The sequence below is a fragment of the Rhinoraja longicauda genome, chromosome 23 (assembly GCF_053455715.1).
Source record: "Rhinoraja longicauda isolate Sanriku21f chromosome 23, sRhiLon1.1, whole genome shotgun sequence".
Classification (NCBI taxonomy): domain Eukaryota; kingdom Metazoa; phylum Chordata; class Chondrichthyes; order Rajiformes; family Arhynchobatidae; genus Rhinoraja; species Rhinoraja longicauda.
The window spans coordinates 17,161,705-17,305,883 of NC_135975.1; the positions used below are offsets into that span (position 1 = coordinate 17,161,705).

The window sequence follows — 144,179 nt, forward strand, 5'->3', positions numbered from 1 at the left end:
TGAAACCGTAGAGACAAAATTCATAGAAACAGAGTTAACATTTCAGACTATTGATGTTCCATCAAAAGCTGTTTTATATTCATTCACAGAATTTAGTGGTTGCTGGCAAGGCCAGCAATCACTGAAAAATGCTAGAATTTTAAGATGCAAATAAAGTGGAAAGCAAGGAAACCAAGAGCGAAGGTCCTTGACAAACTGAAAAGCCGTAGAGATTAAATAACATGAGCAATAATCATTCGAGGCGACTGAAAGTGAAAAAGGAATTAAGGAAGAGAGCTCTGTAGGGAAAAAAGAATCATTACATGAAGTTGTAGGATTCAACAATAAATCCAGGTCTACAATGCGCTTATCGGAAAGATGAACTGCTGTTCCTTGAGCTTACACGTGTTTCATTGGAACAATTTAAAAGGCCAAGAGAGTACATTAATACATGGTAATTGGCCATATTGAATGATCCTGTTTTGTGTTGGTGGGACATACAAGTAACTCCCACTCTACTGGAGCCGCAGAGAGACCGTAACATGTGGGGTGTCTCAAAGTCCCGCTGAAAGCAAGGCAACTTCAATTGTGACCCTATTCTTCGGAAGTGCCTTTAACGCCATCCCATGGCAACTTAGTTTTGGTGGGAACCCCCTCATCCTTCTAAACTCCAGTGAGTACAGGTCCAGCGCCATCAAACATTTCTCCCTCGTTTAACCCAATCATCCCCGGGATCATTCTCATAAGCCTCCTCTGGACCCTCTCCAATGCCAGAACATCTTTTCTCAGATATGGAGCACAAAACTGCTCACAAATCTGTTCACATTGCTTATTGACACTTCCATCACTGGAAATAGTTTATCATTATTTATTCAGTCTGTACCCTGTAGAATGAACACTATAAGTAACACTATTATTACTTGTTTTATATGGGTTTAGCACATATACTACTCTATATCTCATCCATAGAACTATGCATAATTGATTTGCCAACTTTAGGTAAAATTCTCTTGTACTATTAAAATGACATCAGTTGTATTTCACTTTTTTTCTGCATTATCCCATTCTGTAACTCATCTAGTGGACTCAAGTTTGTGTTGCCCACTCTTTCCTCCATGTACAAGTGTATTGGAATGTCACTGTTTTTAAAGACTATCCATTGTGCCGTTGCATTTCTGACTGATAGCTCGTGACTCCAACGTAACCATCAAGATCCTTCTGAGTTCATTGAAATTAACCCTCCTCGATTGTTTTTATTCTAGGTGGTTCCTCGCACTTCTCGAGTGATCTACACCTTCCAATTTTGTGGTCCGTATTCTGCAAATGTCCTTCACTATGACATTCACCATTTGACCCTTCAGGGACCCCCATGTGTGGATCTAGCCATTGGCCTCCTTTAGCACTGCAAATTATATATGATGATTTTGTTTCAAATATTCCTGTGATCAAGGCCACTTTCAAGAAGTACTTTGAAAAGAAGCAGATTGGTACATCTTTACTTCTTGGTAGAAATTCTCAAAGTGCTAATTGTTGTGCTTGAAGACTCTGTAGTCTCGGACTGCTCGTTACGAGCTACAGTGAAAATGCTTCTCCAGCAATGTTGGAGAACATTGGATAATAACATTTGCAAAGTGGTTGAAAAATCCTGAAGTAATCCATGCCTTTGTCTTTCCCTGTGGGCATTAATCACCAGTGTCCAACAAAGATGTGCCTTGCACGTTCTTACATTTGTAGCCAAAATGCACAGGATGATTATGTTTTTATTCAGGAAATCTGGGCATATATAACACGTGAAGCCACATATACACTCTAGCTTATAAGACTTTAAATTGTCTGGCTTCATTAAATGCTAAGTATGGGCACGTATAAAGTTTTGAACAAGTAAATTAAGTTCAGCGAAGATCCTGTTCTGGGCTTTTCAGCTCATTTAAATTCAGGATGCACTCCACTCTCCTGGCACTAATTCACCGTTTCTGAGCTGCAGCTTTGTTTGCGACTTGAATAGATTATGCTCAAAGCCAAAGTTGATGAGCAAACTTTTCAAAAGAAGCTCACTACACTGTAAAATCTTCGGGAGCACTTTGCGTGAGCACATCACGTCGCTGCAAAACACTAAGGTTGCTGTCATTTGCAGTTTTGCTCATCAAAAACGGTAGTGAGTTTATACCTTTGAAACAAATACTTATTTTCTACTCATGAACCGTTCCCATGCCTATGACTAATGTGTTTTTTTTTGTTACAGCGAGAAGAAAAATGTCCAAGGAAGATAATTACAAAGAAGACTTTGGCAATGATAAAATGTCTACATTGGAACAAGGAAAACAAGACAATGGAAGTTACACCAGCGATTTTCAATCCAGTGATCTGCAGCTGAACAGAAAATGTCATACTTGTTTTCATCACCGGGGATGGATCTACAGTCTGATGATTGGGGTAAATGTACCCATGTAAAATTTTATATGAAAGAAAACTACTTTACGTAAACAAATGTTTACGAGCTCATAGCAATGCTCATATTTGAATTTGACATTTTATATATGATTTCACAAGAACATTTGGCATAGGAAGTGGAATTTATAAGTAACCTAGGTAGGTTTTTTTAATGTGATATATTATAAAAGAATTAAATATTGTAAAACAAAATGAAACAATAATATTCACAATAAGACTTAATGATTATCACTTGGGAAAGAAAGCCTCAGTAAATAGCAAAAAGATTTTGTTGTTCAAGTTAGTTTCTAATATAATTGTTATAATTGTAGACAGTTTGTTCTGGGATGTTTGATTTTACTTTGTCATAGCACAGTAGTCAAGGCCAGTATGGATTAGAGGTGGTGATATTATTATTACTGTAAGATGCTGCTGCATCAGGTAAAAATTACATTTTTAATTGCGTTACAGAGTTGTCTCCTGATAATTACTGGGTTTTCCGTTTATCTGGGGAATGTATTTCCTGATGAAATGGACTACTTGCGCTGTGCAGCAGGTTCAGTAAGCACTTTTTAAATGTGATTATTAGATGTTTATCTTAATTTTGCATAGTTGAAAACATAGTGAATGGAATGCTATGAAAAATATTTAAATATTTCACATTGCTTGAGCTGTGTGTGAATTTTAAGTTTCACTTCTTGGTCATTCTAGATATTTCTTTTAGGGCTATTTTTTGTAAGAATTTATTTGTAGGAAATACTTGGTATTTATATTCTAAATAATTCATTAGATTTTTTAGTCTGAAAATATCTTTCTATTATGAAAAAAAGCATGAATATTAGTTCTAGGATGTTAGAGTTTCAAAATTTCTTAGCTTGTTTAGTGCCATAAAAAATCCTGGGATTAAATTCCAAGCAGCTCCAGAAAATGCCCCCTCTCCAACTTCATAAAAGCGATCTCCTTGAGAATGTTTCCACTTCTTGCTTCTGCAATTCTTGTGAGCTCTCTGGGCCTGACTGCAATTTCTCCCAAATTAAAAATGGTGACTATGGGGATCTGGGTTAGGAGTGTTCCAGACGCATTTCAATTCAATCTTTTCAGAGGACAGAGTGTGCATGAGAGTGAGGTGGGAGAGAGAGAGAGAGAGAGAGAGAGAGGGAGGGAGAGAGAGAGAGAGAGAGAGAGAGAGAGAGAGAGAGAGAGAGAGAGAGAGAGAGAGAGAGAGAGAGAGAGAGAGAGAGAGAGAGAGAGAGAGAGAGAGAGAGAGAGAGAGAGAGAGAGAGAGAGAGAGAGAGAGAGAGAGAGAGAGAGAGAGAGAGAGAGAGAGAGAGAGAGAGAGAGAGAGAGAGAGATGAAAGAGAGATGAAAGAGAGAGGGGAGCACAAGAAGTATTTTGCTCCATCTACTTATTCTTTCAGAACCCAGGATTCGCATGAAATACATATATTAATAATTTATTTTCAAATATGCTCCCAAAATTAGTACAAAATATTTTTTCTATTTAAATTCCGGTCATTTTTGTGCATATATTGCGCGTGCTATAGTAGTTTGCAGACTTGTTTCCCCTCTCCTGCAATGCAATTATTATACTAATTGATATTTTCCTTCCTAGTGTATTCCTGCAGCAGTTGTCAGTTTTGCCACAGCTAAGGGAAGAGTTAATGCAGTAGGTATATTAATGTCAATTACATTTTGACATTTATATTCTTATTGATTAATGGTTGAAGTTACAGTATTTAAAATAATTATTTTCTTTAGTTACCACACCTCCAGCTTCTCTTCATCTCCACATTCACTATAACGACAACGTGCATGATTTGGTATGGGTGCAAACTACTCCTCAATCCAGCTGCGTTAAATGTAAGTCATCATAACTATGAGCACTTTTTATTAATGGACATTTTTGTTAAAAATGTGTAACTGGAATGTAACAGCTATTTGGACAATATTATTTGATCAAGGATTAAAAATTATAAACAAACAAAAAGAGATTTAGTGTTATGCTGTGAACATAACAATCTTTCTTTTATTGTGTATCAAATAAAGGAAATAGGGATAATCCAGGAAATTATAGGCTAGTGAACCTCACATCAGTGGTTGGGAAACTATTGAAGAAGATTCTTAGGAATAGGAATATTTATATTTTTAAGAGAATGGACTAATTAGGCAATGTCAACATGGCATTATCTGTCTTATGATCTTGACTGAGTTTTTTGAGGACACAAAGATAGGGCAATGGATTTTGTCTGCATGGATATCCATGGTAAACTGATCCAGAACATTAAGATACATGGGATTCATGGTGAGTTGGTAGTTTGGATTCAGAACTTGTTTACTTACAGAGGACAGAGGGTAGTAGTGGAGGGATGTTATTTGGCAGGACGCCTGTGACTGATTGGCTGCAGAATTCAGTGCTGGGATCTCTATAGTTTGTGATATACATGACATAAATGACTTGGACAAAAATGTAGATTGATCGGTTAGTAAATTTGCAGATGGCACAAAAATCAGTGGTGTTGTGGCCTCTGATAAAAACTGTCAAAGAATACAACATGATGTAGATTAGTTATAGACATAGGCAGAGAAATGACAGATATAGTATAATCGAGGCAAGTGTGAGGTATTAAACTAGAAAGTATGCAGGACGCTCAAGAGTATTGATTTATTAGTATTGGTTTATTATTGCCATGTGAACTGAAATACAGTGAAAACGTTTTTTCTTTGTGAAATCCATTCAAATCAAACGGTACACGAGTACAATTAAGTCATACCCAAATTTGGAATCAGAATTGGCTTACCCACAGAAGACAGAGGATGGTGGAAAAATAAAATATCAGAGTGTAAATTATAGTGTTATAGCATTATTATGTTACACATACAGAGAAAGTATAGGTAGAAAACGTGCAAGGACTGCTTTGAGGTAGATGGGGGGATCGGGACTACTCCCTAAGCTTGTGAGAGGACTAATCAGCTATCTGATAACAGTGGGGAAGAAGCAGTTCCTGTATCTAGTGGTACGTGCTTTCACGCTTTTGTATCTTCTGCTCAATGGAGGAGGGGAGAAGAGGGAATGACTGGGGTGTTAACAAGTAGTATAAGAAAATAACTGCAGATGCTGGTACAAATCGAAGGTATTTATTCACAAAATGCTGGAGTAACTCAGCAGGTCAGGCAGCATCTCGGGAGAGAAGGAATGGGTGATGTTTCGGGTCGAGACCCTTCTTCAGACTGATGTCAGGGGGGCGGGACAAAGGAAGGATATAGGTGGAGACAGGAAGATAGAGGGAGATCTGGGAAGGGGGAGGGGAAGAGAGGGACAGAGGAACTATCTAAAGTTGGAGAAGTCGATGTTCATACCACTGGGCTGCAAGCTGCCCAGGCGAAATATGAGGTGCTGTTCCTCCAATTTACCACTGGGCTGCAAGGTGTTAACAACAACCACATCCTTAATAATGTTGGCTGCTTTCCCCAGGCAGCATGAAGTATAAATAAAGTAATTTGTGGGGTGGGGATAGCTGGTTTGTGTGATGGGCTGGGCTACATCCTCAACTGTAATTTTGTATAGTCTTGGCAGAGCAGCTGGCAATGCAAGCTGTGATTCACTGATAGGATGCTTTCCACAGTGCATCTGTGGAAGTTGGTAAGAGCTGTTTGAGACATGCCAAACTTCCTTAGTCTTCTGAGGAGGTGGAGACGTTGGTGTGCTTTCTTGCCAATAGCTTCAATGTGGTTTGTGATATTTATGCCAAGGAACTTGAAGCTCTCAATCATTTCCACTTTGGCACCATTGACGCTGACTGGGACATGTACACCATCTCGTTTCCTGAAGTCAATAATTAGCTCAATTCATCTTGCTGACACCGGGAGAGAGGTTGTTGACACCATGTTACTAAGCTCTTATTCTCCTTCCTGTACTCTGTAGTGTCATTGTTCAAGATCTGGGCCACGACAGTGGTGCCTTCTGTAAACATACATGGAGTTAGAGCAGAATTTTGCCACACAATCGTGAATGTGTAAGAAGTATAGTAAAGGGGCTGAGAACATACCCTTGTGGGGCATCGATATTGGTTGTTGCGGAAGATGTTTTGTTGCCTATCCTCACTGATTGTGGTCTATGCGTCCAGATGTTGAGGATCCAGCTGTTGCAGCCCAAGTCCTAGCTCCCTAAAAGTGGCAACACAAACAAATAAAGTAGTAAGAAAGGTATGTTGATCTTCATCAGTTGAGGCATTGAGTATAAAAGTCAGAAAGTCATTTTAGGCCACATTTTTTGAGTATTTTGGAGTTCTGATCACCCCAGTTTAGGAAAAATGTGGAGGACTTGGAAAGGGTGCAGAAGAATTTTACCTGAATATTGACATGAGGAAATGCAAATGCTGGTTTACAGAAAAAGGCACAATGTGCTGGAGTAACTCAGCCAGTTAGTCAGCATCTCTGGAAGACATGGATAGGTGACATTTCAGGTTGGGACCCTTTTTCAGACTGATTATAATAGGGGGGATAAAGCTGGAAGAGAGGTGAGGGTGGGTCAAAGCCTGGCAAATAATAGGTGGACACAGGTGAGGGGGATTTGATTTGATATTTGAAGGGAATAAGGAAATACAGGGATGAGAGTAGAAAAGTGAGGGAGTGATGTCCACTAACGAGCTGGCAGAATTTCTACTTTCTTTGGTTCTATGTAACAAATGTTTTGGTTCTATGTAACAGATGTTCTGGATGATACAAACTTTGGACATTGAACATTGAATATACATGTGTCTGTTAGTAAATGTATGGGTAACAAGATGACTTCATTTGACATAATAATTATCTGGGAGAAAATACATTTCTCTTGACTTTGTTTTCCTCCCATGTTGTCTCAATTGGACACATTTTCCCAATACCCCAGAAGATATCATGCATTTAAAAATTGAGCAATTGACGTCTATGTTTCAAGAGTTAAGAGTGTTAATTGTAATACACACCAGGAACAGAACAATTAAAGTTTGACTTGCTGCAGCTTTACAGGCACATTAATTGCAGGAACACAACAATTGAATAGGCACCAAACAATTATACAGCAAATGCTCAGTTATATTAGGTAACCAGATCATAATGGTGCAAGTTGAACCTGTACAAAATCCATAGTAGTTATGTGCTGAGGTAGGGTTATGGTTAGGATTGTGTAGTGTGGCTCAAGGTTGTGTACTGTGGTTCAAGGTTGTGTACTGTGGTTCAAGGTTGTGTAGTGTGGCTCAAGGTTGTGTAGTGTGGTTCAAGGTTGTGTAGTGTGGCTCAAGGTTGTGTACTGTGGTTCAAGGTTGTGTAGTGTGGCTCAAGGTTGTGTACTGTGGTTCAAGGTTGTGTAGTGTGGCTCAAGGTTGTGTACTGTGGTTCAAGGTTGTGTAGTGTGGCTCAAGGTTGTGTACTGTGGTTCAAGGTTGTGTACTGTGGTTCAAGAACTTGGTGGTTGATGGGAAGAAGCTGTTCCTGAACCTCAAGACAATGGTTCTCAGAACACTCTACCTTCTTCCCAATGGTAGCAGCAAAAGGAGATGGTGGCCAGGTTGGTCTGGGTCCTTGATGATTTTCACACCCTTCTTGAGGCAGCACTTCCTGCGGATGCCTTCGATGGTGGGAAGATGACTGGGCTTTGGGGAGTGTTCTAGAGCAGAGAAAGCTTGGAGTACTGGTGCATGGTTCCTTGAAAGTGGTGTCACAGGCAGATGGGATGGTTAAGAAGGCTTATGGCATATTGGCCTTCGTCAGTCAAGGTACTGAGGATAGAAGTTAGAATGTTGTGTTACAGTTGTACAAGACGTTGGTGAGGCCACATTTGGAGTATTGTGTCCAGTTTTGATCACCCTGCTATAGGAAAGATGTTATTAAACTGGAAAGAGTGCAGAGAAGATTTATGAGGATGTGGCCAGGATTTCAGGCCTGCACTATAGGGAGATGTTGGGCAGGCTAGGACTTTATCCTTTGGAGCATAGGAGGATGAGGAGTGATCATGTAGAGGTGTATACGATCATGAGGGGAATAGATAGAGTAGATGCACAGAGTCTTTTAACCAGAGTAGGGTAATCAAGAACCAGAGGGCATAGGTTTAAGGTGAGAGGAGAAAGATTTAATAAGAACTTGAAGGGCAACATTTTCACAAAGAGGGTGGTGGGTATATGGAATGAGCTGCCAGAGGAGATAGTTGTCGCAGGTGCAATAACAATATTTAAATGACATTTGGACAGGTACATGAATAGGAAACGTATAGAGGGATGTGCGGCAAATGTGGGTAGGTGGGACTAGTGTAATAGGGACATATTGGTTGGCATGGGCGAATTGGACTGAAGAACTTGTTTTAATGCTATATGACTCTATGACCCTAAGGTTCTAAGTGCAAAAGGTACCAGGTTTTGAAGTATTTTAAAGTAATTTTTGATAGAAGTATTTATGGCTTGCTATGTCATTGAAACCCTTTATACCTCATAATTGATGAAGAAGTTGTAAAACGACACTGCTTGAGCAGTTTTGGATCTTAATGGGAACTTGCACCAAAGTTGCAGCCCATTTCATGAAGTGATGATGTCAACAAAACTACAAAATCTGGACAATTTCCATTATTCAATCTTTGAGATGGAATGGGTTTCACATTTTCAAACTGCACGATTACTGGTGCTTTCTACGTTATTGTAGGCCTTCATAAAAGGATATAAGAAAATAACTGCAGATGCTGGTACAAATCGATTTATTCACAAAATGCTGGAGTAACTCAGCAGGTCAGGCAGCATCTCGGGAGAGAAGGAATGGGTGACGTTTCGGGTCGAGACCCTTCTTCATAAAAGGATAGTTGTGGTTAATTTGAAATTCTGGGTAGGCACACTGAGAATTCACACAGGGTTTTAATTATGAAAGGAAATAAGTTTACTGGTTAAATTCAATCATCCACTGTTTGTATAATTTACAATTTACTTTCTTTCACAGATAAACTTTAACTTGCTTTTACTTGTACTTCTGGAAATTCTCATGGCAAGTAAAGTCATCTTGTCAGCAAGATCGGATGCCAGGTGCTGTAAGAAAAAGAAAGCAAGTATTCCTGTTGTGATGCTTACACTGTGTGTCTGTGTACAATTTAACAATAAATTAGTGCAGCAGTGCACTGTTTTTCATGTTGATGCAGTTAAGTTGACATAAACCATATCTAGAAGCATCTTTATTATCAATTTGTAACATTGAAAACAATTCTAACATCTTATTGTGAAAATAAATCATGTACCAGATTTTTAAATATTTGCACCCATTTTCATATATTTGTAGAGATACATAATTAAGGTGACGGTAACAGTGTAACAGTGCTGAAATTTCCGAGACTTGATTTTCTTTTTGGTTGTTTAGAGCTTGTATTCTAATTTTATGTTAGTTAATCTCTCATACAATATATTTGCAGGTGTTATCTTACGATGAAACAACCTTCTTTTGTCACTTAAAGTTTCCGTCTCGTACTTTGAAGTCCTATTCGGTAAGTGGATAATACCAAGTATCTGTAAAGCTCAAAAGTGCAGTTTTGCTAATTATTGATTTAATCATCAGGGTAATTGTCATTAAGATCACATCTCCTGTGTCTTCAAGTAATAGGTCATAAATTTATTTTTGATTGTATTTGTCTTATTACATACTAACCTTTCCCACTGTGTTCGAAGAGTGTGGCGTAATATCTGTCATAATGAGATATTGAAAGGAAGGTTGAATAATCAATGAGCTGCTGATGTTTATTTTTCATGGATGACAATAGACAGCTTGCATCTCTCCCTACAGAGGGTATACAGATACTAGCAATTGGGAAAACATGGATAAGTGATATTTTGGGTTGGGTTCCTTCTTCAGACCGGAAACGTCACCTATCCATTGTTCTCCACAGATGCAGCCTGACCCACTGAGTTACTCTAACACTTTGTGTAAACTGGCATCTGCAGTTCCTTGTTTCTAGCTATTACTTGAACTGATAGAATCTGGTCCCTCGGGTCAACTGTTTCCCAATCCAATTACTTTCTCTCAATTATCCTCTACATCTTTTATTTGTTTCGCCCTCAAGAATGAATCACGCTTCTCTAGAAGCATGTCATTGCTTGGGCTAGATTTTTTTTGCAGATAATTTGTATCTGAATCATGAAGTCATGGTACATTTGCTCAAAATCTCCAAAGATTTGTCCAAGGAAGAATAAAGCCATGGGGAGCAGACCAGTTACTTAATTTCTGGTTCAAGGACCCTGTGCTTCTCACTGCTTCCACATTGCACAATGAGCAAAACATTGAAGTCCAGAGCAATAAAAAAACAGCTGGAAGAATTGGAAATTTCATCCAATTCCTGAGCTCAAATCTGTTATGTTGAGAGAAACCTTGGCCTCTCTGCTTTCGAATCAAAATCAGGAATTCGACAGGAGTTACGAAGCTTAGGATTCTACAAAAAGTTATGGATGTTTGAAAAGGGACTGAGGGAGTGTTGTTACACCATGCCCATGGAAAGGAAAGATGCAGCTTCATGGAAGAAACATTTACAATCTAATTGTATTGGCTTGGATAATTCAGTTGGCATTGAATGCCAATGTTCAAAGCTCTCCTTAGGCTGTTCTATCATTAATTAGGGGCTAGTGGGGCTAATATCATGAAATAACAGGGCACCTTTTTAATAGACTATTTTGCCTATGAAACCTGTCAATATTTTCTCCGCAGGTGGTTGAAGTGATTGTGGCGATTTGTGCAGTCTTTGGTGGAATTATTGCTCTAAATATGGGTGCCCTGGTCCCTGGGCCCTACCTCTCTGTGACATTCTTCTGGATTTTGGCTGCAGTAAGTCATTCAAAGTTTAGTTGTAGTTTGTGTCAATGTTGTATTATCATAATCAATAAACCATGACTCAGAACTGCAATTGGGGGAAAAGGAAATTCTAAACTTGCAAGTCAAGAATTTTGCTTCCAATCCTGTAAACTGCATCAATTCTTTCCAATTCAAGCAGCTGTTTTGGAGAGAATGTAATTGTGAGTATATATAAAGGAGAGGTTGGACAGATATGGATCATTTTATCTGGAATGCTGGAGGTTGTGGGGAGAGCTGATAGAACTATATAAAATGACTAGACCAAGTGGACCCGTTGGGCTCAAACCTCTCCTGCATTGGTGCAGCACCCTCTCCTCCCCCACTTCCCCCTCCCCTCTCCCCCCTCCCTCCCCCTCCCTCCCCTTCCTCTCCCACCCTCCCCTCTCCCCTTCCCCTCTCCTTCCCCCTCCCTCCCCTCCCCCTCCCATCCCTCCCACTCCATCCCCCTCAACCTTCCTTATCCCTCCCTCCCTCCCTCCCTCCCTCCCTCCCTCCCTCCCTCCCTCCCTCCCTCCCTCCCTCCCTCCCTCCCTCCCTCCCTCCCTCCCTCCCTCCCTCCCTCCCTCCCTCCCTCCCTCCCTCCCCCCCTCCCTCCCTCCCTCCCTCCTTCCCTCCCTCCCTCCCTCCCTCCCTCCCTCCCTCCCTCCCTCCCTCCCTCCCTCCCTCCCTCCCTCCCTCCCTCCCTCCCTCCCTTCCTCTCTCCCTCTCTCCCCTCCCTCCATCCCCCCTCTCTCTCTATCCCCCCTCCCTCCCTCCCTCCCTCCTACCCTCCCTCCCTCCCTAAAGGGACGACAGTGAGTAAGGTGGGCCTAAAATTGTTGCGCTATCGTGCACCGTTTTGGCTGTAGTTCAGGACCAACAAACAAACAAACAAGAGTTTTAATATATAGATGAGAGGCATAGATAAGGTAGACAGTCAGAACCATTTTCTCAGAATGGAAAAATCAAATACTGGAGAGCACAGCTTTAAGATGAAAGAACAATTTTTTGATACCCCTAAAAAGAATTTAAGAAGAAATTAGCCGGAAGTGTTTCCTTCTTGTCTCCAGGTTTCCTTCTTTCTTCTTTCTTTCTTTCTTTCCTTTTTTAAAATTTTTATTTCTTTATCTTTCTTCTTCTTCTTCTTTTTCCTCTTTTTTCTAAGTGGGGGGTGGGGGAAGGGGGGTTGTGGGTGGGGAGATAATACAGAACAATACAGGTATAATCGAATTTAAAATGTATAATCGAATTTATAATGTAGGTACCATCGCGTACTATGAGTTCATACATGTATTTGTTTTGTTAAAATTTAAATAAAATAATTTTTTTTAAAAAAGATGAAAGAACAAAGGAGATATGCAGGGATTATTTTTACACAGAGGGGGATGAGTGCCTGGAACATGCTGTCAGGGGTGGTGGTTGAGGCAAATATGTTAGTGGCACAACATAATTTTGGATAGGCATATCGATATGTACGGAATGGAGGGATATGAGTTATGTGCAGGTAGATAAGAGGTTTTGGCATCGTTTGGCCTGGGCATTGTACGCCATGGGGCCTGTCCTTATGCTGTAATGTTCTATGGTCTATATAATCTATTAACTAAAGATTAGAAAATTGATAATTATGGAGTCAGAATGAAATCCATTGAAGAAAACTATAGTTCTTAAATGTTGACGTCATCATTTGTCATAGTGTCAAGTTAACCTGACAACTTTCACTAAGGCAGTGCTGCAAGTTCTAGGCATCCACTATTATACTTTTGCCAGAGGCTACGTCTGTGTGCAAGTGTTCGTAGCTTCTAATTTCAGGGGATTTCACACACAAAGAAGTTCTGGTATGCTGTTCACAATGTTCTTGATGTGATTGCTTCTCCCAGTGTTTTCCTGGTGCTATTGCAAGCCATGTCGCAGCAGAATACCCATCCAAGTTCATGGTAAGTAGGTAACACATGATCAATTTCTGATTCAGTAGCTTCACTTAACTTTTCCTGTTATAATTTGTATGGTATTGCGATTATCCAGCTGCATAAGTGCATAAGTGCCCCAGAGTCAAAACTGATGGACTTCAAATCTGGGAATGACCTGCAGGCCTGAATAGTAAGATCTGGTGCAGTCGGTACTTGCGTCCTTAAACCTTGGACTTCCCAGAGATGGTGACCTGTAGGCAATGACGGGCTGCTCAATGGCAAACACATTGGAAGAAAGGACTTTTCAAATGCCAGGAGCAGTGATGAAAGGAGAACACTCAGAGTGGGAAGTGTCTTAGGATGTCATGATCGGTGAAAGGTTGACTTCTCTTGGAGTTCTGCAGAGGTTAATCTGGGAAATCCGTCTGCTGAGCATGTTTGGCTGCACCATGCAAGTCATTGGAGAGGAACAGCTTTAAGCTTAAATTTCAGCAATTTATATTTATTGAGTTCAATGATTTATTTCAAACAAATCTTGGAATCTCTCATCAAAGGTAATTTTATGGTAAATCACAGGTAACTTTTCAAATGTTAATTTTCTAAACTTTTATTAGAATGTTTAATCTATAATAATATATGAATGTTCAGTGAATGTCAAAGACTTAGCCCCCTGTTATTTCAATTCTGTGCTGTTTAAGAGGCTGTGCTATGCATGGCTACCTCAACTGTGTTGCCAACTGTCAGCCTATCAGGGAATCGCCTTGTCTGAGGGAATCTGTTCCTGGCCCCGATTTGTCCTGTTTTTTCTTTGTTTTCAGTTTTATCCCCCATTCTCCTTACTACAATCAGTCTGAAGAAGGGTCCCGACCTGAAACATTACCTATCCATGCTTTCTAGGGATGCTGCCTGACCTGTTGAATTACTCCAGCATTTTGTGTCTATTCTTATCATATTGGACATGTGTTTGGCAAGGATTGGAATAAAAAATATCTGGCCTGTGCATTCTTTAATGATTATGGACATTTGTTTCGTTAATGTTTAGATCGAGGTCTTAATTGCTATCAGCAGTGTCACAACTCCAATGCTGTTTACTGCCTCTGGCTACCTATCCTTCAGCATTATGAAGTTCGTTGACATCTTTCGGCAGAGTTCAACAAATTTGCTTGTAAGTTTGGCGACTGAAAGAAAAGGCATCTTTTACTATTGCACTTTTAAATTCAGTATAATTTATTCCAGACCCACATCCCAAAGTGTTAAATAATATGTAAGTATTTCGAATGCCGCCTTCAAATTAATTCCTTCAAGATATATAATGGAGCAGAGAATGTATATAATACATTTCTGATGCCTATGCAGTACAATTCATTTCTATATTTTTTAATAGGTGGTTATTGTTCCGTTGCTCACGTGATCCTAACTGAAAGAGTTATATGTATTAGATAAGGTTTTTGATGTATCCTTGTATTTCATTGTTCTCCGGAATTATCACCCACATTTGCTTATTTTATATTCTAAGATTTAAAATAATAATTGTTAACTTTTCTGAAAGCCACTCTAGCAAAAGATTATTTGTAATGGACATTTCTCCAACTTTGTTATTGCAGCAGTCGTATGATATTCTGGTTTTTGTTCTGATGCTCCTGTTACTGGTTCAGTCCAGTCTCATGCTTGCCACATTTGTCCACTGTGTGAGCTACAAGATGCAGCTTAAATATTATGAGTCAACGTGGAATATGTCAGACTTCCAAAAGGAGAGCTGCGAGACAGTTGAGGCAAGTATAAATATGCACAAATAAATTCACAATAAATCAAAGCCAGGATTTTCTACTTGGCAGTCCATGAAATGCAGGTACATCTAAGAACTACATTTTGCTTATTTGGCCTAATTATACAGGCACTTTGTTTCCAGAAATTCTTGATTGAACCGTTGATACAGGATTTTGTAACATTTCTGTAGGTTATATAGATTGTTATATTGAATAAGCTGCAGTAAATATAATATTTTTGCTGCGTTTTCTGATATTACAAATATAAAAATACCGACCACCCATTAATCCAAAAAGCAATATCTTGATGTTGAAGATCAGAACTAAAGATGTTGGAAATCCAAAATAAAGATAGATATGCGAAAAATAGCAGATCAGGCAGCATGTGTGGAGTTATCAGGAAAGGTCATCAACCTGAAATATAAACTACATTTCCCCCTTGAGCAGATGAGTATTTCCAGCATTTTTGTTTTTAATTTTAATTTCCGACAGACTATTGGGCGCACGGTGGTGCAGCGGTAGAGTTGCTGCCTTAGAGCGCTTGCAGCACCGGAGACCCAGGTTCGATCCCGACTACGGGCGCTGTCTGTACGGAGTTTGGACATTCTCTCCGTGACCGTGTGGGTTTTCTCCGAGATCTTCGGTTTCCTCCCACACTCCAAAGACGTACAGGTTTGTGGGTTAATTGGCTTGGTATAAGTGTAAATTGTCCCTAGTGTGTGTAGGTAAGATACTGTTAATGTGCAGGGATCGCTGGTAGGTGCAGACCTGGTGGGCCGAAGGGCCTGTTTCCGTACTGTATCCCTAAACTAAACTAAACTATTGGTTTATTTGTTTCTCCATGTTATTATTGTTACAGCTGGTTTGAAATAATTTTACTTATTACCTAGGTATCCAAATCTGTCACAAAGGACTTTGACAAAGACAAGGCGTGGAAAGCAGTCATGGTTCAAATGGTGCAGTAGTACAAGATGGACGTGCCTTCAAATTATAACACCAACAATGGCATGTAATGTCTTCTTCATCCACGGGTGACTTCTGAACATGACATACCGTCCAATGTGAAAGCTTTAGGTAAACGTTGTAAATAACACCATTTATGTTAATTTGATTAGAATTTCTAAACCAGACTGACATTAACAAATGAGTCTGTATCTTTTAAAATTAGTTTCACATGAGTTAACTGTAAGATAACATTTTCTACAATATAGCTCTAATTTACACAGTAGCTGATTTTTATATAGGTTTATTTTGTATTGTGTACTGGAATAACTGGGAAAAAGATATAAGCAATGATGTAGACTAATTTTGTTTATTGGTGGAAAAAAGAGCAATAAAAATTGACACAGAAATACAGATCGGCATTATAATATTAAGTAATAATTGACATGCCCAGCTGCTACATTGTCCACTTTTTTTTTGCAAATTTGCAGTCTGTTTTAGTTAAAGAGTAAGTATGGTAGTTAGGGAAGAAATAACAGTCTTAAAAATAAATTATAAACTGCTGAAAAGTGTATTCTTGAGGATTTGTTTGAGCTGTCAAACCAGAATGCTGAGAATCTCTGCATCATGTTCTGTAAGTATACTTTGAGTAGCTTGGTTCTGATGGATATAAAACTTGTTATAAGAAAATAGAAGTAAGACTTTAATCTTGACATGGTTGGATGAGGTGTAACCAAAAAGCTTATATGTCATGCACCGCACAGCCTAGCTGTGCTCCCACACCCTAGCTGTGCTCCCACACCCTGCCCTCAACAGGAGTATAGCAAGCAACATTTTTGTAAAAGTTCTTTGGGACATGTTCCCAATTATGTACACAATATTCCTGATGTGATCTCACCAGGGCCTTCTGTTATTGTGGTAAAACAGCCACTCTTTAAATCCTCTTTTAATAAAGGCCAATGTCCCTTTTTAATTGTGTGCTGAACTGTGAGTTATCCACTCCTTGCAAAACCACCTTGTTCAAGATCTTCGGATGCAGTCGATGAGGCTTTAGGGATTTACTGGCTTTCAGCTCCATTCCTTTCTACCTTTTTTAAAACTAATATTAATTTCTTCCACTTCCCTATTCACTCTGGTTCCAACATTCCCTACTGTTTTTAGGAGGTTTTCAAGCATTTTGCATGAACACAGACATAAGATCTTTGTTTACTTTCTCTTTCATTTCCTTATTCCCTTATATAATTTCTCCTATCTTTGTCTGTAGGGATCCATCATAATGTATGCCAATCCTTTGTTTTATACATATTTGTAGCAGTTTTTTCAGTCTGTTTTTATGCTTCTTGTTCTTTAGCTCTTTGTGTTCTACTTTTCCTTATCAATTTCTTGGTCTTTTCCAAAATTTGAGAGTTTCCCAATTTTTAGGTTGGCTGTTTTCTTCTTGGCAACAGTGCCGGACTTTCCTTCGATCTAATACTGTCTTCAACCTCCTTTGTTCACCATTGATCTGCCAGTTTTATTGATTTGCATTCATCTACTCCCGAAAGAAAACTAATGATCTGCTGCAGACAAATTCAAGTATTATACAGACACACTGAAAACTACAGAGTTGTGGGATGCTTTGGTGGCATTGTTACCTGACAAGGACAATGGCATCCGAATGTGAATAATACTACAGGACTTTGACACAACAGTGCAGTCCCTGCCCTGTGTCTGGTGATACTGGGCCTGTTTGAAAATCACAATGTAACACAATGTCCCTCTCACTAATAATGTCTGTGTATTTCATTCCTAACCCAACAAAGATTCATCTACAATTTTTGTGGCATCCTCTAGCAAGAAGTTATGTTTTTTTTAACCTGGATGGGTATGGTTGTGGGCGTTGATAGCGGCAAAGAATATTTATGCTTAGGAGACAAAAATCAGCTCCTATATTGTAACTGTGCAGAAGCGTTGATAACTACGATATAGCGCTAAAATTTTAATGCCCTTACTTTTCTTTGCTGTCCCTTATCTTTCTGTTTCTGCAGTTTGTAAAGTTGATGATACTTTATTTTAGTTTGTTTCGTTATTCTAAATTGTTATGTCTTTGCTTAATGATCATGTTTATCCTGTAAACTCTGATATTTTGAAGGTATGGTTTATTCAGGGTGCCAATAAAACAATTTGATTAAACTCTTTCTTCATCTTGAGCATATCTTTTTAAAGTCTCAAAACTTGTTGATTATATTATTCCATTTCTGACTACAATAAACTAGTGTTGTGGTCCCTGTCATTAATGGTGACTGTACTGGGGTTGCTTCTAATCTAATTTCCCATCCATCGCTGATTAAACATCTATAATCTTTATCTTTGTCTAATTGATGTTAAACCCTGGTCTCTGACAGAACCCAAATTGTCGTCATCTTCCTCACTGTTCTTTTAGCCATTTGCCCTCTGCTGTCTTATTCATATATCATATCATATATATACAGCGCGGAAACAGGCCTTTTCGGCCCACCAAGTCCGTGCCGCCCAGCGATCCCCGCACACTAACACTATTAACACTATCCTACACACACTAGGGACAATTTTTACATTTACCCAGTCAATTAACCTACATACCTGTACGTCTTTGGAGTGTGGGAGGAAACCGAAGATCTCGGAGAAAACCCACGCAGGTCACGGGGAGATCGTACAAACTCCTTACAGTACAGCACCCGTAGTCAGGATCGAACCTGGGTCTCCGGCGCTGCATTCGCTGTAAAGCAACAACTCTACCGCTGGCCCACCGTGCCGTTAAAGGGAGTTTTATTTTATAGAATGTTTTATCTTGAAACTTGCCTGTCAATTTTGCCCCAATGCTCAGATGAACCTTAGTGTGAAATCTGAGGGATTTTTCCTTGTTGAGGTGTTTGTTGACAGTATTGGATGTACTTTTTGTCCACATTATCTGACTGCTTAGCGAGCATCCTATGTGCGCCTTCATTGCTGCAATGATTCGGATGAAATGCCAAACATCATGTTGGCGTATCTTCTCATCTTCTCTCTGTCTCCCACCTTTCTTTCCCTTAGTTTATTTCATATTGTATCTGATATTGTAAAAATATACAGCAACATTTCTGAACAAAAATTGGTATCTGTCTTTTTCTGTACATGCCAAACACTGACAATTTATGTACTCACTGAATACAGATTGATCTCACGAGGAAATATAATTTTCAGGGCAAGTACATTTTACTGTCCATTAACAACATAACAATGGTATACAACGGCAAAAAAATAACTTGATGCCATCATTTCTGCAGCATGTATCTTATCAGTGAAAGTTATTTGTGAAAGACTGCAACGAAGGGTACAAGAACCAAAAACTGACAGTCATCAAAATCACAATGGCCAAGGGTACCTGCAGAGTTGTGAAAACTATAAATGGGTCCAAGTTTGTTCCATGATCACATACAGATATTTACTATTTGCATGCTGTGATCGGTAACTCTGAGAACCATCTTCAGGAATGATCTTTTCCCTTCAAGCCTCTGCTAAAGCTGCCACGCTGCTAGTGGGTGCTCCAATTCTCTACAGTGGACTGAATACAGTCAATGACAATGTAGGATTCAGGAGTTTGTTTTGCTGACACCTGGTAATAGAAACAAGAAATAATCTTCCCAGTGTTTTGCATGTAACGCATTCATCCAAAGTGGAAACAATTTTCTGGACATAGTTGTGGATGAGATATGGAGGCAGTCTTACGCTATTTTTAGATTATCAGTCACTATTACAGCCAATCCAGCAGCAAACCCATTGATCAATTGCTCTCTCAAAAATCAATCTATTATAAATTATACTTTGCCATAATGTGGATCCATTGACAGTATCTATAAAAGGTGTTGTCTTAAAAAGGCAGCCAATATCACCAAGGACCCACACTACCTGGCCATGCTCTCATTTCACTCCTGCCATCGGGAAGAAGGTACAGGAGTCTGAAAACGTAAACGTTCAGGTTCAGGAGCAACTTCGTCCCAATGACTATCAGACTATTGAACACTACAAACTCCATCTAAACTCCGAACTACAAACTGCCTGGGTTGCACAAGGGACTTTGGTCTCTGTTTTGTTTCTGTGCTATATTGGACATATTTCATTTATTGGACTTTTTTTTTCTGTTTGTTGATTATGTTATCTATTGAGTACTGTGTTCACAACCCTGTAGTGCTGCTGCTGTTGCAAGTAAGAATTCCATTATTCCATTTTGGGACACACAGTATGACAATAATTGACTCTTGAATTTCTCTGGTATTTCAATGTATGAATTCCTTCTAGCCATGACTGTTAACAAAATGCAGAAAAAGCTGAACATTATACGGTGTGTCAGGGTCTCCCCAGCAACGGCAATGACTAAAAACGTGGCTCTAACACAAATATTTTTGAAGTGCTCTCATTATCCAATGATCAAATATCACCTCTGCAAAACTGTTAATTTCTTAATTGTCAAATATTGGGAACAAAATACAAGATCATTGTTTCAGAATTGAAAGATGTTTGTTAAAGTCAACGTAACTATTTTTGTACCTTTCATTTTAGCAATGGCCTATTAATATAATGATCCAAGGCACTGTACTGAACTATTTATTATACAGTATATAACATTAACACCGAGCTAAACGAGAACAGTTTAGAGCAGAATTTAGAGCAGAGCTTATTTAAAGAGGAGATATAAGGAACGGCAGATGTTGGAATCATCAGCAAAAAAACAAACTCCAGGAGTAACTCAACGGGTGACTCGGAGAAAGCCCACACGGTCATGGGGAGAACATACAAACTCCGTACTAACAGCACCCGTAGTCAGGATCGAACCCGGGTCTCTGGTGCAACTCTACCGCTGCGTCACCCCTACCCTTCCCCTACATATAGCCTGCCTCGATCGGAATATAGGCAAAGACAATCCCCCACAGAATTTGGAATGATATAGAAGATCAGGATGGAAAGCTAAGAAGCACATAATCCAAAAAGCTAAAAATGGTCCAATTATGTGGAACTCTTAAAGCGTCGCCGCCACATCAAGGAACATATCGCCTGCTCTTGGAATAATAGTGCCAAAGGGCCTTGCCCATCCTCAGGGCAGAAGCTGACTCCAGCTTTAACGTATTTTCCAAACACTGCAACAACTCTCAGCCAAAGAAGAACATGCTGGATACACTCAGCAGGCCAGGCGACGCCTTTAGAAAGAGAGACAGAGGTAATATCTCAACGCGGTGAGGGCTTTCTCATTTTCAATGGGAAAAAAAAGTTAGAAAGGCGAATGACCACCGTTTTAACGCTTGACCACAGGCACAGCTGGGTGTTGGCGTCATCGCCAGGAGTTTTCATAACTTTATATGACGTTAGTCTGACGCCAGGTTGTTTAACGCTGTTAATTTCACAGCTACAGTCTCTGACTGAATCCTTCTGAAATGTCCTTAGACAAATCCAGGTAAATGTCCCTGGGAACGTTGTACTGCGCAGACCTGTACCTGGTTAGAATTGGGGGGTCATCACTGTGGGGCGTGGGGATCTGCTCTGGATGTAGGCAGATGCTGCTTCGTTATGAATATTTCTGGAGGTTTTCTCACTGCTCCTGACTTTAGGGAGACTGTTTTCAACCGCGGTCAGTCGGGTTGATATTTTGCTCTGTTTTTCAGCTTTCACCGACTGAAATGTGCGAGAGGTAAACGTCAGGGATGAAAAAAACAGAATCTGTTCTCAGGAGGAGGGTGGTGGGAATGGAGAACCGGTACCAGTCACAAGTTAGTCCGGGGTAATAAGGATTTAATTGAATAACGTAAAGGTTGACTGCAAGTCAATTTCATTAGATCACAAAGGTCCGATGTTCCAAAGGGCTTTCCCTTAACAGACCTAATATGTTGGCACATATTATACAGATAACCCGTCCGTTTTGCATCAGAGTGTTTACGAATTGAGCTACTCTGAAGAGTAAGACTGGGTGTTAGACTTGTCTCATTGAAGGGCATTTTGATCGGGGTAGCCAGCCGAGAAATGTAGAAACAAAGAAAATAGGTGCAGGAGTAGGCCATTCGGTCCTTCGAGCCAGCACCACCAATTCAATATGATCATGGCTGATCATCCAAAATCAGTGCTTTCTCCCCATATCACTTGATTCTGTTAGCCCTAAGAGCTAAATCTAACTCTCTCTTGAATACTTCCAGTAAATTGGCCTCCACTGCCTTCTGTGGCAGAGAATTCCAAAGATTCACAACTCTGGGTGAAAACGTTTTTCCTCATCTCAGTCCTAAATGGCCTACCCCTTATTCTTAAACTGTGACTCCCCAACATCGGGAACATTTCAATCCCTTAATAATTTTGTATGTTTCTCTAAGATCCCCTCTCATCCTTCTAAATTCCAGTCAATATAATCCCACTCGATCCATTCTTTCATGATATGTCAGTCCCGCCATCCCGGGAATTAACCTGGTGAACCTACACTTCACTCCCTCAATAGCAAGAATTTCCTTCCTCAAACTAGGAGACCAAAATTGCACACAATACCCCAGGGGCAGTCTCACCAGGGTCCTGCACAACTGCAGTAGGACCTCCTTGTTCCTAAACTCAAATCCTCTCACAATGTAGGCCAACATGCCATTTGCTTTCTTCACCGCCTGCTGTACCTGCATGCTTACTTTCAGTGACTGATGTACATGCACACCCAGGTCTTGTTGCACCTTCCCTTTTCCTAATCTGACACCATTCAGCTAATCTGCCTTCTTGTTCTTGCAACCAAAATGGGTAACCTCACATTTATCCACATTATACTGCATCTGCCATGCAACTGCCCACTCACCCAACCTATCCAAGTCACTCTGCAGCCTCATAGCATCCTCCTCGCAGCTCACACTGCCACCCAGCTTTGTGTCATCCACAAACTTGGAGATCTTACATTTAATTCCTTTGTCTAAATCGTTAATATATATTGTAAATAACTGGGTCCCAACACTGAGCCTTGAGGCACCCCACTAGTCACTACCTGCCATTCTGAAAAGGATCTGTTAATTCCTACTCTTTGCTTCCTGTCTGCCAACCAGTTCTCTATGCATGTCAATACCCTACCCCCAATACCATGTGCTCTAATTCTGCACACGAATCTCTTGTGTGGGACCTTGTCAAAGGCTTTCTGAAAGTCCAGATACACCACATCCACTCGCTGGGACTGGGGAGTTTGAGTTATAAGGAGAGATTGGTTAGTCCAATATTGGATTGAACTGTTTTCCCTGGAGTGAAAGAGGCTGGGTGGCAACCTTATGGAGGTTTATAAAGTCATGAGGGGTATAGATAAAGTGGATGGGCACAGTTCCTTTTCCCAGTATCGGGAAGTCTAAAACGACATGCAGAGGTTTAAGATGAGAGGGGAATGATTTAAAGGGGTCTTGAGGTGCAAGGCATGGTCTATGAAATGAGCTACCAGAAGAAGTGGTAGAGGTGGAAACAATTACAATGTTTAAAATACATTTGGACAGGTTAATGGACAGGAATAATTTAGAGGGATATGGCCAAACCCAGGCAAATAGGACTCACTCAGGCACAATCCTCGGTCAGCATGGATGATTTGGACCAAAGGGCCTGTTTCTATACTGTACATACAGTACGACAAAGAGTATATAAGCATGGGATCACCACTTGCTGGAAGTTGCCATCCAAGCTACTGACTTTTCAAGTCAGCACCATCCTGACTTGGAAACATATCACAATTCCTTGACCGTTGCTTATACCCGCACCTCAAGGACCAAAGGAGTTCACGAAAGTAGCTCACCACCACTTTTCATTGATGGACTTCCTGGGGCAGTATTCATGCCATTGCAGTTGTAGGAAGCAAATTCTTCTGCCTTGATTTTGTGCTCTTAAACCACTTCAGTGGCTATTGTGGCACCTTAATTGATATTGACAAAAGTCAGTTCAACTTCAACACCCTGGAGTGACATAGGTGATGTAACTGAAAACATTAATGGCAAAAACTTTCAAAATACTATCATATTAAGATCGAAACAATTAGTTAGCAAAAACAAAGTTTAGAAAAAATAATTTGATCTTTTGAATACTTGGCATTCAAATTAATTCACAAGTTTGAAAAATAAGTTTAGAAAAGATAATTTGATCATTTGAATACTTGTCATTCAAGTTATATCACAATTTTGAAAAAATATATATTTAGAGCCCTCACAACTGAGAAGTGCAGTCTCTTTTGTAATTTTACTCTCTTAAAAAATTATAGGATGTAAGAGAATCTGTTTATGACTGGATGGTTTGCATTATTTTGTTGAGCTTTCTTAAAACAGTGGATAAATGAAACCAATGCTTATTGCACAACAATTAAGAACAGAATTACCTTAAGGTCATTCTATATCAACTTGAAATCTTCAAACATGCATTGTATATGTACTACATTTCTGGAAATCGTTCTGACTGTTTTCCGGGCAATCATTATATCTGTGATTCCCTCATAGTTTTATACATTTTCTTTAACATTAATGATTTCTTGACAGAGCCAAGAAAAATATGTATACAATACAAAAAACAGATATGTGTTCTGTTAGTCAAGTGGCTCTATTTAACATTCATGATATTGAATGATAAAGTATGAAGATATCTTTTTCATTAATGTTAGATATCTCTATTTATAGTAACCCAAGAAGAAAAACAGAGAGGAAAGTTAATAATTCTTCGGAAGTTTTCAATGTCTCTGAAGTGCAGCAAAAGAAACAAATCAATTACAAATTCTCGGGTATGTTGGAACATTCCACTTGTGCAAACCGGCCAGATAGATTGCTACCCAATGCCCTGGACTTTTACTTTTTGTAGTTATGTATTAATTACTGAGCAAGAAAATAAGTACATCATTCATTCATTTTTATGTGCATTTTATTCCATTCGGATACTGATAAACACAGTGCTGGTTTAAAAATGCCATTCTAGTTTACAGGATCACACAACATAAATTTATGCCTCACGCCATTTAGTTACTTAAAATGAAAGCATATTGTAATGGAAATTTCCCAAATGTTAGAAAAAAAGGGTATCTATATAGTTAGAGGATCCTATCAGTCGCTGAATGCACACGCATGTCTTTCTCTAAAACTATTGAATCGCTGATTAACATATCTAAGGGCGCAAGGGGAAATGAAACCAGAAATTGAACTTATTCCTTGCATGGAAGTCACGCTAAAGGGGTTCTAGTTCACCCTGTGGTATGAACATTACATTTTGTAGGGGGATGGAGATATCCATTGGTCTTGACAACTTTTTTATTGATTAACTGCACTTTAAAGTGCATAGTGGTCAGCATTCATTGCAATTGATCCAGCAGTAATATGATCCGTCAGCACAAGAGAAGAAAAATGCCCCAAAGATTCTGCTATGTCATCTGACAGCAGTAACATAAAGAGAAACATGTTTAATGATGATTCCAAGATATTGTGTATGGGGAACCACAAATTGGAAATATCCTGACATTAACATTCAGATATTCACTGCTACCATCTTCTATTACTACTTCATTTTAATTCGATCTCGAGATGAGGGCATTTCTGGCAAGGCCAGCAATTATTACTGATCCCTGGTTATCCTGAGAATATGCCTGTTTTCAGCCATCATCTTAACCTGGATCAGTTCATTACAACCACGTGGCTTACAGGGCACCAGGGAATGATGGAGAGTGTGTGGTATGGGACATATATGAGACCTGGTTGAGATCAGGGAATCAGGGTTGTGCGTATGTGGTGTGGGACTGGAGTCATACATAGATTGGACTATGTAAGAATGACAGATTTTCTAAACTGCATAGATTGGATTTGACTTGTTCTCTCGACATTTAGCTTTAGTTCTGATTGACTCGTCTTTTAGCCAAACTATGACACCTCCACGCCGATGATAACATATCTGAAAATTAATTACTCTTCCTGCTGTGAAATATGATGTCATCTAACTACAGTGCACAACATTCTTTGTTAGGTCACTGATTGCTTAAGATGTAAAAGCATCAAGAAAAGCCATGTATCAATGCAGCAAGGTACAGAGTTTAATTTTAATATTTTTGTCTCATTGGATTAAAAATGAATGCAAAAGATTAAAGTAATTTCAGTAATAGATTCTATAAAACTATCTTAATAATTCCCAGAGTTGTTCAGCTTATTTAACTTAGCATTTGGGCTTGTTTACTCTCAGTGGTTGCTTGTAGGAAAGTATTGGTGGGGAAAATGGTGGTGTTAGTTCTACTGATATGAAGATACATGCTTAACTACAATATAAAACCAGAGAGTAGTTTTGCCACTTTCATTGTATCTGATAAAAATATGTAATTGTTGGGAAATAGTTTTAAACAAACTTTTAGAAGTTCTTCTTTTCAAACTGGGTGCTGCTTTGGATTTCCATGGTATTCTGGGTTTGGATGGGTTGAATTTACTTCAATGAATGAAACCCCATTTTGGGTTGATGGCCATTTCACAGATTTCCAAGAGCCCACATCACAAGAAGACCATCCATTATATATTAAAGATTTGGACTATTTAAAAAAAAAATCACACATTATTCTGAGTCTGGGTACCACTAGTAGGTATTTAGCGTCCGTCTTTAATTGCTCTTGAAAAGGCAGTTGTGAGCATCACCTATCCATTGTGAGCATCGCCTATCCAAGTGCGGCACGGTGGCGCAGCGGTAGAGTTGCTGCCTTACAGCGAATGCAGCGCCAGAGACCCGGGTTCGATCCCGACTACGGGCGCCGTCTGTACGGAGTTTTTGTACGTTCTCCCCGTGACCTGCGTGGGTTTTCTCCGAGATCTTCGGTTTCCTCCCACACTCCAAAGACGTACAGGTATGTAGGTTAATTGGCTGGGCAAATGTAAAAAAAATTGTCCCTAGTGGGTGTAGGATAGTGTTAGTGTGCGGGGATCGCTGGGCGGCACGGACCCGGTGGGCCGAAGGGCCTGTTTCTGCGCTGTATCTCTAAATCTAAATCTAATGTTCTCCAGAGATACTGCCTGACCTGCTGAGTTACTCTAGCACTTTATGTGTTTAAAAAAAAATCAGCAGCTGCAGTTCATTATATCTATGTAAGTTGTTGACTTTGTGTCTGGTTGACCAATTTACATATTTTCAGGGAATAACTTGCTTTCTGTCAGTATTGTCCATAAAGTTCAATTGGCTGTCTCCCTGCAGGCGCTGAACAATCATATCCTGTCTATTCATGGATCGTGACTAAAGAAGGTAGATAAACAAAGATAAACTTAAGGAACATGGTTATTTATGATGCAGGATTATAACAAGAGTTTCATTCATTCGTGTCTGTTCTGTTTTGGACTATTTCAGATTTTGATCTGTTTTTTTTTTGTTTTAGAACACAAGGACATTATAAAATAGGAGCAGGAGTAGGCCACTCGGCCCCTCAAACCTCTCCTGCCAGTCAATATAATCATGGCTTACCTGCCTTTGGCTACATCACCTCCGTGCCAGTTCCTCAATCTGATGTATCAAAAATGTATCTACTTCCTCTTTAAATAGCCCCAGTGATGTAGCTCCACAACACTCTTGGGAAGAGAATTGCCTTTGTGAGAACACTTCTAACATACTCAATTTCAAATGAATGCCCCTAATCTTATGATTATGTCCCCTTGTTTGAGATTCTTCAACTGGTGGAAATATCTCAAAATCTACGCCCCCTTGGGATGTTCAGTCAAAAGAGTCAACACCTCATTCTACCAAATTGCATTGTAGTTCTAACTTCTTTATCTGCTTGTGATAGAGCAACCCCTCATAGAAGGAGTCACAAGGAACAATTATGGGCAGCACAGTGACCTAGCAGTAGAGCAACTGGCTTACAGTGCCAGAGACCTGGGTTCGACCCTGACTACGGGTGCTGTCTCTACATTCTCCCCATGACCTGCGTGGGTTTTCTCCGAGATCTTCGGTTTACTCCCACACTCTAAAGACATGCAGCTTTGTAGGTTAATTGGCTTGGTATAAATGTAAAATTGTCCCTAGTGAGTGTAGGGTAGTGTTGGTATGTAGAGATCACTGGTCGGTGCGGACTCGGTGGGCGGAAGGACCTGTTTCCGCGCTGTATCCCTAAACTAAACTAAACTAAACTGTAGATGCAACTGTGGAGGACACGGATATCTGACATTTTGGGTTGTGGCCCCACAGTCTAAAGAACGGAAGGCAAGTTGTGAGAAAGTGTCCCTGACCCGAAGCATTAACAGGTTTCTCTTTCCACGGATGTTGTTTGGTAGTCTGACTTCTTCTAGCATTTTCTGTTTGTGTTTGTCATTTTCGTCTATATCGATGATAGCCTACCTTCAGATTCCTCTTACTGAAGTGCATAACCTCATGTTTTTCCACATAAATGCCATTTGCCAGTTTTATTAGCTGTTTTAATATTTCTGTTACTCTAATTAACTAACCTATGCTTTAGCCTATTTATCTATTCCTCTCAAGACAACCCCACCTTCATTCCATTGTAGTTGGTCTAATTTAAATTGAGGACATTGGCTAATGGTCACCAGGTGTTCACCCTCAAGTTCCACCTGGAATGTCAACACGTTGCGATCACTGCTGTCAAGGGGATTCTTAACTACATCTTTTATTAATCCTGCCTCATGACACTTGGCAAAATCTAAAATGTTTCCTGATAGAATCTGTAACATAGACACAAAATGCTGGAGTAACTCAGCGGGACAGGCAGCATCTCTGGAGAGAAGGAATGGGTGACGTTTCGGGTCGAGAACCTACTTCAGTCAAGGGCCTCGTCCCGAAACGTCACCCATTCCTTCTCACCAGAGATGCTGCTTGTCCCGCTGAGTTACTCCAGCATTTTGTGTCTATCTTTGATTTAAACCAGCATCTGCAGTTCTTTCCTACACATGTACAGAATCTGTAATATAATGCTCTAAAAACAACACATGACGCACTCCACAAATTCCTCTTCCGCGGTACCCTTGCCAATCTGATAAATCCAATCAATATGCAGAATTAAATCACGCATGATAATTGTAGTTCCTGCCTTTGATATTTCACCATTTATGCTATGTTCTATTGTGAGGCAACACCCAGGGAAGGACAAAAGACTACCTTGACTTCTCCCTTTTATCCTTTGTTATGTTTGACGCCAATACGTGCGCAACCTGCTTTATTATATTAACCTATTTCTTTTATGATTGGAGATATGCAACAGACAATTATTAATGTTCCGTCTTAGTATTAACAAAATCAGTGTTTGGATAATAAGGAAATAGTTAATGGTCTGACTTTAGACACAATTGAATACTGCTGAATTTGCAAACAATCAAAGTAAATAGTTTTGTTGTACAGGAAGTAACTGCAGATGCTGGTTTACACTGAAGAGAGACACAAAATACTGGAGTAACTCTGCGGGACAGGCAGCATCTCTGGATAGAAGGAATGGGTGACGTTTTGGGTTGAGACCCTTCTTCAGACGTATTGTTCATTATTCAGACAGTTTTGTTCATTTGAGTGTGTATTTGATTCATTTGTCCCAAATGTTATATTAAAATTTATCTTTATATTTGGCTTCTTCCCGACATCTTTGTTTGCTTGGACCATTGCTGGGACATGCAATGATCTTTGCGAATCCTTGCCGGATCTAACTGGATCTACAGCATGGCAAAGTAACAACATAGACACTGCTTATCCCAGGCTTTCATAGATGTTCCACCAAAGGTCACAGTGGTTCTTGGGAGACTATCCACATAGATCCAACCCTTTCACATTTCCTATCTGCATCAAGGTCACTTGGAAATATGGATTTTGATTTTGCAATTATAATGACAGGGGCTCCCCATTTAGAAAGGCAAGAATCGGAAAGTAGCAGTTACCTTATAAACTCGCTCTGACAGTAACGCGAAGAGATACTGCATTAAAATGAAGGATGAATGTAAAGTTGCAGTATTTACCTAATGAAAATGTCCAAATAAGATAAAACCTGTTTATCAGGTGTAAGTAAACATTTAATAGCAAGAAAAAAAAGGCACAAAGTATTAGAGTAGCTCAGTAGGTCAGACAGCATCTTGAGAGAATATGGATAGGTGACGTTTTAGGTTGGGACCCTTCTTCAGACTCAGGCAATAAAGTCAATGAGCTCCTCCTATCATTGAAAATTTGCTTAAAAATTATGGAAATTTGTTTTATTCAGATTTTATCCCGTTTAATGGATCTTAGATTTAGAAACATAACTAAAATATTTCTGCCATTTGAGTCTTTCTTGAATTAAATACTTTGGCCCATGCTTTCTTCTTTTGACCCTTGAGGTGTCAGAAACAATTCTTCATTCTGATCATTTGAAAAGATCCTGTTCCTGCAAGTCCTAGGTGTCCTTACCACCTTTTAGATTGTCTGTTTACCATAAAGCACAATGTAGGTGTGATGAAACTTTGTTGACCACAAAGTCTTGGTTCTTGGGCAAATTGTACCTTCTGATTGACCACTACTCTTCATTTCTACTCGGTTAAGTCAATTATTAATTCACAATATGCCCATTTCTCGGTGAAACTTTCACTTCCCATTGGAAGTACCTCGAGAGAAAACATGCAAAGGACGATTCTCTAATCCTCCCATCTGTGCTGACTGCTGGTGAATAGCTATGAAATGATACCTGGCATTTTCTCATGATTTGATTCTCTACTTGGAGCTCCCTAATCTGGAAACAGCCTGAAATATGCAGCACAATAATTCATCCTTGCCAAACGTCATCAAATAACGAAGAAGGTTCTTGACCCGAAACATCACCTTTTCTTTTTCTCCAGAGGTGCTGCCTGACCCGCTCAGTTACTCCAGCTTTTTGTGTCTATCTTCAGTTTAAACCATCATCTGCAGTTCCTTCCTACACAAATAATTCTAATAGTTATTTTAGGTACAATATAATAAAGGTATTGTAATCTTTTTGTTTCTTCTTTCTACCATGCACATCTCCAAACACTGCATGCAGCTGTGAGGAATTCCTCATCTGCTCTCCTACTCATCTTTCCCTCCATTTCTAATCCTCTGGGATAGATGCATCTGAACTTCTAGAATAATATCCAAACCTTTCCTAATGTCAAACTGCAGTTGCAATTATGAATGACCTTCAAACTATTCTCACACCACTGATAAATTGTTTGCATACATTAAGGTTAGTATTTTGCTCAACAAGGCTATGTTCAGCACACTAAATCTTGCTTCCTGTCTTTTAACAGCAAACCTATTAAAATATATGACTGATGAGAGGTTGAGAATGATTAGACTTCTGGCAAACAAAGCAATCAAGGTATGAATACATTGCCTAAAGTTAAATTCTGAAAGCAGTATAATTCAGTGATTAAACTAAAGAAACTCAGATGTGAAAGAGTAATCCTACGCATTGTATAGACTTGGAAAAGTGAAGAAATGTGAATTGTTCCTGTGTTCATTGTAAAAATATTGTTGGTCTTGTACGATGATATACTGTAATAAGAAGTTTGAGGAGAAATGCTGCAAGACATCCGAATTAGCTTTTTAAGTAGGGTCTCCTTTCATGTTTAAGACCCAAAGGCAAGCTCATGTGAAGACTCTTGCTACAGTTAGTGTGAAGAATGGATAAAATCCACAGTAGAAGTGTGCTTCATTAACTCTGTCTCATGTAAGTCACACAAGTCCTTCCAGGTGAGACAGAGGTTCACATGAGCCCTTCCAGTTGAGGCTGAAGTTCATGTAGTCCTCCCAGGTGAGACAGAGGTTCACCTGCCCCTTCTCTAACTACATCTACTGCATCCAGTGTTCCTGATGTGATCTCCTGTATATTGGCGAAACCAAGCGTACCCTCAGCAATCGCTTCGCCAAACGCTTGCATTCGGTCCACCAAGACCTACCGGATCTCTCGGTTGCTAGCCATTTTAACTCCCCTTCCCATTCCCATACTGACTTTTCTGTCCTTGGCCTCCTCCATTGCCAGAATAAGGCCAAACACAAACTGGAGTGACAGCACCTCATATTTCGCTTGGATAGCTTACAACCCAACAGTATGAACATTCAATTCCTCAGTTTTAGGTAACCTCTAACAACCGATTACAGCTTTACAGGCCCATTAACGCAATAACACCCAAATAAATATACAATATTCAACAATACAATAAATTAATTATCAGCAATACTAGGATAACCAGATCATAATATTGCAAATCTGAAGTGGTTGTGCAACCAAAGCAAAGTCTAGAGTAGATTATAGCTGTTGAGGTAGTGGTCAGTGTTGTCCGGTGTTCAAGAGTCTGATGGTTGCTGGGATGTGGCTGTTCTTGAACCTGGAGGAGGTCATAATAGTCAGGCTTCTGTACCTTCTTCCCGATGGTAGTCACAAGATGAGAGCATCGCAAGAGGGAGCATGGCCATCTTCCTCATTTTGCTCTCATCCTGCGTTTACCTATCCCGATCATAGTCTCAATATGAGAGCAAGTTGAGGAAGACCAGGATCCGATTGCAAAGGGAGGCCCGGAGACCAATTTCTCTGAGTTTGGTGATGTTTTGAGGGGACGATGGGGTTGAATGTCTAGCTGTAGTAGATGAACAGTAGCCTGACATATGTGCTCTTGTATGTTGGTGGCAACTTCAGTAGTGAGAGGTTGAAGATGTCCCAAAATCTCCAGATAGATGACCCATGCATGTTTTAAGAAGGCAGCTGGGTAAACCGTTGTGGCGGACATTTTATGAGGGTTCATCCTCGTCAGGGAACTTCTGACATTCACCTCGGTGACTGAGATTGTAGTGTGGTCTGGGACAATGGGGACTCGAGAAAATACATCCATCATCTCCCTTTTGAAGCAACCATTGACAGCATGTATCTTGTCTGAGAGTGATGCATCCCCTGTCACTCGAGCTCCTCCTTAAGACCACGACTGGGGTATTGTTCATTCCAGAATAGGATATACATGTCTTTGAAGGATTTTAGGTAATTTCACCAAAGATGCGATAAAGCACTGTCTGAACAAAAAACTTTTCCTCTGTCTTTCTCATAGGCGAAGAAAATCTTTACAATCATTGGCTACTATCCAGAAATTAGAGCAAGCTTAAGGAGAAGAGGCTGGGCAGAAAGAATATTTCCACCGTTGAAGCAAGTGGAACAGCAAGTGGAAATTGGCGATGGTTTAATGAATCACTCAGGACACTATTCAGCAGGTTGATATTGTAAAATAGAGAAAGCTTAACACCGCAGTGTCGCAATGATCTACTGATCCACGCTACATTTCGGCCTACCTTCCCTCTGGGAGCTCTGAATTTCTCCTTAATATTTGTTATTTGTTTAAATCATTTTAGCCTTGGTGGAGTTATTGGAAATGGTGTCAAGGTTTCGTGAAATTTCATGTTTGGGACTCCTAAGATTTTGTTAGTAGATCACTCTGAGGCAGTACACAAGTTTGTCGCTTATGTTATATTTCCCCAATTTAAAGAAATATTTTCCACTTAAAAATATTAATCAACAAGAAACGAATGTTAATACCAAACAAAGACAGAGCATTATTGAAGAAGTTTCACTGTTTATATCCACTCTTTATCAGCTTCTCCACAGCTAACAACGGACCATTGTGGGCTCCAACTTTCCTTGATCATATGGCTGGCTTTGATTTGTTCTTTACATACCTTTCATTCATTTGTTCTTTGTTCCTTTTCATATCTCTAGTTTCCCGCTCCCCTGACTCGCAGTCTGAAGAAGGGTCACGACCCGAAACGTCACCTATTCCTTTTTTCCAGAGATGCTGCCTCACCTGCTGAGATATTCCAGCATCTTCAACCTAATTAATCCTTCTGTTACAATGCTGATGAAAAAACGTGTGCCTGTTAACTAAATATTGGAGGCCTGTTAACTGAAAATTGTTGCCCAGGCAGCCCAATGAGCAAATGATCCATGGGGAGTAGCATTTGGTTCAAACTGGTGTTTGGTTTGGTTTAGTTCAGATAGTGCAGAAACAGGCCTTTTGGCCCAACGAGCCCGCGCTGACCAGCGATCCCTGCACATTAACACTACCCTACACACACTAGGGACAATTTTACATTTATACCAAACCAATTAACCTCCAAACCAGTACATCTTTGGAGTGTGGGAGGAAACCGAAGATCTCGGAGAAAACACACGCAAGTCACGGGGGGAACGTACAAACTCTGGACAGACAACACCCATGGTCAGGATCGAACCTGGATCTCTAGCTCTGTAAGGCAGCAACTCTACCGCTACGCACTGTGCCCCCCGTGTTCTCGAACCCAATTACAAATTTTAGTCATCAATGGGCAGTATATGCAATGTTCTCAAGTATTGATTGGCCTTTAAATGGAAGAGATTGTCCCAAAGAGTTGATGTAATTTTCTCCATATTGTCCAAATTGGATAAATTTGCTGTTTTTAGTAAATCAATGCTAATTGACTTTTCAGCATCCAGGCGACAAGTTGTCAAGACGTGGATTACAAAGCAGTTAACAAAAAGGGAAAATATTTCTCAGGACAATCAGACAGGTAGGAGTCATGGAAAGAATGTAACTAATTGGGTTTCTTTTAGGATAAAATACACAGTGCATGAATAACAGCTTTTACCATTTGTATTTTAAACACTTTTAACTGGCTTATTTTTGTGAAATGGCCACAATGTGGAAGTGTAATATTTGTGCACTTTGCAGAACATGGATAGATGACATTTTGGGTTGGCACCCGTCTTCACACTTCAAAATTGGGATAACAGCTTCGTGAAAAACAACATAGTCCAGGAGTACTAAAAGTTCTAGAAGATCTGGGCTCTAAATAAAGTCCTTCACCTGCTTCTAGATGAATGGGTCCAATTTGAATTTGCTGTTAAACTTGGATCAGCAATACTGCTCTGTGCTTGACTCTATTGTGGGTCCAAGCCATCCTAAATTGTTCCTAGTGTGTGTAGGATAGCATGGTCAGCGCGGTCTGGGTGGGCCGAAGGGCCTGTTTCCACGCTGTATCACTAATCTAAACTAAACTAAACTAAACTAAACTAAGCTTTAACCATCCACGGCCATCATGAAGTGAGGTCAGCCAGTCATGAAATGGGCCTTCTTGTCATGCACTAAAGCTAGCAACACTGGCTGTTAATTCAAATTCTGTTAATGAATTTGCAGCACAGTATTTCTTGTTTGAATCAGATAAGATGGCTACAGCAAACACATACATTGCAATTCCATCTATCTTTCTGCAGTGAGGTCTATTTTAACCTTCTTTTAAATTGCCTAGTATAACGATAAAGCATAATGTTAAATTTTATGGATGAGTGTTTTGGGATATTTTCTTTCCAGTTACTCTTCTAAAGCACATGGTCAACATTGGAATATTTACAATTAAGATCAGAAATTTCTGTGTGAATCTACATCCTGCCACAGAGTGGCAGTATACATCAATATACCTAATGTGCTCAAGAAAATTCAATGACTGTTCCTTCATGAGAAATAGTCAAAAGAGGAAACATAATTTAAACATAAATGCCTGACACATTGATCTTATTAAATGGCAAGGTATTAACTTAATGAAATACATTCGCAAAGAAATACTCAAGTTAGCTGAGAATAAATGCCAACTAAATTCTGCTGAGTTGTACTCAAGAGTCAAGCCAAGAGTCGAGAGTGTTTTATTGTCGTATGTCTCAGATAGAACAATGAAATTCTTACTTGCAGCAGCACAACAGAATATGTAAACATAGTACACTGTAAACAATATAATAAACAAGAAAAAAAAGCTCAGTATGTGTGTATAGACACATACCCACCCATTCATACACACACACACACACACACACACACACACACACACACACACACACACACACACACACACACACACACACACATATATATACATACATACACATACATATACATACACACACATCCGTATTCACCAAAAACAAACAAACAATAATAGTCTACTCATCACTGATCTAAGAAACTCTTTGTGCTGGAAGTTTATTGATCAGCATTCATGAGCCATCTGGGACCTCAAACACATGTCACAAGAAATCCAGCAACCGGAGGAACTCTCGTGCCTCTTCCATTGGTACTTCAGTATCATCAGTCCCTGCTCCACATTCTAAAAGTATACTCCAATTTAAAGAGTCAGACCATAAAATAATCTAACAATTCCTATGTGGGTCTCATCGGCCAAGTCAGATTACCCGGGATTTGAGTTGAAACAAGTCATCCTCAAACCCAAAGGACAGTCCAAGGGAAGAATAAAGGTTTAAGTTGAGATATCAATTCTGACAAAGTTATTCCCAAAAGGGCAATTGGAAATGATTTTGCATCACTATTTTACACTTTGCTAATGTAATTTACTTTTTTTGTATTAGATAATGGAATTGTACAGCTTCAGGAAGAATATTTTCACTACTATTTGAGTGATCCAGACAACATTCATTGTTTAGTGGTATGGTAAATACGTTGTCCCACTTTTTGCAGGGAAGTGCCAAATGAAATGCTTTTATTATTAGATTCATATTCAGATTATTTTATTGTCATATGCACCTGGATGCAATTAAATTCCTTGTTCGCATTAAGCTCACAGAGTAAACGATTTACATATAATAATGACAAATACAACCATATGGTTTCCAATATGGAAAGGATGGAAAGGGGGCTTACTATTGGAGATGGTGATTTAATGAAAGAGGTAGGAAGGGATAATGGGAAGAGGTATCCAGTTGTGGGTCAGCAGTGCTTGTCTGGAATGCTGTACATCCAGAGGAAGTTTTCCTGCTTTTCCAGATTACACACCAAACGTTAAATACTTGAACCTAACTTTCTTCTAGAACTCCCGCTTGAAAAACACAAAGTGATACATCGTCAGTGGAATGGGCTGCTATCTAATTCGCCTCAAGCCTCTGAGATTTGCACAGGAGTCCTCTTCAAATGCTAATCCTCTGGATAGCATTTTCAAAGGACCCAATGCCTATTGTGGATGGTTATCCGGTTAGCTGGAATTATGACCTACTGTAAATGATGTTGGTCACTTTCCCATACATTAGTGCCAGGCAGAGCTCTGCAGTATGTTGGACCACACCCCCCAGCTCTTTATCCTTCTAAACTCCAGAGAATATGCACCCATTCAATTCAATCTTTCCCCATCAGACAGCCCTTAACCTGCCTTTTCTCTTGTTTGGGTCTCGCAGCGCTGTTGGGAATTGTTGGTTGTGGCAATAATTGGTTCCAGTTTGTTTGTCATCTTGTCATCAGTCCGTGTCCAAAATGTGGGATAATAGGGTCAAGCAGGATCAAGGTAATGATCAGAAATCTATCTAATTCCTCTCTGTTGGCCGATTCATTAATCTAATCAAGCAGCCCTGTTTGTTTCAGTCAGCAGATTGTTTTGAAGGTCTAATCCATAGATATATTGAGAAACACCGAGCATCTTCATACTTGCTTTTGTATGGGTGACCAGAACTTCCTTTGGCAGAACTCCAGGACATGCAGATGTACATTGAATTTAACTCAGACAGGACATGCATGTCTTTTTGACAAATTATCCTGCTTCCTTCCAATCCTGTTTTATTTATTTTTATACCACAGAAGGGTTGATGCAAGAAGCTTTTGCCTGTACGTTGCAGAACCTAGCACCAAACATGGGGCTTTTTGTGGCTGCAGATTTTGCCAATCTATCTCTAATAGAGGATAAATATTAATGGTATGCATTATAATGACATTTCACCTATAATAATAAATGCTACATTGTCCTCTTGGAATTATATGATTTAGTTTAGAATCCATTTGGCCGATTCCCTGTAAGAATGAGCCTTTGCAAGGTCTGTACTTCCTTGAGTTCCTAAAATGACTTTGTTGAATAGTGAATTATTATTTTATGATGGATATTTTAATTTCAGTCAAAACTGATTGCGAAAGAAATCCCTTACTTCATCTGGACAGTAAGAAGAAATATAATTGACTGTCGCTCTTTGCATAGACATCAGATGATGAATCATTATGGCAGGCATGCATCTTTTACAACCAAAGTAAGAACGATTCTTTAGTTTATTGCCGATAAACAATAGTGGCATTTATAAAGCTGTGAATCTATTTACCATGAACACTTGATTGTAGAATGAGACTGTTCAGATAGTTACCGAACAGATTGGTCATTAACGATCTAGAATTCATGGGGTGGATCGTGCTTGGAAGAATCTGGCCAGCCTTGGCAGATCCATCAGTGGGCTCATCTTGCAGGCGCTCCCTGTTCTGAACACTTGTCTGGGTGGCAAATGGACTTTAAGTGGTGCACATGGAAGTCCAGACCCTGAAACATCCCCCAGTTCATATGCACATTCTCATCCTTATGCTATAACTATGACTGGTGTTTGAAACCATTAATTTCAAGTTTTGAGTAGATTCTTGGGACATGAAGTTTACAATATTAGTTCTGGGGGATAATTGGGACAAAAGGCAAAGCCACGGAATCTGGGCGAACTTTATTTGACAGGGAATGCAAATATTCTGTCACTGTCCTTTTAAGATTTGCGATCTGCACCTGATCAGATCCTGTCCAAGACCATTTCCCCTGCCAGCAGACATTCCACCTAATTTCAGACGTACTTTTGCCGTCTCCATTGTGTAGTCACTGAACATAGAGTTATCGGTATGACTCTGGCGTTTTCATCGGTATTAGTAAGAGTTGCTAATTCAGCCAGTCAATGAGCTCATGAGGTGCGGCGATCCATGAACTACTGGTTCAAAACTACTGTAAGGTCTGAAAAGGCATTATTCCACAGTCTAAGCCACGTAAAATTAACGCACTGCTTCCAGGTGGACGTTGACTAAACATTCAATTTAATATCCAACAAATCACATCCAGATCCCCTTATCAGGAAATAATTTGATATTATGAAATGCAACATTTCCTATTGGCACCTTCACAAAATAATCTTTGCAGAATATTGATTTGCCTATGAAGTGGACTTATAACTTTGTTTCTGTCAGAGCGAATCCATCTCCGGGCAAACTGGTCACTGAGCTACCCCAGGCAGGGTGAAGCCATAGAGGGAGTACAGAGAAGGTTCACCAGATTGATTCCTGGGATGGCAGGACTTTCATATGAAGAAAGACTGCATAGGCTCGGTTTGTACTCGCTGGAATTTAGAAGATTGAGGGGGGATCTTATAGAAACTTACAAAATTCTTAAGGGGTTGGAGAGGTTAGATGCAGGAAGATTGTTCCCGATGTTGGGGAAGTCCAGAACAAGGGGTCACAGTTTAAGGATAAGGGGGAAGTCTTTTAGGACCGAGATGAGAACTTTTTTTTTCACCCAGAGAGTGGTGAATCTGTGGAATTCTCTGCCACAGAAGGTAGTTGAGGCCAGTTCATTGGTTATATTTAAGAGGGAGTTAGATGTGGCCCTTGTGGCTAAAGGGATCAGGGGGTATGGAGAGAAGGCAGGTACAGGATACTGAGTTGGATGATCAGCCATGATCATATTGAATGGCGGTGCAGGCTCGAAGGGCCGAATGGCCTTCTCCTGCACCTATTTTCTATGTTTCTACTCATCTGAGAAGAGACTGCCCGTAGGAACACTCTTTTGACACAGCTGACCATGCTATGATTTGAGAGTGATCCTGGTTCAAAGAGGGTCTTGAGGCATCTGAGAGGGAAGCCAGGACCAACATATCTGGGCAATGGAACACCCCCTGGAGACTGCTCTGGCACAACAGCTTAGATTCTTCTGTTCAAGTTACTGGAAGAGAAGTTAAACCACCCCACCTCATGGGTGGGATCTCTGGTACTGCAATGCAGTAGTGCATGCATGGTGGTGCAGCGGTAGAACTACTGCCTCACAGCATCAGAGATCCGGGTTCGATCCTGATTATGGGTGCTGTCTGTACGGAGTTTGTACGATCTCCCCTGCGTGACCTGCGCGGGGTTTTCTCCGAGATCTTCGGTTTCCTCCCACACTCCAAAGACGCACAGGTTTGTAGGCTAATAGGCTTGGTATAAATGTAAAATTGGCCCTAGTGTGTGTCGGGTAGGATTAATGTGCGGGGATCATTGGTCGGCGTGGACTTGGTGGGCTGAAGGGCCTGTTTCCGTGCTGTATCTCTAAAGACTGAACTAAAACTAAACTCATAGATGTCATGATTCTCATCCACTTCTCCAACATTACAAAGGGCAGACTGACTAAACTTTTAATACATCCTGGTGTGATAAATGCTAGGCTTATTTATTTTCCGGGACAATAAGTGAACAATTAAAGTAATCATAGCAGTAGATTTCAGCCTGTTCTATTTCCTCCTCACAATAAACAACACTGTTCATGACAAGGGGTTAAATACCACTTTCTTCTGGTCAGCCTTTTCACTGCATCAGAACAAAATGTACCTATTTCCTGATAAGAGGATCTGAATGTGAATTGTAACGAGGCCAGGTGATTTGCATTTATTGTGTTCATATGCACATTCTCGTCGTCGTGCAGCAACGTTTGACTGGTGTTTGCAACTTTTAAGTCTCAAATTTTGAGTTGGTTCTTGGGACATGAAGTTTACAGTATTAGTTCTGGGGGATAATTGGGACAAAAGGCAAAGCCACAGAATCTGGGCAAGCTTTATTTGACGGGGAATGCACATATTCTGTCATTGTCCTTTTAAGATTTGAGTTAGCAGCACAGAAAACAGGATGTGGTAACATTGAATAATTCTCGGTATTGTTGATGAAATCAACTGCTTATCTTGATGGAACCCAGACTGGGGAGCTGGCGACATGATGCGTTGATGTAGCAAGACAATGTCAGGGATAAGGCTGTGGCTCATCACAAAACTCTTCTCAGATAGTCGGCATGTGGGTATACAAGTAATTCAACATGGTGTGTCATGAAGCATTATCATTTATCAATAACCATTGAAATGTTCCCAATGTTGGGGTAGTCCAAAACCAGGGGCCACAGTTTAAGAATAAGGGGTAGGCCATTTAGAACGGAGATGAGGAAAAACCTTTTCACTCAGAGAGTTGTAAATCTGTGGAATTCTCTACCTCGGAAGGCAGTGGAGGCCAATTCTCTGCATGCTTTCAAGAGAGAGTTAGATAGAGCTCTTAATGATAGCAGAGTCAGGGGGTATGGGGAGAGGGTAGGAACGGGGTACTGATTGTGAATGACCAGCCATGATCACATTGAATGGCGGTGCTAGCTCAAAGGGCCGAATGGCCTACTCCTGCTCCTATTGTCTATTGTCTATTGTCTATTCTGATCAAACTGGTAACCACAAGGCCATAGCTAAAGCAAGAATGTAGGGAGCTAGATGCAAGGCAAAGCCACTTGAAAAATATAATTGAAGGGATGGCACCAGGACTTTGTGAAACTTTGACACTGTTGATTCCAGTTCTTGAGCTTATTTCCTGAATGCATCCCCTGTTTTAGTATTACAAAGGTAGATATTGATTCAGCAGAATGTCACTTCTTTCACAAAATAAAATGCAACCAGAACCATTCCTCCCGCCTCCCAGTTGGAGGTTCAATGTGTGAAAAGAGGCAGCGTTTACATCTCCACGATGCTTTCATTTATTTCAACCAAAGGTCAAACTCCCAAAAAATAAAAACCGCCCATTATGGAGAAATCTTTAGGTGAACGTGTTTGCTGAGCAGGGAGAGAAGATTTAATTGTTTATTTGAAGCAATGCAGCTGGATGTTACTGCAACACTGTGGAATGGGAGGTATCATTCCCATCTTCTGTCTTTTGCTGCTGGACATAATAAACGGTTTGCCTCCCATTGCAGATGGAATTATTGCTTGTTGCAATAACATTTAATGTCAGTCCTTATCATGGGAACATAGTATTTGAGACATAGTATATAATTACTGTAATACTCAACATATGATTAGTGTGGTATGCCAGGAAAAAATTGATGACTTGAGACTGATGGTTTCCAAATATCTTCACTGCTGGGATTTGTAGTGCTTCTATTGCACACTAATTGATAGGAATAGATAGGAATGATTAGGCAGCACTGTTATTAGTATATCATGTGAACAAAATAACAAACAGTAAAATAGAAGTCTCTTGGTCTGCTAGTGTCGAGCTGTTTCTATCTTCTTTGCTATTTATATTTGCAGCCAACTTGAACACGCAATGAAGTCATATAGGGAAAGAGGAAAGACACAGTGGGAAAATCTTGGTTACCCCTTGGTTGTCCAGCATGTTCCCCTTTTAGCAGGAATCCCAATAATAAGAAAATCGAGGAATTCCAAAAAAAGATGTTATAAAAGCTGAATAAGTGGGCTTACTATATTTCTGCAGATAAACCATCAAATAGTAGACATGAAGTGAAGGAATCCAGGCAACTTGTTTACATGAATTCCTTTATCTGCTATTTGAATAGAATTATCGACACATTTCTTTAAAATTATCAACTCGACTCGAAACGTCACCCATTCCTTCGCTCCAGAGATGCTGCCTGTCCCACCAGCATTTTGTGTCTATCTTCAATTGAAACCAGCATCTGCAGTTCTTTCCTACACATCTGTACACACTGGTTCTATGTTATCCCTTTATTTCATCCGTTCTCTGCACACGAGGGGCATTTAACAGGGACAAATTAACCTACAAACTCGCACTTTGAGATGTGGGAGGAAATTGGAGCACCCAGAAGAAACCCATGAAGTCACTGGGAGAATGAGCAATCTCCAAACATACAGTTCCTGAGGTCAAGATCGAACATGGATTCTCTGGCGCTGTGAGGCAGCGGCTCTATTCATTGTGTATCATTGTCAACAGTAATTTGTAGCTTCAAGTGTTATTGGATAAAAGAAACCTGGCGAGCCACTGGAAGAAATAATTTATAACACATAAGAAATTATAAAACATATAAATACTTTAACTTTTGTTAATGATCTAATCCTTGTCTTCACGTCATTAGTCTGTATTTTATTTTTTATTCAGTAGTGGTTTGCATGTAAATTTTATTGGCATTGTCATAACTTTAATGACTTTAATGACTGAATCATAATGATTTTTTTTGATTTTCAGGATGATAGTTATAGATTTATAACGTCATACAGCACAGAAATATCTCTTCAGCACAAAACATCATGCTCACCTTTTGCTTATCTGCTCTACATCCTGCTATTTTTTTCTTTGCTCTACCTATTGAACTTGATTGACTGGATGGCATGCAAAGTTTTTCATGGTATCTTGGTGTACATGACAATTATAAACTAATACCAGTCTACACTAACCCATTTGTCTGATATGTAATATCGATGTCCTCCAGGTCACTCAAAGGCATACTGATTTTACATTTTGGAGAGTGGAAAGAATTATTTTACTTGGAGCAAAATTATCTGGAATTCATCACCTGAAGGAGTTTTTGAAACTATCTGTCAGTGCCTTCAAAAGGGAATAGGAAAGGCACTGATAACGAATAATTTGGGGTAAAGAATAGGAACAAGGGGGAATGGAGCCCGTATAAGTCAATGGGTCAAATGGCCTCCAAAGGAAGGTTGAAATGTTCTGTTATTAGGCAGCCTTGACTAAATATATTCCTTATTTATATTTTTCCTAGAAATTGGATAATAGAGGGAAGATGATTAAAATTTTGGCCAACAGTAATCCCTCACCGAAAACCATCTATGCAGATCTATTGGTCATTTATTCTGTGTCCACAAATGGGACTTTGCTGACTGCAGATGGCAATAACATTGACCACACTTTTAGAAGTCATTTGTTGTTTGTAAAACACTTTAGAATTCCACGACTGTGTGAATTGGAATAAGTATATGCGGGTTCCACTAAAATATGCTAAGTGGCTCCAGAGGCTTACTTTTCATCTGAAGATAATCATTTTCGAAATTGTATATGAAATGAAAATTTATTTGTGCATTCTTTCACTGAAGGCTGGACTCTGCAGAAATCTGAGGAAATTGCCTTCCCTTCTGGATGAGAACCCTGACACTTTCTTTCCCCGCTGCTACCTTGTTTCTAATGAGAATGAAGAACGTGCCCTCTGCAGTAAGTATCAGATTGCCTGGTTTAAACATAATCAAAAACGCTAGTTATGGCAAGATGAGAAATTAGCAAAAAATACTCAAAAATATGAGAGAAAGAAATGTAAAATGGTGCTTGAAGACCCATGTGTCAGCTTTAAACTTCACTCCGGTAAAATATGCTGAGAGAGGTTCATGTCAAATTATCTCATTACTTTCTTCAAAGGACCACTCCTATCTCACAGATCCAAAGAATCGGCCAGTGTGGGTCATAGGGTTGTACAAACAAGGAACTGCAGATGCTGGTTTACAAAAATGGACATAAAGTTCTGGAGCAACTCAGCATGTCAGGCAGCATTTCCAGAGTACATGGATAGGTGACGTTTCAGGTGGGGAGAAGGGTCTCAACCCGAAACGTTACCTATCCATGTTCTCCAGAGATGCTGCTTGACCAGCTGAGTTATTTCAGCACTTTAGGCTTTGCTGGTTGTTGTTATAGAATATAGAACAGTATAGTCTAGGAAGGAACTGCAGATGTTGGTTTAAACCGAAGATAGACACAAAATGCTAGAGTAACTCAGTGGGACAGGCAGCATCTCTGGATAGAAGGAATGGGTAACATTTCGGATCGAGACCCTTCTTCAGACCTGGGTCTTCCAGAGACGCTGCCTCTCCCGCTGAGTTAGTCTAGCATTTTGTGTCTATAGAATAATATAGCACAGAAACAGGCCCTTTGGCATGTTTGTGCCAAACATGGTGCCTCGTTGAGTGGATCTCATCTACCTGCACATGAACCATTTCCCTCAATTCCTTTCACTTCCATATGCCTACCCAAAAGTATTCCAATAATGAGCTAACACTAATAGCCATTCAGTTAACCACAAGTTATTATCCCAAAAGAGTTGAAATATTTTCGGGGGTTGATAACCTGGAAATCTGATGGCTGCTTAGATCTGTGTTACTGCCCAGATGTGCCTTGATGAGGAAATAAACAGAGCTGTGAAACAACGCTTAGGATTAATCAATATAACATTGATCACAGCAAAGAAAGAGAATGTTCAGAGAAGTTCATGAGATGGGCTAAGTTAGATGTAATGTCAACACACAAAGCAGGCTGTCAGCCGACCCGATCCTATCATTCATGAACCAACACAAAAACAATGGCAGGTTGTGGTGGGGAAGTGTGGATAGAGAAGTGATGAAAATGTCAATGGGTGAATTGATGACCCAAGTTGCAAAGTGGAAGCCTAAACCCAACTCTCTCAGCCCTGCAAACCTGTGTGACTCAACAGAAATTGATACAAAATCCTCTTCTTGAATATCCAACCAAATCTGGCGGTTATTAATTGATTTAGTACTGTCGCAACATCAGACATAGTAAATAGTTGCATGACTAATATAAAAAGTGCCTGCCATACATCTGTTCACTCATTTGTTAAAATACTCACAGGATCATTTAACTAAAACCAATGCTTATTCTTGAGAAATGTCAACTCTTCATTTGCATAACCAAACTTATGAGTAACTTAAATGCAATTCTGTTGCTTTCAGATGACTTCAGGCTTACTTGTGCAATCAGTGTACTGAAATGGGTGATTTGCAATCCTGCAAATGATAAATCAAATCCAAATAATGGAAGGCAGAGACAGTCAGAAGCCAGCCTGAAAGGTAAAGTTCTATAAATTTCCACGAATAGAGTCATAGAGTCAGACAGTGTGGAAACAGGCCCTTTGCCCACACTGACCAACATGCCCCATCTATACTAATCCCACCTGCCTGTGTTTGCCCCATATCTCTCTAAACCTATCCTATACATGTACCTGTCTCACCTTCCTCCCAGGGCAGCTCATTCTATACACCTACCATCATTTGTGTGAAATAAGTTGCCCGTCGAGTTCCTATTAAATCTTTCCTCACCTTAAACCTATGTTCTCTGGTTCTCGATTCCCCTACTACAAGAGACTCTGTGCTTACCCTATCTATTCCTCTGATGATCTTGTCCACCTTTATGAGATCACTCCTCATCCACCCGCGTTCCAATCTGCTATCCAACTATTTGGAAATCTTCATAAATAGGCTCACTGGACGTTGGCTCCCTCGAAACTCACTGGGACTCTTGGTCTTGTACTTCCTTTTCCTAAATGGGGCCCCAGTTTCCTCACTTCTTTCAAACTCACCAGGACCCTGGTTCCCTGCTCCTCTTGAGCTTACCTGGTTCACTTGAATTGTATCATTCCACTGTGCAGTGTCTTTAAACAAAAAGAGAACCGGAAGAATATTGGGGTATTAATTGGAATATTATCCAATGGTTTGGAAAATGTTGGTGTCTGCATTGTTAAAGTTCTAAACACGCCAGATTAAAGGAATTTTCTGTATGTGGTTAATTTACCTGTTACAAAATAAGATTGTAAGGTTGTAAGGGTTTCCAAGTTAGAGTCATGGTGTCATAGAACACAGAAACAGGCCCTTCTGCCCATGCCAACCAAGGTGCCCCTTCTACACGTCTCACCTGCCCACATTCGGCCCATATCCCTCTAAACCTTCCCTTTCTATGTGCCTGTCCAAATGTTTATTAAATGTTGTTACAGTACCTGTCTCAACTACCTCCTCTGGCAGCTCGTTCCATGTACCTACTACCACCCTCTGTGTGAAGGTGGGTTAGAGTTGGATGTCAAATAGAAATAATTAACTACACAACCTGAAGCAATGGTGTGAAATCAATTCTTGTTGAGCATTGAATTGTATGAGCAGGACTACATTTGGAGACTGAAATTAAGATTAACATAACAAAAATGTCAGAGGATGATGAACTTTGCCAGGCCATCTCCCAGTCTTGTCATGCAGCCTTACTGAGAGAATGCTGGAATAATTTAAATAAAACAAGCAACCACCATTTTGGTTGTTTTACTGGGGTATCTGCAGTTCTTGCAGTATTGTTACATTTCATATTATTCAACTACAATGCCATTGATTTTTGTTGAAACAAACTTTTCAAACTATACAGTTTTTGAATTTAGAGGTTTCACTAAAGAACCACCATTTAACCTGACAAATAATTGTATGCATAGACCGCCGATCCATCGAAACCTGATCACTTCTTAAACTTTACATTTCATACATTAGGCAAAGTAAAGGGTGACTTTATATACAGTAACAACATAGATTCATAGAGTGGTGCAGTGTGGAAACGGGCCCTTCAGTCCATCTTGCCCACACCAGCCAACATGTCTCAGCTACACTGGTCCCACCTGCCTGCATTTGGTCCACATTTTAGATTTTTTAGATTTAGAGATACAGCGCGGAAACAGGCCCTTCGGCCCACCGAGTCCGCGCCGCCCAACGATCCCCACACACTAACACTATCCTACACACACTAGGGACAATTTTTACATTTACCCAGTCAATTAACCTACATACCTGCACGTCTTTGGAGTGTGGGAGGGAACCGAAGATCTCGGAGAAAACCCACGCAGGTCACGGGGAGAACTTACAAACTCCGTACAGACGGCGCCCGTAGTCAGGATCAAACCTGAGTCTCCGGCACTGCATTCGCTGTAAAGCAGCAACTCTACCGCTGCGCCACCGTGCTGCCGTCCAAACATCCCTCCAAACTTATCCTATTCATGTCTTACATGTAACATAGCCTTAAACAATTAGATATCTTTCAGGCTTTGAGGCAACTTTGGTGATTCAACGCGTACAAATGCACGAGTGGTCATATGAAGATGAAGAGGAGGATAAGCCACAATGACCATCAAGTCTCCTGCATATATACTCATGAATCAGGAACAGACACTTCACAACTGCCCCTGACGGTCACCCACCATTCCCAACCCACACCTCCACCTCCCACCCTGACCCCGCTGGCATCACCTTCTCTTCCTCCGTCATCGTGCAATGTAATATCCTGGGAGACACAAAACAGTTCTTGGAAAAATCCTGGGACAGTAATGTAAAATTCTACAATAGCTCTGTTAGATAATTCAAGCCAATTTGACTCACTGTCCTCTTCAACAGGCTTGAGTTTTTTTAAATCAAATGTCGCCTACTAAGAAGGGACATTTCTTCCAACAGCTGACAATCTAACCAAGAGGGGAGAATTAATGGGAATGAGTATGTCATTTGACTCATCACTCCCCTCAGTTTATTTGCTTCTGAAGTTCTTGTCTATTTCTTCGTGACATCTGAACCTGCCTATTACAAAATCACTCTGACTGGCTTACATTCTATCCTTTGTCCAGAATACTGTTTGGATTAGAAGGTATTAACTGTTGGTGGAGGCTGGGCAGACTTGGATTGCTTTCTCTGCAATGTTGGATTGCTGGAGGTTGAGAGAGACCTGTTAGTAGTCTGTAAAATTACAAGAGGCTTAGATAGGGTAGACCGCCAGAACTATTCTTCCCAGGGTGAATATGTCAAAGACTAAAGGGCATAGCTTTAAGATGAGTGGGGAAAAATTTAAAGAAGATGTGTGGGGCAACTTTTTTTTACACAGAGTGGTGGGTGCCTGGAATGTGCTGCCAGTGGTGGTGGTGGTAGAGGCAGATGTGATAGAGATGTTTAAGAGGGTTTTAAATAGGCACATGGATATGCAGGGAATGGAGAGATATGGACTATGTGCATGCCGGTTAGATTGGTTTACCTTTGTTTCGGGTTTGGCACAGACATTGTGGGCCCAAGGGCCTGTTCCTATTCTATGTTTTATATTATTTAGAGATCATCCCAAAATCAATTTCCTTGTCCAACCTGCACCAATTCTCATTCATTCATCACCTAATGATCTACATTGGTGCCTTATTAACTTAGTTGGTGATTTAACAAAATCTTATCCTGGTTTTCCATCCTTTGAATCTTGAGTTCTACTTGGGTGCACATTTGATACCAGTGCTGTGAGACTCTCAGTTGTAACTCTAGCAGCCTGTATAAACTTGGTACTTGGGCAAGCAGCCCAAAGCATAGTCACTTGATAGGATATGTCAGGGCTGTGTGACTGTAAACATAAGTCAATCTTTTCAGGAGATGTGTGATAGAAACAAAATATTGAATTGCAGTATGTGAAATAGGTTCCCAAACAAACAAACAAACAAACATCAGCTTATTTTACACAATGCACTATTTTTCTTCCTCTTCAGACTCTCCTAACCTGAGGAAAGACGTTCTTGCCTTAGAGGGAGTACAGAGAAGGTTCACCAGATTGATCCCTGGGATGGCGGGACTTACATATGAGGAAAGACTGGATAGACTGGGCTTGTACTCGCAGGAATTTAGAAGACTGAGGGGGGATCTTATAGAAACATATAAAATTCTTAAGGGGTTGGAGAGGCTAGATGCGGGAAGATTGTTCCCGATGTTGGGGGAGTCCAGAACCAGGGGTCACAGCTTAAGGATAAGGGGGAAGTCTTTTAGGACCGAGATGAGAAAACATTTCTTCACACAGAGAGTGGTGAGTCTGTGGAATTCTCTGCCACAGAAGGTAGTTGAGGCCAGTTCATTGGCTATATTTAAGAGGGAGTTAGATGTGGCCCTTTTTGCTAAAGGGATCAGGGGGTATGGAGAGAAGGCAGGTACAGGCTACTGAGCTGAATGATCAGCCATGATCATATTGAATGGCGGTGCAGGCTCGAAGGGCCGAATGGCCTACTCCTGCACCTATTTTCTATGTTTCTATGTTTCTATGAAGAAGGGTCCCGACCTGAATCGTCACCTAACCATGCTCTCCAGTGATGCTGCCTAACCTGCTGTGTTACTCCAGCACTTTCTGTCCTCCAGTGTAAACCATTATCTCTGCTTGCTGGTCTCTAGCATTGGTAATGAGTTGGTTTGGTCAACATGCTAGCAGATGGAGCTGCATGAAGGAAGGGCCAACGGTTGGTGCTGCTGCTGCTGCCGCTCAGCTCCAGTAACCTGGGTTTGATCATGACCTTGAATGCTTGTGTAGAATTTGCACATCCTCCCTGTGACTGCATGGGTTTCTACCACATCTTCTCACTTCCTCCCATACCTCAAGAGAGGTGCTGGGAGATTAATTGGCCGCTGGAAATTATGTCTTAGTATAATTAATTTGGCAAAATAATTTCAGTGGGGATGAAGGGCCAGTGAAATAGAATACATTGCAAGGGGCACGGGGAAATCAGGAGAGGGAGAATGGGACAGATAGTTTTGCCACCCCTGGAACTGGTATAGAATCATTGTCATAGAGTGATACAGTGTGGAAACAGGCCCCTTGGCCCAACTTGCCCACATGTTTCATCTACTGTACAGTAGTCCCACTGCCCGCATTTGGTCCATATCCCTCTAAATCCTAACCATGCACCTGCCTCAATGTTTCTTAAACGTTGCGATAGTACATGCCTCAACTACCTCCTCCGGCAGCTCGTTCCATACACCCACTACCCTTTGTGTGAAAACATTACCCTCTAGGTTCCTATTAAACCTTTCCCCCCTCTCCCTAAATCTATGTCCTCTGGTTCTCGGTTCCCCTATCCTGGGCAAGAGACTCTGTGTGTCTACCCAATCTATTCCTCTCATGATTTTGTACACCTGCCTATGATCACTCCTACAATCATCCTCCTACGCCCCAAGGAAGAGATTCCTGGTACGGGTGAAATTACTTCCTTACGTGTCGTAATAAGAATATAAATACAACATTAAGCCTGGATTAACAAATGAATATCACTATAACTATTGCTCAAGTGAAGCCTGTTTCTCAGTGAGTTTGTCATTTCAGATTAATTTCCTTTGGAATTTTACATATAAAAGATACAATTGATGGGAGGGTGAGGCAAGTGAATATCTTTTGAATCACCATGAGTAATAACGTAATTGATTACTACACTTGGGAAAATCATGCTACGGGTCTTTGAGATGGTAGTCGGCCTATGTGTCCATTGAGGCATAATTAATTTGCTTATTTGCTAATATTGCAACATTTTTATTTTGTTTCTCATCCAAAATAGCTCTATTGAATTATTGTCTTTAAAACCTTTAGACAATAGACAATAGACAATAGGTGCAGGAGTAGGCCATTCAGCCCTTCGAGCCAGCACCGCCATTCAATGCGATCATGGCTGATCACTCTCAATCAGTACCCCGTTCCTGCCTTCTCCCCATACCCCCTCACTCCGCTATCCTTAAGAGCTCTATCCAGCTCTCTCTTGAAAGCATCCAACGAACTGGCCTCCACTGCCTTCTGAGGCAGAGAATTCCACACCTTCACCACTCTCTGACTGAAAAAGTTCTTCCTCATCACTGTTCTAAATGGCCTACCCCTTATTCTTAAACTGTGGCCCCTTGTTCTGGACTCCCCCAACATTGGGAACATGTTTCCTGCCTCTAATGTGTCCAATCCCCTAATTATCTTATATGTTTCAATAAGATCCCCCCTCATCCTTCTAAGTATTCAAACTTCAGGATGGGCGAGTTTTAGTCAGCTGTTGATCAGCGGAAACCAGGCAAGGGCATTTAAAATGCAGAGGAAAGATTTTCCTCTATTTTCCCACCCAGGCGAGACTAATTTTAATCTGCCAGTGGCATTTGAACCACCGTTGCCTTGTTTCTACTGGTCAAGGGCTAATTCAAATTCCTCTCCCGATGTTAGTGCTATTGAATGTCAAGGTTAGGTGCTTCTTGTTGGCATTGGGCAATCCCTGGCACATTTGAGGAATCCCTGGAATCTTTCTTGCCACTTGTTGCTCGATGCTTGACTGGGTCTGTTGCATGTGGGCATGGCCTGCTTCATTTGCTGAAGAATTGTGAATGCAACTGAACATTGTGTAGTCATCAGCAGACAATTCCATTTCTGCCCTTGCAGTGGAAGGAACATCACTGAAGCATCTGAAGAGGTTTGAGCCTCAGGCCCTGCCCTGGGCAACTGCGAAGCTGAATGATTATAAATCTTACTGACCCTATTTTGTTTGAGAAAGGAATAATGTCACGATGGAAAATTTCTGAACGGTTCTTTGTTAACTTTTATAAAAAACTGAAAAGATTTAATGTCGAGCCACAAGCAACTGCAGTTGCTGGAATCTTGAGTAAAACACAAAGTTTTGGAGTAACTCAGCAGGTCAGGCAGCATCTCTGGAGGACAAGGATTAGCTATGTTTCAGGTTGGGACTCTCTCAGCAAAAGAAATAAATGACAATATCTAGTATATATAATATTTAATATAAGAAATTGCAAATAAACAGACCCAAAAATTTCTATGTGGAAATTTGGGACACTCGTTCCAATCTAGATATCGGATGGACAGTCAGAACCAATTTTCCAGGGTGAAAATGTCAAAGACTAGAGGGCAAATCTTTAAGGTCAGAGTGTTTAAAGGAGATGTGTGGAGCAGGTTTTTTACACGGAGTGGTGGGTGTCTCGAACGTGCTGCCAGAGGTGGTGGAAGCAGATATAATAGCAGCATTTAAGGGGTTTTAAATAGGCGCGTGGATATACGGGGAATGGTGGGATATGAATCACATACGAATGTGTTATGAATCACATATGAACCATCGCAGAAAAGCGGGCACGCAGAAAGGAACGCAGCAACTTCAACAGACCTGAGTCCACACACAAATGTGACCTCTGCGACAGAGACTGTTACTCCCGCATTGGTCTCTTCAGCCACAAGCGACGCTGCTCTAGCCAAGGTGTGGAGCAAGCAGCCAACTAGGATGCATCACCCAGGGTCAGCCATGACCGAGGGTGCCTAAGAAGAATCACATACAGGCAGAGGAGATTAATTTAGCTTGATGTCATGTTCTGCACAAAAAATTGTGGTCCAAAAAGCATGTTCCTGCATTGGACTATGTTTTATGTCTCCAAACACAGAAATAGTTATACAGCCCAAAAACAAGCCCTTTGGCTCGACTCCTCCATGCCGACCAAGTTTTCTCTCTGAGCGCGTCCCATTTGTCTGTGTTTGGCCCACATCCCTTTAAACGATTTCCTATGCATCCGTCCAAATGGTATCCTGAATATCCGTAGCACTCAACGTTGACAGATGAACCAGGGTTCTTTGTGAACAACAGCTGTGGTGTATGAACATCCGGTGGAATAAGTCAGTGCCCCTGTTTGTGTGGAGAACAATGGTAACAAGGGAAATAGAAATGTGTGATATATATAGAAACATAGAAACATAGAAAATAGGTGCAGGAGTAGGCCATTCGGCCCTTCGAGCCTGCACCGCCATTCAATATGATCATGGCTGATCATCCAACTCAGTATCCCATACCTGCCTTCTCTCCATTCCCCCAGATCCCTTTAGCCACAAGGGCCATATCTAACTCCCTCTTAAATATAGTCAATGAACTGGCCTCAACTACCTTCTGTGGCAGAGAATTCCACAGATTCACCACTCTGTGTGAAAAAAAACTTTCTCATCTCGGTCCTAAAAGACTTCCCCCTTATCCTTAAACTGTGACCCATTGTTCTGGATTTCCCCAACATCGGGAACAATCTTCCTGCATCTAGCCTGTCCAACCCCTTAAGAATTTTGTAAGTTTCTATAAGATCCCCCCTCAATCTTCTAAATTCCAGCGAGATTCCATTTGCTATTTTTGGATTTAATTCAGTTAATTTAAATAAATTGTAATCTTTTATTATGTAGATATTTTAAGTGTTCGGTTTCTTATATTTTTTGGATTTTTTACTTAAAAAAATTATTCGTAATAGTTTTTGTATGTTTTGTAAATATCAGAAGCAACTAACATTCCAGCTCTTTGGCAGCTTTAACCTTGATTAAGCCTTGATCTTGACTTGAAGGCCATCACATTTGAATGGGACTGCCAAGTGCCTAGGCCCAGGGCTGTTCATGGCCTCACCCATCAACTGGGGCCTATGTCAGAGTGAGGCCCAGCGCAAATTGGCGGAACAGCACCTCATATTTCGCTTGGGCAGCTTACACCCCAGCGGTATGAACATTGACTTCTCTAACTTCAAGTAGCCCTTGCTTTCACTCTCTCCATCCCCCCCCCCTTCCCAGTTCTCCAACCAATCTTACTGTCTCTGACTACATTTTAGCTCTGTACCGCCCACTCCCCTGACATCAGTCTGAAGAAGGGTCTCGACCCGAAACGTCACCCATTCCTTCTCTCCAGGCCATCACATTTGAATGGGACTACTGAGTTACTCCAGTATTTTGTGTCTACCTTCAATCTGCAGTTCTTTCTACACATCTTTTAGATAGGTGGCCACTTGGGGACCAGTTGCAAGTAACAGTGGGGTTAGTAGGAGATGACTGTGGGAACTGAGCTTGAAATCAAAATTGGGAGGTTGTTTTGCATTTCCGTTGCAAATAGCTGCGACCTGTGCCCATGTTATTTGGAAATATGGTGCATGGCTGACAGGAGAATAGTTTCCATATCTGCTGCCCTAATTGAGAACTTAACTGCAGAGCAACACTCTGACTTCTACTTCTTTGACATTTCGTCAGTGGTTTTCTGTTCCCATTCACCTTCAATAAAAGTGGGTCACTTAGTTTTGGTGAAATCTCACTCACGTTCCTTGATCAGAATTCACAGCGTGCTGCCTTTGCAAGTTTTCTGACAATATTATTGCCAATGTGCACAGGTATTGATAAAGACAAATTTGTTTGAAAGTTTTTATATTAAACTCAGTTAAAATTAATCCAAGGTCATTGTTTTGATTCAAGCTTTAACCAGGACATTGCAACACTTTATCAATGAATCTCTTGCGCTCCCTGAAACTCCCACTCCATACAAAATCCCACCCCCTTGTTCACAGTCACCCTCTTGACCATTCATTTCCTCTGCTCTGTATATCATTCACAGAATGCGGATGTCCCGGGCGACATCTAGATTTACACAACTATTAACGGCCGTCTGAACTGAAAAACTTACTAGGAAGCTTCACGGGACATTTAAGAGCCAACTATGTTGGTGGATCTGTAGGAGTATGCAGAGAGACCAGGTGTGGATTGCTGCTTCACTCTCTCTGATTCTCTGTTGGTGAATCAGACAGGTTTTTTGTCAGAGATAGACGGAGATAGGGTTCTAAAGAAGCGTGACGATCCAAAACATCAGTATCCTTTTCCTCCAGAGATGCTGCCTGACCTGCTGACATCCAGCACTTTGTGGCTATCTTTGGTATAAACCAGTGGCTGCAGTTCTTCGTTTCTACAGTTTTTATGCCATCATTACTGGAACTGGCATTTTTTCTAGATTTATATTTTCTTATTTAATTTTCTCGATCGGAATGATGAGATTCAACCTCATGACACTGGGTCAATATTCCAAGGGTCTGAATACTAGTCCAGGAATGTCACCACTATATTTCCATAGCTCTTCCATTTGGATGATTTACTAGCAAGGGCACTTACAACTACTTCCTTGGATTTCTCATCTCTTACATCCCACAATCTTCCTTCACCCAGGGCCATCTTAACGCATGGGCCTGATGGGCACTTGCCCGGGGGCCCACGAGCATAGGGTGTATGTTAAGTGACTTGCAATAAATAAATACTACTTTAAAAATGTAGGTTCAATGTGCTTTTTTCGCAACATTTTCGGTCCCTAAGTGCTTCTCACAGCGATCTGTAAGTGCTTTTCGCAACAATGTAGCACCCTAAGTCCATCGCTAAGTGCTTTTCGGTAAGTGCTTTTCGCGGGCACGACATGGGGGGGCTGGTAGGGAAAGGGGGGTGGGGGAGAGTAACGGTGGGGGCCCCAGTACACTGCTTTGCCCGGGGGCCCATAATGCTGTAAAAACGGCCCTGCCTTCAGTCCTGTCTACATAGCAGGCTTCATGGTGGCATTTCCTACACCGTATTGAAAATAAAGAGTTGCATCACATTCAAGGTAATAAAATATTTTCCTCCTTTCCTTTCTCCAGACTCGGGAAGGAACTACAATAGGGTTTGCCGTCTATCCACTGAGCTGATAGAAATGGCCATCAATGTGTGTGAAGTTTTTTTGCAAAACCAGAAACTCAATGGAAATGATGATGAAGAAGAGAACCCAGTGACCCCAAGTGAAGTACCATGGGAAGATCTAATTGAACAACACCACTGCCTTATTCAGTAAGTATGGGAATGAGGGCTTTAGAGCTTGGAGAATGGGGTCCAGATCCCAAGGTGGTGATGGGGTTTTGGGCGTTGAGTGACCCTTGGATGAAAGAAACAGGTTAATTTGAAGGTTGGTGGGGAGCTGGAGTATTCCTGCGTCTCCTGTCCCACAATCAGCACTGAAAAAAACACTTTCCTCTTGCATGCATATAAGAACATAGAACAGTACAGCACAGGAACGGGCCCTTCAGCCCACAATGTTTATGCCTAACACAATGCTAAGTTAAACTGATCACGTGCCTGTACATGATCCATCACCCTCTATTCCTTGCACGTCCATGTCCCTACCTAAAAGCCCGAAACACCACTATCGTATCTGCCTCCACCACCACCCCTGGCAGTGCGTTCCAGGCCCCCACTACTCTGTGTAAAAATAACTTGCCCCACACATCTCCATTAAATATTCCCCCTCTTACCTTATAGCGATGCCCTCTGGTGTTGGGCATTTCCACCCTGGGAAAAAGATTCTGACTGTCTACCCTGTCTATGCCCTTCTTAATTCTATATACTTCTATCATGTTCCGCTTCAACCTCTGATGTTCAAGAAAAAATCCAAGTCTATTCAACCTCTCCCTGTAGCCGAAACCCCCTAATCCAAGCGGCATTCTGGTAAACCTCCTCTGCTCCCTCTCCAAAGTAGCAAGCCACCTCTGCAGCCTCTCCAATGTCTGGGGCATTAAGCTTGTAGACCCTTCAGAAACCGTGCTGGCCAGCATTAACCATGCTGGCCAGCAGGGCTAAGTAGTGTTGAACACTATGTCTCAGTTTAGTTTAGTTTAGAGATACAGCGTGGAAACAGGCCCTTCGGCCCACCGAGTCCGCACCGACCAGCGACCCCCACATATGAACACTATCCTACACACACTCGGGACAATTTTTACATTTATCAAGCCAATTAACCTACATACTTGTACATCTTTGGAGTGTGGGAGGAAACCGAAGATCTCGGAGAAAACCCACACGGGTCACGGTTAAATCTCTTTTAAATAGTGGAAATAGTTGGTAATTCAAATTAGCAATGAGGATACTTTATTTGATAAAAGATGTTTGTGGTATCCTTACTATTTTGACTTTCTCATTTTGTGTGGAGAGAGAGAAAGAGAGAGAGACACACACACACACACACACACACACACACACACAAACACACACACACACACACACACACACACACACACACACACACACACACACACACACACACACACACTGATTATCCAACACTGAAACTTCCAACACTAAACCGCTTTGCAAAAACACGCCGAGCACTTGGCCACATGATGCAATCCTTACCACTTTATAGCAATACAATAGCAATGATTATGCACTGCTTCCACTACATGCCTTACATTCCTCCATTCATGAAAAAAAAACCAGACATAAAGGAAACGTCATCCATCCAAAACAACAGTCCAATCTCTTTGTCCTCACCTTTGGCACAAATTCTTACAAATACACAGGAAGTCCTTCTTGCAGGAACTGGTCATGGTTCTCCAGGACCTGTTGCTGAGCTCTGTTTTTTCTTACTCTGCAAAGTTTTTTCCTCCCACAGTCCCTACTATAATCAGTCTGAAGAAGGGTCCCAATCCAAAACGTCACCAATCCATTTTTTCCAAAGATGCTCCCTGACCCATTGAGTTACTCCAGCATTTGTGTCTCTCTTTGGTACAGTTCCTTTTAGTCCAAAGTATGGGGATGGGCTTTTGGAGACTCTACTCCCAAGTCTAGTAGTTTCATTCGATAGAAGCAATGGCTCAAAGTTGGGGTGCAGAGTTCAGAGCACCTGGATTATGATCCTATTGATTTTCTAATCTTCTAATGAATGTCTGAAATGGGCACAAAGCTTTCTTTGCCTGACAGTGGAGAACAATATTAATACTCCCAGCGCAGTTTAACACTGCAAGTGTAAAATCACATTCACCTGCTGACCATTTTCAGATATGTGCACTTTGGAAGAGTCCAGATCATTGATACACAAGCTATTCTTCCTTCTGAAATTCTAAACTGCCAAAATTATTTCTCTCACTTGCAGAACGATATATATCAATTTGTTTCCATTTAAAACAAGGCCTTGTATAAACAGGACCATCTGATTGAATCTTATCAAACCTCCAACATCTGTCCACCGTGAAAACTGAAACGAGTTCTATGTGTTGAGGTTAACCGTACTTTCTCTTTGAACTAGGGCACTGACATATTTTCAAAATAGGTCAAGTATCTGAAGTGGGAGCCTAATTCTGTTTAGTATCTCTGCTGGATTATGAACAAATATAGAGTGAATGAGGTGTCAATTTTTCTAGTTCTAAATTTTAACTCCTTGTGTGTTTCTGTTTCTTTAGCCATCGAGCTACAATCCCCGGTTCCCACAGTTACTTAGTCTGTTGCCAGAATCTTCTCAACAGCCTAAAGTCTGTTTATCCTCAGTTGGAAGTGGAGGGCATCAGAAATATCTGGATCATTAAGCCGGCTGCAAAGTCACGGGGTAGAGGTAATGTGAAGCAAAACTTGTTTGGTCTCATTCATTCTTCAGCCTGTGTCTGGGGGTAAATTGGAGGGTATCTTGTCAACAAGGGTGGTGGTATAAATTCAGGAAGAACCTCATGCAAAGTTTGTGCCCTGTTGGCCCAGAGTTTGGAGGATATGAGCTGAATCATTATGACTTACAGCGAACAATTCCAAAGAGATCCAGCTACTTGTGGCTTAATTCAATTTGGGTTTGTGCATGCGCTGAAGAGGTCAGATGGTGATGTATCTGATCGCCTGGAGCATTGTTGGCCTCGTCATTGAGTCCATGGGTGGAGTAGTGGCATCCTCAGGAAAAGCTCTGTGTCTTTGCTTCCAACGCACATTCCATCCAGCCCTAGTCTTTACACCAGGGAGGGCTGCTTTACATTAGAGTGGAGTTACTGGTCCTGCAGAATAAGACAGGCGCAGCTTGAATTGTTTTGCTTTACATAGCCAGAAGCATTGAACAAAGCCATTGGAAATAGTTAAGAACAGTTGTAAAAGCCTTGGGCAGCCTGCCGGGCGTCAGGGCTGTCGGAGAGATTCCTGGGTGAGGTCTCAGGAAGGCAGCAGAAGGTGAGGAGGTGGGATCCACCTGTTCAGCCTCTGCAGGAAGAGGGGCAGCATTGGTGGCTAGTCAGGATAGGGCATTATGATCCCATTGATTTTCTAATGAACGTCTGAAATGGACACAAACCTTTCTTTGCCTGGGTAAAAGTATTTTTAAACTACCAAAAGTATTTCCCTTGCAGAACAATGTGTATCAATTTGTTTTCTTTTAAATCAAGGTCTTGTCTTAATGTGCATAAATGGGTCGATCTGATTGAATCTTGTCAAACCTCCAATATCTGTCTACCATGAAAATTTAAACAATTTATGTGTTGTGGTTTGCTACACTTTCTCTTTGAACTAGGGTACTGACTTTGTTTCAAAATGGGTCAAGTATCTGAAGTGGAAGCCTAAATCTTAGTTTAGTTTAGTTTAGTTTGGAAATACATGGCGGAGTCCATGCAGACCAGTGATTCCTGCACGCTAACACTATCCTACACACACGAGGGGTGATATACAATTCGTCCGTAACCTATTAACCTACAAACCTGTATGTCTTTACAATGTGGGAGGAAACCAGAGCACCTGGAGAAAGCCCTCACGGTCACAGGGAGAACGTACAGACAGTACCCGTAGTCAGAATCGAACTCGGGTTTCTGGCACAGTAAGGCAGACACTCTACCGATGCGCCACCGTGCCACTAAATTCTGTTCAGTATTTCTGCCAGGATCTATCCCAATGAAAATGGTGTCATTCGCTGCTGGTGCCTCACGTAACCAACAGGAAATGCAGCGTTTCAGTGAGTGTGTATGCTGAAATCTGGGAGGGGTAGTCAGTAAACTGTTGAAAGGCAGCTGCCAACACTTCCACAGAATGTTACGCATTTTATTGCATCACAGACTTTCCATTAAAGTTCCTGCTGGGTTTGAGGTGGTGCAGAATCCTGAATGCAGCCAAACCTCATCTACTGTGTCGCTGTTCAAGGTCTCAACTTCTCTACACCGGCGAGACCAAGCGCAGGCTCAACGATTGTTTCCCTGAACATCCCCCCTCAGTCTGTCTTAACTTACCCGATCTCCTGGTTGCTCAGCACTTCAACTCCCCCTCCCATTCCCAATCTGACCTTTCTGTCCTGGGCCTCCTCCATTGTCAGAGTGAGGCAGCGCAAATTGGAGGAACAGCACCTCATATTTCGCTTGGGTAGCTTCCACCCCAGCGGTATGAACATTGACTTCTCTAACTTCAAATAGCCCTTGCTTTCCCTCTCCATCCCCTCCCCCTTCCCAGTTCCCCCACCAATCTTACTGTCTCCGACTACATTCTATCTTTGTCCCACCCACTCCCCTGACATCAGTCTGAAGAAGGGTCTCGACCCGAAACGTCACCCATTCCTTCTCTCCACCGATGTCTGTCCCACTGGGTTACTCCAGCACTTTGGGTCTAACTTGTACTCAATATCCTTACTGATGAGAGCAAGTGTGCCAAACACTTTCTTCACCATCCTGTCTACTTTGTGTCACCACTTCCATGGAACTATATACTTGCACACTGAGGTTTCTCAGTTCTAGAACACTCCCCAGGACCCTACCCTTTACTGTGTAACTTCTGCCCTTGCATGTATCTGTATAAAACTCAATCTACCATTCCTCAGCCAGTTGATCAAGATCAGGTGATAATCTCAGATAACCTTCTTCACCATCCACGATACCACCAAATCCTTGATATAAAATTATGAATAACAGTGGATCCAGCACTGATCAATGTGACACACCAGTTTCCACATTCCCCCTTTCCACATTCTTTCAGTAGCTGAGACCAGAAAACCTTGTCTGTATTTAAGGTAGAATTATTCACAAGCAATCTGTAATGATAAAGATAGACACAATTGCTGGAGTAACTCGGCGGGACAGGCAGCATCTCCGGATAGAAGGAATGGTTGATGTTTCTGGTTGAGACGCTTCTTCGGAATGCAACTGCAGATGCTGGTTTACACCAAATGCTGGAGTACCTCAGGTGGTCAGGCAGCATCTCTGGGGAAGGTGGGTAGGTGATGTTTCGAATCAGGACTGAAGATGGGTCCCGGTCTGAAACATCACCCATCCTCTTTCTCCAGAGATGTTGCCTGAGCTGTTGAGTTGCTCCAGCACCTTGTATCTATCTTCGTTATTCATAAGCAATTTGACCATCCAGCTGTCATTCCACCTCCACCAACTCTGTGAGTTGGCAGTCAGGAGTGGAATTGCTTTCTATTCTGGGCATATTGCATTTTTATTTTCTCCAAGACCCCAATCCACTTATGTTTTAGTGTCAGATTTTGACCAATGCTTCCAGTCATTATAAATTATTAGAATATGAGATCTTAGGATGGCCACGATGGCACAGCGGTAGAGTTTCTGCCTTACAGCGCTTGCAGCGCCAGAGGCCCGGGTTCGATCCCGACTACGGGTGCTATCTCTACGGAGTTTGTACGTTTTTCCCGTGACCACGTGAGTTTTCTCCGAGATCTACGGTTTCCTCCCACACTCCAAAGATGTACAGGTATGTAGGTTAATTGGCTTGGTGTATGCGTAAATTGTCCCTTGTGCGTGTGTGTGTAGGGTAGTGTTAATGTGCAGGGGATCGCTGACTCGATGGGCCGTTGGGCCTGTTTCCGCGCTGTATCACTAAACTAAACTAAACTAAGCTAAACTAAACTATTCGGGATAGAATTGCAGTAATAATAATTACTGTATTGGCTTCTGCAGGGTGGTTGACATGCTGGTGAGACATTGTCACTGATCAAATAGTGCCATCTCATACACACTGTTATCCAATTCAGACAAGGCGAGAATCATTGAGCTTAAAACCATGTCAGATGACAGAATGCATTGAAAATTCAGATCTTTTAACAATTGCTTCACAACTAGCCCTATTGTAAATTCTGAAGTAATGCTAAATATATATTGATGCTTTTTTTCAAACCATGACACTTCTAGTGTATGCCATTCCCAGAAATCTCTTGGGTCATAAGGAAAATTAAATGTAATCATCGAGTCATGCAGCATGGAACCATGCCCTTCAGCCCCACTTGCCGCCCAAACCAAAATGCTGCCCAAGATGCCCCATCTACACTGGTTCCACCGGCCTTGTGTGACCCATATCCTCCTAAACCTCTCCCATCCATGTCCAGTGATTACAAAAACCTTCACAAGCTCGAGAGTTTTGCTAACCTTGAAAATTGCATCTAACATTTTGTTCACCTTCATGTTATAGGTATAAAGTGTGTCGACAGTCTGGATGATCTCCTGGAATTCAAGGAGATTGACCCCTCTTTTGTAACCTCCAAGTGGGTTGTACAGAAGTACATTGAGAAGCCTCGTTTGATTTACGACACCAAATTCGACATCAGACTCTGGTTCCTTGTTACGAGCTGGAATCCACTAACAGTTTGGTTCTACAAAGACTGCTACTTAAGATTTTCCACACAACCCTTCACACTGGAGAATCTTGACAGGTAACATAAAGCAAAACACATTGCTTGCGATGTGTGTAAAGTTATTTATGGTTATGCTGATATCGTAGTCGTGTTATTGGGTGAATAGCTCAAAAGGCTGGCCAAATAGGGAATGCAAATTCCAAATCCCATCATAGCAGCAGATTAAATAGTAACGACAGCTACAAAACTATCAGATTTGTTTATTGATTTAATAAAGATTTTCAGGAGATGGAATTTATAGTTGCAGCCAAATGGGCCTCCAGACCCATACTAACATGACACATTCTCATCTTCCCTTTAAGGTGTTACAGTAAACCATTGAACGATTTGAAATGATTGAGAGAAAATACTAAATAAAACCAAATGGACAATTCAGTTTGTGTTTTGGGCATTGAACTCGAGCAACTCCATCAATGCAAATAATTTGTTTTATTCAGTTTTGAGATGCAGCATGAAAACAGGCCCTTCAGACCACCGAGTCCATGCCGACCGTTGATTACCCACTCACACTAGTTCAATGTTATCCCATTTTTGCATCCACTCCTTACACACTAGGGGCAATTGACAAAGGCCAGTTAATCTACAAACCCACTTGTCTTTGGGATGTGGGAGGAAACCGGAATACCCAGAGGAAACCCAGATGGTCACAGAGAGAACGTGCAAACTCCACATATGCTTTGCTGCATATTCCAGCACCTGTAGTCTCTTTTGTCTCTAGATATTGGACGAGGGTAATTTTCTAAGGTTGTATGATATTTAACCATATAACCATATAACAACTACAGCACGGAAACAGGCCCGTTCGGCCCTTCCAGTCCACGCCGACCACTCTCTCTGACCTAGTCTCATCTACCTGCACTCAGACCATAACCCTCTAATCCCCTCTTATCCATATACCTATCCAATTTACTCTTAAATAATAAAATCGAGCCAGCCTCCACCACTTCCACCGGAAGCCCATTCCATACAGCCACCACCCTCTGAGTAAAGAAGTTACCCCTCATATTACCCCTAAACCTTTGTCCCTCAATTCTGAAGCTATGTCCCCTTGTTGGAATCTTCCCCACTCTCAAAGGGAAAAGCCTACCCACGTCAACTCTGTCCGTCCCTCTCAAAATTTTAAAAACCTCTATCAAGTCCCCCCTCAACCTTCTACGCTCCAAAGAATAAAGACCCAACCTGTTCAACCTCTCTCTGTAGCTTAAGTGCTGAAACCCAGGCAACATTCTAGTAAATCTCCTCTGTACCCTCTCCATTTTGTCGACATCTTTCCTATAATTTGGCGACCAGAACTGCACACCATACTCCAGATTCGGCCTCACCAATGCCCTGTACAATTTTAACATTACATCCCAACTTCTATACTCGATGCTCTGATTTATAAAGGCAAGCATACCAAATGCCTTCTTCACCACCCTATCCACATGAGATTCCACCTTCAGGGAACAATGCACAGTTATTCCCAGATCCCTCTGTTCCACTGCATTCCTCAATTCCCTACCATTTACCCAGTACGTCCTATTTTGATTTGTCCTACCAAAATGCAGCACCTCACACTTATCAGCATTAAACTCCATCTGCCATCTTTCAGCCCACCCTTCCAAAAGGCCCAAGTCTCTCTGTAGACTTTGAAACTCTACTTCATTACTAACTACACCACCTATCTTAGTATCATCTGCATATTTACTAATCCAATTTGCCACACCATCATCCAGATCATTAATGTAAATGACAAACAACAATGGACCCAACACAGATCCCTGGGGCACTCCACTAGACACTCCACTATCTACCGTTTGAAGATATGGGCTTGGGAATACCTGGTGATGCTGAAACACGCATGTTGTTGGTTAGAGAGAGGGCATCCGGAAACAATTAATTCATGTATAGGGTGGCACGGTAGCGCAGCGGTAGAGTTGCTGCTTTACAGCGAATGCAGCGCCGGAGACTCAGGTTCGATCCTGACTACGGGTGCTGCACTGTAAGGAGTTTGTACGTTCTCCCCGTGACCTGCGTGGGTTTTCTCCGAGATCTTCGGTTTCCTCCCACACTCCAAAGACGTACAGGTATGTAGGTTAATTGGCTGGGTAAATGTAAAAATTGTCCCTAGTGGGTGTAGGATAGTGTTAATGTACGGGGATCGCTGGGCGGCACGGACTTGGTGGGCCGAAAAGGCCTGTTTCCGCGCTGTATATATATGATATGATATGATAAAAGGCAAGGAGATGCTGTGAAAAGAGGCTAGAATATTTGGCCTGTCATACTCTGTAGCCTGTGATAACACAAAGCAATTAGGAAACATTGGGCCACGTGTAAGATTAATTAGAGCTGATGTGTGCCCCAGATTTGGAGACATTGCCAGGGATTGCCAGGACTTACTTTTAGAAAGGTGATAAGGAGGAATTTCTTCAGCCAATGGTTGTCACAGACGGCCACGGAGGCCAAATCTTTGGATATTTTTAAAGCGGAGATTAACAGGTTCTTGATTGGGTAAGGGTGTCGAAGGTTGTGGGGAGAAGGCAGGAGAATAGGTTTGAGAGGGGAAAAATAGATCAGCCATGATTGAATGGCAGAGTAGACTCGATGGGCTAAATGGTCCAATTTGGCTGCTATGACTTTTGTACTTGTGAACTTGTGATTTGGGCTGAGGCTGAGGCTGTCTACTTGCACATGTTATTTTAAAGTTTTAATGACATAAGATGAAGGTAAAATTCAGAATGGGGACGCACAAAACACCACAGGAGCGGTAGAGAGGGAACAGGACAAAAAAACCCAAACAGGATTGCAGCTGTATCTGAGGTAGAGACTCTGACAAAGATTGGAAAAGTAATTACAGCTGCAATAAAATGTAATAATATCACCGAGTAGAAGATTCAAAGTGACCATGGCTGCAATGCGAGATTGATAACATCAAGGTTGAACTAAGAGTATGCAGACAGTTATCTACTGCTTGGATTCACCAGGAGAGCATAAAGCTACTATTCAGTTTACGAAGTGTGATATATGGATGGTTAAAACCAATATTAATTAGTCATAGAAAGATACAGCATGGAAATAGGCCCTTTGGCCCACCAAATCCGCATCTACCATCATTCGCACATTTGGAGTAACCCCACATTAATCCTGGTTTTTATGCTCCCACATTCTTATCAACTACTTCCAGATTCTGTCACTCACACTGTTTTTGTTTAGTTTAGTTTAGTGATACAGCGCGGAAAAAGGGCCTTCGGCCCACCTAGTCTGCACCAACCAACAATCTTTGCATATTAACACACACTTGGGACAATTTACACTTACATCAAGCCAATTAACCTACAAACCTGTAAGCCTTGGAATGTGGGAGGAAACCGAAGATCTTGGAGAAAGCCCACGCAGGTCACGGGGAGAACATACAAACTCCGTACAGACAGCACCCATGGTCAGGATCGGACCCGGATCTCTGGCAGTGCAAGCGCTGTAAGGCAGCAACTCTACCGCTGCACCACCATGCTGTGTGTGGAGGAAATTTAAAGAGGCTAATTAACCTACCAATCTGCACATCTTTGGGATGTAGGAAGAAACCAGGGTATCCAGAGAAAAACCTCTTGGCCACTGGGAGAGCGTGCAAACTCCACACAGATTACACCGATATCAGGAATGAACTTGGTTGAGTCTCTGGCAATGTGAGGCAGCTGGTCTGCTGGCTTCTCCATTGTGCTGCCATCAAAGAGGCGATCTGTCAATGTGGGTTCTCATGTGTTTAGGCTGCTGATTTAGCAAATATATTCTGCAGGTTGACAAGTCTTTGTAGGTAACTCTGTGCAGGAGAATGACCACAACCGACAGAATGAACTGTTGGCTCCCATGTTAAGAGGGAACATGCAATGGATTCTCCTGCTGCTTTGCATGCAAACCTTTGCCATTACTTTTAACGTGTGTATTGGGAACCAATATTTCAAGGTTAAATGAAAATGTTTTTGTAGTAAGCATTTCAACATTACTACGTTGGTGTTTATTTTTTCTATAGTTCCATCCATCTTTGCAACAATGCCATTCAGAAGGAATTAAAACCAGCCATTGGGCGGAACCCATTAGTACCGAATGAGAGCATGTGGTCAAGTGACCAATTCCAAGACTATTTGAAAATTAAAGGCGATGACAACATTTGGCAGGAACTTATCTACCCTTCAATGAAAAAAGCCATCATTTGTAGTTTGATAACAGTTCAGTCGAGTGTACAAGATCGCAAGAGCAATTTTGGACTATATGGCGCAGATTTCTTGCTAGGAGAAGACTTTAAACCATGGTTAATTGAGATCAACTTAAGTCCAAGTATGGCATGTTCCACTTCTGTTACTTCACTGCTCTGTCCAAATGTACAGGAAGATACCATTAAAGTGGTCATCGACAGAAGATATAACAGGAAGTGTAACACTGGTCAGTTTGAATGTCTATCCAAGCAGGTGAGTGGATCCAAGCTCAATCATGCTGTTTCTTCCAAACAAGTATTATTGAGAGTGAGAGCAATGTTTTCTGATGACTGCAGATGTATGAGCTCAATTAAATGTAGAAAAATAACTGCAGATGCTGGTACAAATCGAAGGTATCACAAAATGCTGGAGTAACTCAGCGGGTCAGGCAGCATCTCAGGAGAGAAGGAATGGGTGACGTTTCAGGTTGAGACCCTTCTTCAGACTGATGGTCACTAGTCTGTCTCTTTTGATAGAGATGGTGAGATCCAGAAATGGTAGGGAGATGTCAGAGATGGTCCAAGTATATTTAAGAGCAGGATGGAAATTAGTGGTGAAATGTATGAAGTCAGTGAGTTCTGCATGGGTACAAGAGGTAACACCTATGCAGTTGTCAATGTAGCGGAGGTAGAGTTCGGGGATGGGGCCAGTGTATGTCTGGAACAGGGATTGTTCGATGTACCCGACAAAGAGGCAGGCATAGCTAGGCCCATGCGAGTGCCCATAACTACGCCTCGGGTTCGGAGGAAGTGGAAGGAGTCAAAGGAGAAGTTGTTGAGGGTAAGAACCAACTCTGCTAGGCGGAGGAGAGTGTTAGTAGATGGAGATTGGCTGGTTCTACATTTGAGAAAGAAACGGAGGGCTTCAAGACCATCCTTGTGGGGGATGGAGGTGTAGAGTGACTGGACAAAAGTCTGAAGAAGGGTCTCGCCCCGAAAAGTCACCCATTCCTTCTCTCCTGAGATGCTGCCTGTCCCGCTGAGTTACTCCAGCATTTTGTGATAAGATCAATCATATGCATTGAAATGGAGAACACACCATAGTTAATATAGATTTGTAGATACACGTTAATGTAAGTATCATTACCTTATACTTTTGCAATGCAGAATCCAATAATGATTAATATGATTGTGTGTGAATAGGGATATGATGTTGAAATGATGGGATTAATCACCTAGGGACACATGTTTGACATCTACTCGTGTTTGATTCTTTTACATTCTCATTTATATGTTTGCAGTAAATGTGTACATTGGAAAACTTCCCCTTTGAATTATTCTTTCATACTAATCTGTAAAATGAATAATGGCACATGCTGGAAAGCTACAACAGTAGCGAAAAACAGCATGACAGTTCAAACTCAAATGAGAGACAGAAAGAGCAGGTAGTCAACACAATTTTTAAAAATCATGAAAGAAGGAAAGAGAATGTGAGACAAAGATTTCCTGTAATAGAGTTAAACTGTAATGCAAGGAAGTAGCAGCTAGGGTGAATATTATGGGAATGGGCTTCTGATATTAAGCTTCTGATATTAAGGATAGTGAGGGATAAAATTGGTCCATTAGAGAGTCAGAGTGGACAGCTATGTGCTGAGCCGGAAGAAATGGGGGAGATATTAAACAATTTCTTTTCTTCGGTATTTACCGAGGAGAAGGATATTGAATTATGTGAGGTAAGCGAAACAAGTAGAGTAGTGATGGAAATTAGGAGGATTAAAGAAGAGGAGGTACGGACACTTTTGAAGAATATAAAAGTGGATAAGTCTCCAGGTCCTGATAGGATATTCCCTAGGACATTGAGGGAAGTTAGTGCAGAAATAGCAGGGGCTATGACGGAAATATTTCAAACGTCATTAGAAACAGGGATGGTGCCGGAAGATTGGCGCATTGCGCATGTTGTGCCTTTGTTTAAAAAAGGTTCTAAAAGTAAACCTAGCAATTATAGACCTATTAGTTTGACGTCTGTGGTGGGAAAATTAATGGAAAAGATACTTAGGGACAATATATATAATTATTTGGATAATCAAGGCCTGATTAGAAACAGTCAACATGGATTTGTGCCTGGAAGGTCATGTTTGACTAATCTTCTTGAATTTTTTGAAGAGGTTACCAGGGAAATTGATAAGGGCAAGGCTGTGGATGTTGTCTATATGGACTTCAGTAAGGCATTTGACAAGGTTCCACATGGAAGGTTGATTAAGAAGGTTAAATCGTTGGGTATTAATAGTGAGGTTGCAAGATGGATTCAACAATGGCTGAATGGGAGATACCAGAGGGTAATGGTTGACAATTGTATGTCAGGTTGGAGGCCAGTGTCTAGTGGAGTGCCCCAAGGATCTGTGTTGGGTCCACTGTTGTTTGTCATTTACATTAATGATCTGGATGATGGTGTGGCAAATTGGATTAGTAAATATGCAGATGATACTAAGATGGGTGGAGTAGTTGATAGTGAGGTAGATTTTCAAAGTCTACAGAGAGACTTGGGCCTTTTGGAAGGGTGGGCTGAAAGATGGCAGATGGAGTTTAATGCTGATAAGTGTGAGGTGCTGCATTTTGGTAGGACAAATCAAAATAGGACGTACAGGGTAAATGGTAGGGAATTGAGGAATGCAGTGGAACAGAGGGATCTGGGAATAACTGTGCATTGTTCCCTGAAGGTGGAATCTCATGTGGATAGGGTGGTGAAGAAGGCGTTTGGTATGCTTGCCTTTATAAATCAGAGCATCGAGTATAGAAGTTGGGATGTAATATTGAAATTGTACAGGGCATTGGTGAGGCCGAATCTGGAGTATGGTGTGCAGTTCTGGTCGCCAAATTATAGGAAGGATGTCGACAAAATGGAGAGGGTACAGAGGAGATTTACTAGAATGTTGCCTGGGTTTCAGCACTTAGGCTACAGAGAGAGGTTGAATAGGTTGGGTCTTTATTCTTTGGAGCGTAGAAGGTTGAGGGGGGACTTGATAGAGGTTTTTTAAATTTTGAGAGGGACGGACAGAGTTGACGTGGGTAGGCTTTTCCCTTTGAGAGTGGGGAAGATTCCAACAAGGGGACATAGCTTCAGAATTGAGGGACAAAGGTTTAGGGGTAACATGAGGGGGAACTTCTTTACTCAGAGGGTTGTGGCTGTATGGAATGGGCTTCCGGTGGAAGTGGTGGAGGCTGGCTCGATTTTATTATTTAAGAGTAAATTGGATAGGTATATGGATAGGAGGGGATTGGAGGGTTATGGTCTGAGTGCAGGTAGATGAGACTAGGTCAGGGAGAATGGTCGGCGTGGACTGGTAGGGCCGGACAGGCCTGTTTCCATGCTGTAGTTGTTATATGTTATATGTTATATGTTCTGAATGGTCACCTGAATCCAACTTGAACAGAGCTAATATCAGAAGGAAAGTTGAGCAAAACAGTTCCACAATGGGAGGGTGCAGAATAGAACCTGCCTGAAGGAAATTGACAGAAAATTTGAGTTATGGTTGTGATTGTGTGACTTTTTGTTCGGTTTTGAGAACCCAGTGAATATTGTTGGGTAGCAGCCTCTTTCTAAAATGAGTGAACTTCAAATAATTTGAAAGTGAGTACCAGACTCACAGCCAGCAAGTATTTGTAGATGCTTTAAAAACATATGCAGTGTGCTGCATACTTGACTGAATATCCATTCCTGGAAAAACAATCATGGATCAGCAGCTACTTTCTCCCTTGAAATCAGGAGTGACGCAAGCAAATTGCCAAATGCCATTTTATACTCTTGTACTAGCAAGAAGGATATTAACTATAAGAAGCAGAGGTGTACAAACTTCAATTAGTCAAAGAGTGATACCGTGTGGAAACAGGCCCCTCAGCCCAACTTGCCCGCACCGGCCAACAATGTTCCAGCTACACTAGTCCCACTTGCATGTGCTTGGTCCATTTCCCTTCAAACCTGTCCTATCCATATACCTGTGTAACTGTTTCTTAAACAATGGGATAGTCCCAGCCTTAACTACCTCCTCTGGCTGCTTGTTCCATTCACCCACCACCATTTGTGTGAAAAAGTTATCCCTTGGATTCCTATTAAATCTTTTCCCCTTCACCTTGAACCTATGTCCTCTGGTCCTCGATTCCCCTATTCTAGGCAAGAGACTCGGTGCATCTACCCGATCTATTCCTCTCATGATTTTGTACACCTCAATAAGATCACCCCTCATCCTCCTGCACTCCATGGAATAGAAACCCAGCCTACTCAACCTCTCCCTGCAGCTCACACCCTCCAGTCCTGGCAACATCCTCGTAAATCTTTCCTGGACCCTTTCAAGCTTGACAATATCTTTCCTATAACATGGTGCCCAGAACTGAATGCAATATTCTAAATGTGGTCTCACCAACATCTTATACAACTGCAACATGACCTCCCAACTTCTACACTCAATACTGATGAAGAAAAAAGTGCCAAAAGCCTTTTTGACACCCTTATCCATCTGTGACTCGACCTTCAAGGAACCATGCACCTGTAGTCCTAGATCCCTCTGCTCTACAACACTACTCAGAGGCCTACCATTTACTGTGTAGGTCCTGCCCTTGTTCGACATCCCAAAATGCAACATCTCACACTTCTCTGTATTAAATTCCATCGCAATTCCTCTGCCCACCTGGCCAATCGATCCAGATCCTGCTGCAATTTTTCACAACCATCTTCATTATTTGCAAAACCACCCACTTTTGTATAATCCGCAAAATTGCTAATCTTGTTTTCTAATTGTTTTCTCTGGAGCGTTGGAGGCTGAGAGGAGACTCCTGAGAGGAGAGGAGTGGGTATATACTGGTGTGGGTATATAAAATTATGAAAGGCATAGACAGGGTAGATAGGACCAAATACTAGAGGCCATAGCTTTAAGGTCATAGGGTGAAACTTTAAAGGGGATGTACATGGCAAGTTTTTTTTTAAGACAGAGAGATGTGGGTACCTGGAATGCACTGCCAGGGGTGGAACTGGAAGCTGATACAATATGTGCATTTCAAAGGCTTTTAGAAAAGGACGGGAATATGCGGGAATGGAGGGATATGGATCACTTGCTGGCAAAGGAGACTAGTTTAACGTGCCATCATAATTGGCACAAACATTGTGAGCTGTAGGCCATGTTCCTGTGCTTTATTGTTCTGTTTGTTTGTACAAAGACAACATCTATTTTAACATTTCTTCAAAGGGATAATTCAGAGAATTGACTGAATGGCTGCTGAACACATGAATGATAATATGGATTTCAGCAACGATATGCGCTGTATCTGATTGTAGTGAAACTTGTTTGATCACAACGTTACACAACTTGCAACGCATGTACTTTTGTTGAGACCTGCACCGTCCGCTGGTCCTATTGTGCGACTGTTATGATTTGATGGGAAAGAACATGAAAAGGATCTGACTGAATAGTGAACTTACCTGCTGATCTCTCTGCTTGAAACATCCCGTGACGATGATTAATTGATGAAGTATTCATTCACAGTAACGATGAGAAAGGTGCAGAGAAGTAAAAATCGGGGTCATGGGAGTCAGACACTTGGAATGGTTGTGTCTGCACCTGATGTCTCTCACGTTCCATGAAACATTGCGCAGATGAGCACTCAAGTCAATCCCATTATTTGGGATCGAATTAACTGAGCAGTACACAAAATGCTGGAGTAACTCAGCAAGTCAGGCAGCATCTCGGGAGAGAAGGAATGGGTGACGTTTCGGGTCGAGACCCTTCTTCAGACTGAAGAAGGGTCTCGACCCGAAACGCCACCCATTCCTTCTCTCCCCTGAGCTGCTGCCTGACCTGCTGAGTTACAAGAAGGGTCTCGACCCGAAATGCCACCCATTCCTTCTCTCCCGAGATGCTGCCTGACCTGCTGAGTTGCTCCAGCATTTTGTGAATAAATCGATTTGTACCAGCATCTGCAGTTATTTTCTTATACTACAGGTTTAAAGATGTTCTTATTTCTCTGATTAGGTGCTTGCTGTTAATCATATTTAAATATGTGAACCAACAGAAATGCATAGTTTCATATCTCATATATTTGCATGTTTTCACATGCATTGGAATGGGGCCATTCATCCCATTGAGTTTATGCTAGCTCTCAGAACAATCCCATTAATCCTATTCCCCTGCACTTTATTTCTCATTTCCTCATCAACTTCACATCTACGCGAAGGGCAACAAATTGCTGGAGTAACTCAGCGGAACCCTTCTTCAGACTCGACCCGAAACGTCACCCATCCCTTCTCTCCAGAGATGTTGCCTGTCCTGCTGAGTTCCTCCAGCATTTTGTGTCTATCTTCGGTATAAACTAGCATCTGCAGTTCCTTCCTGCACTACGGGCAATTTTTGGTTGCCCAGTAACCCACCGATCAGCACTTCTTGGAGTGTGGGAGGAAACCGGAGCACCCAGAGGAAACCCACACAGTCACAGAGAGAACATGCAAACATCCCTTGACAGCGCTGGTGGTTGGGATCAAATGTGGGTTATTCAAGCTGTGAGTCGAGCGATGCAAAGCAATGAAGCAGCAACTTCAATAGATGTTGTTTTATTTATTTGATAATGTGGATCAGTTTTGCCTTAGTCGTGAAGCTCTTGTGCAGTTAACACAGAAAAGCAAAGCCCCAAGGGAGTCAGTCTAACAATATGGTAGGAGCTGTGCAGAAAGCAATGCATTCCAGAACCACTTGTTCATTCTCATCGCTCAGATTCATTCATTTAATTTGGAAGAAATTATTTTCTCTGATCACAGTATGTTAAATGTTTGGAATTTTTATAACAGGAATTAATAAGAGTGACCTATTTAAGTCGCATCATAAGTGTCAGGTTAATAATAGAATACAACAAAAATTGGCCATTATTTTACATTTAATTTTTTAATTGGAGATTTAGCTGATAAAAAAGTGGCACCGATGATTCCAAGAATGACAATTTTGAGGTTAACAAAATAGACTCACTGATTCACCGGCAGCGGCTTTGGGAATCCAAAACATTACACCCAGCTTAATTTCAGCTAATCAAAATGGTTTAATCTTTATTTGCTTCTAAACTGAACAAGTGGAGGCAGACAAATGGCTGGGAAAAACAATTGAGACTGGATGCAATCCAAGTCTTAATCAGCCACACTACAGCCTTTACTCTGCTGTTGAAACATCTGATTGTTTCAAAATTCAGATTAGTTTGGCTAGCAGTCCTTGTTCTTACACGTTTAAACACAACAGTTGTTTAACAGCACAGACAGCACAGTGGCGCAGTGGTAGAGTTGCTGCCTTGCAGCGCCAGAGACCCGGGGTCAATCCTGACCACGGGAGCTGTCTTACGGAGTTTGTACGTTCTCCCTATGACTGGGTGGGTTTTCTCCTGGTGCTCCGGTTTCCTACCATATTTCAAAGATGTGCAGGTTTGTAGGTTAATTGGCTTCTGTAAATTGTCCTTAGTGTGCAGGATAGTGTTAGTGTACAGGGTGATCGCTGGTCAGCACGGTGGGCTGAAGGACCTGTTTCCACGCTGTGTCTCTAAAAGTCTAAAAATAAGATGAACATAAGAATTAGGAGCAGGAGTAGACCCCTCAAGGTTGCTTTGTCATTTATTAAGACCAAATCTGAACTGATTGTAACCTCAATTCTGCATCCGATCTACCCTTGCTAACCTTTCAGTCCCATGCCTATTAATAGACAATAGACAATAGGTGCAGGAGGAGGCCATTCAGCCCTTCGAGCCAGCACCACCATTCAATGTGATCATGGCTGATTATTCTCAATCAGTACCCCGTTCCTGCCTTCTCCCCATACCCCCATGACTTCCACTGCCCTTAGAGAAAGAGATTGGTAAAGATTCACGGCCGTCTGAGTGAAAACATGTCTCAACTCGTACACTCCTATTATTAAACAGTGACTCCTAGTTCTAGATTCTAGCACAGGAGAAACAAAATGGCCCGTCCTTCTGAGCATTGGTTAGGGGAGAATTATTAGTTTTATTAAATAAAGATTTGCAATTTATAATGTCCATCTGAAGAGATAGGCAGACTTAATCTGTATGTTACCTATGTGGATCAGCCAATCTTATGCACTTACATTCAAACCAAGTGCTCTCATTGAAACCAAGATGCCAGTAATGGGTGGCGCAGTGGGGCAGCAGGTAGAGCTGTTGCCTCATAGTGCCAGTGACATGGGCTCTATCTTGACCTTGGATGCTGCCCGTGTGAAGTTTGCATCTTCTCCCGGTGAATCCCTGTTTCCTCCGGCTGCTCTGGTTTCCTCCGGCATTTGTAAGAAATGCAGACTTGTAGGTTATTTGGCCTCTTTAAAATTGCCGCTAGTGTGCAGGGAGTGGGTGTGAAGGTGGGATAACATAGGACGAGTGTGATTGATGGTCAGCATTGACTTGACGAGCCAAAAGGACTATTTCTATGTTGCATCGATCAATCAATTCAATCAATCAATGTATTGAGGTGGTTATTTATGGAAACAGGCTGTATAGCTTTGTCAATGATCTGATTGGGCTTAAGAAGCTAGTGGTTAGCCAATTGGAAGGAGAACCTTTTAAATCTCTTCAGAGGGTTGAAACCCTGCAGATACAAGTGAAGTTCACATGAAAGATCAGTCTGGGAATCTAACCATTCTCATGTTTTGTCTGGTTAGCTGAAACATATTTGAGAAGTTACACCAAGAGGCAACAGCCGTGATCCATGTTCTTGTCTGCTTTGGTGATACAATCAAATGTCAAGTGTAAAGCTGTGCTCTTGAATATTTTTAAAGGTTTTATTATCATTCTTGTTCAATTCTATAACTCTATACTCACTATGTATCTGTATTGTTTTCCAGGAAAGAATGTATTTCAGCAAAATAACTTATTCTCGTCAAGAAAGGGTTTTACGAAAAGACAATTAGGAATGTTTTAAATGTATGTCATGTTCTTTATTTATCCAAGATATTTTAACTAAAAACCACATTATTCTTTAACAGATGGGATTGTTTGTTTTCAATTCTCATTCATCTTACATTCCACTTATCCTGAGTATGACACGCGTTGGGTCTTATTTTGACACTTCACGGAAAAAAAAAAGATATTCATATTCCTAGCATCTGGTGATTTTAGTTTTTTTTAAAACATAAGCACGATCCTACTTTTAAAACAAGTAGAATCATGGTCACGTGACAAAAATCACAGTATTATTTGGAAGAATCTCATGAGTCCTCATGTACTCACTGTCCAAGACCACAAGGAATTGTGGATGCAGCACAGTTCATCACACAAGCCAGCCTCCACCCCTCGACTCCATGTGCATTTCATGCTGCCTTGGGAAAGCAGGCAATATAATTAAGGACCACTCAAAACACTGGTTTTCGATCATCTCTCTATCTCCCCTTATGCAAAAATTACAAAAGCATATGCCACCAGATTCAGTTATAACTTATTTCTCGCTGATATCATATGACAGAACAGATCTCTCATAAATTAACAGCTTAATCTTGATCTTCCAATCTACTTTATTGCAGCCCTTGCAATTTTTATTTATCTTGCACTTTCTCTATAGCTGTAACATTGCAATGTTGGAATACTATGTTCTGCACTCTTTATTCTTCTCTTTGCACTACTTGTTGTACTTGTACATGGCTTAGAAGTACCGACACATGATGTGACACAAAATGCTGGAGTAACTTCGCGGGTCAGGCAGCATCTCGGGAGAGAAGAAATGGGTGACGTTTTGGGTCGAGACACTTCTTCAGACTGAAGGGTCTCGACCCGAAACGTCACCCATTCCTTCTCTCCCGAGATGCTGCCAGACCCGCTGAGTTACTCCAGCATTTTGTATCTACCAGCATCTGCAGTTCTTTCCTACACACATGGTGTGACTTGACTGGACAGCATGCGGACAAAGTTTTTCACCTTATTTTGTTACATGTGCGTTAAACTAATATCAATACCAATCTTTGCAGGTGCACATTTTTGAATGATAGAATATGAATAATAATTTCTCTGTTTTCACACATTTGCTGTATTAAAGAGGATGCAAATAGTTTGCATATTGTAAATAGAATTATAGATGCTTCACAGTAAATATCAAATTTCCATTGATATAATTGTTATTTAGTATTTTATGATTTGCTTATCAAGCATTATAATGTTCCAAACATGTTTCATCATGTTGTCTGAAGAGAATGAAAGGATCAACTACTTCAGTCACTATTTCTGCAGAGTTAATGCTTGTCAGAATCTAGTGATGCATGGTATATCTAAACAGCAGTGAACTGTTCCTTGGTGGTTATTATGCAAGGAGCCACGAACCCTAAATGAAAAAATAATCAAAATACTCTTTCAAAATACTCCAGAACAAGGGGCCACAGTTTAAGAATAAGGGGTAGGCAATTTAGAACTGAGATGAGGAAAAACTTTTTCAGTCAGAGAGTTGTGAATCTGTGGAATTCTCTGCCTCAGAAGGCAGTGGAGGCCAATTCTCTGAATGCATTCAAGAGAGAGCTAGATAGAGCTCTTAAGGATAGCGGAGTCAGGGGGTATGGGGAGAAGGCAGGAACGGGGTACTGATTGAGAATGATCAGCCATGATCACATTGAATGGCGGTGCTGGCTCGAAGGGGCCGAATGGCCTCCTCCTGCACCTATTGTCTATTGTCTATTGTCTAAAATTGGAGCAAAGTGTACCATGGATTGAAAACCTTTGTATCGATCTAGATATGATAATCAGGAATTTATCGCAGTTAAATTAAGAGGAAGGAGAATTGAACAGTGCCTTCTAAAAGGAATTGGAGAGGCATGAGACATTTTCAAGTTCATGGAGGCAGAGCTGATTTAACTGATATGGTGGGATCTATTAGGAACAGTTAGGGTGGCAGAGTGGCACAGCGGTAGAGTTGCTGCCATACAGCGCTTGCAGCGCCGGAGACCTGGTTTTGATCCCGACTACGGTGGTCGCTGGTGTGTGTAGGATAGAGTTAGTGTGTGGGGGATTGCTGGTCACTAGTGTGTGTAGGATAGTGTTGGTATGCGGGGGTCACTGGTCACTAGTGTGTGTAGGATAGTGTTAGTATGCGGGGGTCACTGGTCACTAGTGTGTGTAGGATAGTGTTGGTATGCGGGGGATCGCTGGTCGGTGTGGACCTGGAGTGTCAGAGGGCCTGTTTCCGGGCTGTATTTCTAAACTAAACTAAACTGGCACAGAACCTATTGGCTGAATGGGCTCTACCTGTATTGTAATAATCTTGTGATTCTAATCAGGATCACACAATAACATATTGAAAAAATAATTCAGCGGTCCTTTTATAGTTTAGTTTGGTTTCGTTTCATGTATTGTCAGAACACTGATTTTGAAGCTGTATGAAAAAAAATCTAAGCTGAAGCAAGTATGAGATGGATCAGTTTACTCGGCAAAGTCTGTGATCTTGCTTATTGGTTCACTGAGCATCAGATTTAGCCATTGATGGTCTATTGGAGATGGGGGCCATTCGTGAGGAACCAGGTTTTCACATCAAAAGGGGCAGAATTCTGCACAGCATCAGCACGTCTGCAGACATGTCCATTAATGTCCACTTGTCAACGAGGCAGTATTTTAGAAACTATACAGGAAAAAAGTGTCTAAAGAGCAACCTGGGATGGGCCACAAATGATGACATCGTGATTGTCAGTGACATAGTTATCCTTAAAATTATTTATTATAAATTAGAAAGAAAAAACTATATAAACCGGAACTGTGAATCATACAATGTGCTTTTGCAATTTTGCCTACAATTCATGACTAAGTTCACTTTTCACCTCCTGTGATTAGAGTCAATTCTTCTGTTTGAACGTACTAAACATGGAACCTAGAACACTTCAGCACAGGAACAGGCCCTTCAGCCCATAATATCTAAACTAATGTCCTTTACCTCCATTCTCTGCATATTCAAAGCCTATTAATTGCCCCTACGGTATATGCTTCCACCGCCACCACTGGCAGTGTGTTCCAGACACCAACCCCCCCCCACTGTAAAACCTGTACATCACCTATAAACTCTCCCCCTCTGACCTGAAAGTTATAATCTCTAGTCTTTGACATTTCCACCCTGAGAAAAAGGTTCTGACTGTCTACCCTATCTATGCCTCCCATAATTTAATACATTTCTGTCAGGTTTTGCCTCAGCTCCCGACACTCCAGAGAAAACAAACCAAGTTTTAACAACCATACTTATTATAGGTAATACCCTCTAGTCTAGGCAGCAGGACTGTTAAACATCTTCGGCACCCTTTCCTAAGCCTCCACAACCCTTCCTCTAATGAGGCAACCAGAACTGCACACAATACCCCAAATCAGTCCAAACCAGTTTTAGAAAGCAGACATGGTTTTCTGACTCATACTCAATTCCCTGAATGCTGAAGGCAAGCACAGCATTTGTCATCTTTCCCACTCTATAGACTTGTGCTGCCACTTTCAGGGAGCTATGGACTTGGATCACATGGTCCCTCTGAACATCAATGCTGTTAAAGATCTTGTTAACTGTATACTTTCCCTTCCAATGTGCAACACCTCACAGATGCTCAGGTTAAACTCCATCTGCCATTACTCAACCATATTTGTTACTGATCTAAATCCCACTGTCTCCTTAGAAAGAACTTTCTCACCGTCCATAATACCACCAATTTTGATGTCATCTGCAAACTTACTAACCAACTCATCTGCATTTACATCTAGCTCATTTATATATATCACCATCAACAGAGGTCCCTGCCAAACATGAATGATCACAGACCTCCAGACAGAATAATACCCTTCTGCCACGACCCTCAGTCTTCTATGACTCCGTTAGATCTGAATTCAAACTACAAAGTTGCTATGGATCGTCTGCATCTTAATTTTCTTGATCAGCCTACCATCCAATGCTCTATGCTCTTCAATCAGCTTTGTCACCTCCTCAAAAAACTCAGTCCAGTTAGTAAGACAATGATCTGCCACGAACAAACCATCTTCCTGAGCATCACAAACAAATAACAAAACTAGGTCAGAAAATTAAATAGGTCATGTTATTCTGCAAACAATACGATTCTGAAAACTGATTCTATAACTTACTAGACCAAGTGGACACGTTGGGCCCCCCCTCGTCCCCCCTCTCCCCCTCCCCCTCCCCCTTCCTCCCTCCTCCCCTCCCCCTCCTCTCCCCCTCGCCCCTCCTCCCTCCCTCCCCTCCCTTCCCTCCCCCTCTCTCTTCCCCTTCCTCTCCCCTGCCCCTCCCCTCCCCCTCCCCTTCCTCCTCCCTACACCCTCCCCCCCCTCCTACCCTCCACCCCTCCACCCCACCTCCCCCTCCCCTTGCCACCCCCCCTCCCCCTCCCCCTTCCCTTCCCCGTTTCCCCTCCCCATCCCCTCCCCTTCCCCTCCCCCCTTCCCCTTCCCCCCCCACTCCATCCCCCTCAACCCCCCTTATCCTCCCCCCTCCCTCCATCCCCCTCCCTCCCTTTAAACTTTAAAATGTGAATAACTTAAAAAATATAACACCGATTTCAATTAAACTTCTACCAAAGGGATGACGGTGAGCAAGGTGGGCCTAAAATTGTCGCGCCATCATGTACCATTTTGGCTGTAGTTCAGGAACAAACAAACAAACAAACGAGAGTTTTATTATATAGATTATTATTGAACTATTTTATGATCTAATGAGTGTGATAGTATTGAAACTGGTAACAAGTATTGTTTAAGAGGGACTCTCTCTCCACTTATCACTGCAACAATAAACTCCTCCCTGTCCACTGGCATCGTCCCGCCATCCCTCAAAATCGCTGCTGTCACCCCATTCTGAAAAAACCTGGTCTAAACCCTGACACCCCAAACAACTTCAGACCAATCTCCAACCTACCCTTTCTGTCCAAAGTTTTGGAACGTGCTGTAGCTTCCCAACTCAAATACCACCTCTCTACCAATAACCTGTATGAAACTTTCCAATCCGGATTCCCCTCCAACCACTGTACTGAAACTGCGCTCCTCAAAATCACAAATGACCTTTTCCTCTCCTCCAACGCTGGCAACCTCAACATCCTCATCCTACTTGACCTCAGCGCCGCCTTTGACACCATAAATCACTCCATTCTCCTCACCCGACTTGAAACCTCCTTTAACATCACCGGCACAGCCCTATCCTGGTTCAAATCTTACCTCTCTGACAGGCACCAGTTCATCTCCATTAACAACTGTAAATCCCCCACCGCTCCCCTCCCCCAAGGTGTCCCCCAAGGCTCAGTCCTTGGCCCCCTCCTCTTCATCCTCTACCTGTTCCCCCTTGGTCAATTAATCCGCCGTCATGGTCTCAACTTCCACTGCTTCGCCGATGATATCCAGCTCCTCATCTCCTCCAAGTCAATCTCCACCACCACACACTCTACACTGACAAACTGCATCACTGAAATAAAATCTTGGCTTCAATCAAATTTCCTCAAACTCAACTGCAACAAATCTGAAATCATCATCATTGGTCCAAAAACGCTCACCAAATCCACCCAAAACTTCATCCTGAATATTGATGGTCTCCCAGTATCCACCTCCCCTCACATCCGGAATCTTGGAATCATCTTTGATCAAACCCTCTCCTTCGACAAACACATCAAACACATCACAAAGACAGCCTTCTTCCACCTCAAAAACATTGCCCGTCTCCGTCCATCCCTCTCCTTCACAGCTGCAGAAACCCTCATCCACGCCTTCATCACCTCCCGTCTGGACTACTGCAACAGCCTCCTCTACGGCTCACCCTCAAAAATCATCAGTGAACTTCAATACATTCAAAACTCCGCTGCCCGTCTACTCACCCACTCCCCGATCCGTGACCATATCACCCCCGTCCTTTACAAATTCCACTGGCTCCCCATCCCCCAGAGAATCCAGTACAAAATCCTCCTCATGACCTACAAAGCCCTCCATAACCTGGCCCCATCCTACCTGACTGACCTCCTCCACAGGCACACTCCCACCTGCACCCTCCGCTCTGCTGCTGCCAATCTCCTGTCCCCCCCCATCCAAACCAAACTCAGATCCTGGGGGGACAGGGTTTTCTCCATCGCTGCTCCCACCCTATGGAACTCACTACCCCAAACCGTCAGAGACTCCTCCTCACTCACCACATTCAAAACATCACTGAAGTCTCACCTCTTCAGCACTGCCTTCAACCACTGAAGGTCACCTCACCTTCTGTCTCCTTTCTCTGTTCGTTTACTTATTTATCTATTTATTCACTTCTCTATGTTCTAGAAATCCCTGTAAAGCGTCTTTGAGTGTTTGAAAAGCGCTATATAAATGTAATGCATTATTATTATTATTATTATTATTATTATAATTAATCCAGTTTGCTAATTTATTTTAAGTGTGAAATTAGTTCTTGCTTGTACGTCCTGCATATTTCCTGCAATTTCCTGCAAGCTTGATGGCTTGAATTCAGGACTGTGGTTTTGTGTTACCTTGGCACAAAAATGTTAGGGCACCTTGAACTCTCGAGTGACTGGCAGGGAATCACCTGACTTCAACTTCCTTGTCTGCAAAATTGGAAATGCATGGGAAGGAGAATCCGGTGTATCTGACTACTTTCTTTGTCTCAGGGCTCACCCATGTGTCTAATTGGGGGGTCCGGATCATACTGAGCTGAGGGGTGGGGGGGGGGGGGGGGGGGGGGTCAGATGTACACTGCATCCAGTCCCACTCGGTCTGCACCAGCCACAACTGGCGTACGTACACGCAGTGACACAGATACAGCATGGAAACAAGTTGTTGCGATAGCTGGATTTGCCTTTCAGAGCTGTGATACAGCAATAACATGTGATTGTGCGATCATTTCAAGTGAATTCACAATCTGGTGGTACACATGAATGTTTCGTTCTATTCATGTTTGGGTATATTGGAGTTCTTTTTCTAAATTCACTTTGTTTGGATGCTTGTAAACAGGTATGAGTTGAGAGAAACACAGCAGAAGGCTCAAAGGAACCAACAATGGAAGGAGTGTGGCAACAATGAAATTGGTTGGGGTAGGATTAGGGTAAAAATGGGTGTTTGATGATAAACATGGATGGTGGGCCAAAGGACCCATTTCCATACTGTATCTCTCTATGAAACTATGCTTTACCATTTCTTCCAGCTTATTCTAAATTGCTACGATTTCATTATATCAAATGTCTGTTTTTTAATCATTTCATTATATCAAATGTTCATTGTTTTTTAGATAATCCACAGACTGCATTTTGTGCAAAACAAATTGTGCACCAGCATGACTCACATCAAATATATGAAAAGAATGAATAATTAGCAAAAGGAGGAAGGTAACATTGTGCAACAAAGGAATAGGAAGTTAGGCAGTCATGCAAATCACGTACCTCATGCTCGCACAGAGCGAGGAGCTCGTATATTATCCTTTTTTTCTGACTGAATCATGCGGACTTCAATTATTGCAGGGGATTGGTGGTGAGGCAGGGGTTAAGTCATTGGAGTAGAATGTTAAAGATTAGGATCAACGTTCCAGAGACGTGAGTTCACACCCTGTCATAGTAGATGTGAAAATTAAATTCAATTAACAAACTTGGCATCTAAGAATTAACCCTAATCATTGATAAGAATAACCACAAAACTACCAGCATCATAAATACATATTGGCTGCATGTTGCCCTTCAGTGTAGGCATGGCATCTTCACTTGGTATGGTTCACATGTAGATGATGTTGTCTCGTGCGATTAACTCTTGACTCTTGTTAAACATTCTAACAAGCCAGTCAGATCGGGGGCAATTAGGAATGGACAATAAATACTGGCCTTGCCAGTACACCTAGATCCTGAGAAATGACTTAATAGTAGAACAAATGCCATGAACGGACTTCAAGTAGCTTGTGGGCTTAGGAGCTTGCGTAGGGGTCATTTGAAAGTGACGAAGAATTGGCCAAATCTGGATTTTGCATACCTATCCTTAGGGTTCTTAGACCAAGTAAACATTTTTCCTGGAGGCACAAGAGACAAGTCGCTGGAGGAACTCAGCAGGTCAAGCAGCATCCTTGGAGGCAGAGTCAGCATTTCAGCTCGAGACCCTGCAATAAGACCCTCCATCAGGATCATTATCCCATTGCCTTCACTGATGCTGCCTGATTCATCTTTGCCTAATTTGTATCATTACAGAGCAGAAAGCTAATTCATGATTGTGTAGGTTGCTTGGCTAGATATTGCAAGGGGTAATACATTGATTGAGGCAGTGGAGGTCAGGTGATTGAATTATAGAGGGGGAGTGTTTATGTCTACAGCATATTAAAATGACACACCAGGAGAGTGAAAAATCTCTCTCTATTTCAAGCAGATTTACTTGTTGGACTGCAGTTAACCAAAGTGAGCAGAAAGTGGCTTTAGTTTGTGTGGAAAGGAACTGCAGATGCTGGTTTAAACCAAAGATAGACACAAAATGCTGGAGTAACAGCGGGGCAGGCAGCATCTTTGTAGAGAAGCAATGGGTGACGTTTCGGGTCAAGACCCTTTTCAAACTTTAGTTTGATTAAGTAAAAACAGATTCGGAGCATGCTTTTTAAAAGAAAACTGTTTATTAAAAAGTGTTAGAAAACTTTTGACTGAAAAAATGACTGAATTAGAAAAATAGTATTTATTGTATTTAATAAAGAATGAATGAATGAAATTATAAACTTTCCATAATCAGGACTTTCCCAAGCATCACAGGGCCAATGAAGTAATTTGGGAAATTTAGTAGCCGTTATAATACAAGGAAACATGACAGCCAATTTCTGCACAGCATTATTCTGATCAACTAGATTCTGATCAGCCATGCAAAATAATTTCACTGTTAAGAATATATTTTTATTAATGGTTGCTAATGTCCATAATGCACACTTTCTCTTGATTTTCCACTTTAGGAATGACATATAGAGCAATGGAAATTCAAATGATACACAGGGGTTAATTTTCCAAATTTTAAGTTCAATTCGAAATTGGCAAAGTGGGCTTGAGTGTGCAAACTCATCTTGCAAACTGGTGCAACTGGTAGAAATGCTGCCTCACAGTGCCAGAGATCCAGGTTTGATCCTGCCCTCAGGTGCTGTCTGTGTGGAGTTTGCACATTCTCCCGGTGACTGCGTGGGATTGCTCTGGTTGCTCCTCCTATATTCCGAAGACATACAGATGTGGAAGTTTTTTTGGCTCTGTAAAAACAAATTAACCCTGATAAGCAGGGTGTGGGTGAGAAAATGGAATAACGTAGTAGTGTGAATGGGTGATTGATTTATTGGCATGGAGTCATTGGGCCAAAGGGCCTGTTTCCATGCCACATCTCTAAACAACTAAATTGATGTAGAGTGCTCTTGCATGAATGTCGGTGGCATTTCACTAAATGTTTTTCATGGTTGGTAAGAAACAGTTTCCCTGATGCAACCTGAAACCCTAAATAACTGCAGTGAAGCGACTCCCAAAACAATCAGACCACTGAAATAAGACACCTGATGAAGAGGATGTTATTCACCCACAGCCATATCTCTGTAAACATGCCCAAACAATTTCCTTATGTTACCTTCCCTGAGCTTGCTACATTGCTACATCTTACTACATTGTCCATTGAGTTGTTACTTTTGTTGTTTCTATTCATCACAGGGTGTGCAGCATGACATCATTTACTGCCCATTCCTACTTATCTGTGAAAAGAGATCTCTGACTAAGCAATTTTGGTGGGCAGTTAAGAGTCCACCATATTATTGTGGATTTGGAATTGCATTTGCTTTGAGGGAGGATGACTGATTTCTTTCCGCGAAGGGCATTAGAGGACCAAATGCTTTTTTTTATGTCAGGTCAGAGGTATCGTGAACTCTTAGCTGGTACCAGCGTTTTTTATTCCTGATTTATTTTGTTCCTCAATTAAATTTTAAACCTGTCCTGACGGATTCAGACTTGTGTTTGTTCTGGGCATGGGGAATCCAGTCCACTAATCTAACATTACCCTGCTTCACATTGTTGATTCTATTGTCACTCTTCTGTTTCTACATGGAGCTGATGTCCAAAGAGACCTAACCACATAGTCATTCACAATATCACTCACATTTCTTGTAGCTAGGACTAGCAAAGACACATTCTTGGGGAGAATGACATTTAAAAAAAATTAACAGAGTCATACGGCATGGAAACAGGCCCTTCAACCCACCTTGCCCAAGCCGACCAAGGTGCCCCGTCTCCACTAGTCACACCTGCCTGCGTTTGGCCCATATCCCTCTAAACCAGGGGTGTCAAACTCATTTTAGGTCATGGGCTGGAATGGGCACAATGTGACTTCATGCGGGATGGATCAGTTGTGCACACGCGAACACATGTGCGAAAGTGTGCTCCCACAGCTTTCGTTGCCTTCGTTTTTTCAACCTGCTCTCGTGTGTCTCAGTCTCTGCTGTAACTACAAAGCGGTTCACTTTACGAATTTTGTTTCTTATGAAGAAGATTGCCGAGCAAGCGTTACCTTTATGATTGGTATCTAGGCCCCAGATAGAGTGGATGTGGAAATAATGTTTCCAGTAATAGGAGAGTCTAGGACCAGAGGTCACAGCAAGGGAATAAGAGGTCATACATTCAAAATGGAGTTGAGGAGGAATGGGTGGTGAATCTGTGGAATTCATTGCTACGAGAGAGAGAGAGCGGTGAGGGAGAGAGTGGCGAGAGAGAGAGAGAGAGAGAGAGAGAGAGAGAGAGAGAGAGAGCGGCGAGAGAGAGAGAGAGCGGTGAGAGAGAGCGGTGAGAGAGAGAGCGGCGAGAGAGAGAGAGCGGTGAGAGAGAGCGGCGAGAGAGAGAGAGCGGTGAGAGAGAGCGGCGAGAGAGAGAGAGAGCGGGGGTAGAGAGAGAGCGGCGAGAGAGAGAGAGAGCGGGGAGAGAGAGTTGGGATAGAGAGAGCGGCAAGAGAGAGCGGGGGGATAGAGAGAGCGGCGAGAGAGAGAGAGAGAGCGGGGATAGAGAGAGAGCGGCGAGAGAGAGAGCGGCGAGAGAGAGTGGGGATAGAGAGAGAGGTGAGAGAGAGAGAGAGAGAGCGGGGAGAGAGAGAGAGCGGGGAGAGAGAGAGAGAGCGGCGAGAGAGAGAGAGAGCGGCAAGAGAGAGAGAGAGCGGGGATAGAGAGGGAGCGGGGAGAGAGAGAGAGAGCGGGGAGAGAGAGAGAGAGAGAGAGAGAGCGACGAGGGAGAGAGTGGCGAGAGAGAGAGAGAGCGGGGATAGAGAGAGAGCGGCGAGAGAGAGAGAGCGGCGAGAGAGAGAGAGAGCGGCGAGAGAGAGAGAGCGGCGAGAGAGAGAGAGAGCGGCAAGAGAGAGAGAGAGCGGCGAGAGAGAGCAGTGGGGAGAGAGAGCGGCGAGAGAGGGAGCGGGGATAGAGAGAGCGGCAAGAGAGAGAGAGAGAGCGGCGAGAGAGAGAGAGAGAGAGAGCGGGGAGAGAGAGCGGGGAGAGAGAGAGAGAGAGAGAGAGAGAGAGAGAGAGAGAGAGAGAGAGGGGGGGATTGAGAGAGAGAGAGAGCGGGGAGAGAGAGCGGGGAGAGAGAGAGGGGAGAGGAGAGAGAGAGAGAGAGAGAGAGAGAGAGAGAGAGAGAGAGAGAGAGAGGGAGAGGGAGAGAGAGAGAGAGAGAGAGAGAGAGAGAGAGAGGAGAGAGAGAGAGAGGAGAGAGAGAGAGAGAGAGAGAGAGAGAGAGAGAGAGAGAGAGAGAGAGAGAGAGAGAGAGAGAGAGAGAGAGAGAGAGAGAGAGAGAGAATAAATAATAAATGATTGCGAATATTAAATGATTGCGAATATACTTGTTTTCCCCAAATTATCCTGCCCCCTCTGCATGCCGGATGCGGCCCGCGGGCCGGTAGTTTGAGAGCACCCCTGCTCTAAACCTTTCCTATCCATGTACCTGTCCAAATGTCTTTTAAATGTTGTTATAGTACCTGCTTCGGTTTCCCAGCTGGCAGCTCATTCCTTATACCCACCACCCAACGTGTGAAAAGGTTGCCCCTTAGGTTCCTATTAAATTCTCCCCTGTAGTACTTGCTGTGGGCAGTTGGCGGCACCTTCACATTTGAGGTGACCAGTTGAAGTGTGACATGTAAATAAACTGCAACCTGACCGTGACATGTTGTGAATAAACTGCAACCTGACAATAGAATCTTCACATCAATGAAAGGTATTCTTTAGATTCTGCAAAACCTGTTCTGCACATATTCGATGTTGGCATGCTTTTTCATTACAAGGTGAAAGACTGAAATAGAATTAAATTCTAGTTCAAGGGAGTATTCTTCAATGGAACATCTCACATTGTTATTCATGTGGGTTTAATTCTGATGGAAAATAAAAAGCTTTCTTGCAGATGTTCTGAAATCTAAAGTGAAGGTTCTGGTACAAACAGGATATATTTGAAAGAACATGTAAAATGCCTGGTTAAAATGTTTAAAAAAAGAAAGCTAATTATGAATGTCAAGACTGTGGATGCAGGTGTGAGTTATTCCAGCTTTTTTTGTGTCTATCTTTGGAGAATAGTTGTTTGGAAAAGAGACAAACAGAATCTATAACAAAAGATCAATTAAAACACTTTATAAACACATGTATACTCAGTTAACTGGAGAAAAGGTTGGACCTTTTAAGGAACTAAAGATAAATCATATGAAAGGAGCAGAAAGCTCCACCAAAAGAGGAGAGGGAAGTTATGGAGAGAGCACTGATAGTTAATTCACTAAAACAGTTAGCATTATAGGCATTTGTTAAGTCATCCATTTAGGATGGAATGTATCCTGGATTGCTAAAATAATCAAAGATGGAAATACCAAATATATTGATCACTGACCTTTTAATCTCACAAGACATCTGAGTAATGCTGGAGGACTGGAGAGTGGCCAATGTTGTATGACTATTCAAGAAAGGGGAGAAGGCTAAACTTGGTAACTGTAGACCACTCAGGCTATCATTGATGGTAGGTGATTTTTTGGAAACCTTTATTTAGAGATAAAATTAACCCCGACCTTTCCAAAGGTTCACGAGATTGATCCCTGGGATGGAGGGACTGTCATATGAGGAAAGATTGAAAAGACTGGGCTTGTATTCACTGGAGTTTGGAAGGATGAGAGGAGATCTTGTAGAAACATGTGGGATTATAAATGGATTGGACAAGCTAGATGCAGGAAAAATTCTATATAATCACCAACCTATATGTGATAATCAAACAAATTGCTGTTCAGATTAATATTAAACCTTCCCCTGCTCACCTTAAAACTATGGTGCCTTGTTCTTGATTCCACTATCATGGGAAAAGGACTCTGTGCATTCATCCTTTCGGTAGCGCAGCGGTAGAGTTGCTGCTTTACAGCGAATGCAGCGCCGGAGACTCAGGTTCGGTCCTGACTACGGGTGCTGTACTGTAAGGATTTTGTACGTTCTCCCCGTGACCTGCGTGGGTTTACTCCGAGATCTTCGGTTTCCTCCCACACTCCAAAGATGTACAGGTATGTAGGTTATTTGGCTGGGTAAATGTAAAAATTGTCCCTAGTGGGTGTAGGATAGTGTTAATGTACGGGGATCACTGGGCGGCACGGACTTGGTGGGCCGAAAAGGCCTGTTTCCGGCTGTATGTATATGATATGATATGATATGATACCCCTCATGATTTTATATACCTCTATAACAGGGGTGGCCAAACTTGCTTAATGTAAGAGCCACATACGATAAAGTTCAGATATTTGAGAGCCGCAAGACATGAACAAAAGAGCCGCAAGACATGAACTTAAATATTTTTACTAACCATGAACATTAAACTTACGTTTTATTCCAATGGGGTCTCAATTCATACCCAGTAAATAATTATAAAGCTTGACATTTTTTCTTATTTACCTTTTATATTAACTGTGATGAAAAAAGGAGCTCAGCCAACATATTTCCACGAGCCGCATATTAAAGGTCAAAGAGCCGCATGTAGCTCGCGAACCACGGTTTGGCCACCCCTGCTCTATAAGATCACTGCTTGATCTTCAATACTCCAAAGAAGTCTGCCCTAGACTGCCCAACCTCTCCCTATTCCACTTCTTGCAAACAGTTGTGAGTCTTTGGAATTCTCTTTCCCAGACGTGCAATTGTGGGAGGGAAGGATACATTTTTGACTATGAGGATTGGGAGAAGAAATGGTATTGACTTCAGGGATTTAATTGAACGGCAAAACATATTGATTTGCCATACACTCGACGCCTGCTGCTATTTCTTATGTTCTGGAGGTGAGATGACACAGATAAGATGCTGAGGTGATGTACGATTACTAGTTTGAAGCACTATTCCAAAAGAGATACTGAAAGGCATAGATGAACATAAATGAGGATGTCCATTTACCAGCATGTTTAGTTTAGTTCAGTTTAGTTTAGTTTAAAGATACAACACGGAATCAGGCCCTTCAGCCCACTGTCCAGGCTGACCATCCAACACCCATTCACACTAGTTCTATGTTATCCCACTTTTGCATCACTCTCTACATACTGGGGGGAATTTACAGAGGCAAATTAACCTACTAGCCCACACGTTTTGGGATGTGTGAGGAAACCGGGGCACCTGAAGGACACCCATGCGGTCACAGGGAGAACGTGAAAACTCCGCATGGACAACACTCGAGGTTAGGATGGAAATTGGGTCTCCGGCACAGTGAGGCAGCAGCACTACCAGCTGCACCACAATGCCGCCCGCATCGTGATAGACAATAGACAATAGGTGCAGGAGGAGGCCATTCGGCCCTTCGAGCTAGCACCGCCATTCAATGTGATCATGGCTGCTCATTCTCAATCAGTACCCCGTTCCTGCCTTCTCCCCATACCCCCTGATGAGGTGGATTGAAGAGCATTGTTGAATTAGTTTGGTTTATAAACAGAGGACTGGAATATAAAAACAAAGAGAACATGCTAGGAATTTAAAACACAACTAGTCGGGCCTCGGCTGGAAAAATGTTGTTAATAGTGGTGAACAATGTAAATGGAAAATAAATGCTTCGGCTCGAAGGAAGCTTCCTGGTGCAAATTCATAGCTGGCTTAGGTGGGGACTGGGGCTGAAATATGAGGGCGGGTTAGGAAGGAAAAGGTTAAGCGATGATTTAATCTAGGTTCTATGATGGGAGATTTTGATGGAGCAGGGCCATGCCCTCAGGCCAGCCAGTCAAAAAAGGATTGTAAAGTTGTTGGCAAACGCTTACAAGCAAGATGAGATAAACCCTTTCACTCGGGGAATTGATGGGATGTTCTGGTGAAAAACCTATCCTGGGGTACCTGTCTAGTTTTACCTAGGGGTTGGATAGGTACTTCAATACGTAGCGTACTTGTGTCAATGACAAAACCAGAGTGGTGGAGTAACATATTTAAACATTCATAGAGTGAGCGCAGTCACAGCAGCCTGAAAGGCCTCCTCCTTCAATAAGTTTATACAATTTTGGTTCAGAGGTAAATATCAAAGTCAACAGTTAGAAAGAAGCAGCCACTTCAAAATCAACATCAACTTATATTGGGATGCAAGAGGCCGTTCAGCCCATTGTATTCATGCCAGTTCCTGGCCAAACAATGTGTTGAGCCCATTCCCTGGTCTTTCCCCATATTCCTGCAAGTTATTTTCCCTCGATTGACAATCCAATTGTTTTTTGAAATCTTTGACTTGACCAGCCACACAGGCAATGAGTTACAGATTTATGTAGCACTTTTAATATTGAAATATAAATTCAAGGTGTCTCATGGGGAATATTATCAATTTTTTCCCTTTCATTTTTTTCCTCAGTAAACTTTAGTTTCAACAGACATTGTTAGCCATAGGATCTGGCATGACCTGGGTGGCACGGTGGCACAGCAGAAGAGATGCTGCCTCACAGCGCCGGAAACCCGGGTTCTATCCCGACCACGGATGCTGTTTTTGCGGAGTTTGTATGTTCTTCCTGTGACCATGTGGGTTTTCTCCGAAATCTTCGGTTTCCTCCCACACTCCAAAAACGTACAGATTTGTAGGTTAATTGGCTTGGTATAATTGTAAATTGTCCGTAGTGTTAGTGTGCGGGGTTCGCTGGTCTCGGTGGTCCGAAGGGCTTGTTTCCGCACTGTTTTTCTAAAATTAAAACTAAAAACTAAAACTAATCCCTGAGCTAGTGTGTTTTGGATGACCCTTGACAATCGTTCTAATCAAGAATCTATCTCTGCCTTAAAAATATCCACTGACTTAGCCTCCACAGCCCTCTGTGGCAATGAGTTCCACAGATTAACTACCCTCTGACTAAAGAATTTCAGAGGAGCTGGGACTAAGTTGTCAGGCAGCTTGAGGTGAGTTGGTGAGAGGAGCAGAGAGATTGACCTGGGGATGGGTGGGCACTGCGCTCCTCCGCTTGTGGCTTGACGATCACTGTGGCCCAAACGGATCCTCGCCCAGGATCCTACACCCTACTCCCTCGCCTCCTAAAGTATTTGTAAACCAGAAACTTGCTTTTACTGGTCGATTCATTTATAACTTTTGCACGATTTTTTCCAGAGATATAAACAGTGAGAGAATCAAACAAAGTCAGGAGTAAATTCTGTAACATTGCAGCAGCAGTCTATTTTTAAAGTATTGATTTTTATTGCGGATGCATCCTGGAAACTTTGATTGGGAACTTTCTTCATGTTGGACAAAGCTGGGTGGTAGTGTGAACTGTAGTGTGAACTGTGAGGAAGATGCTATGAGGTTCCAGGGTGACTTGGACAGGTTGTGTGAGTGGGCGGATGCATGGCAGATACAGTTTAATGTGGATAAGTGTGAGGTTATCCACTTTGGTGGCAAGAATAAGAAGACAGATTATTATCTGAATAGTGTCAAGTTAGGAAAAGGGGACGTACAACGAGATCTTGGTGTCCTAGTGCATCAGTCACTGAAAGGAAGCATGCAGGTACAGCAGGCAGTGAAGAAAGCCAATGGAATGTCATAACAAGAGGAGTTGAGTACAGGAGCAAAGAGGTCCTTCTGCAGTTGTATAGGGCCCTAGTGAGACCGCACCTGGAGTACTGTGTGCAGTTTTGGACTCCTTGAGGAAGGATATTCTTGCTATTGAGGGCGTGCAGCGTAGGTTTACTAGGTTAATTCCCGGAATGGCAGGACTGTCGTATGTTGAAAGACTGGAGCGGCTAGGCTTGTATACACTGGAATTTAGAAGGATGAGAGGGGATCTTATTGAAACATATAAGATTATTAAGGGGTTGAACACGTTAGAGGCAGGAAACATGTTCCCAATGTTGGAGGAGTCCAGAACCAGGGGCCACAGTTTAAGAATAAGGAGTAGGCCATTTAGAATGGAGATGAGGAAAAACATTTTCAGTCAGAGAGTTGTAAATCTGTGGAATTCTCTGCCTCAGAAGGCAGTGGAAGCCAAGTCTCTGAATGCATTCAAGAGGGAGCTAGATAGAGCTCTTAAGGATAGCGGAGTCAGGGGGTATGGGGAGAAGGCAGGAACGGGGTACTGATTGAGAATGATCAGCCATGATCACATTGAATGGTGGTGCTGGCTCGAAGGGCCGAATGGCCTCCTCCTGCACCTATTGTCTATTGTCTATTGACAACCTGGGGCATGCACAGGAGATGGCTGTACCTAGTCTTCCACAAACATTGGTTCCATTAATTTCTTGCATCCTGGTTCTGCTTCATTGGTTCTGGAGAGAGCGGGAGAGTCCAGGACTAGAGGTCATAGCTTCAGAATTAAAGGACGTTCTTTTAGGAAGAAGATGAGGAAGAATTTCTTTAGTCAGAGGGTGGTGAATCATTGGGATTTATTGTCACAGAACGCTGTGGAGGCAGTCAATGGATATTTTTAAGGCAGAGATAGATAGATTATTGATTAGTACAGATGTCAGGGGTTATAGGGAGAAGGCAGGAAAATGGGGTTAGGAGTGAGAGCCATGATTTAATGGCAGAGTAGACTTGGTGGGCCGAATGGCCTAATTCTGCTCCCATCACTTATGACCTTATGACATAAATCAAGTAAAACTGGACTAATCTGCCTGCCTCCAGTCTCCACTATTCATTAGGCAATATCACTTGCCAATATCACAGCATAAAAAGACGTGATATCGCAATAAACAGTGCAGTTCTCAATCATATTTTTAATTCATAAAACATAGAACAGAACAGCAATAGGCTCTTTGCACCACATTATCCATGCCAAACATAATGCCAAGTTAAACTAATTTCTTCTGCCTGCATGTTACCCATATCCCTCATGTCCATGCGCTCTTTGATAGCCTCTTGAATGCTGCTATCGTATCTGCCTCCACCACCAGCCCTGACAGTACATTCCAAGCTCCCTCCACTGTCTAATTAACGAAACTTTCCCCGCCATTCAATCATGGCTGATCTATCTCTCCCTCCCAAACCCCATCTCCTGCCTTCTCCCCATAACCCCTGACACCCGTACTAATCAAGAATCTATCTATCTCTGCCATAAAAATATCCATTGACTTTTAGTTTAGTTTAGTTTAGTTTAGTTTAGAGATACTGCGCGGAATCAAGCCCTTCAGCCCACCGAGTCCACACCGACCAGTGATTCCCGCACAACAACACCATCCTATAACACACAAGAGACAATTTACGCCTATACCAAGCCAATTAGCCTACACACCTCCACGACCTTGGAGTGTGGGAGGAAACCGAAGTTCTCGGAGAAAACCCACTTGGTCACAGGCGGAATGTACAAACTATGTACAGACAGCACCCGTAGTCGGGATTGAACCCGGGTCTCTGGCGTTGTAAGGCAGCAACTCTATCGCTGCGCCACCGTGCCACCTCCAACTTGGCCTCCACAGCCTTCTGTGGCAGTTTATTGTCACGTGTACCGAAGTACACGTGTGGTTTGGTTTGTAGATGCATATGTTCAGTGTAGTTTTTAGTTTCGGAGGTACAGAGTGGAAACTGGGCCCTGCAGCCCACTGAGTCCGCGCCGACCGCCGCGCCAGCCCACTGAGTCCGCGCCAACCGCCGCGCCAGCCCACTGAGTCCGCGCCGACCGCCGCGCCAGCCCACTGAGTCCGCGCCAACCGCCGCGCCAGCCCACTGAGTCTGCGCCGACCGCCGCGCCAGCCCACTGAGTCCGCGCCAACCGCCGCGCCAGCCCACTGAGTCCGTGCCGACACAATGCTTCTGGCGACAATCAGTGGGAGCCATCACTTGTACAATAGATGATGGTGGTAGCAGAATTAGCAAAGGACTCTTCCAGTTTCCAGCCCCGCGATGTGAACGCTTCTGCTATGGGGCCCTCTTAAGAGTTGTAACATTAACTGTATACACTCTCCTTACATATCTCTTTTAAATCTTTTTTTTAAGGAGATCACTGTTTAATTTCCCACTTCTATTGCTTGTCGGCTCCATAAGTAAAGGTCTTGTTCCTCAGTAAACCTGAAGGCAGAACTCATTGACGGCTGTAAAACATAATGGTGATGTATTGTTTGGCACCATGCCTTTTCTATATAATTTGGAGCTTTCCCTGTTGTCATTTCCTCATAGCATTTATGATTTGGCATCAAACCACCTGGTGGTAACATTTTAAAGTCTAGTTCAGTTCTCATCAAATAGAGTAATGTTTGTAGTCTAGTCACTGTAAATTTTCTCCATGTACATCCAACATGATGTGAATTGATTCAGCAAAAATACCAAAAGGATTGCATCCTATAAAAAGCAAAATAACTGCAGGTGCGAGAAATCTGAAATAAAATCGGGCTATGCTGGAAATAATGAAGGAAAGGACAACCGAGTGAATATTTTAGATCGAAGAGCATTTGTCAAATTATAGCCTAATTAACCATGCAGGATGAAAATATAAATGGCAATCATTTTCAATTGCAAACATTAAGTAAGCATGGTTTGTGCTAACAAAGAGGATTTCATGATTTATATAATTCAGTGTATGGTCAGAATGTTAATGATCCCAGAATCTATGTTTCACATTCACCCAAGGCCTAAAATAAAGGTTATGTATATAAATATTTAACAGCCACTAGCAGTCAGCCAAACAAAACATTAAAGGTGACCCAACATAATTATCAAAGCAATAAACAGCAAAAACTGGCAGAGCTGGTGAACTTTTGTATTCAATCATACATGGACAAAGCATATTATAATACAGTTGGAACTTGTATTAATTATGGATCATTCCTTGTTGAGCTTGAACCATAATGTAATTCATTAACAATTGCAAATCATGCACTCTGGACCCAGGCAAAGGAAAATATCATTGGAATTGTTACTTACTCTCTGTTTAAGAGAGATAGAGAGGATATTGAGCATCTTTGGATTGATTTTGGACACATGGTGTGTGTAGCCAACACCAACTCAGCCATAGGTGGTGACAGGCCTTAAACAAACCTTCACGTGGAATGCTGAACAGTGGGTATTTATTAATTGCACATTAGTTTCCTTTAATTAATGCCCATGCGCAGCTCAAAATATGGGTGTAATGGTAGATAATCAGTGGTGTATGTGGTCCATTGCCAAATGGGTTATCCATTTGGACTTCATCCTGAGATCTTACTATCACAGAAGTCAGTCTTCAATCATTTCCATTCACTCCAGACAATATCAAGAAATGGCTGAAAGAACTGGATACAGCAAAGGCTTTACAACCAGAAAACATCCTCATTATTTTATTAAAGACATACACCAGAAGTGGCCATATCACCATGAAGCTATTCCCATGCAGTTACAATATCGGGATCCGTCTAACTTGGTGGAAAATTACCCAGTATGTCTTGGTCAATTCAATCTCAGCCAATTAGTTTATTCTCAATTGTCAGCAAAGAGTTGGAAGATTTCATTGACAGTTACTGAGTCATGACAGACCACTTCTTCCCTGAACCCTCTCCAGCACAGTTTACATCCTTGCTGTAGTTTGCCGAACAGAACTGCACATAATACTCCACACAATGTTTTACAAAGCTGTGATATGATGTCCAAGCTCTTATATACCATGCCAGTGCCAGAGGAGGTAAGCATCTCATATGCTGTTTTCACCTACTTACCTACTTGTGCTGTCACTTTCAGGGATCTTTGGACTTGTACCACAAGGTCTCTTTGTTCTTCAACACTCTATTTCACCATCTACAATGCAAATTCTCCACCTGCTTGGATAAGTGTGCCTTTCACGATGCTTAACTCATTCAACACAAACCAGAACAACTCCCACTTGGTTATCATCACCCCTTCCACCTTACATTCATTTCCACTGCCACTAGTGCACTCTGGCTACAGCATGCATCACCTAAGAAAGGCTTACTTACTTACTGAGGCTGAGGCAGCACTTCCAAAACTACAATGATTACTACCACAACTCAAAGAAGGCCAACACCCCAAAGGAAATATCTATCCTACACATTGGCCAACAAGATACATTCTATTCTGATGTAGAATTGTATCACCATTGTCAGCGACTAAATCGGAAAATCTCTATCCAATAGATTTGGGGGAATATCATATCTGCAGTGGACTGGATGTTCAAGAAAAGAAGACACAAGGTGACTGGGTAACTGTAGGCTTGTTAGCTCAACATTTAGAAACATAGGTGCAGGAAGAGGCCATTCGGCCCTTCAAGCCAGCACCGCCATTCATTGTGATCATGGCTGATCATCCACAATCAGTAACCTGTGCCTGCCTTCTCCCCATATCCCTTGATTCCACAAGCCCTCGGAGCTCTATCTAACTCTCTCTTAAATTCATCCAGTGATTTGGCCTCCACTGCCCTCTGTTGGGAGAATTCCTTGTTGACAAGAGACTGGAGTCTATAATCAAGAAAGAAATAACTTAATTTTAGAGAAACAATGCAATTGAACCAAAACAACGTGGTTTTATGAAAGATAAATCATGTTTGACAAATCTGCTGGTAAGAGTCATAGAGTCATTCAGCGTAAACACAGGCCCTTCAGCCTTAACTTGTCCACGCTGACTAAGATGCCCCATCTACACTAGTCCCACCTGCCTGCATTCTTCAAGAATGTGCTAACACATTTGAATTTTCTGAAGGCTTTTAACAAGGTACCACATGCAAGATGGTGCATAACATGAGAGGGTACTGAGGAAATGTGTTAGCATGGAGTTGAGAATAGTTATTGCATAGAAGACAGTGAGATTGGTCTTAATCAGGCTGGAAGGATGTGACTAGGGGAGCGCCCCAATCATCTGTTGTGGCTCTCAATTATTTATGCTTTCTACAATGCCCTGGAGGAAGGCACAGAGTGTAAGATATCCAAGTATGCCGATGACACAAAAATGGGAGAGCATTTTGCAATGAGGATATTTGGGCGCTGAGACAGGAAACAGACAGGTTGCGTACACATCAAAACTTCCACAAATGGAGTTTCATGAGGGAATGCGTGAGGACATGAATTTCAGTAAGAGGAATCTATAGTTAGACTATTATCTAAAAGGGGAAAGAATACAGGTGAGCAAAGTACAGAGAAATCCAGGTGTTAGACAATAGACAATAGACAATAGATAATAGGTGCAGGAGTAGGCCATTCGGCCCTTTGAGCCAGCACCACCATTCAATGTGATCATGGCTGATCATTCTCAATCAGTACCCCGTTCCTGCCTTCTCCCCATACCCCACTGACTCTTCTATCCTTAAGAGCCATATCAAGTTCTCTCTTGAATGCATTCAGAGAATTTGCCTCCACTGCCTTCTGAGGCAGAGAATTCCACAGAGTTACAACTCTCTGACTGAAAGAGTTTTTCCTCATCTCCGTTCTAAATGGCCTACCCCTTACTCTTAAAATGTGGCCCCAGGTTCTGGATTCCCCCAACATTGGGAACATGTTTCCTGCCTCTAACGTGTCCTACCCCTTTGCAGGCAGGTGCAGCAAGTGTTAGGGAGGTGAACATCACATTGACCTTTACTGTAAATGGGCTGAAGTTTAGAAATGGGGAAATATTGTCACAATTGAACAGGGTTACTGGTAAGGCCACACCTGGAATCTTTTGCACAGCTGTGATCTGCTTATTTAAGAAAGAATATAATGGCATTGGAAATTGTCCAAAGGAGGTTCTCTCAGCTAATTCCTACAATGAGTGGCTAATGAAATTAGACCTATGTTCTATGATCTATGTTCTTTGGAATTTAGAAGAATGAGTGGTCTTATTGAAGCAGAGATGATTCAGAGGGCATAACAGGGTAGATCTCATGTGTAAGAAGGAACTGCTGATGTTAGTTTACACTCTGGATAGACACTAAATGCTGGAGTAACTCAGCGGGTCAGGCAACATCTCTGAAGAAAAGGAATAGGTGACATTTCGGGTCGAGACCCTTTATCAGACATTATGATGGTCTCGGCCCGAAACATCACCTATTCCTTTTCTCCAGGGTAGATGTCATGCTGTTTCCACTGGTGAGAGAATCTCAAATGAGGGGATGTAGTCAGACGATTATTTTGACAGTAGTTTGAGACTGAGATGCATAGGAACCTCTTCTCACAGAGGTTGGCGAATCTCTGGAATTCCCAGTCCTGCAGGGTTAGAGAGACTGGGTCACTCACTATAGGATGTTAGTCGAAGAAATATACATGTTATTTTTAAAGATCAGGGAACTTAGTGCTGTGTGAAACCCCCACCAAGGGGGGGGGGGGGGGGGCCCTGGGGGCAGATCAGTCATGATCACAATGAATGTAGGGCATGAATGAGGGGCCGAGTGACCTACTTATGTGCTGTCCAAACAGGCTATAGACAATCACATCCGGTGAATAGTATTTTTTTCCCCCATAAAGACTCGTGAAGTGTCTGCAGGGCGAGGGGGTGAGGAATAAACGTCTGCATGGCTTTTTGAGTATCGTACTATTCTTGCTATTGAGGGCGTGCAGCGTAGGTTTACTAGGTTAATTCCCGGAATGGAGGGACTATCATATGTTGAAAGACTGGAGCGACTAGGCTTGTATACACTGGAATTTAGAAGGATAAGATTATTAAGGGGTTGGACACGTTAGAGGCAGGAAACATGTTCCCAATGTTGGGGGAGTCCAGAACAAGGGGCCACCGTTTAAGAATAAGGTGTAGGCCATTTAGAACTGAGATGAGGAAAACTTTTTCAGTCAGAGAGTTGTGAATCTGTGGAATTCTCTGCCTCCGAAGGCAGTGGAGGCCAATTCTCTGAATGCATTCAAGAGAGAGCTAGATAGAGCTCTTACGGATAGTGGAGTCAGGGGGTATGGGGAGAAGGCAGGAACGGGGTACTGATTGAGAATGATCAGCCATGATCACATTGAATGGCGGTGCTGGCTCGAAGGGCCGAATGGCCTCCTCCTGCACCTATTGTCTATTGTCTATTGTACGCTTACTCCCAGCTGAACCCCGGTGACAACACATTTCCAGTCAGTAAAATACTCTAGCTACCTTTATTAACTATATTGGCACAAACAAAACATCGCCTACGGTGAATTTTCTCTGGATCAAGTTAAATGCAAGACTATATTTAGTTGTGTGTTGTTAAACGATAACAAGTACAAAAATATAATGAAGCCAGGGACCTTTGGAAATATTCCAATTGCAATGAAGCGATAAGTTGTGCGAAAACTTTGCGTGAATTCTGGACACTTCTTACGCCTTAAAAAAGGCACGAAGTGCTGGAGTAACTCAGCGGGTCAGGCAGCATCTCCGGAGAACATGGATAGGTAACCTTTATTCACAAAATGCTGGAGTAACTCAGCAGGTCAGGCAGCATCTCGGGAGAACATGGGTGAGGTGACCTTTCAGGTCTGGACCCTTCTTGAGACTGACCCGAAATGGCACCTCCAGAGAAATGTTCTCCAGAGATGCTGCCTGACCCGCTGAGTTACTCCAGCACCTTGTGTCTTTTTTCTTGTAAACCAGCATCTGCAGTTCCTTTGTCGTATCTGATTTCTTTTTTTCCTTGTGAGTTCCCCCGGCCAGCAGCAGCAGCAGATTTTAAAGATAGGATTTTACTTCCAGCAATACCTGCATGAGACGTCAGCTCACAATGACCGGAGCAGACAGAACGCACTGTCGCAACTTTTCTTTTCCAATAAATCATGTGTTTTAATTCGCAGGGCTGGCTTTCTTTCCGCTGAGCTCGGTGATAGGAACTAGGACTATTCGGGGGCGGGGTTGGGATTTGGGGCCAGTTTTTAATCCCGGCGTGTGTGTGAGGCTGAGTCAATGTTGAGAAAGAGCATCAACTGTATCCTTGAATCCTTGGATTCGGCGCTGACTCGCTTCTGACAACAGCGAGGCTCATCTGGATTCTGCTTTCAGGACGTGTCGCTTGAAGACTAACGATAAAATGCACTGTTGTAGAAGTCATCGTCTCAATTGTCTCTTAACTACTTTAGGGTTGTTCATGTCTTGTTCTCAAGGCATGGAATACATCACTCAATGTGGACTCAGGTGCTCACAGGTATTACATTGATATTTTGCAGCAGGAATGTAAAGACTTAATTTTAAAGCCTTAATTTTAGATTTGGTAACATTTCATTAAACTGTTTAACCGTTTTCCCCTATTAATGTTTGTAAATGTACTATGCCATGCCCCGTCTCTAAAGCGTTATTTTCTTTTACAAAAGTATGTGTGGTCGCAGCTAATTTCAGGTTGCGAGTGTTTCTCAATGAGGCTTTTAAAAAAAACTATTCTCAAATTTTGATTGAGCCCAAACACATGTGTGAAAGACATCGTTTTGTTTCATTCGTTTTCCTTTTTGATAGAAGTTGTAAAAGCGTGGCAGTAATGGTTCTTCTTCATAGTGAATGAGGACTAATGTTTTGGATGGGAGAGCGGAAAAACAAAACGATGGGTGTGCCCTTTGGGATTCAGAAGAATAAGACGTGACCTTATTGAAGCATACAAGTTCCTGCGGGCTTCACATGGTGGATGTCAGTGCTCCACATACAGGTTGGAAGACCTGGTGCGAGAAGCTCCAACGAGGGTCCAAATGTTTTGCCATTGTAAGCAATAACGAGGAGTAGAACAGTTTTAAACATACCTATAGCCAGAGGACATTTTCTGGGTTTTGCTTCGGGCAATGAAGACAGAGAGTATCCCTGAATATTGCTATTGTGGCAGCGTAGGTTCTCCAAGTTAATTCCCGGGTTTGCGGGACTGACATACGATGAAAGAATGGATCAACTGGGCTTGTATTCACTGGGATTTAGAAGGATGAGAGGGGATCTTATAGAAACATTATAACATTCTTAAGGGATTGGACCAGAGTAGATGCAGGAAAAATGTTCCCGATGTTGGGGGAGTCCAGAACCAGGGGGGTCACAGTTTCAGAATAAGGGGTAGGCTATTTAGGACTGAGATTAGGAAAAACTTTTTCACCCAAATCCGTGGAATTCTCTGCCGCAGAAGGCAGTGCAGGCTAATTCACTGGATGTATTTATGAGGGAGTCAGATATAGCTCAGTGCTAACAGAATCAAGGGATATGGGGAAGGAGTCACAGATTTTGGATGATCAGCCATGATCATATTGAATGCTGGCTCGAAGGGCCGAACGGCCTACTCCTGCACCTATTTTCTATGTTTCTATCCCTTACAGTGCTCTACATACAGGTTAAAAGACCTGGACCCATGAACACGATGCCATTGATCCAGTGACAATAAATAGAGATACAAGCACAGAGTGGTGCTGCCATTGAGGCAAGGCAAAATATATTCATTAACGTAGTATATTGCTTGTTAATTCATGGAAAGTTGGAGACTACAATTGCTTTCTAACTTGACTTTCTCTTGTGCTCTCTCATCTGGTTCCATAGGTTCTGTTCACTTTTCTCACCCCCTCCTTACCTCTGATGTTTTTATTTGTCTCGCTGTCTATTTTCCATTCTGAATGAAGATGGCAATGTAAAATTAGAGATAATATTCCATGCACTATACGATTTTATAGTGGTAATAATAATAATAATAATGCATTACATTTATATAGCGCTTTTCATATACTCAAAGACGCTTTACAGAGATTTAGAGAACATAGAGAAATGAATAAATAGATAAATAAGTAAATAAGTAAACGAACAGAGAAAGGAGACAGAAGGTGAGGTGACCTTCAGTGGTTGAAGGCAGTACTGAACAGGTGAGACTTCAGCGATGTTTTGAATGTGGTGAGTGTGGAGGAGTCTCTAACGGTTTGGGGTAGTGAGTTCCATAGGGTGGGAGCAGCGATGGAGAAAGCCCTGTCCCCCCAGGATCTGAGTTTGGTCCGGATGTGGGGGGATAGGAGATTGGCAGCAGCAGAGCGGAGGGTGCAGGTGGGAGTGTGCCTGTGGAGGAGGTCGTTCAGGTAGGATGGGGCCAGGTTATGGAGGGCTTTGTAGGTTATGAGGAGGATTTTGAACTGGATTCTCTGGGGGATGGGGAGCCAGTGGAGTTTGTAAAGGACGGGGGTGATATGGTCACGGATCGGGGTGTGGGTGAGTAGACGGGCAGCGGAGTTTTGAATGTATTGAAGTTTACTGATGATTTTTGAGGGTGCGCCATAGAGGAGGCTGTTGAGAAGAAAGAGTCCCAACCACCATGTCAAACGCCTCCTATCCCTGGTGTGGTAGATCCTTGTTTTCAAGAGAGAATTAGATATAGCTCTTAGGGCTAACGGAATTAAGGGATATGGGGAAAAAGCAGGAATGGGATACTGATTTTAGATGATCAGCCATGATCATATTGAATGGCGGTGCTGGCTCGAAGGACCGAATGGCCAACTCCTGCACCTAGTTTCTATGTTTCTATGCCTCATCAGCCAGACCTGAGCTCATGGAGTTGGAATAGATGCAAGTCATCATCGACCCAAGGAAATGCCCATGATTAAAAACTAATAAAAAGATAATTTGTTGACGTGGAGTTTGAAGTTGGAAAGTGGGTGTGTTTTGTACTTAACAAAACATGGTGGGAGGACAAAAGATGATTGGAACCTGTCAACATTTGATTTAAAGCAAGATCACCTGCTATTAATTGGGAAAAACTACTTGTGAGAAGTAGATTTGCAGTTGTAATATGTGTTAAAATGGTCTTCATTAGTCATTAAGAGGGAGCTTAGCAGCAGATACAAACTGTTTCCAAACTGTGAAACTCACTGGGGAAACAGTGGCAGGAGCAGAGGGATCTGAGGATTTCACTGTCTAACATGACAATCAGTACAGGAGCCTCAACACTTCTCTCCAGGTGACTCTGAAAATCACAGAAGTTGCATTGATCCTTCTCGTGGCAAACTCCACAACGTTTTGAGAGGATTACTGCTAATTTCATTAACTTTGCTACAATTTTGCAGTTTGCTACCCTATAAATGTATAGGGCAGGTAACAGATGACTTACATGCAAGAGCCAGGACGTACATAAACTTCGGTGAGGATGATGCCAATCAGTTTTCCACGATTTTTGCAACTATAATTCGTTCCCATTTCTGTAATATGTAGCAGACTGCTCTTAAGGTAGGGTGTAGGAAGGAACTGCAGATGCTGGTTTACACCAAAGATAGGCACAAAATGCTGGAGTAACTCAGCGGGTCAGGCAGCATCTCTGCAGAAAAGAAATGGACCTGTCTTGACCTATTGACCAGACAACCTATCCATTTTCTCCAGAGATTTTGCCTGTACCACGGATTTTAATCGAGCATTTGTGTCTATCTGCACTCAAGTTAGTCCCGGGTACAGCAAGAGTATTCATTCATTTGAAGAGTTTTATTTCATTAATGTTCAGGTGGTCTGCTGCCATGAAATATATAATTTTCCAGGTATGTGCAATAGACTGAGGGAACTGCCCTGATTCCTACAGCACGTCACTTTCTTTGAACTTAATCTGAACAGATTTACAGTCTGCTTGCTGGAGACAAGGAATGCATTGAAAAACGTGACTGGTAATCTGAGTGAAGAACCTAAGCAACAAACTGAAGGAGTGCCTCAGCAAAACTACCTGCCCTTCAGAACTGTAGTCAAGTAGGCTTCATGTTAGATTCCTTGACCATTCAATATACATCAGGCTGGTGAGAAGTGATCCACACTTCACATTGTACACTGCCGCTAAAGTTGGACACTCTCTATGATCTCTTTGGATGTTGGGAGACGAAGATTCTGGCATTGTTAGAGCACAATACTTCGAGGTGCATGCGGATTTACTTACAGGTTGCATGCAACCTCAGCCAGATCCTTTACCCACGTATTCAAACTGCTTCCAAGGCATTCCAATAGACAATAAAGCAGCTCAGTTAAAAAATGAAACATAATCTTTTAACTTTGATAGGTTTTGTGTTGTAATGAACTTTTAATGCAACTTTCACTTATTCCTGTGGTATTTGTGGTCTCCTGTTAAGTAGCATATTGTCAGATTTGAGTAGTTATGCATCACAGCTACGATAACATCTAACCAGTAACCTAACAATATGCACGTCTTCTTTCCGGCACAGTTTTATTTTCTGGCAGAGATTCAGCCACTAGCAAGGTAACTGGCTGTGTCTTCATTGCTCTAGAAATGTCTTCAATATGGGTCGGCAGGAAATTGTGCTTTAGTTCATTGCCTTCGTGCACAATATTATGCCAAGTCTATTCAGCCAAGGCTGTTGGTCCAGAAATGTATTTAAACATTTAATTGACAACCAGAGGAAATAAAGCTACGTAACATTTCACCTGTATTTTGCTTGGGAATAGAGGTGAGGTCATTAGCATTGACTAATAAATTTAGATGGCAATTTCTGCTTTTCATACATCTATAATTAAAAGTAGAAATCAGGAAGCTGTTATTGGAATTGCACTGGTAGTTCGTGAGTATCTTGCTGGGAGACTCGGCATTCAAACACAGGAAGATCTTGAAGCTGCTGATTCATAAATACCCAATAAGTGTAGGATGGTGTTAGGGTATGGGGGATCCCTGGTTGGTGCGGACACAGTAGACCTAAGGGCCTGTTTCCACACTGTATCTCTAAACTAAAAACTAAACTAAACGGAAATGGGCAATTTATAAATGATCAAAATCTATCTAAATTTGATAATGTCTTACAGTAAAGAAAAATAAAATGTTAAATACTGATATTCACTTTTTGTCTTCACTCAAGAAAAAAAATTTGCGTTTAATTTCTGATGGTCTGCAATGTAAACGGAATAATCTGGTGGTATAAGCACTCATTGTAGATGAAGAGGAGAAACAGAAGTATAGTTTCATGTGTGAGCATTGTCTTGTTACCAGGGGAGATTTCAGTCTGCCACATACAATATGAAATTCTTAGTTGGACACAAAGTGCTGGCGTAACTCAGCGGGTCAGGCAGCATCTGCTGGAGAAAAAGGATGGGTAAAGTTTTGGGTTGGGACCGTTCTTCAGACTCAGTTCAGATTCTTAGTGTTTGTTTTAATCTGGAGGACAGCTGCAGACATAAATGAAGAACCACGTCCTGTGACAATTTCCAGAATTATTTACTTTGTACCAACTTCAGGTGCAAATTACCCCTTGGTTGTGACGTATGATATGGATCATGTGAAAAAGAGCAACTAGTTATGGGCCTTTACTGGCAGTTCACTTTTTTACCTTGCTTATTGTGAAATGAATTAAAGGTGAGATTTGTATGTTAAGATGCTACTGGGGTGTGGGATACTGCAAGGTAATTAATGGCAAATATGGGAGGAATCCTTACCAATATTTCCTTGCTGCTGCTCACGTCCTCAGTTTGATCTCTTTGATCAGAGATCTACACTGAAAACTCTCATCTATCTTTTATTTCACTTTTGCTCTTTTACTGAAATGTACATGCACATGTGTTACAGACCCGTGAACTGCTGCAGGGAAATACATTCACCTTGTGTATGAACATAAAACAAACACATGGACATACTGTACACGTGTACATACAAATGGCGCAGAACGTCTAATTAATTGTTTTTGTTCTTTCAGGGTCTCCAATGTAAAAGCAAAAACATGACCACTCGTAAGTATCACATATAAAATCTGAAGCTATTTAATCTAGAAGAAAGGTGAATAAACTAGTTCTGTTCATGAGGTCTGAACCCAAAAATGTTTTAAGTTTGTGTAGGAAGGAACTGCAGATGCTGGTTTAGGCCGAAGATAGACATAAAAAGCTGGAGTAACTCAACGGGCCAGACAGCATCTCTGGAGAAAAGCAAAGGGTGATGTTTCAGGTCAAGACCCTTCTTCAGACTGAGAGTCAGGGGAGAGGGAACTGAGAGATACGTTTCCTATCACCAGCATTAAATAGACAACATGGCTGCTGCACAGGAAGTACTGCTGTTTGGTGTCCCGATGTTGGGGGAGTCCAGAACCAGGGGTCACAGCTTAAGGATAAGGGGGAAGTCTTTTAGGACCGAGATGAGAAAACATTTCTTCACACAGAGAGTGGTGAGTCTGTGGAATTCTCTGCCACAGAAGGTAGTTGAGGCCAGTTCATTGGCTATATTTAAGAGGGAGTTAGATGTGGCCCTTTTTGCTTTTTGCTAAAGGGATCAGGGGGTATGGAGAGAAGGCAGGTACAGGCTACTGAGCTGGATGATCAGCCATGATCATATTGAATGGCGGTGCAGGCTCGAAGGGCCGAATGGCCTACTCCTGCACCTATTTTCTATGTTTCTATGTTTCTATGTTTCTATGTGTCGAAGCCAATTGCTTCACCAAAGCAACAATGAGATTTTGCTGGTGTCTGAATTTAGATGGGACCAACTAGAGCCCCATTGTTTACAATCCTAGCACAATTAGTTACTTTCTTTTCTTCTGTCCACTCCTGCTCTGCAATATTGGTCATGGCATAGTCACTTGATAAGCACAAGAAGTAAATGCTCAAATATTAATCTGATTTTTACTACTTTATTCCTGTCTTGCCAAAAATAATTCTTTTTGTTGAATTATTCATGGGGAAGCCAATTGCCACATTGATTTAAATGCTTTTGGCACAGGGTCTGTATGCTACAACAGTGTTCAGGATTATGCTGGCGGCCGGGGGGGGGGTCATGAAATGGGAACTGTAATCGTACAATTTGATTAGTAGCCCATTAATCCGAATTCAAATCTCATCATTGCCAGTTATGGAATTTAAATACGTTCAATAACCCTTTGAGGAGCAGGAAATGTTGTCATTTATGACTGACCTTGACTGCAGTAGATGTTGCCCTTCCCACAAGGGGCGAGGGTGGCCATTACTGGAGCCAGATTTTTCCATCAATTATGAATACGTTGAACATCGCAGTATATGCACCCTAACCTGGGACTATACACTAAATTATAGTTGACCTTCCAACATGTGATATGACCAGAACATACCAACAGAAGGGGCGAGAGTTGTCCCTCTAACCTGCTCTGCCATTCTCACTGATCCAATAGGCTTGTCCAATCTTGAGTCGGACCACGTTCCTACTCTCTCTCTTCATTCCCTCTGACTCTCCTTGCCAATCCCTTCTTGAAAAAACGTAATGGCTCCCTCTCCTCTTTTCCTCTTTCCCCAAGTTTCCCAATAAATTCCTCCTCTGCTCGGCCTGAAATGGGCAACCCTTTACTCATGTCTATCAATACTTTGACCTGGATAGAAAACGTTGAGAGGGATCAAGCCAGGCAAGAGCCTAGTTTGGCAGGGCATCTCGGTCAGCATGGATGCGTTGGGCCAAAGGTCCTGTTTCCGTGCTGTATGATTCTATGACTAATTGTGTGTGTTTTATCATATTGCAGGTTACCATGAGAGTAACTGTCACCAGCAACCATTATCAATGCCCTCAAAAATTTTGGAGGACCTCAAAATATTGACAGTGTTGAAATGCAGAAAGGAAAAACAATGTTCCCTATTTCTGAAGGTTAAAGGGATGCTGATACTCAATGGTGTGTATTTTCTATATATTTTTTAATCAAAAATTAGTTTGGAAGCAAATAAGAGCTACAATTTGCCCTGTATTGCAATAAACATCTATACTCTGCAAAGTAATTCTGGAAACTGCAAAATTATGTGCTATGATTTTTAACATTATTGGAGAAAACTTCTTGGGTTTGTTCATCATCCCCTCAGGAAATTTGTATAACCTTTGCAAAAGCAGTACCAGCAGCCACTGGGAGCCATGTCTGCAACTTCAGATCTGTGTAACTGGGCAGTATACATTTGCAGCATTACATGATAGTTGCTGCCTCATAGCACCAGAGACCCGGGATCGGTCCTGACTATGGTTGCTGTCTGTACGGAGTTTGAACGCTCTCCCTGGGTTTTCTCCGGGTGCTTCGGTTTCCGTCCCCATTCCAAAGACATGAAAGTTTGTAGGTTAATAGCTGCTGTAAATTGCCCCTAGTGTGTAGGGCTCCGGGTGATCGACTCTGTAGGCCCCAGGACCTGTTTCCACACTGTATCTCTAATCTAAACTAAACATTGTCAGTATTTTAGGCAGCCAACATTGCAGATTAGGTCATTCTCCTATCAATTTCACCTGCCGTTCATAACAGTGATTGATTTTATTGGCACAATTCACTGCATTCTGCAGATCTGTGTAACTTTATCTCCGATAAAGATGAGAAGGCCTACCGGGAGGAGGTGGCTGATCTGGCACTCTGGTGTCAGGACAGCAGCCTCCTCTTGAATGTCACAAAAACTAAGGAGCTGATTATGGACTTTAGAAGGGCTCAACATCCGAGGACGTACATGCCACTGGAGATAAATGGGAGTACTGTGGATAGGGTGAGCAGTTTTAAATACCTGGGAGTCCACATCAGAGGACCTGATATGGACAACACACATTGCCGCACTGGTGAGTGAGGCAAGGCAGCACCTTTACCACCTCAGACAGCTGAGGAAATTCAGAGTGTCTCTGAGGATCCTTCAGTGCTTCTACTCTGGGGTTGTAGAAAGCATCTTCTTCGGCAACATCTCAATCTGGTTTGGGAACAGCTCTGCCCAGGACAGGAAGGCTCTGCGGAGAGTAGTGCGATCGGCTGACCCCACCCCAGCAACGGACTGTTGCCACCCCAGCACCTACTGTTCCAGCTGCTACAGTCAGACAAACGTCTCCGCTGTCACGCTGTGAAAACAGAGAGGATGAGACGGAGTTTCTTCCCACAGGCCATCAGGACTGTTAACTCATATCACCAGGGACTAATTTACTGTATTAATTTATTTTTTGTGTTGTGTCTTTAAAAAAAAAAAATTCTATTCTGTTTGTAGTTTTAGCACAATCCGCAGGCATTGCCACTTTCATTTCACTGTGTATGTGACAAATAAAGTAGACTTGACTTGACTTGAGATGGAACACTGTTTTCATTTGGAGAAAAGGTTGCTGTAGTTTGTGTTCGGTCCTGTTCTTTTTATAGAGACTCTGGTTTCCAAGTAAAATGACTTTAATTGATGCACAAAGAACTGTTTGCTGTGAGCCATCTGCTCTTCCCACTCCAGGCAGTGTTAGAAAATTAAAAAAAACATAGAAAAATAGGTGCAGGAGTGGGCCCTTCTAACCAGCACCACCATTCAATATGATCATGGCTGATCATCTAAAATCAGTACCCAATAGCCCTGAGCTAAATCTGACTCTCTCTTGAAACCATCCAACGAATTGGCCTCCACTGCCTTCTGTGGCAGAGAATTCCACAGATAATAATAATAATGATAATAATAATAATAATAATAATAATTCTTTATTTGTCCCACAACGGGGAAATTTGCAGGGTTACAGCAGCAAAGTGAATAGCAAAAATAATTCACAACTCTCTGAGTGAAGAAGTTTTTCCTTATTTCAGTCCTAAATGGCCTACCCCTTATTCTTAAACTGTGACCCCTGGTTCTGGACTCCCCCGACATCGGGAACATTTTTCCTGCATCTAGCCTGTCCAATCCTTGAAGGATTTTATGTTTCTATAAGATCCCCTATCATCCTTCTAAATTCCAGTGAATATAAGCCCAGTCGACCCATTCTTTCATCATATGTCAGTCCCGCCAGTGTTGTCAGTAAATATTTTTGTGTTTCCAAGGTAATTTAATATGGGAACTCTCAGAAAGTCTGTTTTTACTGCCTAGTGATAAAGAAATGCACCCTCAATTGTACTATCATATTTCTTCTGGTGACTAGATCTTCAAAAATTTGGAGGTAATTGAATTACACTCAATTACGCATCCATAAATAATGACAATCCATTGCCTAGAGTGGCTGAAATCAGTAGTTTCAAATACATTTGTTGCATGTTTGAATTATACTTCCTCAGCACTATCAGGTTTTCCTGGTGGGTGGGGTAGTTTGTCGTCAAATCCATCCAGTGTTGTTTTACAGAGTGGGTGGAGAAGGGGAAAGGGTAATGAATGCTGCCCAATGTACTCTGCATCCATTTACTTCCTTCTGGTCAGTTGTGGAGCAGCATTGAAGGCATCTATAGAAGTATTTGCACCTCAAACAATTGTTTCTGACTGATTGTGCGTGAAAAAAGTGATGGGAAGAAAAATGATCAGCCATGATCAAATGATCAGCCATGATCAAATGATCAGCCATGATCACATTGAATGGCGGTGCTGGCTCGAAGGGCGAATGGCCTACTCCTGCACCTATTGTCTATTGTCTATTGTCTATTGAAAGGGAAGAAAGGGCCGGGGCAGCACATGTGGTCCACAGGACTACATCACTATTCAGGAAGGTCACGGCTGGTCTTTACTTCGCATATCTCCACCTCCTGTCCTATTCTCCTGATTTGTGTTTTATGGTGATGAAGCTTTTGACACGTATATTACTTTCTGCTGGAGCAGAGATTCATAAGCCTTGTTGTTATAATCTCACCTGTAAGCAAACAAGGTAATAAGAGACACAGGTATCCAAGTTCTTCAATCTGAAGAAGGGTTCTGACCCAAAACATCACCCATTCATTTTCTCCAGAGATGCTGACTGACCCGTTGTGTTGCTCTGGAACTTTGTATTTACCTTTGATATAAGCCAGCATCTGCAGTTCTTTGTTTCTACAAGTTAGAAGGGAATTCCAAAGACGTCTCCAAAGACGTACAGGTATGGAGGTTAATTGGCTGGGCAAATGTTAAAAAAATTGTCCCTAGTGTGTGTAGGATAGTGTTAATGTGCGGGGATCGCTGGGCTGCGCGGACCCGGTGGGCCGAAGGGCCTGTTTCGGAGCTGTATCTCTAAATCTAAAAAAAAATCTAAACTGGGTAAAGAAGAAATATTTCATTTTGTTAAAATTCAGGCAAGTATTTGTATCCTGCACTGAGCTGCTGGAGGGAAAAGAGGTCAGACTAAACAATTCAGTTCTCCCTTGTTCTCCCTATAGAATCTAGCAGTTGTTTGAGGACTGGGTATAGGTGGGTAAATCCCCCCCCTTTTGGAATGCAATGAATGTATCTGCGATCCTCAATCTTATAATATATGGATTTGTCTACGATACAAAGCCAAAAGCTAACCTGGAGCTAAATACCACTGCTCCTCCTTGTATTCCCATATATGGTCTGTCATTTCCAAGGTGTCTGATGTACCTTTTGTTCTTGTGTTGCAGAACACATCCGTGGTGTGGAGATATGCTCTTCTTCGATGAACTACTTTTCATACCAATGTATAACTGTGAAATTCAATAAACACAATTATATGGAGTTCACCGCACAACCTGTAAGTTTGAAAATCTGTGTTCAATTAATGAGATTAATTAGGCTACGCATGATAGAATTGAATAGTAAATTTCTGCTGTGAAACTACAAGGTCCATTAGTTAGTCTTGCAATTGCATGTTTAGGATTTAAATGATTAATGGCTGGAAGATCAAACAGATAACTGAAAAAAAATCACTGTGACGTTAGATACTTGGTGAATTATAGGACAAAGAGTGGCCTAGATTTAGTTGGTTAAAGTCTGAAACTTGATGGTAGTTCACTGCATTAATGCTTGGTAGACTGTTACTCCTACAATTGTGTAGTCAAATGGAGAAATCATGAATGTATTTACCCAATGTTATCTCTGAATCAGAGCAGCAAAGTAGCGCGGTTGGTGGAGTCGCTGCCTCATAGTGCCAGATAACCGGGTTTGATCCTGATGTTGACTGCTCTCTGTGTGGAGTTTGCCCATTCTCCCTGTGACTGTGTGGGTTTTGGCTGGGTGCTCCGGTCTCCTTCCACATCCCACAGACATGTGGGTTTATAGGTTAATTGGCTTTAATTGGTTTATAGGTAAATTGCCCCTATTGTGTAGGGAATGGGATAAACATAGACCTAGTGTGAGCGGGTGATCAATGGTTGGTATGGACTCGTTGGGCTGAAGGGCCTGATTCCATGTTGTATCTTTAAACTAAACGAAAATCTTGTCAAGATGCTTGGACGTTGGAGTTTGTGTGGAGACAGCATAGGAGTTAGCTCTCCAGTCTTAGACATGCTCTAAGACTGGCTCCTCCATCTTAGACATGCTGTAGGATCTGTAACCAATGGGAATTGCAGGACTTGCGGAGAAAAAAAAGTAAATGGAAAGTTAAATTGCTTTCTTAAATCATTCTGTGTTTATAACATTTGTATTTATTTACTTGTTTTAGTTATATTTTTGAAAAGTTGTACTTCATTTTCACTACTGTTAAAAGGATTTGGAATGTCAGAGATATTCAGGAACATTTATATGTTTTGACAGTTGGCACAGCTGGGGCATTACTTGCTGTCAAATCTTTCAGAGGTGATTAAAGGTGGGGTTTCTGCTTTACACTTGATGAAAGCAGAGACCGCACTGCTACACTCTCAGAGATATGCTCTGCGCATTCTGCTGATAAGTTCATGTGAAGCCTTTCATCAGCAATATCTGGTTAAATATATTTTGGAACTCAGGAATGTGAAATAAAAAAGAATAACTAGGGCCTAATGAACATAAGCTGGAGTAGGGCAAGCAGCCGCTTATCCCAGTTCATAAGGGGGATAAATTGGACAGGGGAAACCAAATCAGACGTGAAGGGTGAAAGACAGAAGATGGAAAGATTACGAAGAATAAAAGAACAGGGAGATTTTTTTTTCAAATAAAAATCTCAAGTCCTCATTAAATCATTGATTATTGGCTTTTACCAGTACATACCTTGGAGCTTTAGTGGCATTGCATGTTACTTAGCAAATACTCAGTAATTCTGTCAAACAGCCATCAGAACTTGGACACAAAGTGCTGGAGTAAGTCAACGGGTCTGGCAGCATCTCTGGAGAAAATGGATAGGTAACGTTTCAGGTCAGGATCCTTTTCAGAAGAGGGGTCCCAACCAGAAACATCACCTATCCATTTCTTCCTCTCCATTTTCTCCAGAGATGCTGCTGGGCCCGCCGAGTTACTCCTGCATTTTGTGTCTTTATCTTTGGTATAAACAAGCATCTGCACTTTCTTTATGTATCCCATCAGAATTTGCTGCCCAGCCCACAGTGTGTTGTCTCATCTTCGACATCCAGAGTTCGTGTATTGTTGATGCCAATGTTAAATACCACTAAAAATCAGCAGTGGAGAAAGCCTGACTCCTCTGCAGTTCACAGTAACCTTGATAATGTTACCAGGTCTGGCATGAGGTGCGCAGTAAATTTGAAATAAATGTCAGTCATATCTAATGGTAAGTTCATTAAACACAAATTCACATGTGCATTCCATGGACGTACAGGTTTGTAGGTTAATTGGCTGCTGTAAATTCCTCTTAGTATGTAGGATGCATAAATGGGATAACATAGAACTAGTGTACGCGTGATTGATGGTCGGCATGGACTCGATGTGCCGAAGGGCCTGTCTAAAACAAAAAACGAATAATTCTAACTACAATCATATAAATAAGGAGACGAGCAAAATTAAGCAAAGCATGTCCCATATAAATAAGGGGTAAGGCAATGCATATAAATTAGTAAATTAATCATTTGTATGCATAAATCTCTGTGAAAATAGGTTTTAAATTTGGACTTTGCTCTTTCTGACCACATAAGATCTTATCATGTATGGATCTTAAAAACGGCTATTAGAACATGTAATGCTAAACAGGTCTATCAAGATTTTTAAATGGCCATCGCAATACCTTTCGTGAACGTGAATATGTCTTTGACTGCCAGGAGACTTTAACAATATCCATAAATGTGTAGGCACGAGCTGAGAGTGATTTAACGGCAAATCCTCAGAGATTAGAGTTAGGATAAACTCCCAAATGTCTCCCAACTCTCTCTACTCAGATAATGCCCCCTGCAGTTTGAAATGTCTGTCTCATGGGTAAATTTGATGTACGTGCCACAATTTCTACATAAGTGAAGGCCGACTATTTATTTATGTGAGTTATGTTATTTGCGGGAGGAGTTTTGCTCAGGAACCTGAGGAACTCTGTTGTGTTCCATTCTTTACACAACACCATGAGATTATCACCACTCACTTGAACAGCTTGGTTTAACACCACACCGAAGAGTCAAGGGATGTATTTGTCGGCTGCTTGTCCTGGAGACGGTGATTGGTCCCATTTCACCATTTCATCTAAACAGTGAAGCAGCTAGAAAAAATATTTTTAATCTGGGATAGAATCATACTTAAAACAATTTCCTGCATTTTGGAGTTATTGATCTGTGCTTTTCACCCCATCTTTATTACTGCTGATACTACCTACTTTGGTAATCCCTCTCAATCCTGACTGTTGCATCAACTTGAATCCCAATCCTGCCTCCGAGGTTCCAGAATGATCCAGGGATCCCGTTTCTTCATAGGATTTCATTAAGTCAAAGGCCTCTTGCGATTCATCTGCTTAGGATCCAAGTAAAATGGAGCCTTGATGGAGTCTTACTGGTCTATTGCATTTGGTGTTCTCAACATAGTCTCCTTTACATTGGCAAGACGCGGCCACCATTTTGCGCTCTCTCCAATTTTAGTTGCATGTCAGTTCAACCCCCCTCCACTCCCACACCAACCTGAATATCCTTGGCTTTCTCCAGTGCCACGGTGAGGTCAAACACAACCTAGAAGAAGAACATCTCATATTCCACTTTGGCCATCTACAACCAAATGGTATGAACATTCCATTTTCCAATTTCAGCAAACCCATGCCGCTAGTGTTCCTTACCCAATCTCACCAGTCTACCCAGAGACTCTCTCCCTTTGTTCACCTTTTTCATCTCTCCCCAGCACCCTATTCCCCATTACCAAGAGTCATACCCTCCTAAAGCTGGCTCCATCTGCCCATCCCCAACAAATCTATCCACCTGGGTTTCTTCTCCCTTGGTTCATCATTCCTATCCTTTCTCACACCTAGTTCCATTTGTTCCAACCTCTTTCACCCCCTCACTTTACTTGGCCCACCTAAAACTTACCAGCCTCTATCTCTATCCTTCCTCAACCGATCTCCAGCCTGCTACAACCATCCAATTTTATATTTTGTATCTATTTCTACCTATCAAGTACCGGCCTCTGTCATAACACTCTCTCCTTGTCCTATCTAATGCCATCTGCCCATATTTCCGCTCCTCCACTCCCCTATCGCCTGGTTCCACCTACTTGTCTCTATCTCGACCTCCCCCTCACTTCGAAATACTGGCTGTCTACTCTCTACAGTCTCGATTCAGATGTGGGGTCTTGACCCAAAACATGAACCATCCCTTTGCCTTAAGCAACATCTGTAGAGGCGATGAATTCTTCCAGCAGTATGTTTTTTATTATGCTTCAGTTTCCAGCATCACAACTCTCTTGTGTCTTGGATGTAAAATCTCAGCTGGTAATCAAACATCTTTGAGGAATGGAAACCTTTCATGCTATCAGCTTGGCCCGCGTGCTGCTACAATTTGACCTATTACTTAGTGGACTGAACCTTTGATGTCCTCCTGCCTTGTCCTTGGAAGCCATTCAATTATATCAAAAGATTGCATTGAACGTGGCAAGAATGCAATGACAAGGGCCCTCCTACACTCCCTTTCAGCGCAATTAGAAGTGAACAGAAAACACAGACCTTACCACCACAGTGCATATTTTGAAAATCAAAAAAAATGTTGCTTTGAAGGCTGGAATTAGCACTGACATGAAAAATGAGAGCCTTCTTACATGATACTGTATGATCAATTTTATGACTGTAAATAAAAATACAGTAGCTTTACTCAAGAAATGATAAGATAATTTCTATAAGTTGCTATATTTTCTGGGATCCCAACCAAAGATTCAGATTCATTATTCCTCAAGGTATAATTGAAAGATTCATCTAGACTACCTGGTTTGATTTTGCTACTAAGATCTGATTACTAAATGCTTGGAAAATGAATGTCCAAAAATAAGACGTTGACATTTAGCTTTGAATAGAGGCATGATTAATCTGCACTTTACCTTCTATGGTGCAGTTTCAATGCAATTGTCAGCACATGCATTAGACATTGTTAGACGCAGTACAAATGGGAGCTTGACATTTATCATGCAGGCTGTTTTTACAAATTAATGTGTAACTTGAGAGTTGCATCGAGTAGGAATTTAATTGTACCGGTTCATATCAGGTGCATTAGATGAATAAACCCTCCTGACTCTTGAAATTTATCCGTCTTGACATATTGTCTTTTCAATGCACTTTCATTAGCCATGCCAAAAATGCGTTAATGATGAGGAAGTTTCTAATTATTCTGCTTAATATTGTTGGGTCAAATTCCTACCTTGGATTCTTTTGAAGAAGGTAATCCCAAGGTGCTTACCTTAAATTTAGCTACAGGGAGAGGTTAGGACTTTGATTGTTTTTTTCTGGAGCGCTGGAGGTTGCGAGGAGACCTGATAGAAGTACATAAAATTATACATAGATAGGGTATACCTTATCTATACCCTATCGATGTAGAGTGGACAGTTAGAACCATTTTCCCAGGATGGAAAAATCAAATACTAGAGGGCATAGATTTCTGGTGAGAGGGGCAAAGTTTAAAGGAGGCGCGTGGGCAAGTTTTATTTCTTTTGCACAGAGGGTAGTGAGTGCTTGGAATGTGCCATATTTGTTGTGGTGCTCAGAATTAAACTTGATGCTCTACCTGAAGATTAACGAAGGATCTATACATGCTTATTATTCTATTCCTTCCATATATTTTAGTATGGCTTAAAAAAAAGTTTTAAAATTAATTGTCTAGGTGGCTATTGGTGTGAGAGTTTATAAAGTAGAAAGCTATTAAAATAGAATTTACTGGTGTTGATGTCACCACAGAAGCTCATTGTGCCACATTCTTTTGTACTGTTTGGACATGAACAACAATGCCTCAGAACATATTTCTAGCTTTATATTCATGTCCCTCCAGCTATCAAAGGTGTATATGCCATAATGATATATTTTGAGGAAAACTATGGATTGCTAATGGAAAACATGTCTATTTCAAAGAATGCGCATTCAAGCATGTCCTGTGAAAAATTAAATGAACAATTTATTTTGTTATTTATTGTGCAGTCAATAAATCTGGTGGGTGGACCTTATTTGTTCAGATTTGTTGGCCTTCATGGTTTGCTGTTGTGTTCATGTCCACAGCAAAGTGAAAATTGACAATAGAGATTGAAGAGGTTGAATTATGCCACATTGCAGAGATTAATCTTGGCTTTCCTTAAGAATAGAAGATTAAATGGGTAATTTAATTGAAGAATTAAAGGATTTAATAGGCTAGATGTTGGGTGTCCATATTTCTTCTTACAGGGAATCCAGAACAGTGGGGCATAACTTTTAAATGTTACAGGTTAACTGTTTGTACGTTCTCCCCGTGACCTGCGTGGGTTTTCTCCGAGATCTTCGGTTTCCTCCCACACTCCAAAGACGTACAGGTATGTAGGTTAATTGGCTGGGTAAATGTTAAAAAAAATTGTCCCTAGTGGGTGTAGGATAGTGTTAATGTACGGGGATCGCTGGGCGGCACGGACTTGGAGGGCCGAAAAGGCCTGTTTCCGGCTGTATATATATGATATGATATGATAACATCAGAATTTCCATAAGCGTTAGAGGGAATTTGGAACTGCCCCCCAAACAGCTGCTTGGGTGAGACCAATTGAAAAATGTCGTAACTTTGTTCAGCAAGGCCTTAAGGGATACGTTGCCAAGGTGAATGAAAGTAGTTGAGTTGATCAACGAGAGCTTAGGGTATTGGCCAGGGGTATTGAATAGTGGCGTGACATCATCCTCCTCCTTCTCCCCTGTCTCCTATCTTCCAGTCATGATGATTGATTGATAATGTTGTTTTCAAACGACAGATGTTTTTTCAGATGTTGCATCTGAGAATAGCTGGTTCGGATTCAGCAAATATGCAAGATCATAAAAGTCAAAAATTTCCAGTCTGGATTTCTAGGCTTCCCTGGAATCTTTACATGCAGTTTAAATGAAATTCAGAATAGGAAATTCTGATTTCATGATTATATTCAACTGAGGAAGTAACCTATAATATTTGTATTTCTTTCATTGCAGGTGTTTATTGAATATGATTGCTTCAGTACTTCAATTGCTGAGCATAGTTCCGTGACCATTAGAACAATCCCTCACTATTGTGGTGTTCATCTACAACAAGAGCATCAAGTAGAAGGTAAAAATACACACAGCTTTGTGCACTATCCAATATCAAACTTTTCTTTAGTTCTACACTGAATTTTTCTGGTGTGATTATTTTTTAATGATATGAAGTCATGAACACTATGATTAATGCTTGCGCCTGAACTTTGACAAGTTTTGGGTGAAATTTTGTACGGGTGAATATTTAAAATGTTTTTTAAACTAGAAACATCAACAGTGAATATCATGAAAAACATATATATTCAGCGTTATTGACGACATGGAGAAATATTGCAGTTTGAGGCGGTTCAGTGGTGCCTCACAGCACCAGAGCCCCAGGTTCCATCCTGATTACGGGTGAAATTAACTGTTCCTGAATTTAAAATCATTCTTTATCCTTGTGATGTCAAAAAACCTTTTTAATTGGTGCATGTAAAACATGCTAAAATTGGATTTTTGATTTAATGAGCAAACCAAAAAACCCATTAAATTAGAGTGTCATATAGAAACGCAAGGAACTGCCGATGCTGGAATCTTCAGTGAAACACAAAGTGCTGGAGTGACTCAGCGGGTCGGCAGCATCTGTGGATGACATGGATAGCTGATGCCTTGGGTCGGGGCCCTTCTTAAACTGTTGTACGTGCACTATAATTCTTGAAAAAATATGTTGTCTTTATAAGATTTCAACTTGTTTTTGTTTTTCTCTAATGTTAGATTGTACAGATAAAGATATTGGACGAAATATCCCAACTTGCAGAGGTATAGTAATATTCTAATACTACATCATATGGCCCATGTCATTAAGTTTGGATATTAATCTCTTTATATTTAATTCCATATGCACCATTGTGTAAAACCATTTTCTTCGAGGGTTAAAAGAGAATATGTATGTTGGTCTCTGTCCTTCAGCATTCAATGTTGTTGAGGAGATCGATTTTCTTTTGTTCGCTTCTTTGTGTAGAGAAATACTTAGTTGTGGCTTGGGTGCTTCATAATATTAGCATGTGTAAATTTGGCATTTAAGCATGTGAGGAATTAGAAAAACAAAACGATTTTCACTGCCATTGAGACAAAGAATAATATGATATATTTAAAAAAAAGAAAATATGTTCATCTCTCAGAATTTGTTTTGAATATGTATGAATGATATTTATCACATTGAAGTTATGTATGTAAGTTTTCTGGTCACTTCATATTGGATCGTCCAATGTTTTTCAGCTTTTCGACACATTGAAGTTATTGATAATTCAACATTTACTAATTTAATTACCATTGACTCTCTTACTTTCTTTCAGTTGGTAAATTAGACTATGTTATTGAAAAAAAACAGAAGCTATTATCAGTCCAAGTCTCAGACTTCCTTGAAGATCATGCCTACCATGTCCGTTTATGCCTCAAATGGCTCGCGTGTGAAGATTTGAGAACAAGTGCACTGGTAATTGTTCACTGTTATACTTCAATATAAATTCCATCTCTTCTGAATTCATTGGCCACAAGATATCAGGGCGGACTGCTCTGTGGTTTAAGTACAGTGGAACTGTCACAACACCTGAGACATCTGCTTCAGTTCCGATCTTAGGAAGACTAGCAATTTTTTAATGCATCACATGAGCTCTTGTAAGTTGGAGTAATGTCGCGTGATCCATCTAGCCTTGGCGTTTGTGTTGAAATTTTGTCACTGAAATTGGATAATTGAGCCTTTTCAATATAATTGAACACAGTCAACTAATACCTACAGTGAAAAGGAGGACTCCTCAAGCTGTTAGGCCATTCAGTATGGTCATTACTGGTGGACAACTCCGTCTGAGTTACAAACGTAACCATTTACAATAAATTAACAATAACTCAGAATAACCATATATCCAGTGAGGCTTTGATGGAGTATTAAAGGTGGAAATTTCCATTGGAAACTACTGAACATTTTCAGTAGCGGGAGAATCTAGGACCAGAGAGCACAGCCTCAAAATAAAAGGGCATATCTTTTAGAGATGAGGATGAATTTCTTTCGCTAGATGATGATGAATTTGTGGAACTCATTGCTGCAGACGGCTGTGGAGGCCACGTTACTGGGTATTTTTAAAGTGGAAAAAGTCAAGATAGTTCCTTGATTAGGATGCGTATCAAGGGTTATGGGGAGAAGGCTGGAGAACGGGGTTGAGAGGAAAAAATAGATCAGCCACGATCGAATGATGGAGCAGACTCGATGTGCTGAATGGCCTAATTCTGCTCCTATGTCTTATGGTCCCATGAAAATTTTCAGAGAAGCCCTCATTGCTCACAGCCTGTCCCTTTTACATGGGTGGAAACCGGGATAAACTCTGCCCACCGACTTGTGGACGACTGGGAAGAACCCGAACACACTTGGGCTCTGTACAAAATGCTCCATTTCCCATGTTGTAGCTCACTTCAGGGTTAAGAATTTCATGGGCGTGCATTTGATTCCCTGTTCCTTCAAATATTTTGAAATATTACGGTTATTGGGAAATTGCTAAAAATATATTTTCTTTTGCAGATTGAGGTAGAAGACCCTAAAACTGTCACTTTATCATACTCGTCCATCCTGCCCTGCCTATGCATTGAGGTAGGACTTCTGCTGTGGTGTATTCACAAAGTTCATCTGAAGAATTTTTATTTGTAAATAACGGAAAATACTAAATTCGCTTTTTAAGGATGTGCTGACACAATGGAAGTTTATCAAAGAAAATCAGTATTTGAATTTGTTGAAAAGATTCAGCACATTTTCATTTTCCCTTAACTTAATCTTATGCTGTACAATTTGATCTAGTTAAAATCATTAATATTATGCTGCAAAAATATTAATAAATATAAATTGTCTCAAATCCACCTGGGTCAAAACATCCAAGCACAAATGAGTCATCATAGTTTGTGGCACACACACAGAACATGTGCACGTACACCATTTGTAACCCGTCACCCTCAATTCCCATTGCCTCACCACTGACCTTGAGATAAGTACCAGCCTGATCTGATAAAGCTATGCTCTGCAATACAGCAGGGCTTTGCCTATTGCAATGCTGTTGTAGGGGTGAATCTAACCACGCCCTGGCCACAAGATGGCAGAAAAATCTTTGTCAGCTGCCAAAGCCACACACCACAAGACTTGCTGGTTGTCAACCTTCCAAAAACCATTAATGCTTCAGAATACTGCTGACATACTGCATGTAAAAACTATCAAAAATCAATTAAAATTAAAAAAAAAAAAATGTATGAAAATAATTAAATCATTTGAACCCACTTTAAAAAAGTACATTAAGGCAAACTAAATAAATAAAAAAAACAACTTACCTACTCTATTGTCGTTGTTCCTCTTCATTCAAATACAACGTGTCACTGGTTGGTGTTCTGCAGGCAAATATTCTCCAGCATAACTGCTGTAGGAATGGAATGTGTTCCATTCATGGACTCCATGTGTTCTCTAAAGATGTAATGTAGCTGAGAAATTGCTGGTGGGATTTGGCCACCAAGTTGGGTTTCTTGGTTTGCACAGGGTGTCTGAAACAGCTGTCACGTGAGGATGGGTTGGAGTGAACGGCAGATGTTTGTGTGCCACTGCCTGGAATTCAGAGCCGACAGCTGACGTTTCCAAGCATGTCCCAAGCAATAATGTTCTCCAAGGATTCCTTTTCAATGCAGCAACAATTGTTTTCCAATGTAAATTATTTTCTAGACATAAGGAACTGCAGATGCTGAAATCTTGAGCAAAACACAGTGCTGGAGTAACTTAGCTGGTCAGGTAGCATCTGTGGAGGGTATGAATAGGTGACATTTCGTGGTTGGGACCATTCTTTAGACTAATTGTCTGACAAATTATTTTTTTACTGTTCTTTTTGAGAACTCTGAACATATCTTTGAAACATTTCTAGGGCTGGTCAGCACTTCCTGATGCTACGAGGATCCAAGTTTGTCCATTTAAAAACTGTAAGTCACAGAAGTCATTCAAATTTATGATTCTCGTGTATCTGAGATGTTTATGTTAAACGTAGCAGGATGAAACTGGATATAGGGTGGGAATTATGACTGACACCATCAATGAAATGGGATATCTACAAGGGGCCAATTGATCAGGAATATGATGCACTCATTTTTGTTTAGTGTAGTTTAGAGATACAGCGTGGAAACAGGCCCTTCGACCCACTGGGTCCGAACCGACCAGCGATCCCCGCGTATTAACACTATCCTACACACACTAGGGACAGTTTTTCACATTTGCCCAGCCAATTAACCTACAAACCTGTACGTCTTTGGAGTGTGGGAGGAAACCAAAGATCTCGGAGAAAACCCACGCAGGTCACGGGGAGAACGTACAATCTCCATACAGACAGCACCCATAGTCGGGATCGAACCCGGGTCTCCGGCGCTGCGTTCGCTGTAAGACAACAACTCTACCACTGTGCCACCATGATTCTACCCATGTCATATATGTGAATTATGCTCAGTCTTGGGTTGGCGTGTTTCTGACATCCACGTTACAATGCAAAGATGCAGAAATCAGGAACACACTAACCTAAGATGCAGTACACTTTGCATTGATCAATAGTTGTTCAAATCCTAAGGCACTTTGAAAATTCTCCGACATTTTCCTTCAAGTGAAAGTCCTGGGTTGAAGAAGATTTCTGCTGATGGTTTGTGTCCATGTTTCAGTACAATCTAGTTGGCTGTGTGCTGCGGTTAGCAAGTTTAAAATAGAGATTGGTTTTGTCTGCCTTCTGCAATCTTCCACGATGGCTCACAATCCAGTTTCCGAACAGTGCCAAATATGGAAACTCTACCCTTTAATCTTCCATGATAACCCAGTCAATGCTTCAGTTGACTTATGTGCCAAAGAAATTTGGCATATGTTATGCCAAGCCCAAAGAAACTACAAAGATGACAATCAAGAATGAATAAAATCATTGTGAGGCAATGGATCTGCTTTCTATTAAATTTTACGCCAAGGATTATTTTCCCTTGTGAAGGGATTGTAAAACTATCTGCATTACAGCACCTTCCTGCAAAAAAACTTGATGTGAGGATGGAGAGGTGGTAATGCACATGTACAAGGTTTTGACCATTTTTAGATAGTTGTACCAACCATTCTTCAACCCTATTTCCGACCTCAGATACGGAGGGACTCTGGAATGACGTAACATACAATCACTTATCACAGCAGTTGGCCTGGCAACTATCCTGCCCTGTTGATGTTGATGTAACTCTCTGCTCGATGTCTGAAAACAATGAGCATTGCATCGATCTACAGGACTCCTTCCACAAAGTACCGGTCCAGGTAAAGAAATTAAATTATAAGTTAAATACATTGCGATGATAAGATGACAAATCTCCCATCATAATTTTTTTTAAATTGGGAGGATGGTGGATATATGGAATGAGCTCTAGAGGAGATAGTAGTGGCAGGTAACTGTAACAACATTTACAAGACATTTGGACAGATACATGGACAGGAAAGGTTTAGAGAAATCTGGGTCAAACGCAGGCAAGTGTAGATGTGGTATCTTGGTCGGCACTGGCAAGTTGGGGCAAAGGGACTGTTTCCATCCTGTATAACGCTATGACTCCAAGTAAAGGGGTAGAAGTTATACTTGCTAGTAAATTAGCATTAATGGAAAGTCAGGTACTCGAAAATAATTTCAAAAGAATGACCAGAAAAATTATTCAAGTTTCAAAAGGATGTAGATAAATGTAAGATGCTCAGGATCAAATCTGGAGCAGTGAGACAACAACAACACTAATGCTGCCTTAGTTATGACTCTAAATTTCTGGTTTTGGAGTACCATGACAAGAATGAAAACGAAAATCCTTTTTTCAAAGGAGAAATCAGCCCTTGAAATATTTAGTGTTTAACGAATCAGACTTAAAAGTTGGAAATTATCCAAAGAGAGAATGTGGCATTTTGCATGAAAATATTTGCTCCATTTTAGAGTATTCTGAAAAAATTGCTGCCATCTTTGTGGCCCTTTGCAAAGGTCTCCTGCTGAGCTACATTCCACCTTCGTCATAGAGTCACAAAAAAGCCATTCAGCACAGAAACAGGCACCTCGGCCCATCGGGTTCACACTAACCATCGAGCACCAAATTTACACTGGCCCAATGTTGCTGTCAAATCTCCCAATATTCTACCATTCACCTGCACTCTGAGGGCCATTTACAATGGCCAATGGACCTTGCAACTGCCATATTATTGAGATGTGGGAGGAAACAGAAGCACCTGGAAGACACTCGCATGGTCACGGAGAGAATGGGTGCGCTCTACTTAGGCAGTACCTGAGGTCAAGGTTGAAACTGGATTGCTGACACTGTGAGGTGGTGGCTCTGCAAGTTATTCCACCCAAGCTAGAGGAGAGGGGAGAGGGGAGAAGGCGGGATGATGGAGGGGAAGGATTTGAATTCTCATTGTGCTTATCTGCAGAATGGCCAAATAACACCATGTGTGCTGTCTACCCCATAATAGATCTTTTGACATGATCAACAATCACATCTTAAAAACTACGACTAGATAAAAACTGCTACTTAGAAAAACTACCGTTAGTAAAAGACTAATACATAGAATTAAAGATGGAGAGAATGATGCCGATGAAATTCCGAGAATTCTCTGGAAAGCCATTAAATATTACAATTAGGGAAACGTTGGTTCACTCTGGAGGGATGAACTAAGATGAACTAGATGACTTTCTTCATATAGAGCTGAATGTTCAATGTATAATTTTCTATTAGAACAATCAGAAGTTAATCATTATAAATCGTATTGGCTATTTCCATTTCTTTGTTTGATAGGTCATGTATTCACGCATTGATCCGCATCCAAAGCTCTGCATGAAGGTAAAGCATTTTCCATACTTTCTTCTTAATTTGCATTCAAAACACGAGGTGTTTTTTCTTTTTATCATGCATAACCAGGGGTGGCTAAGGTGGATATTATTGCACCTACTGCCACTGAATTTTTAAGTCAAACAAATGAAGGGGCAGAATTAAAGTTGTGTTTTTTTAAACTATAACATAGAAAGATGGAAAATAGGTGCAGGAATAGGCTATTCGGCCCTTCGAGCGGAATCATTCAATATGATCATGGCTGATCATCCAAAATCAGCACCCTGTTCCTGCTTTTTCCCCATATCCCTTGATTCAACATGCTGAATTTTCCGCCTGAGTGCATTTAGCATTCTCGATGTCTACAGAGAGTTAACTGAGAAAGATGGAAAGGAGAAAAACTTTGTACATGTAATTACCTTTGGAGGGAGGGGAATCTTCACTGCTAATGAATACTGGTTTAAGCTTCCTCTGCCTCATCAGTACAAATGTGAAGATATCGGCGTTTTACAGACTTTTGCCCTCTTTTATTTGATGTCTGCTTGTAATTCTAACCCATTTGTTTAATATTTGAAATATTTTCCAGTTTACCACAGATGAAGGTTCTTGGGTCAGATGTCCTTTTGCTCATGGATATTTACCAGGTAACTTTTCATTTTAAGAAAACTTTACTTATGGTGCAATATAAAGTTGGGCCTGAGTCACGCTGATCCTGAAAGTCCTGAAAGCATGGAGGAGGCTAAAACTTTCATTACTTTGGTTGAAATTGCTTGGCGAAGTGGGGTTCATCTAAAGATCATGTTTGGTCAGCATGGATGTGATGAGGTGAATGGTCTCCTTCTGTGACGTAAATGTTGTGCTTCTACGAGCAGCCTAGGAGATTGTCCTCCATGATTATTATCTGGAGGCAGAGTGGTGCAGCAATTAGTGCTGCTGTCTTACAGTGACCTGGCTTGAATCCTGACCATGGGTTTTAGTTTATTATTGTCTCGTGTACCAAGAAACAGTGAAAACTATTGTATTGTGTTACCGTGCAGGTAGACTATAATATGTCATGGGTACAACAGGAAATACAAAGGATAGAAGCAAGTGTGCAGAATATAGTGTCACAGCTTCTGCTTCTTTCATGTCCAAATGTTGACATCGCTGTCATCGTCCGTCCTCAATAGGGTGCAAGCTTCCGGCGACAATCAGTGGGAGCCACCACTTGTTGCAATAGATGATGGTGGTAGCAGAATTAGCTCAGGACACTGCCAGTTTCCAGCCCCGCGACGTGGACGCTTTTGCTATGGGGCCATGTCACAGCTACAGAGAGACTGCTGATTGTCGAACGAGTGCAAGGACAGCAAGAACCTGGATTGAGTGTTCGAGAATACATGCTGCACTTATTGAGATCCATCTTGAGTGGAGTTTACCTTCCCATGTGCTGCAGTTTCCTCCCACACCTCAAAGCATGTTGGTTGATGATTGCCTCCTGTAAAATTGCCCCGTGATGGTGTGAGGCAGGAGAATCAACAGGGAACTGACGTGCACATAAGAGACAATAGCTTGGAGGGGAACGTGTGAGGGAATGGGACCGAAGGCAATCGTCTGGCAGCAGTGGAGCCTCAGCGTGTGAAATAGCCTCCTTTGTTTTGGGAAATATAGAATGATAAATGAAATACCATACCAGAGGCGTGCTCCAGTGGATATCATCAACATTGAAAACTGTTCCCAAAAGATAGTTACAACCACCAGTTTGCTGATATGGTGTTCCACCCACCAAGAGTCAAGAATCAAGAGTGTTTTATTGTTTTTGTGTCCCAGATAGAACAATGAAATTCTTACTTGCAAATAAAATAATCCAATTACAAAATATTGTTTTCTTTGAAGTCAACAAAATGAAAATGAAAGAGATCTGATGCTGCTTATTAACTGGTGGGTATATGGAATGAGCTGCCAGAGGAGGTAGTTGAGGCAGATACTATAACTGTATTTAAAAGACACTTGGACAGGTAAATGCATCGGAAAGGTTTGGAGGAATAGAACCGAAACATCAACCCACCCATGCTTTAGTTTAGTTCAGCTTAGTTCAGAGATACACCATGGAAAAAAGCCCATCAGCCCACCAAGTCCATGCCGACCAGCCAGCACCCGTATGCTGGTTCTATTCTGCACACTGGGACAATTTACAGAAGCCAATTAACCTCCAAACCTGCAAGTCTTTAGAATGTACGTGGAAGCCTGAGCAACCGGAAAAACCCACGCAGTCACAAGGAGAATGTACAGAAAGCACCCGTAGTTTGGATTGAACCCGGGTCTCTGGCGCTGTAAGGCAGCAACCCTACCACTGCGCCTCTGTGCTGCCCTACTTTTTAATGTGCCACCCTGCTGCACCACTGTGCCACCCTGTTCTCTAGAGATGCTGCATGGCCCGCTGAGTTACACAAGCACTTTGTGTCACTATTGTAACCAAATTATAACCAGCATCTGCAGTTCCTTGTGTGGAGAAGGTGTGTGTGGAGAGGAATATGGGACAAATGGGCCTAGATGGGGCATCTTGGTTGGCATGAACAAATTGGCCAAAATTAGTCTGTTTCCGTGCCGTTTGGGTTGTTTAAATTAATACTGACTAGCTAATTAATTTATTGCATCGTACGGGAGGCGCATAAACAGTCTCGTAGTATCCCTGTACAATGACAATAAAGATATATTGTATTGTATTGTATTGTATGACTAAGAGTTCTCTTGACTTGGCTGCCAATATATAAACAAGTTGGTTCCTTTTAGGCTTTTGGTCTATTTCAATTTGAAACATAGTCAAATGACAGATATGCCCTTTGAACTATCTAATCATTTTCTTAGACAAGATATAGATCTTCAATGTTTTCAATGTTGATGATATCCACTGGAGCACGCCTCTGGCGAGGAGCTCTGGAATTCGCACCAAGGCGAATTCCTTGTTTGTATACATACTTGGCCAATGAAATTTATTCGAAAGTGACAGCTGCTTCCCAGTAAATTGAATACGTTGCCGGATGCAAAGGTGTTTTGGAATAATTACCAGACAGTAGCACGTCATTCATTCCATTGCGTGCATACTTTTCATGAGAAAAACTGCTCCTATTGAAGTGTGTGCAAATGAGGTATAACTTCGATAAAAAACAAACTGTTGGAGGAATGCGTCTGGTCAGTCTGAAGATGAATCCCAACTCAAAATGTCATTTGTCCATTTTGCTCCACAGATGCTGCCTGACCCATTGAGTTCCTCCAGAGGTTTTTTTTACTCAAGGCAGCAGCATCTGCAGTCTCTTGTGTCTCCAGATATAATTTGGCCATGTGGGATTGAGTGATAGTGAATGTTTAGCCCATTTTACTTCTCTCCAAATTTTTTATTTTTGTTGACTTCAAAGAAAACAATATTTTGTAATTGGATTATTTTATGCCATCTCATAAATAACATCCAACTGGAAAGCTTTTCGACTGAGGAGTGGGGAATTGATTCACAATGCAAGATTCTTAGTCGTAGATGAGATAAAACATGGCCCCAAACCATGTATCTAATTTGCATAACTAGTCAAACAATTGTTACTTATGATGAACTGTGCTTATTCATAGCTTGGAATATGAGTGTCACTGGGCAACTGAACAAACTGCAGCTTACACTTCTTGCACAAGACAAAGCAGAATTCAAGGTGGCTCTCTGCAACAGGACCTCAGCCAACAAGTGCGATCCAATAGAGGAGCTGTATGTTTCTGCGGGAACAGTGAGTTTGTTTTGCCTTATCGCATCTATTGGTAATTGTACGGTAAATAGACATATTAGAGACATAGAAACATACGGCACAAAAACAGGCCTTTTAGCCCAACTCTTCCATGCCGACCAAGGTGCTCCATCTAAGCCAGTCCCATTTGCCTGCGTTGGGACAGCTCAACATTTTAAAATGACACGTTTTTGTAAATTTTAGAAATTTAAGGTAATTTTATTGGAACATGCAAGATCCTAAGGGGGTGTTACAGAGTAGGTGCTGAGATGCTTCCACTAGTCGGAGAATCTTGGACAATTAAATATAGTCACAAGATAAGGGCATGGTCATTTTAAATGGATTGATAGGAATTTCTTCTTGTAGAAGGTGGTAAATCTCTGAACCCCTAAAAGTTGTCAAGACTAAATCATTGGAGATTATTAAAATGAAAGAAAGTAAATGTTTCAAAGATTGAGGAATTGTATGTGGGGAACTGGCATGGAGGAGGAGACGAGGCCTAGGACAGCTCAACTATCATCATATTCAATGGCAGGACAGGCCTGATGGTCTGAGTCACATATTCCCTCTTATGCAGAAGCCGTCTGTTCTTGTTCCCATGTAATGGCTTACAAATCTGTTTCTAATTTTTCTGAAGCATTAACGTGTAGGCAAGAAAGTCTCAATAGGTGTTGTTAATGAGTACTATTAGAAACATAGAAACATAGAAAAATAGCTGTAGGAGTAGGTCATTTGGCCCTTCGCACAGCCATTCAATATGATCATGGCTGATCATCTAAAATCAGTACTCCGTTCTTGTTTTTTCCCCATATCCCTTGATTCCTTTAGCCTTAAGAGCTAATTTTAACTCTCTCTTGAAAACATTAAGAAGACATTTAATAATTGAAGCTCACACCACTGAAAGCATTTTATTAACCTGATTAGAAGTGGCAGGAGGCAGAGAGTAGGAATAATTGGTGGGTATTTAGTCTCAAGCTTGTGTCCTAGGTTGTTCACCTGAGTTATAAACAAGGGATAACTTGATAGAAGATTACATATGAAAGTCAAATAGTCATCTGTAGAGATTGCAAAGAGAATTTGATAGATTAAGCAAATATATATAACTATGACAAATGGGATTCAAGAAACTCAAGCAGAGAGAGACTATTTCTGTTGATCAGGTAGTTTGGAACTAGAACTATTTCCTCAGCATTGAGATCAGAAACATTTTTAGCAATCCTTCTGTAGAGAAGTTTAAGAAAAATGTAAGAAACATGTAGTCCTAGGTACATGGATAGGACAGGTTTAGGGAGATATGGGGCAAACGTAGGCAGGTGGGACTAGTGTAGACTAGTGGGACATGTTGGCTGGTGTGGGCAAGTTGGGCCGAAGAGCCTGTTTCCACACTGAGACTATAATTCTAAGTGTGCAGTTTCCTACGTACAGTTTCCTGCAGATCGGGCATAACGGAGGTTGGCACCTTGTGCTCGGTCAAATGTTAATTTCTGATTGGAGACCGAGATATATGTTCAGCAAAGTTACTTGAGGAAATTGAATGGAGGATCAGACTTGACAGGTGAATGGCCTCCAACTTTAGTTTAATGTAGAGATACAGTGTGGAAACATGCCCTTCTGCCCACCGGGTCCACGCCGACCAGTGACCACCTGCACACTGGTTCTATCCTACACACTAGGGACAATTTTACCAAAGCCAATTGACCTACAAATCTTTGGAATGTGGAAGGAAACTGGAGCACGCATAGAAAATCCACATGGCCACAGGGAGAACATGCAAACTCTGTACAGACTGTACCCGCAGTCAGGATCAAACCCAGATCTCTGGCGTTGTAAGGCAACAACTCGACTGCTGTGCCATTGTTCCTCTGTGTTCAATTTGTTGGAGGGGTCAAGGAAAGAGCGTTCACTTCGCGGCTTGTTTCCACCACTAAGCACAAGAAGCGCAAGACGCCATTGTTTGCCGATGCCGAGAAGTGTGTTCAGCTCTGGCTGAAGAATTTCTAATGTTGTGATGTGGACTCGATAAGAATAAGTTTGTTGGAAAGTACCATAAATGCAATGCATTAATTATAACAATAGAATTGTTGTATAACAAGTTGTGCAACTATAATTATTTTAAATTGTTAAACACTTTTGGGGGAGGGGGGCGAAATGCTGTTTGCACACTAAACTGCCATTGTGTTAGTTTTGTCACATATACCCATCACAAATATACCACACACCGCCTCCCCTCACCACCAGGTCTTGAGGCTCAGTCTCTAATCCCTGATGAAGGGCCCAAATTACAACAGCCATTACTGCTGCGCCCTACCTATCTTCATCTAACCAGCTAGCTGCACACCAGTCTTGTGCCAAACACTAGGCTGAACAGATACATGGCACCAGCTCAATGCTGGTCAGCTCATTTTTCAACCCAGGGGAGTGCAATGTCCCATCAGCTAACACCACGGCCCTGCAAACCGGGCATAATGGAAGTTAGCAGCAACAAGCCCTCTGGGACCACTGAAACCTCCAGGCCATGACATTCTGTTCTCGCGTGATATTATCGGATATTGGTTGGTAAATCAAGGTTTGAAGTAGCTTGAGCAAAGCTCATGTATTTGACATTTTAGTTTCCGTGTCAACTCCATAAAAACAACACTGCTTATTTCATTGTAGGCTGGTGCCTATTCTGCAGTGTTCAACTTTCCTCAGGAAGATTGTGACAGCAACATTTGTGTACAGGTATGTGGACTATATCAAGGCAAACTGGAACAATACAAATGAATTTTAAGACCGATAGATTGGTCCAGAGCTAGAAATTACTTAGTGCAGGGATGTGCCAGGAAAAATTGTGACCTTTTGATCCCTTAATCATGCATAACAGAAGATAGATGTGAGGCAAATTCATTTCCTCTGTCTTCCTCTTAACTTTATCTTTGTACTATGTGACCTGGTCCTTGCAAGCACATCCAGGGAGGGGGTGGTGGGGAGTTTAGTTCAGTTTAGAGATACAGCTTGGAAACAGGCCCTTCGGCCCACCGAGTCTGCACTGACCATTGATCCCCATACACTGGCACTATCCTACACACTAGGGTCAATTTACAATTTTTTACTGAAGCCAATTAACCTACAAACATGTACGTCTTTGGAATGTGGGAGGAAACCAGAGCACCCGGGAAAAACCCATGGGGTCACGAGGAGAACGTACAAACTCTGTACATGTAGCACCCGTGGTTAGGATTGAACCTCGGTCTCTGGTGCCGTAAGGCAGCAACTCTACTGCTGGGCCACTGTGCCGCCCCTAGATTTCAGAGCAGGAAAAGCTGTCATTTGTTTCTACTTGGTAATAGAGGGCCTTTGGGTCTGGGTGTCCAAATCATTTGAAGTGGCAGGTTGGTTTAAGAATGTGGTTCATGAGGCACAGACAATTCTGGGCTTGATGAATAGAGGATTACCATATGCAAGCTGCGAAGACCTATTGAACTTTGATAAAATGGTGGCCCAGCCTCAGCTGGGGTTTTGTGCTTAGTTCTACTCGTTCATTTTGAGAAGCATGGGGGGAGGGGGAGGGGGGGGGGGGGGCGGGGTTCAGAGGAGAATTACAAGAAGGGTCCCTGAGATGAGGAACTACAGTTGCAAGGACAGATTGGAGAGGCTGGGATTGTTTTCAGTGGTAAGAGGAGGGCGAGGAGATATATGACAGAATTATATGAAACAACATGGGGTGTGGTTAGTGGCAGATTATTCTGATGATTGTTCTGCTGATTGAGAATGTTACATAGTCTTTGTGTGAAATCTGGAATGCACTGCCTGCCTCTATGGTGGAGGAGATTTCCACTGTATTCCTCATGAAAGGATCAGATGATTACATTCAGACCCCAGGGTGTGGATGTGACTGACGTGCTTGTCTGGTAGAGAGTTGGCGTGCACAGGATAAGCCACAAGGTCACCTCTGTGCTGCAACCAAACTCAAACCAGAGTCTCTCAGAAGATGCCCACTGCCAATTGTCCACTATGTACAGATCAAGAACTCAACCTTGAATCTTCACATCGAAAGGACAATCCTAATTTTGTTTAAAGGTATTATCACGATCAGACATGATCACATTGAATGGTGGTGCTGGCTCGAAGGGCTGAATGGCCTACTCCTGCACCTATTGTCTATTGTATTCATTGTTTTAATCATCAATAATACAAGTCGAATTAATTTGTCATGACAGGGATGGCGGACAGATGTGGAATATTCTGCCCGTGTACAGATCTGTGGCGTGTTTTGCAGTAAGTCGCTGGCTTTTCTTTTTTGTAAGAGATAAAGTGCTGACGTAGTGAAGAAAGCTGATTGAATTATATATTGTTACTAAGTTATTTCATAATAATAAGCTCTTTAATGTTGGAATGGAATAGCAAAATTACATTGTCAATCCTCTTCTACCCCACCCAGCTACCTAGTGTTATGTACGGGCAAAGTTTACATTTCAGCTATGGGGTAGACACAGATTGGAGCTCTGGCACAATCCAAACCGTGACTAAGTTTCTTGGGGCTAATGAGCGGGTAACCCACCCGCAGACCTGATGACACCATGGAAGTCATGTCACAGCACCAGAAACAGCCACAATAGAGTTTTAAATAGACAAAAAGATCCATGAAGAAGGCAGACACCGCGTCTTGTAGGTCTTGGTGGAGATGGGGATCAAAGTAGGTTCTGGTGATGCCTGAAATCCATGTAGGTCATACTGGATAATGAAACTTGTACAAGGTGTGGCAGAGAATGAGACCTGTGTAGTTTGAGGCAGAGAGCTGGGTTGAGGTAGACAGAGGGTGCAGCCCATATGGCCCTTGGTGGAAGGCATGGCCTGAGCTGGCTGTGGGAGGAACCCAAACATAAAAATAATACTTGAAGCTAGAATGGAAGGGGAGAAGAATTTTTGTCATCATCTTCATGGGTCCAATACCAGCTTCTATTACCGTTGGCCCTGGGGAGTAAAAGAAAATGGGCCATAGCAGGAAAGTGACAATAGTGATCCAAGCACCCCTCCCCTACTTGTACTTCCATGTTAGGGATGTAGGAAAGGAGCATGGAGACACAAAATGCTGGAGTAGCTCAGCAGGTCAGGAAGCACTTCTGGAGAGATGGAATAGGTGACGTGTCGGATAGGGGAACCTGCTTCAGACAGAGTCAGAGACAAGAGATACAGACGGCACAGAGAACAAATGAATGAAAGATACGCACAAAGGGACAATGATCAAGGAAAGGTGGAGCCCATAGTGGTCTATTGTTGGCTGTGGGGTAGGTGATAACTATTTCCCTGTATGCTTTACACATTCTTACACACATTACCTGAAATGTATTTGCTTTCGATTACAGAACAAAATGAACCCACTCAGTTTCTCTGGCCAATGGCGTTCACTGCGATTGTATTGATTACGGTGACTCTGGTGATCATTTCTGGCTACTTATTATTCAGAGGTGAGAAATTACTGGAAGTATAAATATCTAAACCTAGGATACATGATTTATATATCAATTGTCCCTAATTTCATGGGTCCGTTTTGCAGTGACAATTGGCAGGTATCATTTATCTGTCTTATTCCCTCTGAGGTGTCCAGTTTGCTCGGCAATGCATTACATAGATTTTTTGTTTATTCATCGTTTTAATGTTTCAATAGACAATAGACAATAGACAATAGGTGCAGGAGTAGGCCATTCAGCCCTTCGAGCCAGCACCGCCATTCAATGCGATCATGGCTGATCACTCTCAATCAGTACCCCGTTCCTGCCTTCTCCCCATACCGCCTCACTCCGCTATCCTTAAGATCTCTATCCAGCTCTCTCTTGAAAGCATCCAACGAACTGACCTCCACTGCCTTCTGAGGCAGAGAATTCCACACCTTCACCACTCTCTGACTGAAAAAGTTCTTCCTCATCTCCGTTCTAAATGGCCTACCCCTTATTCTTAAACTGTGGCCCCTTGTTCTGGACTCCCCCAACATTGGGAACATGTTTCCTGCCTCTAATGTGTCCAATCCCCTAATTATCTTATATGTTTCAATAAGATCCCCCCTCATCCTTCTAAATTCCAGTGTATACAAGCCTAATTGCTCCAGCATTTCAACATACGACAGAATTGGAATTCAAAGGTAGAACCTCTACACCTTTCCCCAATTCTTCAAACCCAAAGTCCCTTAATCTCCTTGCTTCACAATACAGTATTTATCTCCTCCTCAGATACTTCAGTCTCACCTGGAATTTGTGGCCTTTGATCAGAGCTTTCTAGTAGTTAGCTACCTGTTCCTAACCTTACAAGTCCTCGCTGTTAGTTGAATCGGCCATCGAGGGGTCAGGTTGGGTTGAATGAAAGAGCGAGTCTTCTTGTTTAGATCTCACTTATAATTTTTGTTATATCAGTGCTCAAATCGTGCCAATGGAAGCAAATATTGATGTGCCTGGTCCTTAATCAATCTCATATTGCCCTCTTGGCATGAATTAAAACGATTGAGTATTGATGGCTCTCACTGGGTTGGGGAAGGGTGGGTACAGATGCCTGGGAATGCTGTACATATTCAATGGAAGAAAATTACAGTAATTTATATGGCTCGTTAAAGGTGTATTTCATAATTTGTTCCAGGAAAACTAATATTTGCCTAATGATTTTCATCACTATTTATCATATCATATCATATCATATATATACAGCCGGAAACTGGCCTTCTCGGCCCACCAAGTCCGTGCCGCCCAGCTATCCTACACTATCCTACACCCACTAGGGACAATTTTTACATTTTCCCAGCCAATTAACCTACATACCTGCACGTCTTTGGATTTATGAAATAAATCCATTTTGCATTGCCACAGTTCAGCTGTTACTAACCTAACGTGTGCATAATTTGGTCTCCAACAATCTTTGTGTGGTGAGACATTGCTAATGCAGTAGGTTTAGGCAGGGGTTATGCCTTGCTGTTCGAAAGCCATGTTATTCCAAGGTCAACGCGGAAACAAAAATAATAAATTCAGCTGTTCTGAACAGTTATAAGGTGAAACATCAGCTGTCAAGATTTATTGTATGGTCACATATCTGTAAATACTTTCATTACAAATGTCCCTAATTTTGCTCATGTTGCTTAATATTTATGCAGCTCTTCAACGGCCTTACCAGAAAGTGTTCCTGTATTCAAACCAATTATCCAGAAGGTAAAAACAAACATTTTAATAGTGAACAGCAGAAGCACTAAAATAAAACATAACTTGCCTTATCACTCATTGATCCCTTGAGATCTTTGTGAGTTAGATGTATGTTGGTGATATTTTCAAACCTGCTGTTAATTAGCAAACAAATTAGCAAAGGCAATGATATTTGATATTTACATCACCATTAAACCAATAATAGTTTGAAGTATATTTTTTTCCAGATTACCTCAATTTTCCTTTTCCTTCTGTATGTGCACTCCAGCCAGTTCAAAGAAATCTCTTGCTCTCGTCTTGATTATTTTCAATTATTTTAAAGAAAACAAATGATTACATTTCTAATGCTGAAACTGTGTGCGAAAATTTTCTTCGATTCCTAGGACAGTTAGAGTATTTCGCTGAACTTCCTTTGAATAGTTGGTCTGGGCATATGCAGATGGATATTTGTCCAGGTGGATATTAAAACCCACAGGCAGAGGTTCTGCAATGTTCATAATCAGCAACATTGGTGCAAATTTCACCCGAAATACATAGGGGTGGCATGGTGGCGCAGCAGTAGAGTTGCTGTCTTCCAGCACCAGATATATATGCAACAAAAAAAAATCCAAACCTTTTTAAATGTATTTGTGGTTGAACTTGCACTCAAAGGTTCCAGCTGAATATTTGGACACTCCTCGTAGATTTGCAAATGAGTAGAAATTCCCCATGATGACTAATTTGCCCTGGAGACATGCTTTGGTTTTGAACTGAGTGCACATCCAGGACTATGTTTTTTTAAAAATGCGTGCAGAAATAATGCTGTAGCTTAATTTGCATCTAAAAATGAATTTTGTTTGAATTCCATTGGTGTGGTGGGTGTGGGTGGGAAAGAAACTAATTTAAGCCTAAACTCCAGATTGCAAATAGATACACTATTTACATTACTGATCCTTTCTTATTACTTTTCAGCATCGATATAGAAGTGAAAGGAACTTCTCACTTTTGAACATTTTACCATCTGCTTTCAACTGATGAAAGAATGTTGGTGTGAAGTTTACTCTAAGTAGCTTGTGCGAAAATAAATGCTTTTGGACTAACGGCAGATTTCCCGGTATATATTTCTCTAGAAGATGAACAAGTCAATAAATGCAGCATTTGGAGTTTGTTAAATAATTTTCAAAGAGAAACTAGAGTGTTTAGTTAAGAAAGGGGAAAAGACTAATAGGTTTCGTTTGATATTGTAGCTGTTATGTTCCTGATAATAATCAACTCTTTATCATTTCAGTCTTAACATGTGTGGACAAACTACATAGAACTCTTAATTTGTACAAACTGTGTCAAATGTTTGTGGATTATTGTTAGCAAATTTATATAACATGTGTTTGCATCTTTTGTTGTTTGCTTAAAGGCACGTTATGGAGAAACAAACCCCCATTTTTTATGTGTACCTATCCTTGAGTCAAAGGCTGATTATTAATCTGAGTAATTTAGATGGCAACACAGAGGAAGAGAGAGATTCCTGGTCCAGAGGAAGAGAGAGATTCTGTCTTTGCAGAAAGTCAATCCCATTTTCAATCCTGTCCTAAACATGTAATACACAGAAGTGCTTAGAGTCATAGAGTGATACAGTGTGGAAACAGGCCCTTCGGCCCAACTTGCCCACACTGGCCAACATGTTCCAGCTACACGAGTCCCACGTGCCCACGTTTGGTCCATATCCCTCCAAACCTGTCCGATCCTTGTACTTGTCTAACTGTTTCTTAAATGTTGGGATAGTCCCAGCCTCAACTACCTCCTCTGCCAGCTTGTTCCATACGCCCACCACCCTTTGTGTGAAATAGTTACCCTTCCGAGTACTATTAAATCATTTACCCTTCATCTTAAATCTATGTCCTCTGGTCCTCTATTCACCTACTCTTGGCAAGAGACTGTGTATCTACCTGATCTATTCCTCTCATGATCTTATACACCTCTACAAGATCACCCCCACCCCCCTCATCCTGCGCTTCAAGGAATAGAGTCCCAACCTACTCAACATTTCCCCATAGCTCAGACCCTCGAGTCCTGGCAACATCCTCACAAATCTTCTCTGTACCCTTTCCAGCTTGACAATATCTTTCCTATAATATGGTGCCTAGAACTGAACACAATACTCTAAATGCAGCCTCACCAAAGCCCTATTCAACTGCAACATGACCTCCCAACTTCTATGCTCAATACTCTGACTTATGAAGGCCAGAGCCTAGTGCCAAAAGCCTAGTTCTGAGTTTAAACCAGACTCTTCTTGACCCAAAATGTCACCTATTCCTTTTCTCCAGAGATGCTGCCTGACCCGCTGAGTTACTCCAACTTCTAGCATCAATCTTCGGTTTAAACCAGCACTGCATTCCTTCCTACACATAAACATATTGGAAACTAAATTAATGTGGGACTGTTAATGACATTTTTTAGAACCACTTTGTATTTGCTAATATCAAATTTTGCATTTGCATTTTAAAATGTATGTTAACTTGTCCTTCTGAGTATTGCAAGTTATGTTTTATTGGAATGCATATCATAAGGAATAGGAGTAGAATTAGGCCATTCGGCCCATCAAGTCTACTCCACCATTCAATCATGGCTGATCTATCTTTCCCTCCTAACCCCATTCTCCTGCCTTCTCCCCATAACCTCTGACACCTGTACTAATCAACCATCTATCTCCACCTTAAAAATATCCACTGACGGCCTCCACAGCCTTCTGTGGCAAAAGTTCCACAGATTTACCACCCTCTGACTAAAGAAATTTTTCCTCATCTCCTTCCTAAAAGAACGTCCTTTAATTCTGAGGCTATGACCTCTTGTCCTAGACTCTCGCACTAGTGGAAACATCCTCTCCGCATCCAATCTTAGGGAAAGTGATTCATATCTGTTACAGCATATAGTGATACAAACGATAGTGAATTTGCAATTTGATATAACTTAAACATTTTAAACAGCTTCTCGATAGATTGTTTTGATGTAGAACTCGCACAAATTTATGTTTGAGCTATTTCATTAATTACGAAAAAGGAATGGTTCTGAGTTACAAGCAAGCATGTGATAATAAATTATAATCATTGCAATTGGTTATATTTCATTGGAACCACCATTGATTTATTAACAGGAAGCAAAATGAAAGTGCTTGTGCAGTTGTGTTTTCATTAAATATCTTGATGTTTTGTATCTGCTCTGTCTTCTATAAATATATTTATAAGCTGAAAACAAATTTGGAAAAGGATAGAAAAGTCCAAGATAAATGTATTTTAGCCATGTAAATATTTAATAGATATCATTTTGGTAAGTGTGTGAAATAGAACTTTATAATTTTTTTTTAAACTAACAAGCAAATAAAAATTATTTTTTTGTATTACTGCGTCAATATTTATGTTGGGGCCCAGCTGATGAATGTATTTTTTTCTTCCTTTAGAATATTTATTTACACCCCAGAGGTGAAAGAATGCCAGGTTTCAATACAAGACTACTTAGTCAGCCCACATTTGCTAAATTCAGGACATGGTATTAGTTCAACAGAGACATGTATACCAAGGTGCACTCAAAAACTTGCTATCTAGCAAATCATTCCATACATGAGTATAATCAAACCCGACATGAGTTTTAGAAATTCTAGTGTGAATTAATCATGTAATGCATTCCATTTTCCACTTTAAGGACCAATGATATTTGGCCATGCAATAAATTATAGAAACCTCTGTTTTCTAACATCTCCATTTCATTAATGGAATACCTTTACATGTCAATCAATGGCCAAGCTAGGAGGTTACAAGTTCTATTAAGACTGGACCTTCATACTGGACTCTTGTTGCATAGTGATGTAAAGCCTTCACCATCTCCACATTTACTGCTTGTGAAATAAAACCTGCACCCAAGCCTTGCACATTAGACAAGGGTAAAGGATGTCATCTACAAATTGCAACAACCTGCTAATCTGCCAACGATTCATGAAATATAGATGGACTATTATGAAACACAAGAAAACAAGAGTTGGTCTCTCCATCTATCCATCTCTCTCTCGATCCATTTATGTCACTCTATCCATCTCTCTCTGTAATCCTGACTAATCTATTGGCACATATCAAAGTGCTGGTGGAATTCAACATGTCAGGCATTGTCTGTGGAGGGAAATGAACATATGATGTTTTAGGTCAGGACCCGTCTTCAAGACGAATCAAAATCCTCATCTGGAGTACAGATATGGCAGAGGAGAAACTGCAAGAAAGGGCTGGAGTCCTTGCAAGAGACATAGAAACATAGATAACATAGAAACATAGAAAATAGGTGCAGGAGGAGGCCATTCGGCCCTTCGAGCCAGCACCGCAAATAAATCATGGCTGATCGTCCCCAATCAATAGCCCGTGTTATTGGTCCCCAATCAATAACCTGTGCCTGCCTTCTCCCCATATCCCTTGATTCCACTAGCCCCTAGAGCTCTATCTAACTCTCTCTTAAATCAATCCAGTGATTTGGCTTCCACTGCCCTCTGTGGCAGAGAATTCCACAAATTCACAACTCTCTGGGTGAAAAAGTTTTTTCTCACCTCAGTTTTAAATGGCCTCCCCTTTATTCTAAGACTGTGGCCCCTGGTTCTGGACATTGGGAACATTTTTCCTGCGTCTAACTTGTCCAGTCCTTTTATAATTTTATATGTTTCTAAAAGATCCCCTCTCATTCTTCTAAACTCCAGTGAATACAAGCCTAATCTTTTCAATCTTTCCTCATATGTCAGTCCCGCCATCCCAGGGATCAATCTCGTGAACCTACGCTGCACTGCCTCAATTACAAGGATGTCCTTCCTCAAATTAGGAGACACAACTGTACACAATACTCCAGATGTGGTCTTACCAGGGCCCTATACAACTGCAGAACCTCTTTACTCCTATACTGAAATCCTCTTGTTATGAAGGCTAACATTCCATTAGCTTTCTTCACTGCCTGCTGTACCTGCACGCCAACTTTCAGTGACTGGTGTACAAGGACACCCAGGTCTCGCTGCACCTCCCCCTTACCTAAACTAACTCCATTGAGATAATAATCTGCCTCCTTGTTTTTGCCACCAAAGTGGATAACCTCACATTTATCTATATTATACTGCATCTGCCACGCATCTGCCCACTCACTCAACCTGTCCAGGTCACCCTGCAACCTCCTAACATCCTCTTCACAGTTTACTCTGCCACCCAGCTTTGTGTCATCCGCAAACTTGCTAGTGTTGCTTCTAATTCCCTCTTCCAAATTATTAATATATATGGTAAACAGTTGCGGCCCCAACACCGAGCCTTGCGGCACTCCACTCGCCACTGCCTGCCATTCTGAAAAGGACTCATTTACTCCTACTCTTTGCTTCCTGTCTGCCAACCAATTTTCTATCCATGTCAACACCCTACCCCCAATACCATATGCTCTAATTTTAGTCACCAATCTCCCGTGCGGGACCTTATCAAAGGCTTTCTGAAAGTTTAGATACACTACATCCACGGGCTCCCCTTCATCCATTTTACTTGTCACTTCCTCAAAAAATTCCAGAAGATTAGTCAAGTATGATTTCCCTTTCACAAATCCATGCTGACTTGGACTTATCCTTTTACTGCTATCCAAATGCACCGTTATTATCTCTTTAATAATTGACTCCAGCATCTTTCCCACCACTGAAGTCAGGCTAACTGGTCTGTAATTCTCCATTATCTCTCTCTCGCTCCTTTCTTGAAAAGTGGGATAACTTTAGCTATCCTCCAATCCACAGGAACTGATCCTGAATCTATTGAACATTGTAAAATGATCACCAATGAGTCTACTATTTCTAGAGCCACCTCCCTGAGGACCCTGGGAGTGGGAGGATGTGTAGCTGTGGGGTTGGTGGGTTTAGAGTAGATATCTGTGGATAGTTTATCCCTTTTGATGGAGGTAGAGAGATCAAGAAAGAAGAGAGAGGTGTTAAAGATAGTCCAAGTGAATGTTAGGGCAGGGTGGAAGTTGATGGTGAAGTTGATGACATTGCCGAGTTTTACACAGGTGCCTCCATTTGGCCGGTCGATGTCATTTCTCCATATGCCACTGTTCCTCCATCCATTAAATATTTGTCCACATTCACTTTAGATACATCTAATAATCCAGCTTCCCCACCAATTGGAACAGAGATCTCCAGAGATTCACGGTGACACAGTGGTGCAGCAGTAGAGTTGTGGCCTCACAGCGCCAAAGACCCGGGGTCCATCCTGACCTTGGATGCTGTCTGCACGGAGTTTGTACCTTCTCCCTGTTACCCCATGGGGTTTTTCCGGGTGCAGGTTTTCAGGTTAATTGGCTTCTGTAAATTGCCCCTCGTGTTGTAGGATGCAAAACTGAGATAACATAGAATTAGTGCACAGATGATCATTGGTCAGCATGGACTCAGAGGGCTGTAGGGCCTAAACTAAACTAAATTAAACTAAACTAAACTAACCCACCCTTTGTGAAAGTAACTTGGTTTTAAATCTCCAGTTTCTTTTAGTTATGTCCCCCGAGACACTCACTGTCGAGCAATCTTCCAAATATCTATCCTGTCAAACCCCTTTTGGATCTTATTCTTATTCAGCATCTAGAAATGAGCTGGAAAACTATAAAAACACCTTCGCTCAGTCCGCCTTAACAAACCTGATCTCCCGGTGGCTGAGCACTTCAACTCCCCCTCCCCCTCCCACTCCCAGTCTGACCTTTCTGTCGTGGGCCTCCTGCAAACCATAGTGAGGCCCACCAGAAATTGGAGGAACAGCACCTCATATTTCGCTTGGGCAGGTTGCAGCCCAGCGGTATGAACAATGACTTCTCCAACTTTAGATAGTTCCTCTGTCCCTCTCTTCCCCTCCCACTTCCCAGTTCTCCCTCTATCTTCCTGTCTCCACCTATATCCTCCCTTTGTCCCGCCCTCCTGACATCAGTCTGAAGAAGGGTCTCGACCCGAAACGTCACCCATTCCTTCTCTCCTGAGATGCTGCCTGACCTGCTGAGTTACTCCAGCATTTTGTGAATGGAAAACTATATAATCCTTTTCCCTAAACCTCCATCCTAGCTTACCACTCCCCATCCTATTATGCCAAATCACTGCTCATTAGATAGAGCTCTTAATGATAACGGAGTCAGGGGGTATGGGGAGAGGGCAGAAACGGGGTACAGATTGTGGATGATCAGCCATGATCACATTGAATGGCCTGCTCCTGCCATTGTCTATTGTCCATTGTCTATTATTTGAGTAAGCTGGTTATCTCCCTTGTGTCTTTGGCCCATCTTTCATTCTGCCAGACTACATTTACACGCGGAGGCATCGGACAATGCTCTACCTGGCTCTACCATGCGCTGTGTCAGATCATTCACAGCTTCTGTCAAGTTAGACGCATCTCACCTGACACCACCTTGGACTGTATCTTATAACTTGGACATGCTCCCAAAGCATTGCATGCATTCGTTCACATAAATAGTACGTGGCTCATACACATTTATAGCATATTTGCTATTATTAGCAGTAGAAT

The 144,179-nt window shown here is 41.7% G+C and overlaps 4 protein-coding genes across 6 annotated transcripts; all 4 read left to right on the top strand.

The window, feature by feature from the left end:
• The first annotated feature begins 2,019 nt into the window (after positions 1–2,019).
• On the top strand, positions 2,020–17,996 carry mlc1 (modulator of VRAC current 1). 3 transcript variants are annotated; one of them, XM_078419785.1, is made up of 12 exons: positions 2,020–2,134; positions 2,222–2,412; positions 2,881–2,970; positions 4,022–4,075; positions 4,168–4,269; positions 9,367–9,468; positions 9,830–9,901; positions 11,113–11,229; positions 13,113–13,169; positions 14,185–14,307; positions 14,747–14,914; positions 15,799–17,996. In XM_078419785.1, exons 2-12 carry the CDS (start codon positions 2,233–2,235, stop codon positions 15,871–15,873), a joined length of 1,140 nt encoding a protein of 379 aa, XP_078275911.1. In that variant the 5' UTR covers positions 2,020–2,134; positions 2,222–2,232; the 3' UTR covers positions 15,874–17,996. The 3 variants fall into 3 exon arrangements, with proteins under 3 accessions (XP_078275911.1, XP_078275910.1, XP_078275912.1); XM_078419784.1 differs by having other exon boundaries at positions 2,022–2,131; XM_078419786.1 differs by lacking the exon at positions 2,881–2,970 and having other exon boundaries at positions 2,022–2,131.
• Positions 17,997–21,125: 3,129 nt separating this feature from the next.
• LOC144604770 (protein monoglycylase TTLL8-like) lies at positions 21,126–67,652 on the top strand. The gene is given in 18 exon segments (XM_078419415.1): positions 21,126–21,206; positions 21,451–21,536; positions 24,496–24,519; positions 24,521–24,596; positions 25,823–25,880; positions 27,026–27,073; positions 31,054–31,124; positions 32,845–32,971; positions 34,253–34,333; positions 36,180–36,256; positions 37,707–37,835; positions 43,695–43,809; positions 45,336–45,452; positions 55,620–55,806; positions 58,191–58,339; positions 62,158–62,398; positions 66,387–66,915; positions 67,617–67,652. Coding segments are annotated over 18 exon segments (2,232 nt in total).
• A 33,189-nt stretch (positions 67,653–100,841) lies between these two features.
• LOC144604771 (interleukin-17 receptor E-like protein) lies at positions 100,842–124,254 on the top strand. Its single transcript, XM_078419416.1, has 10 exons — positions 100,842–100,955; positions 106,423–106,456; positions 108,202–108,348; positions 111,988–112,097; positions 118,851–118,965; positions 119,646–119,690; positions 120,227–120,366; positions 121,444–121,512; positions 122,816–122,870; positions 124,052–124,254. Exons 1-10 carry the CDS (start codon positions 100,842–100,844, stop codon positions 124,252–124,254), a joined length of 1,032 nt encoding a protein of 343 aa, XP_078275542.1.
• A 243-nt stretch (positions 124,255–124,497) lies between these two features.
• LOC144604772 (interleukin-17 receptor E-like protein) lies at positions 124,498–138,506 on the top strand. Its single transcript, XM_078419417.1, has 9 exons — positions 124,498–124,560; positions 125,721–125,765; positions 126,340–126,397; positions 129,351–129,499; positions 132,152–132,217; positions 133,696–133,753; positions 134,842–134,943; positions 136,611–136,665; positions 137,608–138,506. Exons 1-9 carry the CDS (start codon positions 124,498–124,500, stop codon positions 137,642–137,644), a joined length of 633 nt encoding a protein of 210 aa, XP_078275543.1. The 3' UTR covers positions 137,645–138,506.
• The last annotated feature ends 5,673 nt before the right edge of the window (positions 138,507–144,179 follow it).

What these genes read in the sequence shown, in the direction of transcription:
- mlc1 (XM_078419785.1), top strand. Translation starts at nt 2,233, where the DNA reads ATGTCCAAGGAAGATAATTACAAAGAAGACTTTGGCAATGATAAAATG. An exon ending in TCTACAGTCTGATGATTGGG is followed by an intron (nt 2,413 to 2,880) that starts GTAAATGTACCC and finishes ATTGCGTTACAG; the next exon opens with AGTTGTCTCCTGATAATTAC. An exon ending in CTAAGGGAAGAGTTAATGCA is followed by an intron (nt 4,076 to 4,167) that starts GTAGGTATATTA and finishes TATTTTCTTTAG; the next exon opens with TTACCACACCTCCAGCTTCT.
- LOC144604771 (XM_078419416.1), top strand. Translation starts at nt 100,842, where the DNA reads ATGCACTGTTGTAGAAGTCATCGTCTCAATTGTCTCTTAACTACTTTA. An exon ending in ATTTGAGAACAAGTGCACTG is followed by an intron (nt 120,367 to 121,443) that starts GTAATTGTTCAC and finishes TTTCTTTTGCAG; the next exon opens with ATTGAGGTAGAAGACCCTAA. An exon ending in AGTTTGTCCATTTAAAAACT is followed by an intron (nt 122,871 to 124,051) that starts GTAAGTCACAGA and finishes TTCCGACCTCAG; the next exon opens with ATACGGAGGGACTCTGGAAT.
- LOC144604772 (XM_078419417.1), top strand. Translation starts at nt 124,498, where the DNA reads ATGACTCCAAGTAAAGGGGTAGAAGTTATACTTGCTAGTAAATTAGCA. An exon ending in TGCTCATGGATATTTACCAG is followed by an intron (nt 126,398 to 129,350) that starts GTAACTTTTCAT and finishes GCTTATTCATAG; the next exon opens with CTTGGAATATGAGTGTCACT. An exon ending in TGTATGTTTCTGCGGGAACA is followed by an intron (nt 129,500 to 132,151) that starts GTGAGTTTGTTT and finishes ATTTCATTGTAG; the next exon opens with GCTGGTGCCTATTCTGCAGT.